At 55.0% G+C, this 134,096-nt stretch overlaps 10 protein-coding genes across 16 annotated transcripts; 7 read left to right on the top strand and 3 right to left on the bottom strand.

Moving 5' to 3' along the window:
• The first annotated feature begins 3,842 nt into the window (after window positions 1-3,842).
• On the top strand, window positions 3,843-16,516 carry POU2AF1 (POU class 2 homeobox associating factor 1). Its single transcript, XM_066203480.1, has 5 exons — window positions 3,843-4,345; window positions 12,060-12,187; window positions 12,716-12,758; window positions 12,837-13,108; window positions 14,355-16,516. The coding sequence occupies exons 1-5, from the start codon at window positions 4,330-4,332 to the stop codon at window positions 14,670-14,672; spliced, it is 777 nt and encodes a 258-aa protein (XP_066059577.1). The 5' UTR covers window positions 3,843-4,329; the 3' UTR covers window positions 14,673-16,516.
• A 1,411-nt stretch (window positions 16,517-17,927) lies between these two features.
• On the top strand, window positions 17,928-25,257 carry LOC136300825 (NF-kappa-B inhibitor delta-like). The gene is made up of 6 exons (XM_066203479.1): window positions 17,928-18,054; window positions 19,060-19,206; window positions 21,201-21,252; window positions 21,724-21,890; window positions 22,212-22,328; window positions 24,833-25,257. The coding sequence occupies exons 1-6, from the start codon at window positions 18,010-18,012 to the stop codon at window positions 25,133-25,135; spliced, it is 831 nt and encodes a 276-aa protein (XP_066059576.1). The 5' UTR covers window positions 17,928-18,009; the 3' UTR covers window positions 25,136-25,257.
• Window positions 25,258-29,351: 4,094 nt separating this feature from the next.
• On the bottom strand, window positions 29,352-33,567 carry POU2AF3 (POU class 2 homeobox associating factor 3; the record flags this gene model as incomplete). Its single annotated transcript, XM_066203437.1, has 4 exons — window positions 29,352-29,975; window positions 30,141-30,364; window positions 31,791-31,869; window positions 33,400-33,567. Coding segments are annotated over 4 exons (798 nt in total), but the record flags the coding sequence as incomplete, so codon positions are not given.
• A 4,521-nt stretch (window positions 33,568-38,088) lies between these two features.
• Window positions 38,089-40,450, bottom strand: POU2AF2 (POU class 2 homeobox associating factor 2). Its single transcript, XM_066203481.1, has 4 exons — window positions 40,408-40,450; window positions 40,277-40,319; window positions 39,315-39,613; window positions 38,089-38,678 (listed from the first exon to the last, which is right to left on the bottom strand). Exons 1-4 carry the CDS (start codon window positions 40,411-40,413, stop codon window positions 38,301-38,303), a joined length of 726 nt encoding a protein of 241 aa, XP_066059578.1. The 5' UTR covers window positions 40,414-40,450; the 3' UTR covers window positions 38,089-38,300.
• An 8,452-nt stretch (window positions 40,451-48,902) lies between these two features.
• HINFP (histone H4 transcription factor) lies at window positions 48,903-53,765 on the top strand. The gene is made up of 9 exons (XM_066203490.1): window positions 48,903-49,152; window positions 49,784-50,010; window positions 50,145-50,256; window positions 50,662-50,814; window positions 51,318-51,395; window positions 51,489-51,609; window positions 51,704-51,842; window positions 51,951-52,075; window positions 52,627-53,765. Exons 1-9 carry the CDS (start codon window positions 48,990-48,992, stop codon window positions 53,153-53,155), a joined length of 1,647 nt encoding a protein of 548 aa, XP_066059587.1. The 5' UTR covers window positions 48,903-48,989; the 3' UTR covers window positions 53,156-53,765.
• A 4,657-nt stretch (window positions 53,766-58,422) lies between these two features.
• On the top strand, window positions 58,423-69,835 carry ABCG4 (ATP binding cassette subfamily G member 4). 2 transcript variants are annotated; one of them, XM_066203520.1, is made up of 15 exons: window positions 58,423-58,441; window positions 59,904-60,141; window positions 62,262-62,379; window positions 62,457-62,589; window positions 62,801-62,851; window positions 62,989-63,134; window positions 63,368-63,491; window positions 63,697-63,811; window positions 63,956-64,092; window positions 64,174-64,272; window positions 64,403-64,571; window positions 64,714-64,814; window positions 64,969-65,127; window positions 65,244-65,362; window positions 65,444-69,835. In XM_066203520.1, exons 2-15 carry the CDS (start codon window positions 59,913-59,915, stop codon window positions 65,667-65,669), a joined length of 1,926 nt encoding a protein of 641 aa, XP_066059617.1. In that variant the 5' UTR covers window positions 58,423-58,441; window positions 59,904-59,912; the 3' UTR covers window positions 65,670-69,835. The 2 variants fall into 2 exon arrangements, with proteins under 2 accessions (XP_066059617.1, XP_066059616.1); XM_066203519.1 differs by lacking the exon at window positions 58,423-58,441 and adding an exon at window positions 58,571-58,657.
• Window positions 69,836-70,498: 663 nt separating this feature from the next.
• On the top strand, window positions 70,499-78,145 carry NLRX1 (NLR family member X1). Of its 2 annotated transcripts, XM_066203444.1 has the most exons (13): window positions 70,499-70,595; window positions 71,020-71,129; window positions 71,222-71,349; window positions 71,513-71,573; window positions 71,944-72,044; window positions 72,235-72,851; window positions 73,240-74,654; window positions 75,459-75,545; window positions 75,630-75,881; window positions 75,985-76,261; window positions 77,608-77,635; window positions 77,853-77,917; window positions 78,120-78,145. In XM_066203444.1, coding segments are annotated over exons 3-12 (2,961 nt in total). In that variant the 5' UTR covers window positions 70,499-70,595; window positions 71,020-71,129; window positions 71,222-71,228; the 3' UTR covers window positions 77,855-77,917; window positions 78,120-78,145. The 2 variants fall into 2 exon arrangements, with proteins under 2 accessions (XP_066059541.1, XP_066059540.1); XM_066203443.1 differs by lacking the exons at window positions 77,608-77,635; window positions 77,853-77,917; window positions 78,120-78,145 and having other exon boundaries at window positions 75,985-76,306.
• On the top strand, window positions 76,212-80,503 carry NHERF4 (NHERF family PDZ scaffold protein 4). Of its 2 annotated transcripts, none has more exons than XM_066203446.1 (10): window positions 76,212-76,261; window positions 77,608-77,635; window positions 77,853-77,917; window positions 78,120-78,331; window positions 78,454-78,640; window positions 78,721-78,857; window positions 78,931-79,135; window positions 79,306-79,502; window positions 79,622-79,792; window positions 79,950-80,503. In XM_066203446.1, exons 2-10 carry the CDS (start codon window positions 77,625-77,627, stop codon window positions 79,992-79,994), a joined length of 1,230 nt encoding a protein of 409 aa, XP_066059543.1. In that variant the 5' UTR covers window positions 76,212-76,261; window positions 77,608-77,624; the 3' UTR covers window positions 79,995-80,503. The 2 variants fall into 2 exon arrangements, with proteins under 2 accessions (XP_066059543.1, XP_066059542.1); XM_066203445.1 differs by lacking the exon at window positions 76,212-76,261 and adding an exon at window positions 76,947-77,026.
• A 2,379-nt stretch (window positions 80,504-82,882) lies between these two features.
• Window positions 82,883-117,012, top strand: CBL (Cbl proto-oncogene). Its single transcript, XM_066203564.1, has 16 exons — window positions 82,883-83,173; window positions 89,218-89,465; window positions 99,549-99,695; window positions 100,935-101,091; window positions 102,580-102,701; window positions 103,156-103,293; window positions 103,742-103,829; window positions 104,238-104,369; window positions 104,735-104,938; window positions 106,348-106,479; window positions 107,319-107,696; window positions 108,515-108,609; window positions 109,061-109,216; window positions 109,708-109,811; window positions 110,123-110,305; window positions 112,848-117,012. Exons 1-16 carry the CDS (start codon window positions 83,027-83,029, stop codon window positions 113,126-113,128), a joined length of 2,712 nt encoding a protein of 903 aa, XP_066059661.1. The 5' UTR covers window positions 82,883-83,026; the 3' UTR covers window positions 113,129-117,012.
• A 763-nt stretch (window positions 117,013-117,775) lies between these two features.
• MCAM (melanoma cell adhesion molecule) lies at window positions 117,776-127,348 on the bottom strand. 4 transcript variants are annotated; one of them, XM_066203565.1, is made up of 16 exons: window positions 127,244-127,348; window positions 123,425-123,552; window positions 123,104-123,317; window positions 122,924-122,994; window positions 122,757-122,841; window positions 122,487-122,666; window positions 122,276-122,403; window positions 121,970-122,129; window positions 121,758-121,879; window positions 121,354-121,492; window positions 121,093-121,214; window positions 120,878-121,013; window positions 120,745-120,762; window positions 120,115-120,259; window positions 119,641-119,758; window positions 117,776-119,017 (listed from the first exon to the last, which is right to left on the bottom strand). In XM_066203565.1, the coding sequence occupies exons 1-16, from the start codon at window positions 127,308-127,310 to the stop codon at window positions 118,988-118,990; spliced, it is 1,863 nt and encodes a 620-aa protein (XP_066059662.1). In that variant the 5' UTR covers window positions 127,311-127,348; the 3' UTR covers window positions 117,776-118,987. The 4 variants fall into 4 exon arrangements, with proteins under 4 accessions (XP_066059662.1, XP_066059664.1, XP_066059663.1 ...); XM_066203567.1 differs by lacking the exon at window positions 119,641-119,758; XM_066203566.1 differs by lacking the exon at window positions 120,745-120,762.
• Window positions 127,349-134,096: the final 6,748 nt, after the last annotated feature.

Genomic DNA, 134,096 nt, shown 5'->3' with positions numbered 1-134,096 from the left:
GAGGCTGATATTGATATTAAAAAACGAAAGAAGAAGAAGAAGAAGAAAAAAACCCAACAAAACGGGGCGTGTGGCACCACGCTCGTTTCAATGCGGACTGCGGCGCTGAATAAAAAGGGTGATGCACTCCTTGGGATCGGCAGGACTTTGTGCACAAGGCTGGCCCCAAAATTTGCCCTCTGCTCCCGGCCCTGTTGCAGATTCCTGATGTGGAATTTTTGCTTTATTCCCCTCATCGATTCCAGGATGAGGAGCCTCGTTCAGTCCTGCTCTGAGTCCCACAGGAGAGCTGAGGGTGGTGGGATTGGGGTGCCCAGAGAATTCACCGGGGCACAGAGTGATGGCCCTAAATCAGGGGATGGGATTTACATCACCCAGGCTCTCTGAGCTCTGCTCCCGGGTGGTTTCCTGCAGTATTTTCACATTCAGTATCAGGCTACAAAGTAAAGACACAGATTGTAGAATCTGTGATCTGAAATAACAGATCCTTCCCGGTCTTATGTCAGATTTTGTTGCCTTAAACGAGGCTCAGCTTTTCATTTCCTCCATTCTCTCTCTTGGTTGATGAGGAAAGGGGCATGAGAACCTTTTCTAAGAGTGGCTGTCCTCTAAACTCATCCAAAGAGCCACTCATTAATTTAGGTTTCTTGTTCTCGAAGGTAAACGTTTGTGTTTGCAGAGCACAAAGCTCTCTGAAACATCAAACTGCTCCTTAAATATTCCTACCTCTCGTGCTGTACGGCAGGATTGAAGTGCCAATATTGACTTGTTTGAAAACAAAGGGAAACAAACCCCACACCCCACGACAACAACAGAACCCAACACTCGACACTTCTGTCAACAACGTTAATCCACTTTCTGCAGAAAATCACCGGTTCCCTGGAGCTGGGCTGGTGGGACAACATCCAAGGGATGAGGGAGTGAATTAAAGCTCGGGTTCAGATTGGGATATTTCTATTTGTCGCTCCAAATTCTTGCAGGGTCAGACCAGACCGAGCAGGGACAGCTCTTGGTTTTAGTTCCCCTTAAGAGCAGCATCAGCTTAGATTATAAACATGTTTTTTTGTGGAGAGTTTAGCTGCGAGATCACCAAAAATCTGCTTTCTCTCCATCACTTCAGCCTGCTCATCTGCACTGCTGTGCTGAGGAGAGGCAGTGGCAGGAGGGATGGGGGAAGGAGATAGGCTTTGCCATGGAAATAAAGGGAAGGATGGATGGTCTGCAAGGATTCTGAGGCTCCAGATTTATTTGTAGACCTAAAGTTTATGGTTTATAATAATTCATGTTCACATTTATAGACCTGAATCGTGAATTGCAGAGTTTTCAGAGGAAGAGGCAAACATGATGGGTTTGATCTTTCTCTCTGCTTTTGTCTCTTCCTTTGCACCTCTTAAATAAATGTCCCTTAACTAAATTGCATTAATAAAATGCATTAAATGAGGAAAAACTCTCATTTTCATTTTGCTTGGTGTGGGGTGATGTGGCCCTCTCTCCTTTAACGTACAATCGAAGTCGCTTTTCGGAGAGTGATTCTTTGCTAAGTACATCAAAAGTTAATCTAGAAACCATGTGTAAAATATGGAAATGGATGATTATCAGCCACCAAAACAGTTTTATCTGAGGAAAACATGCCCCCTTTGCTGCAACTTCCTCATTTTAAATGTTTATTACAATAAGCCTTTATCTGCCTGCCTTGGTATTTTTAAAGTATCGATGTAAAGACTTCAAAACCGGTTTAATCCTGAGTTATTTAACGCTGCCCACAGCTTTTCTCTGCTCAGTTAAAGCACAGTTGAGGGCAGGATGATAAGCACATATAGATTCTTTTAATATGAGTCTGTATATTTACTTTGGGCTATGAAGCAATCTGCCTTCAGCTGCACTCCAGACCCGCTGTGTACAAATCTCAGCCTGTGCTGCTGCTGCTGCTGCTCTGCAGAGCCCAAATGTACACAGAGGGTGTTCTCAGGGTGAAAAACCAGCCCAGAGTCCTGCCTGGAGCTTTGATTTCAAGCTCTGGCCAGCTAGGAGGAAAATAAAGTGATCTGGTGAATAGCAAAAATAATAAATGTTCCTGTCTGAGAATGATCAATTGTGTTTTGTCAGGCTTGGTCAGATCCTACTGAAGGATGATTTTCTTCAGTAGGTGCTGCTCAGCAGTGACTATTCCAGGGACAAGAAGCTCAGGATGGACAAACAATGTCAATGGGATTCTTCTCCCCACACAGCTCCCCAACGAGGGAAGCACAAAGGATTTCACTAAAAACTCGTAACGCAGCACTACTGCTAGGAAACAAGAGAAGGAAAAGGAAACAGGGACAAAGATATTCTTGCAGCTGTGGTCAGGTTTCCATCCTGGGCTTTGCTCTGTCCCAGCACCTCTGTGCTGTCAGGATCCGTCAGGACCTGTCAGGATCTGTCAGATTCCAGGGGTTTCCACGAGAAAATTTCAGCAGAGAACACCTCAAACCCCTCCTCTGGCACTGCATTTGCTCCAACCAAACTCCAGAACTTCTCCCAGTGCTCCCCGGCATTGCCCTGTCCTTCAGCAAATCCAAATGTGTGCTCAGACCCTGGATTTAGGTTGAACCATTCAGGGAGAGATTTGCTGCTGCACTATCTTAATTCTACACCCGTGGAAGGTTTCTGAAACGGAGTTTCTTTGAGTTAGGGAGAAATTCAACATGGATATGTCACAGACAGGAGAGCCTGCGGTTCCTTTGTGCTCTGGAGTGGCTGAAATTCCAGTGAAACCAGTCTCAGCACTTTTCCTGGCTTCCTTGGGAGGCAAACCCCAGCCTACCTGTCTGGTTTTGCAGTATCAGCTGTTACTAAGCACTTCAGCAGCAGGGAGGATGTCCCAGCGTGGGGCTGGTACTCAGCACTAATTCAGATATGCAAAATGTGGCTGAACAATGCCCTGGTGCCTGAGAACAGAGGAGGTCGGGGCTGGTTTGGAGGGCAGACATGCACATCCCTTAATTCTTTCCACTCCGCTTGCTCTGAGGTTTGCTTCTTTTTTGGTTTTTGGACAAGTCTTTGAAGTAGAGTGAGTACAATGAATTGCTGATTAATCTGTGCTTTCCCGCTAAACGCAGTTCGGTGTGCCGTGGAGTCGTTCACAGGATGGATCTGTTCCCCAAGAGGTGCCTGAAACACCTGAAAGCAGAAAATTCCTTTGGCAGAATTCCGGCCAAAAACCCCACCAGACCCTGCCTTGGTCTTTTTGTGGGAAGAGAAATTTGGGAGAGCAAATTTTTGGGGGCAATTCAATGATGAAAAACTGAACAGCAAGATGGGAATGACGAGATCCTGACCTCACTGCGCAGCTCCAACAAATATTTCTCTGGGAATGAAGCTCCTAAGTCAGTGTTAATTGTGAAAATTGATGGGGGGGGTCTGATTTTTAGAGGGTGGTGTTCGTGGTGTGGAGGATAATGGTGCTGTCATTAATGCCAAGAACTTTCCAGGCTCCCCTGGCCTTCCTTCAGCCTTGCAGGTTCTTTTGGAAGGGCTGCTTCACCCTGGCTAGGAAGTGTTGTATTTTGATAAAAACAAAACAGAAAAAAGAAAAAAAAATAGAGGGTTTCTTTTTTAAATGAAGGACGTCCTGGCTTAATGGGGCTTGAAGTGTTTACAGGTGTTTCCTCACAAGTTCAAATTTAGTGGCCCCGGGGAGTTGAGATTCTCATAAGGCAGGAGCAAACACTCAAATTTTGGGTTTTAGGAGGGTTGAGCATTTAAAGGGCCAGGCAGGCACGGCCTGGGGGTGTGAAGGCACGAGCTGTGCCATCCAGAGCAGCAGAATGTGAGGGGGGAAAAAAAACCCAAACCACCCTTAGTGCCACAAGAGGTCCAAAACCTTCCTAAAAGACCCTTTTTGCCGCTGTCCAACCTTTTGCCCCGATTTTGCAAATTAGTGGGTGAAAATCCCAGGAGAGGCAAAAAGGTTCCGCCTCCGATTGCTCAAAGCCATCGGGGTGACACCTTTTTCATGCAGAACATCCCCCCGGGGCTGGCTGCCCTCGGAGGAGCCGCTGAGCGTGGGGAAGGAGGGGAAGAAGAAAGAAGAAGAAAGAAGAAGAAGAAGCAGCAGAGAGCAAAGGGAAAATGTAGAAGTGGCTGTGGTTGGAGGGGTGATGATGTCACCGGGCTCAGCGGGAACACGGAGCTTTTAAAAAGCCGAAAGAAACATCCTGACCCTTCACTTGTCACTGATCCCCACCCGGGAGCCACACTCACACACACACACACACACAGAGCCGAGTTATCCTCAGCCAAGGAAGGGGAAAGAAAAAAAAAAAAAAAAAAGCTCCATCCCGCCACAGAATGCACTGGCAAAAATGTAAGTGAGCTCTGATTTGCTTTTCCTACCTCTGGTGGCAGCTGGGGGCTGTGAGGGATAAGTGGCAGGGGAGGGGATGCCCGGGGATGGCTCAGGAGAGGCCAGTGCTGAGGTGTGATGCTCATTTTCCAGCAGGGATATGAGCTCAGGGCTGCTTTGTTGGCTTTCATCACTATGAATCAAGTGGAAGACTATGATTCATAAAAACAATAACAGGATGCAGGTATTATATCAAAGGTTACGGTGGTTACATGGCAGAAAATTTTCCTTTTGAAAAGTGAAACCTGTGAGAAACCTTATTTCTCTGCCTTTTTGTTTTTTTTCTTTTCTTTTCTTTTTTTTTTTTTTCTTTGATACGTACCTCTTTCAGCTAATTAAAAAAAGGTAAGGAACAAAGCAGTTCGGGGCAATACAGTTATGACTTTACAGGAAATCAGTTTTCTTGTTTTCAAGATAATTTCAGTCCTCTGGGCCCACCTTTGGTGGAGTAGTTTGCTGATCCTACTCCAGGTAGGTGTTTGCTTCTTGCAAGCTTTTCATTCTCACTCTTATCTCCATTAGATCTCACTTGTCATCAGTAGGTGATGCTCGTTTTTGGCAACTGTGCAGGCACCCTTTGCCTCTCAGCCTGCTGTTCCATTATCATAGAACGGTGCAACACACCTGAGTGGAAAAATTAATTTCTTCGACCCTTGCCAGTGACTTATCTGGCGTTACTCATCTTTTTATCACAGCCTGTAGGTTGTTCTACTGCGTGTAACAAACCAGCCCCGTGCCTTTGTGAGCTTTGAAATCCGTTTCCTCTGGGTTTTCTTTTTTTTTTTTCCCTGCTTTCTTTCTTCTCAGCGGAACATTTTGGAAGCTCAAATGTGCGTTTGAGAAGTTTTATTTTGGTTTTTTTCCCCCCTTTACCTTGAGAAGTTTTCAGGACAAGACGTGGAAAAAACTGCAAGATGATTCTATCCAAATCCTGATTCTATTCTTCCATCTTCAGAAGTCTCTGAATGGTTTCTTTGGGTTGGTTTTTTTATTCCTGGTTTTATTTAGCAGTGACAAAGCAATGCTTTGGGTAGGAGGAAGCTGGGATCTGAATTGGTGTTTTTATTTTGCCTTTTTCCCTTTGACACTTGCAGGAATTACAAGTCGTGTCAATCGTTTATTACGATAATGTGTAGACACCTCCTGGCCAGTGTCCCCTGAGCTTGTTAATCCTCCAGTCTCCCTCCTTTTGTGGTTTTGTCAGGATTCAAATTGTCAGAATTTTGTCAGCATTTCTCCAACATGGAACAGTTGGGAATGTGAGGAATGCTGTTCTTTCCCGAGCCACTGCCGGGTGTTGGCTTTGCAGACAGACAGGAGGGGAGTCCTGGAGACCCCCGTGTGACCCCTGAGCCCAGGGCAGGTATCCAGGATCCCAGATTTCGGTGGAAGCTGCAGTTCCCAGCAGCTCTGTGAGGAGAACTGGGGATTTGGGGTGACCTCCGTGTCCTGTCCCTGTGACCAGCTGGCTCCTCACGTTCCCTGCCCCACCTGCTTCAGGCCACCTGTGGGTGTTCCTGTGGCCACCGCAGGGGACCTGTGGCCTTGCTCTGGAACAGAAATTGGTGCTCAGGCAGCTCAGGTGACCTGGGAACTTTCCAAACTGAAACCCCCGAGGTTTGACTCATCTGGTGCTGAGAGCACCAAGGCTTTTGGGTTCAGTCCCTGTAGGGGCCATTCGCTTCGGGGTGGATGATCCTGGTGGGTCAGAATGTTCTGTGAAAACCCCCAAGTGACACAAGAACTCCCGCAGGCAGCTGGTGTGACCTCACCTGAGGACAGTTCTCAGCGCACCTCTCCAGGTTTCCTGCCCTTTCAGGGGACATTTCTGCAGGGACAGGAGGGCAGCTGGGCCACTGCTGTGGTGCAGGGAGGGTGGCCTGGCTGGGAATGTTCCCCAGGTCACGGCACAGTGACTCCTGAGCAGGAATTGGGGCCCACAAGCCCCAAGGGTGGCTCAGCCCGAAAGCCTCCCCTCCCACGGCCCACCAGAAGTGACTGGTCGGGGCTCCCCAGGATTCTGCTGAATGGGAGCAGCCCCAGCAGCCCCTCAGGGATGGGAAATTCATGGGCAGCACCAGCGATTTCCTCTTGCTTTGTTTTTATTGTTGCCACCCCAGTGAATATTTTTTTTCTAAAAAAAACAACCCGAACGGACCTTCCCGTACAAACGGTTTGTGTTGTGAAAAGCGTGCAGGCAGCTTGGGCTTGATGATCTCAGAGGTCTTTTCCAGCCTAGTTAATTCTAACTCTGCAGGAATCTCCTATTTAGGTGCTGGTTTGGCCTGTGCGAGTGGGTTTTTTTGGGTGCTCAGCTCCTGTCGCAGTCACCGGCAGAGATTCAGCTGCTCAGATTCCCTTTAGCCATCGAGGGAGATGTCAATTCACACCTCTGCAAATCCCTTCCCAAAGGCTTTTAAAGCGAAGAGAAAAAGCTTTTTGTGCCCACAACAGATGCGGGGCTGCACAGAGCCGCCCTGAAAGTATCAGCCTGATGAGACTGAGAGGTGAAACTGCGACACTCTGCACCTTGTGAGTGATAATTTTGGTAAAACCCCGCCAGGAAAGAGGGATAGCACGAAAGTCGAGCCCATCCATGCTTTGCAAAGCAGGTGTCAAACTCTACGAATGACCACGGCAGCAATTAAATGGAAAGCTTGCATTACTAAAATGGAAAGAGTATTATGGGCTGGGAGGAATTAGGGCCTGAGGGTGACTTATGGTTAAAGACACTTTCTGTCTATCTCAGCTTCCCCTTTGCACCAGGGCTCCTCTTCTTCTGAAACAGAGAATTTTTAGTGGCCCTCACCACTACATGGCCAAGGCACCCAACTCTCCTTTGGCACTTGAAAGCTTTTTTTATTTTTTTTTTTAATTAGAATCACCAGAGCAGCAGGGATTAGCCAGCATTTTGTGTCTCCCCTTGATTTTTGTTCCTATCCGAGTGGAAGAATCTAAAATCCACTCTCTATTTGTTCACCTGCAATACCTTCCTTGTGTGGGAACAAAACGTGGGCTCTGCACAGCGCTCTCCACTCAGGTAGATCCTTTTAGGTGTGAAGGAAATATTCTTTAAAGGACAGCTATCAAAAGCATTCCTCAAGAACAGCACGGAGCACACGGATTTGCCTGAATCCAAGGCTGGTTTGATTCCTAGAAAAATCTCCCAGCGCCTGAAAATGAAGATCTTGGGCATAAATCTCAAATATTCTTCTGTCAAATTAATATTTCCCTGACTGTGGTGGTTATACTGCAGTGTAGGAGACCTGGCCGAACATGATTCTGGTAAGGAGGTGGAATATTGAGCTGTTGAATTATGCCCAGGAGCCTCCTGAGTTCATTTCCCTCTGCTGAGCAATCAACCACCACCCAGCCCCTTTTTGCCCCTGCTCCGAGCTGGGTTTGGTTAAAAGCAGATTCTCTGCCCAGATGTTTGGTGGGTGCTTTGCATGGGCAAAATTTTCCTTGAATTACCCACCCACAGTGCATTGGACGGGATAAATGAGAATCCTCTCCAGCTCCATATTCCCTGTTCTTCAAAGCAAATTTGTGTTTTCCTAAAAAAAATCTGCGTGTCCAGCCCTCCAAATGTGCCTGGATGTGCAAACCTGGGGCTTTGGGACGGATCCTTTGGGACTGAAAAGATAACGAAGCGAGAAATGGCCAACTGGAGCTCAGATCGCCGTTTTCTGAGTCGTTCCATGATTTATTTGGCACTGATGAGGTTGTTCGTTCTCAGGCCCAGCCAGAGAATTCTCAGTCAGGTGTGTATTAATTAATCGAGGTCAGGTACCAGGGACCTGGTGCTCACCAGCCACCCCAGCCTGAGGCCACCAACACGACTGGTTCAGATGGACCTTGGCAGAAATAACTGGATTTTTGTTTCCAGGGGCTGGAGTTGCAGGTGGGTCGTGTCGGTGTCTCACCTTTAACTGTCGGTTGGATCAATTAAAATGTTAATTAAAAGCAGGACATACCCTGCAGGCTGCTGAGGGGTAGGGATGGAGTTGAAATGAAGATTCCTGAGTGACTCCCTGTCACTATCTGGGATTTTGGGGGATTAAATGCATTTCAGTGCTTTTCTCCCCTGCCCTGGACTGACCACAAAGCAGAGATAAAGATCACCCTGGGTTTTTTTGAGGGACACTCTGTAATTATTTAGGAAATAAGCCCAGGATCATAAGCAATGCTGAGTCCCTTGCAATGCACGTGGATGTAAAAACATTTTGATTTGACTCTAAGCACACAATCCTATGAAATGAAGCCTCTTTCTTCTTTTTATTAGCCAAAGTTCAGCGTGCCTGATAAAAATGTAATTTGGTCTCCAATACCCAAGCCATTAACTCCGGGGTTTGCTAATTGAAATCTAAATTTTGCCTCATTATTTGCAGTCAGCGATTGCTTTTTGGTGCCACCGCAAACAAGAGAAACTATTGTGTTTCTTTTCAATTATTTATTAAAGGAAATAAAGGGAGAAAAGGAGGGGGAGAGAAAAAAAAAAAAAAAGGGAAAACCATTTGCAGTGTTAAGGCTGATCAATCGATAAGCTTATCAGGTGTCACCAAAAAAAAAAAGAAAAAGAAAAAAAAAAGGTGTTTGTGAACACAAAAATCTCCTGCAAGAGGGACCGGGGTGAGGCTGCTGCTGCAGGCAGGAGCTGCAGGGGTATTTCAAACTGAAATCTGCCTGCTGGGAAATGCTCTGCCTTGGCTGGAAGGCTGAAACCGAGCTGCAGCTTCTCTGTGTGTGTGTGTGTGAAGGCCAGGGCTGCTGGGGTGAAGTTTAGTGATCTGAAACCGGCCATGCTTGGCTGCCTGCACCCTTCCAGCAGCTGTTTTGCCACTCTCTTCCCTCCAGTTTCATCAGTGCTTCAACCCAAGTGGAGGGGAGGATGGGCTTTGAATTTTGGGCCACGTCTCGACGTGCTTTCCCTGCCTGGCCTTCTGCCCAGATCAGTGTTTTTGGGAATCAGGGGTCTGTATCTGCCTAAACTGAGGGTGGCAGATCCCATGGAACCTATTTTCTTTGGTGCAGTTTGGATGTTCCCAGGCCGAGCTGCAGCGTGGTCTGGAGTCCAACATCTTCCTGCTGCTGTCACTGGACGTTTAGAGCCATTTGGTGCCTTTCCAGCAGCTCTGGTGTTCAGCAGCCACTTCTAAAGACTGCTCAGGAGTTTTCAAGGCTTTTGTGGAGTTTTAGCAAATAGAGCAGGTGATAACATTGATGGAGGGAGCCCGGGGCTGAGCACACAGCCTGCCCAAAGCGTTGAATTGAGCCCAAATGAAACGTGGAAACCATTGCAAAGCTTCCCAGTGGCTGGGTTTGGGTTCCTTCTCTTCTTCCTCAACTGGAGAGGTTCCAAACTGCCCCAGCCTCACAGAGCTGGTGCAAAACAAGATGTGCCAACTGAGGAACAGAGTGTGGGGTGCTGGAATTGCAGGAGACGAGCCAGGACACTGCTGCTAGTCCTTTCATTTCATTGAATGGAACTTGGCCTCTCTAAAATTGACTGAAATTAAAATCTAAAGGAATCTTGGTCCAAGACAGCTTCGTAGTCTGTTAAAACCTTTAGATAAGGGTGACTAAATCCATGTTCTTCCCCTGTAAAGACACTTTAATTGTCATTATTCCTCCAAACACTGATATTGTAAATGACCCTGTGTCTTGCTCTCGGTGAGGAATTGCACCCTGAAGCCCCAAAGTCATTTTGCTGTGGTCTGTCTGTGATGCTCAGACCCCACAGGCCCCTGAGCAGTGGAAAAGCAGCTGTGCTCACATTATTTTTATTTCTGGAGGTCAGCTTGGGGGAACCGAAATATGATCTGCAGACTTTGGTTTTTTTAAATTTTTTTTTCTCTTTATTTTTTTTCTTTTTTTGGGGGGGTTACTCTGCTTACACCGGAAACTCTGAATAGGTATATTTGTCAGCTTTTACAGTAAATTTCTTCTTTCCCATCCCCCAAACCTGGAGCCAGAAACCACCATCCTTCCCCACCCTAATTCTGCAGGGAGGCCCTTTGATGAGTTGGGGATGAGATACTCCCCAAAATGTTCATTTCTGCCTCTCAAGCAGAGCTCAGATTTGTGGAGCTGTTGTTTTCCCGCAGCACCAAGAACACCGGAGCTCTTTATCATTTGCACTCAAATAAATTAATGCCACTTAAATTCAAAGAGCAAAACGTGAATTGTATTAAAAGCCTCGGTGGATGCTTGTGTGGAGACCTAAAGAACCCTGAATCTCTTTTAAAATTTCATTTTGGAAGCCGCAGGATTCACGGGAATGAGAAAAACGTGATTTAAAGAGCCACAAAGGATGTCCACAGAAAGCAAAGGCAGATCAGGCAAGGGCTGGGAAATCCTCTTTGCTTCAAGTACCGTTTAAAAGTAAAATATTTCCTTAATGTGCATAACGAAGGCAACAGTTCAGTGCATAAATGGAGTCCTGGCTGGTCCTAAAAGGATTTATAGTGGCCAGTCAAGATTTCAGCATTAAATTATGCATAACGAGTTAATAAAAGAGCCAAGCTGAAGGGGAAAAGGTATTTTTTAAAAAAAGAAACCAGAGCAGAAGCGTTTATTCTGTTAAGTAATTTCTGAGGTGGATTTGTGATCTCTGCATTTAGAACTCCATTTTCCTCCTCCCAGGAAGGTGCAACAGCAACATCTCAGTGTACACAGAATTAAATGCAGCTGGCAGAGATGATCTGAGGTGAAATGATTCTTTCCTGTAGGACGTGAATCTGAATAAATGCTCCCGGGGTGGAATAATAGCTTAAAATTCCAATTGGAGCTGGACACCCACCTGTACCTCAAAACCAAAGGCCACTTGCAATCTTTAAAAATGGCAAACTTATCGATTTCTGTATTTACACACCAAAGTGCAGTGAAAGGGGCAGGCAGCCACCTCTGCTATCGGTGGCTTTACAAACAGCAGGCTTTGATATCCCCTGGTTTCCTCCTGCTATCAATCCCCTCCAAACACTCCGGGTTAAATATTGGGAATTGAGTTGTTAATTGTGGCTCCGGCAGAAATGTGCTTCTCCAGCTCACACGGCTTTGGGAGAGGCTTTTGGAGCTGCCTGTAAACTTCATTCTTCAGAACGGAGCAGAATTTCTGGGTGTGAGCTGGGAGGTTTTGGGCTGTGAGATCTGCGATGTGTTGTCAACCTGTTTATTAACCTCCTGGCCAGGCTGTGAGCAAAACTTGTTTGGAAATGAAATACAGCTCTGGTCTAGGTTGGGACTGAAGATATTCACTTGCTGAAGAGATATGAGGTATTCAAGAGAAAATGAGATATTCAAGTATAACTAATGATGTTTAAACCATTCTCCAAGTGAGGATGTTTTCCTAATTTGGGTTGCTTTTATACCTTCTGCCTAAACAGTGAATTTACTTCTTTTAAATACCTAATTTCTACTTTTTTTATGTCCCTGCCTGGCCAGCAATTCTGGCGTGTCACCTTTCGGGTATATTTGCTCTGATTTTCCTTTTGGGAGTGTGTAAAGCTGCTCTGCAGGTCAGTGGCACCGAGGGACACAAAGGAAAGGAAGAATAAAATAAAAGAAATGTGTTCCTGGTAGAGCCAGCAGGCCGCCGTGGGGATTTGGGGTCTCTGAAAGGAGAAAAAAAAAGTTACATAAATTCTATTTTTTTTTTGTTTTGTTTTTTTCTCAGCTTCTGCCCCAGAGCAGCAGCCACAGCCTCGGCCCTACCAAGGTGTCCGAGTGAAGGAGCCGGTGAAGGAGCTGCTGAAGAGGAAAAGGGGGAATGTCCATAATCCCAGTGCAACTGCAGCTCCAACGGTAGGGAAAGCACAACCAGGAGGGAAATCCTCCCTCGGGAGCTCAGGGGTTGCCCAGCCCCAGCACTGCTGTGCCGAGGAAAAGGAACCTTTGCTTCTCTAAAGCATTTTGAAGGCCCTGTAGCCTGGGGTTACCTGGCAATGCCATCCATGTCACTTGAGGTGGGGTGTTTTTAGTGTGCTGGGCACCTTCCATCACCTGCACTTGGCAGGATCTGATTCCTGGTGGCTTGGAAGGGAGGCAGCTTGTCCAGCAGTCTAAAAGAGACCGTCCAGAGCCATCCCTGGCTGTCTGCTGCTTGCTTTCAACCTGAATTTACCCTCCCAGCAGGCAGCAGCTTGGCTGGCTCCTCTCTGAAGGAATTCTCTCTGCTACACGAGGTTTAAACACATTTTAGGGCCCCCTTGAGCTGAGGGGACAGCGTGGGTGTTTGGGGTGGTGTGTCCTGGCTGCCAGGGTCTTCTGTGCTTGAATTCAATGCCGGTGGGCTTCACCTCTGATTTTTAATTTTTTTCTCCTCTCTCCCAGGTTGTTCTGCCCCATCAGCCAGTCCCTTCCTACTCCCCCATGGGTAACGTATCCCTGACCCTCTGTGTCTCTCTGGGGAAGGCTGAGCTGAGCTGAGCTTTAACCCTGTCCTGTCTTCCAGGCCAGCCTTGCATTGACATGGACGCCGCTGCCCCTGCCCTGCCCGGCCCAGAGGAAGGAGCTCTGGCCTCTGGGTGGATCCCCCAGCCCTCCGCCAGCCCCCTGCAGCCCCTGGCTCAGTGGAGCCCTTACCCTGACTACGTGTCCCACGAGGCTGGCGGCTGTCCCTACACCGCAGATATGTTCGTCCAGCCCGTGTGTCCCAGCTACACGCTGGTGGGACCCTCCTCTGTCCTCACCTACACCTCCCAGCCTCTCATCACCAACTTTGCAGTAAGTCCGAAACGCCGAGCTGGAAATGGTGTTAATTCTCACCTTCTAGCAAGGGCTGTGGGGTGTAGTTAGGCTGATTTATTTAATTACTGTGATGCTGTGTGTGTCTTTGCATCCATGCCACGTAGTTTGCCGGGCAGTAATACGGCTTGAGCAGGGTAAAAAGTTGTGGTTGTACTGGAAGCAGGCAAAAGTCACAACCTTTTCCCCAGCCCTCTTCACTTTTTCAGACCGAGCAGGGATTTTCACTCTTTATTTCCAAGCTTAAAATGAAAAACGAAAAAAGTGTCATTTGGGTTCCAGGAAACACATCGATCAGGTGAGGCAGGAAGGATGACCTGGCAATAAGTTTCTCAGAAATTGCTGTTAAAGGATAAAAAGAGGAGGTCAAAATACGTCAAGACAGCAGAATATTTGGCTTCAGGCCAGACAAAATCTGCTCGGCTGACACGAGATGATGTGGTTTGGAGGGGAAGGGCAGAGATTTCTGTTCCAATGGACCTCAGGCAGCTGATTTTCCTTTCCCTGCTTCAGTTTTGGCTGCTGAGGCAGACCCAGCAGATCCCCCAAAGGCCATTTCCGTGTCCCTCAGTGCTGTGGGATGGGTTTGGGATGTGGCTCTGCCCCAGAGGCCACCACGAGCTGCCTTCAGCCTTGGTGGCAGCAAATGGGCACTGTGCAGAGGACAGCTGCCAGCACGGGGTGTGACAGGGTCACAGGGAGGGTGGAATGGGAGCAGAAAGCTGGAGGGAGCCCGAGGTGAGCACAGGAGAAGTGTCACCCTCAGAGCAGAGCTTCACCCGGAGAGGAAGGATGAGGGATGTGAGCAGTGGGATGGGTGTTGCTGTAGGACATGAAAGAGAGACTCCAAATATTTCAGAAGGCAAAGAGCACAGAAAAAAAGGCTTTTATTGTCTAATTCCTACTACTTCTTATAAGGTGTTCTGATACAGACTTAACACGGTTGGTGAATAGGAACGACACCTCCCTAATGCCATTGGTTAAACCAAAGAAACAGCAAAAACACCACCTGGAGAAAGATTGTTTGGAGAAAGGAGAGTTGTTTGCCACGATTGTTTTGAGAAGAAACTTTCTTGAGAAATTTTTTTGGGGGGGAAAAGTTAGCAGCTCAAAACCTTTCAGACTCAGAAACACCAGCCCCGCGGGATGAGCATCCCCAGCCTGTGCTGCATCCTCCCCCTTGCCCCATGGTCTCACCGTGCCGTGTTTCTGTGCCCTTCCCCAGCCCCGCAGCACCACCCCGGCCGTGGTGCCGCCGCTGGAGGTGCCCGAGCAGCAGCAGCCGCCCCTGACCTACTTCCCGTGGGCACAGCCCCTGCCTGCCCTGCCAGCCTCCAGCCTGCAGTACCCCGCAGCCTCCTCCTCCTCCCTGCCGGGGCCCCAGCTGCTGCCCGTGCCCATCTCCATCCCCGAGCCGGCCCCGCAGGAGCTGGAGGACGCCCGGAGAGCCATCGGAGCCCTGCCCATCGAGAAGCTGCTGCTGGAAGATGAGGACAATGATACGTACGTGTTAAGCCACGCTCTGTCTGTGCAAGGGCTTTAGGATGCGCATCTGGGGCTTTTTCTTCCTCCTCCTCCTCCTCCTCCTCCTGGGCTGCTCAGTGCTCCAGCAGCGGGGTTTGAGCAGGGAGGAGAAGCAGGAGGGCTGGGGTGGGAATTTTAGCGCGCCGTGGTTTGTGTGTGGAGTGAAATTCGCTTTGTCCTGGCGCCCAGCACAAGACTCCTCCGCTGTCCCAGCTCCTGCTGCCCCTGCCAGGCAGGTTTGGACGCTGGACTCTTGTGCTCAGCACCAGCACGAGGTGATTGTCACCTTGGTGGCCTCGAATTGACAGATTCCAGTGGAGCCAAGGCCAGCTGTAGCATTTGGGGAGGGTACAATTACCTCTAAATTTTGGCAAACCTGGTTCAATAGGGCTGCTTCTGTGTCAATGCCTTGCGTGTCTGTCCATGCAGGAACTCCCTCCGGATTTGGGCCACTAGAAAACATTTGGGGGCCTAAAATGACGCTTTTTTCTCCTAAATTTTACTACTCCTTTAGAAATCAGGAAAACGTCAAGTGTAGCTTTGTTTGGTGCAGGTCAGTGCAGTAACTTGAAAATAAAGCTGAACTAAAGGCCAGAGCAGTCAGAGAGCCCTGTTTGCAGAGCAAGAATTCACTCCCAGGTGTCACTGGAAGCTCTCACCTTGTCTGCCCCTGGAGCCCAGCCCTGCAGGTGTGGAGCAGGGGGTTGGGGTCATGGCTTTTAGCTGCACAGGGGTTTGGGGTTCTGGAATATCCCAATTTAAGGGCTGGGGCTGATTTAGTGGCTGGCCGGTAACGCTGCCAGGGGACAGATCCTGTCCCACTGAAGTCTCTGGGAGTTTTGTCTGAGTCAGGATTGCAGCTCACGGCCCTGGATCAGGAGATCTTTGAGAAGACAGGGATTTTCCAGAGCCTGGACTGCAGCCCAAGGAGGAATCCATGGGCATTACTGTTATTTGGCAATATTTTCACTTTTCTGTGGTGATGTGCTGAGCCAGGGAACTTCAGTGACCCCTCCTTGGGAAGTTCCCCAGGCCCAGAGGGGCACACAGTTCCTTTATGGCTTTCTGAACTCCTCCCCTGAAGAATGAGTAGCTTCACTTTTACGAAACCAATGCAACTGTAAATATTTTGGTTGAGGCTCAGGAGTGCCACGCCACAGGCAAATACATTTCAGGAGATTCATCCCCTCCGACCCCTGTTTATTGTTTTCTTGACAAACAAGAGGCTCTTGGCTGGTGAACACAATTTCTCTGGGTTTTTCTGCTTTCTAAAGCCCAGGATTGCTAGGTGATTTTATTATTTGCAAAATAATTTATTGCACTCTTTGTTACCTGGAGTCCAGTTGCCACCCAGGCAATATTTCAAGTGGCCTTACAGTTCATGCCTGGGTGAGGTTTGAAAACTCAGGTTGAAAGTCTTAAAGACTTTCCAAGAGTATTTTTTTTTATTGAATATTGACAAAAGCGGAAGACACGAGCACTAGATCATGTAAGTGATCCTAAAGCTGTTGGGAAAGGGCGGTAGTTGAGGTTGGCATTGAAATTAGTGGCTTATATCTGCAGAAAAACCCAGCAAAGAAATTAATTCAAAGGGGCTTAATTCACCACTGCTTCCTCCAGTTTGATAAAGTTCAGAGATATTCCCTAGGCAAAACTGGGATAAAGCAGTTGTGAATCAAGCCTGTGGTTGCTCTGATTGCTTTTCAATTCCTTTCACTCCAATGTATGTAAATTCTGTGTGTGAACATAAAACAAAGATGAAACTGTTTCATCATTTCTTTCTGGGTTGTTCTGGTTAGAAAAAAAAAAAAAAAGACAAATTCTTTTTATTTTTTTTTCCCAATAAAGATCTACAGTAACTTTGCTGTGCCTAGAGTGTTTTATTTCCTGCCCACAAGCGTTGGTTCAGCAATCAATTAGTTCAGTAATGTATGCACAGGCTAGAAGCAGAGATCAGCTGTCAGACTTGGTGCTAATTTTACACGTTAAGCAGACAAAGAAGGAATTCCATGATCCAGCTGTGGCCTGGAGGCATTTCCTGCAGCAGCCCTTGCTCCTGCAGCTCTGCTTCAATCACTATTATCCTCTCCTGGCACCCTTGGGGATGTGTGGGTGTGCGGCCACAGCGAGTGCCGAGCTTGACTGAGAATCAGATTAGCCAGGAAATTGTATTTCCACTTCCTGAAATTGCGAGGGGTGGCTCTGGGGTACGAAATCAGCCGAGGGGAGAAGCAACTGCCCACCACCTTCTGCCTGAAAAGCATCAAATATTTCTGTCTGGGCCAGAATGAAGCCAGGGGTTGGTGTGACTGCGTGTGGGGTGGTCTCCTCCTGTTCTCGGGGGTTGGAATTTCCTTCAAATAGGACCTGGGGGATTGGAAGTGGCTCCAGCCAGAGCCAGGTGACCAAAGGGACGAAGAGAAGTGTTTTCCCCATCACTCAGGGCCACCAGCCACTCCCACGGGCTTTGTCTTGTGCAAAATATAAGGACTGGGTCCCTCTCAGAAGGAGTTTTGATAAAAATTAGAGTTGAACAGGTCGATATTGTACAGATAGATCAATTAGGGAGGTGAACAGGTAGATGTATCACAAATATATCAATTAGGGAGTTGAACAGGTAGATATATCACAGATATATCAATTTAGGGAGTTGAACAGGTAGATATATCACAGATATATCAATTGGGGAGTTGAACAGATTGATGTATCACAGATATATCAATTGGGGAGTTGAACAGATTGATGTATCACAGATATATCAATTGGGGAGTTGAACAGATTGATGTATCACAGATATATCAATTTAGGGAGTTGAACAGGTTGATATATCACAGATATATCAATTGGGGAGTTGAACAGATTGATGTATCACAGATATATCAGTTAGGGAGTTGAACAGATTGATATATCACCAACACATCAGTTAGGGAGCGGTTGTTACCCCGGCTGGTGAGGTTTCCCCAACACACCCAGAGCTGTATCACCCCCAAAAAGCGGTTTATACATGCAATCCCCCAAAGTGGGAATTGTGGAGGACTTTGCCACCTCCCAGTGGCGAATCTCAGCTGCAAGAAGGTGCTGGAGTGGGAAGGAGGCAGCATGGCAAAGCTCAGCAGTGCTGAGGGCTCTTGGACACTGCAGCTCTCGGAGGTAGGAAGCCCTTCCCGTGGGAATGGGAGATTTTGGGGGCTCAGGGCACGGATTTTTGGGGCTCTGGGTGTAAAACCCCAAAAGTGGCAGCGAAACTTTGCTGCCATGGTCCGTCAGTGATCGGTATCTTTATTTACTGTCTTAGAATTCTGCATATTTATGCAGCTAAAGGCCTGAGGGCCCACACGCTGGCGGCCGCAGAGCGCATGAGAGCCCTGAGGAGACTCGATGCCAAGGAGCACAGAGGAAAGGTAAAAAAAGAAAAGGGGAAAAGGGGCCACTTCCTCCTGCAGACAGCGGGGCTTGGGATGGGAACAGGCTTGGCAGGAGCAAGGTACCCTAAAAAAACCCAGTGCTGCCCCTCTGCTCCTGCAAGGAAGGCTTGGCACTGGTCGGCCTCGCTCGGGGCAGGATTGTAAAATTCAGTGGCGTGACCATAAATAAACTGGGATGAGAATGAGCCCATTCTTTTTTCGGCCCACGATTCATGGAGTGACGTGGGAAAACACTGGTCCAGCAAAATATTTGAGTGTTGGCGTCAGTCTCTGAGGCTGAAGGTTTTATGGCCAACGGAATTGTTCCGTAGCTGATGCAATCGGGGTGTCAAAAATGCTGGCTTTGGGTTGCCACGCAAATTAAGGGCTGAAGAACACCAGAGAGAGCAAGAGCTGCGAAATGTCCCCATCTCATGGTGCCATTTGGGATTCCAAACCATGCTGGGAGCTGTGCTCATCCCTTGGGATTTCAGCCACCGCTCAGCCTGCACTTCCCCCACTCCTTGTTTTACACCCGCAGCTGCCGCCTTGGGATTGTAGCTTCTCTATTTTTCACGTATTTCTAATCCTGCAGCTCTTCAGCGTATAACTCTAAAGCTCCATAACCTGTCAGCTGCTGTTCTCCCATTCTATTCAGACAAAATGATTCCTCTCTAGGCCTGGAATTCCAGGACACCTCACTGTGTCAGGCCCTGAAAAGTGTGAACAAAGGTGAACTGTGAGGGGAGCAAGCTGGGGGAATATGACTTCATTACCTTAACTGGAGCATTAACCCCTGATACGTCAATGGACCAAACTGATAATTATCTTGGGTGCAGCCCCTGGGAGGCTCTGACTGCCCGAGGTGTATCTACCGAAGGCCTTTAACAAAGCCCCGTTTTTACTCTCTCGGTTCTGTCCAGCCTGTGCTTTAGGCAGGCATCCCAGGCAGGCTGTGGCACTGTCGGGGCTGACTCCCACAGCTGTGTGCTGCTGTTGCAGACTGCCCTGCTGGTGGCCGTCACCGCCAGGCAGGCTGCCATCGTGCACGACCTCATCCAGGCAGGAGCAGACGTCAACGCCGTGGACCACAAAGGGCAGTCAGCTCTGCACCTCGCTGCCACTTATGGCTATGCCCAAGTCCTGCAGGTAGGAGAGGTTTAATGGTTTTCCTTGCTGGCAGTGGAAAACCACAACCGGGTGTTGGTGTCTTTAGATAAAGGCAAGGTCTCGGGGAGAGATGGAGGCTGAGCAAAGGCTCCTTGTGGCAGGAACTGACCTCCCAGGGTGGGTTTTATTCCTGGCTTAGGACTGTGCTTGCAGCCTGCTGCGGCTCTGTGCGGGGGGGAAGGAATTATTTCTGCAGGTCACTGCTCTGAATGTGCCGGTGGCAGTCCCCAGGGTGGGTCAGCATCGCAGGGTGTTCCCCAGCAGTGAGGGCTGAGGGAGCTCTAAACCCACTCCCCGAGGGCACTGTCATCCAAAAATCCTCTCCAGACTCAAGCCAGCAGCATAGAGATGAGATGTGACCCTGCAGACAGCGACAGCCCAGGCACAGCCTCCAAAATGAGGCTCGTTTGTCAGATTTCCCTTCAAAACCTGACTCACATGAGCAAATCTTTGCTCCCCTGTTGCTTCAGGGGTTTCTCTGCAGACATGGACTGCACCCAAGCTCTGTGCCAGCCCTGAACAGCAAATGAACGCCTCCCAACAGGCCCTGGGGGAATTTTCGGGGAGGCATTCCACAGCAGGGATTAGCAGCCTGTGAGTCTTAAACGCTTCGCTACTGGCCAGAAAATCAAATTAATAAAAAAAATCTTGTCTTGAGCGGTGTCAGGGCTGAGCACAGGCAGGTTTGGCGGCTCTGCTGAGCTCCCTGAGGGCAGGGGACAGGGGTGAGGTGCCAGGGGGTGCCCTGCGGTGCTGGCACCACGGCCAGCATTCGTTGGCTGTGCCCGCACGTGCCCTGAGCGGGCAGTTAATGTGTAACACGGCCAGTTCTCTGGAAAACAGGTGTTTCCTTAAGTAGGAAAAAGGGGTTTAATCCAGATGATGCCAACAAAGCCTCGCAGAAGTGCCCCGTGGTGGTTTGGATTGCAGGGTTCCTTTGTTTGGTTTTTCTTTTGTGGGTTTGTTTGTTTTTTGGGGTTTGTTGTTTTTTTTTTTCTTAAAGGGAAAACGGGCAGAGACTCGCTCCTCGCTGTGGTCAGAGGCATGAAAGGCTTTATGGTTTATTTGTTTATTTTATTAGTTGTTTTTTTTTTCCCCCTAATGGATTAACTATCTAATCTCTAATAAGCGCCTCAGAGCCAGCTGTCAATATTTGATCTGTACATATTTTCTTTTTGTTATAAGAAGATAAGTCAAGCCCTAACCGTTCTGAGTGATCTTCCTGGGAGGATTCTGTCCCGAGCCTCGTCTCACTTCACACAGATGAGTCACTGCAAAAATTCTCAGCCATGAATGTGAACAACTCGCTCTAGTCAATCCAAAGAAAGAAAGAAATTCTCTGTAATAACACAGACAAGGAGCTACTTAACTCCACCGTGTTAAATCTATAATTTTCTCACGTTAAAGAGTTTTAAAGTTTTGATTCTCTGCTCAATCCAAGAAATTCTCATCTCCAGATCACAATTCCTGGTGTTTCTGTGCCCTCGTTGCCATAAGCTGAGGACTTAACTTCACACGCTGAAAACAAAACAAAAAAAAAAAGTCAGTGAATCCAGCCTGAGAACTGGCAGTGTTGGCAAACTTTTAGGCCATAAACTTTGGCTACACCTGACAAGGAGAGGTTCTCATCTGTCCTTGTCAAGGATCACGCAGAATAATAAACGTGTGCTGGCGTTACTGGTGTCTTTGCCTGATCCAGGGTGAAAGTGAGGAGCCTGAGCTGGGGGCAGTGACTGGATTTCACTGTTCTGGACGGAGAATCTGAAAGGATAATTAGGTGGGAGTAAAGAAACCAGGGAATGTGATCACCTGGAATGTCCCTGTTGGGAACATTCACAGCACTGGGATCTAGTGTCAAATAATGGCTTCGTTTGTAGTTAAATTGTCTGTGTTGTTTGATTTTACATTTTGTTGGTTTTGGCTGATGTTGGCTTCTGCTGAACTGAAATTCTGCATTTCTCTGTTGCCTCCAGGTTGTCCTGTCACTGGGCTTCCCCCTGGATTTGGAAATGAAGGATTTTGAAGGTAAAAACCTTTGCACAAGGGGTGTGAGAACCTGTATGGGATATTTCATTGCCTGATGCTCGTTGGTTTGTGGGGGTGAGCTGGGAGGCCAGAGCCGGCTCAGAAAATGCCTGGGGGAGAGAGAGTTGTGTCTGTGCACTCAAATGCCACAAAATTCAAAGGTGCTGATGGCTCAGGGGGGATTCAATTGGAACTAAAAACATCCTGGACTGCCCCAAAAAGTGCCCACAGAGCCAGAGAAGAAACATGAGAAGGGGCTTGTGCCTCAGCAACACCTGCCCAGATTGGATTAATAATTGAATAAATTATAGAATAAATGATTGAATGAATGATTGAGTGAATGATAGAATAAATGATTGAATGATTGAATAAATGATTGAGTGACTGCTCTCTGTGGCAGCCCTGCCTCCTCTCTGCCCATCAGTATTTTCCTGGCACTGCCCTCACCTCCATCCCGTATTTCTTTTCCAGGCCATACCCCTCTCCACTGCGCTGTGCTGTCCCACAACAGCCTGCTGAGGGATCGGGGCAGCCAGGCAGTGACAGAGGAGCAGCACAGGGAGCTCCAGCAGCAGAGCAGGGAGCTGGAATCCTGCATCCACCTCCTGGTGCAGACCGGAGCCTCCATCTACAGCCGGGTGAGGATGGGCTCGATCATCCCTGGGTTTGCCTGGGGATTCTCCCCCATTTGGTGCTCAAAACACAGGATTGGAGAAGGGATGAGCTGCTGGCACAAGGGCCAAGCCTGTTCTCCTTCCAAGGGGCTGCTGGCAGGGTGAGGTGCTGCCTTTTGGACACTCTGAGGGTCACTGGAAGAAGGGAGGTGCTCCCCATCAGCTGCAGGGCTGGCCTGGGTTTCCTCTGGTGGGTTTATGGGATATCTCCAACTTGTCCTGAAGAACATTTGTTTTTTGGCTTGGGGGTTTTTTAAATTCTCTTTTCTCTGTGTTTTTAAATAGGATGTGAAAAGCAACAAGACAGTTCTTCATTACACAGTCCAGGACGGGAACGTCTCTCTGCTCAGGTACTTCCTGGAGCTGAACGCTTTCAAGTCCAAGGATTTTGTCAACAACAAGGTAATTTCTGTCAGCAACAGGGTTTGTTTTTATTATAGAGGGAAATTTTTTTTTATAGAGGGAAAGAGCAAAAGCTGCGAATCTGAACTTCTTTTCAATCCCAAACTGCGTTTTCCAGTAGACAATTCACCAGGACAGCAGCACCTGGCTTGAACCCTGCCATGAAAAGCAGGGCCCTCTCCCAGCAGGAGATGGAGATAAGCAGGGAGGAGGAAGAACTTGGGAATTGGTTGCTCGAGGAGGAACATGAACTTTAGATTATCTGAGGATTGAGAAAATCCAGTGGTGCAAGGTTTGACAGCAGCACAGCCCTGAGAGGTGGCACTTTAGGGCAGCCAGGTATCGATTCCTCTCTGCTGTCACATGTGGCGGTACGGGAAGGACAAAGTTCCTGCTTCCATCAAGGGACACGAGGATTCCTTCTGCCTTAAATGTTATTTGCAAATTTCCTGGCACAGCCACCCCTGGGCTGGGTAAAGCAAGCTGGAAACCTCCCCAGTGCTGCCCCACACCTCACCTGGGAGCAGATCCCGAGCAGTGATCACCTCACACGGCTCCACCCTGCCTCCCAAACAAAACTCCTGACATTCCTGGGAGCCTCAGCTGAGCCATCGCTGTCCCAGCAGGCAGAGCTTTGCCTCTGGACAGGGCTAAGGGGGGGATTCTGGGTGTCCCCACTCTGTCCTTCACCTTTCAGGGACAAGGCTGGGGGTGCCTGGTTTTCACTTCAGCAGCTGCAGCCTCAGCCTTGCTTGTGCTCCCTCGGGAAGGAGCAGAATTTCTGTCAATTCCACTGCTCACTGAGGCAGACAAAAGGCAGTTTCACGTCTTTCACCCCTCCAGATTTCTGCTGGACTGGAGAAAAACATCTTTTTGGGTTGTGCCTGTGGGTGATGGCGCCGAGCTGGCGTTTTTGTGTCCAGTGAAGGGCTTTTCACTGCATTCCTCCTGTATCTTTAAAGACCCTTCAGGCAGGTGGGAGCCTGTCCATGGGAGTCTCTGTTGTCTCTTGATCACAATCCTGGGAGAGCTTCCTCCTGTGATAGGATCACTTGGAGTCTTCAGTCTCGTTGCTGAGCTGTCTGGGGCAGGGAGAAATCCTGGCTTTTTTAGCTCTTGGAAGTGAAGAAGACAAGGGGAAAATGTTCAGGTTTCCCTGGCTCACCCACTGGCTTGTGCTTGTCTCATTCCAAATCTGGTTCCGTGGCGCTTTCACAATGAGAAAAAACACTGAAGCCTCGGAGGTGTTTTTCAGCTGGAGGATTCCTGGAGCCCACTTTGCCTCAAACAAGATCTTTTGAAGTCAGCCTGAGGCTTCAAGGTCAGGCCTTGTCAGATTTCCTCATGGTCTTGGCCCATGCCTGGATTTGGAAGCTCTCAAGTGCCAATCTTTCCATTTTAACAAGAAATCCTGTAAAGAGCTTATAACCATCCCTTGGCTTTCTGGGATAATAAACTTGACAAGGATCTGCTTGTTCAAGGCTTGTAAAACGTTCCTTATCTGAGGAAAAACCGTTCGAATTCTGCAATTTTATTTTCTGCTTCAGTTCTCCCCGATGTCTCGGTGGTTACCAGGACCTGAAAAATCACATTTATTCACGTAACATTTTAACAACTGGAATAATAACACAGGCTGCAATTTCTATCCAACCATTCCAACGTCATGACAAACCCATGATTGTTTCTGAGAGAAAAAAATAAAATAAAGAAGCAGCTGCCTCAAAGAGACTCTTGCAGACTAAAAATACCTCGCCTTGTGCCTTTGTTTATCAGCTTTTTTCTCATTTACAACCGTTACCAGTCATACCTGACCAGACAGGGCACAGATTCCTACACGGTCTGGTGGCACCAGAGCTTCTGCAGCACCCTCCATCCGTGCCTGGCTTCACAGCCAGCTCTGTCCTTCCTGTGCAGATCCTCTCACTGGAGCCAATCCATGCCTGACCTTGGGAATTTGCACCTTCCTGAAGTGTTGGGAAAAGGGGGCAGTGGGGCACAAATGGGTCTGGTGGCGTGGAGCTTTGTGTGCTGATGTGTTTGGTGTCTATAATCCAATTTAATGTTCTCCAGTGAAATATTCCCATGCCTGTGACAGCTTTCTCTTTTTTCCAGTAACTCCCCAGTCTCTGTTTTCCATGAGGGTGTGATTTAGGGGGTGATTTCAGAGCAGTTTTAGGGGGGATTTCAGAGCAATCTTACACGAGGCTATCAATGATTTAGGGGAGATTTCAGCAGCCAGGGCTGTTCATCGCCTACACCCAAAGCATCAAAACCCCCCAGTTTGTGCTGCTCTAGCAAAGAAAAAAAAATCCCAAATCCACAAACCTCCTGCCTGGGAGAAAGAGAGCAGAGATCCTCCCTCAGCTCCTGGTGACAAATCCCATGAGGATTCTTCTCTCATTTCACGTCTCCATTTCTAGGATGATTCTGGGGAGATGGCACAGCTCACCACGGGGTTTATTTGGGTTTTTTACTCTTCCATTTTTTCCTTTCCCCTCCTTTAGGCCCATGGCAACACAGCCCTGCACATGGCAGCTGCTTTGCCTGGCGACAAGAACCAGAGGGAAATCATCCAGCTGCTCCTGGAGCACGGGGCAGACCCGAGCATCCGGAATTTGGACAACGATCAGCCAATCCACATGGCCCCTCCTGGAAAAGCTGGGGATCAGGTACGGCATCCCCACTGCTGCCTTCCCCTGCGTGCTCCGGGAGTGGCTGGGTTTGATGCGTGCAGGTATAAAAATATTCCTGATGTATCTGGATGTTTACTTCGTTGCACATGTACATGTAAATTACTCTGTGTGTGAGTGTTTTGGGTGGCTCAGTTGGCGCTTCCCGAAATTCCGCGTTTTTTGGCAGGTCAGGCATTTGCTGAAGAAAGGGAAAGTCTCGCCTGCATTCAACTCCTGCCACAGAAATGCCAGATCCTGAGTTGGCTGCGGTTTATGGAACGGCTTCAACTCCAGCTTCTGCCTCGTATAAAAACTGTGAGGGTGTTTCTGCAGCGCACCCCTGCCCCTCCAGCCTTAACCCAGGGTGGGGTGAGAGTGTTTCTCAACCTGTGGCCACGAGCAGCGCGCCAGACAGCAGCAGATGAGCTTTCAAATGGTTGAAAACTCAAATTTTGGTAGCAGAGAACGTGCGAATAAACCTCCAGCAAGGAGGTGAGCAAATCAAGTAGCTGCTACATTCATAAGCAAATATTCCAAAGAAGTTCAAAGCACAGCCAAGCTTTGATTTGGTGGCAGCTGGAGGTGACAGAGCACGAGGTGCCAGTTTGGCTGCAAAAGGTTGAAAAATGCTGCTCTGAGACATCCCCAAATTCTGCCTCTGGCTGGGGCCTGCACAGAGGGACAGCTGGAAATGCTGCAGCCCCGGAGATGGGCAGTTCCCACTGCCCCTGCTCCCCTGGGAGTGATCCTGAGGGGAGGGAAAGCCTGGACGGAGAGCTGGAGTCAGCCCTGGCTGGATTTCACCCGAGGGGATGGGATGGGATGGGACGGGACGGAATGGAATGGAATGGAATGGAATGGAATGGAATGGAATGGAAGGGAATGGACATCCAAACCCAAGAGCCCCGCGGGAGGGTCCTGGGAGCTGGAACTCCCAGGCGCTGTAAAAGCAAGGACATGGGGCAGGTTTGTGTGGCCCCTGAGGGGACACTTCCAATCCAACCCAGCTCTGGTGGCACAGAGCAGCTCTGGGAGCCCCTCAGGTGGGAGCTGAGCCCTCACCTGTGTGCGGGACCGAGAATTCCCTTGGGTCTCCGGCAGCTTTCAGGGCCCAAACCCCTGTGGGTCTGTGCACAGCGGGGTCAGGGTGCAAGGGCTGGGCGCTCTCCTACTCCCCTTCCCACCCGAGAGGGGTTGAACGGGTTGGTTTTGGCGTTTCTGTGAAACGCTTTGTGAATTGCTGTGCAATCAGTGACTCCGCCGGGGCAGTGGCTGGAGCTCGGTGTCTTTTCCCGTCCCCAGGGCTCGCTCTGAGCTGTGTTTCGCTGGTTTCTCGGCGTGCACAGGTGCTGCTCTCCAGCAGGGCGAGCAGGGAGACGAAGGGCAGAGCTCTTAAATCACTGCAGCCACTTCCTTGAGCACCCCGGGGCTGCCTCGCTGGGATTTCCTGAGGCACTCGCGGGTCTGGAGTGTTTGAACAACTGACACGAACAAAAGCTCTTAAGAAACGCAGAGATCTCGATTTTCCAGCCCTCCCCTCTGCTGTTGGGCCGCTGCCTCTCACTAGTCGTATCTGCAATCCTGCTGGCAGCCAAGCAGACGTGCATTTGCATGTGTTTGCATAAATTTTCATGTATCTGAGCACGGGCCAGCAAAAGCCTTGTGCTGTCTCACTTGTGGAAGGGTGTTACGACGAGGCCTGAAGGGAGTGAGAACTGTATCAGTGAGTTCCTACCGTGTGTGGAGGCAAAATGATGGATAAAATGTCAATTTCTGGAACCTGCCAGCAGCAGAGCTGTCAGACCGGGAGCAGCACGTGGCGCGTGAGAATGTAAAAAAGCTTTTTGCCACCTAGAAATGCCTGTGAAGTGACTGAAGTCCTTGTAGGCAGCGAGTGAAAAAAAAAATAAATACAGGAGTTTTCTTTCCTCGAGTGGCTTTTCTCTTTATTTTGTCATCTGTTGGGTGTTTATCCCAAGCAGTGTCAATGGGAGCCTGGGATCATCCCCATCTCCAGAATATCAGGGGAAATATCCTTTTGGAGGAGGATTAAAGCATCACCCTGGCAGCTGGTGCTGCTGGGAGCTGATGGATGAGGTTTGCGGCGGGAAGAGCCCGTGGCAGCCCCGGGATTCCTCCTCTCTGTGCTCAGCTTCCCAAAGCTCAGCCAGCAGAGACCTGCTCTGAAAACAGCCACAATCCACAGGCTGCTCCTGTTGGCTTTGGACCGGAGCCACCAGGCTGTTGGAAGCTGCTGCTTCCCCCTGTGTGTAAAACAATTTTCCCTTTCCCAATCACTGGCCTGGCTGTGAAGGAAATCACTTTTAAGGCTCAAACCTGTCCTGTCTTCTCTGCTGGGGTGAATTTCACTGATTTAGGCAGTTCACAGTTCACCCCTGGATTTTTTTATTGCTTTTTTAGGGGAAATGTGACTTCTCTAAGCTCGGCATTGCTGGCAGCGTGCGATATCCCTTTATTTGCACAGTTTATCTCTTCCTACCTGTGGCTTTGGATAAGTTGCTAATAACAAAGGCTCGTTATCACCAAACAAACGTTCTGAAGTGGCACCATAGAAAAGCTGTCAGTCGGTTGGCAAGTGAAACTTTTAGATCAAATTCTCTGCTAGACACGCTGAAAATAAGAACCTTTTCTTTCCCCTGTAACCGTGGGTGACTTCTGGAGTTATTCACGGCTTTGCAAGCACGAGGAGATCCTGGGATTTGTGTTTATAAAGGCAGTCAGGGCTTCACCTGGCAGGGCCTGGTGAAATGCCAGCCTGTTTTAGGTATTTCCTTTAACTCCTTTTTTTTATTTTGGGGAGGGAAATAACACAGTTCTCACAGCCAGAAAACACACAATCAACCTTTGAATGGCTCCTCTGTTGTGTTGGGGTTTTTTTTTTCCCCTTTCTCGTGTCAACAAGGCCTTGTGTCAACAGCCAGCAAGCTTTTACTTGTCCTGAGTGTGTCCCCCGGGGCTGATGACAGGGAGGTGAGGACAGCATCTCGAACATGTTTCCAGTCTGGCACTGGGGGGGATTGCAAAACCGCTGGGGAAGGAGCAGCAGGGAAAAGAGGAAGAGGCTACAAGGGATGGAAACGCTGCTGCTGATGTGATGGAAGCTGATAAAACCTGGAGATTTTGGCATCCTGGAAATATCTTTGTCTCCTCCACGGAGGAAGGGTCTTTTTTTTTTGCCGGGATCGGGCATCACCCGAGGAGAAGGATGGGATTTAGGGTGGTTTTAGTGCTGCCATTGCTGAGTGGCTGTGCCCAGCAGTGGGATCAGGGATGGGCACCACCACAGCCCTTGCACAGAGCAGTCCTGGGGAGGATCCCCACCGTAATACATTGATAAGTGTGTAATCTGCCAACAACCTCTCAGAATTACACCTCCACCTCATCTGGAGGTCACAGATATCTTGTCAGACTCCAACACTTGCCCTCCTTGGCGTGCACACTCCAGCTGCTACTGTAAGATGCGTTAGTAAGTGCTAATGAGTGGTTTTAAACCCTTACTTCTCATTCCACGGTGCCCTTTGACCCCCTGACAGCGTCTCCCTGGCTCTGCTAAGCTCAGGCCGACCTTGCCAAGCCATGGGGAGGATGTGGGCGCCCCATTTCCTCTACAAGCCTCAAATTTCTTGCCTCAGCCTTATCTCCTCCCGGCTCTTTCATGTTGCTGATAAGGGGCTTTGACGTGTGGCTCGAGGTGTGCCTGCACCTGAGGCAGCAGGCGGGAGAAGCTGGAACTGGCAGAGCTCTGGGGCAGAATTTCAGCCCTTCAGTGCCCCAAAATACCCCTCAGGGCCTGAAGCAGCTGCCAGCACTAGTGAAATGACACTTGGTGGGATGTCCCTGCACAGGGGTGATCACACCTTTAACTGCTGCAAAGTTACAGCTCTTTATGATTTATATAATTATATATATATATGTATGTTGCTGAATTTATCATTTGGTCCAATGCTGAGATTAATCAGGGGAAAAGGGGAGATATTATTTGAAGGTGTCAAAATATTTTTAAAGCATGTTTTGAGGAAAAAAAAAAGCCCCACCACCTTGTGTAAGTTAAAGGAACTGGAAAGATTTTCAGTTCAGTGTGGAAGCATCTGGATGAGGTGAGCAAACAGCTGGATAGAATTCATAGTTCTCTTCACAGGTGTGGTTATTTTCTCCTTTGAGTGGAATTTAATATGGAGAGATGCTTCTTTCTTTCTTTCTTTCTTTCTTTCTTTCTTTCTTTCTTTGCTGAGAAATGGAATCTGCCTCACCCAGAGGAGACCAGGGAAAATCTTAGACCTTTAGCACATGAGAAACGACCACGTTTCAGCATTTGCACCTGATGATTTATTTGTATCAAAAAGAGCTGGTTTAGTGACAAGTGTTTGATAAGGCAGCTTCAGATTTATTTATAAAACAGCGACAACGAAAATAATCAGGGAAAAAAAAACCAAACCCCACCAAACCACCACCACCACAACAACAAAACACCCCTGACTGTAGATTAATGTAGTGACAAAAAACCCCCCAAAAAACGGTGTAAGTAGTGAAGAATAAACTGGACTGTGTTAGGCAGCACGACTTTGCATAGTTCATGGGCAATTTAATCTGATTTGGATAGAGTGGATGTGTGAAACCACAGTCCCCATTAGCTGTAGCAAATGTCACAGCTCCTGTCCCTCCTGAAGAAATCCTCGGCCAGGGGCGGCAGGAATTCCACGCAGTCCGTGCCGGGGCAGGGGCAGCCCGGCGGGAGCCTGCTCTCCACGTCCCGGGAGCAGCAGGCTGTGCAGCAGCAGGCAGGGCTGGGCAAGGGGCCCTGGCAGCCCCACTCCTCCATGGGGCAGCTGTAGGGTTTGGCGTCCAGAGCTGAGGGCGGGCTGGGGCTCAGCGGGGTCAGGGGGGACAGCTCGGGGGGAGAGCAGCTGGAGCTCCACGGGCTGGGCATGTCGGCTGAGCTGGGAGAGCTGGCAGCCTGGAGGGTGAGACAGAGAGGGGAAAAAAAGGAAAAAAAAAACCAAGAGAGAGCCCATCAGCATCCCTGGGGCCTAAAGGCAGCCAGATTCCCACATTGCTGCTGGTGTGCCCCGGGATGTGACTCCCTGCCCCCTTGGGGACACCTGTGGGTCCCAAAGCTCACCAGGCCCTGGTTGAAGCAGAGCTGGAGCGGCTGGAAGGGGTCTGGGGTGTAGTGTGAGGGCTGGAAGGCACTGCAGGCTGGCTCCGAGGGTGCATCCGACTGCAGGCAGGAATCTAGCAGCTGCTCCAGGTACCCGGGGCTCTCCTCACAGGACAGGCAGCTGGAAAACTGCCAGGACGGGCAGCAGCTGGGCACAGGAGCGATGGGTTCTGCTTCAAAAGGTTCTAGGAGAGAAAGGAGAGGAGACAGCGGCAAATTAATCCGTGCCTGTCCTCACAGAGGGCAGATGCTGTTGCTCCGGGGCAGGTTTCAATGTTCTCCTATGCTCAGCAACCCTGTGAATTTAGACATTTAAATTCTAGAATTTAGACATCAAACCAGGCCCTTCAAGGGCAAGGTGATTTTTGTAGGAAAGCAGAGACCAGGAGGGATGCTCAAAAGCATGGGAATCGCTCAGGGAGTGCAGCCCCCTCAGCCATAAAGCTCTTTAAATGCTGGAAACTCTTCTGGCCCCAGGCTTTTTGGACAGGGATCCAGCTGGAAAATCCCTCAGACTCTCGACCCTCTGGCCTCCCTTCTGTGCACTGTTTGCTGCCCCAGGAGGTGCCAGGCAGTGATTTGTGCTTCCCAGCCTGGCAAGAGGTGCCTTTGCCTCATCTCCAGCCCCGGGGCAGCTACACCTGCGGGGAAAATGGGGATAAACAGGAGGAAAAAATTGCTCTTTTTTTATCCTCCAAGCAGCCAGACAGAGGACAAACTTCTGAGCACAAGAAATGGAGCAGGCCAGGGACCATGATGTGGCATTGTGACCCCAGAGTGTTGCTGGCCAAAGGGTGAGTTCCTGGAAAGCTCACAGCAGATCTGGCTTTTCACAATTATTATCTTCTCCCACCGAGTTCAAACGCGGTTTAAGCCCTGTCCACGTGAAGGGCCCGGGTCTGAAGTGCACACTGCAGGGTCAAAGGTGGCCGTGTTTAGCTGCCTGTGAGGAGTGAGAAACAGCCAAAACACATGAACTGGTGGAGACTTTTCCAGCCTGAGAAGGCTTTGGCGTGTCAGCCGTGGCGTGTCTCACGTTTCTTTATTAACATAAGCAAATGGATTCCCAGCGATCGATGAGTTAACAGTTTCCTTGTCCGTGCAATGTGCGCACTCACACCCGCCCAGCCTTTCCCCTGGGCTTTGTCCGGGGATAACTGAAGGATCTGTGAGTCCAAAGTGCCCCTCCCCTCACCCCTTCCCCCTTTTCCTTGGATATTCGCAGGCAGGAGGAGGAAACTCTCGAGGGGGTGTTGAAAATCTGGTGTTTCTCTCCCTCCTGTGGATGCTGGCAGGAGAGGGAGAAGAGAGCAGAGCTCAGCCGGGTGCTCCAGGGCACTCCGACCCCTCAGTGTGGCACCCACAGCCTGGGCAAGGCGATGTTATTGCCCAGGGATCAGGGATGCAATTCCTTGCCGTGGGCAGGAATAACCTCTGGAAAGGAGAACACCTTTCCCTGAGCTCCTCATCCGCCTTCCCCGGGCTCCTGGCGGGTCTGATTGGCCGCCCCGCGGGTGGTGCCGGCCTCAAACAAGGGCTGGGAAGGCTCGGGGCGGTGGGAAAAATTGGGAATGGGGCAGGAAGGGCCGAGTGGATGGGCTTTGTACCGACCTGGGTGAGGCGGAGACACAGACTCTGCGAACTGGATGCTGCTGCTGCTGCTGCTGCTGCTGCTGCTGCCCCAGGAAACCTGAGCAGAGAGAAGGGAAGGAGAGGAGCTGTGGCACAGAGCGAGGTGAGTCTGGATTTCAGAGAAAACTCCCGAAATAAACCTCATCTCCCTCGCAGCTGTGGCTGGGAAAACCACCCCGCCACTGAAAGAACATTAGATTAATGTGCTTTAAGAGGATTTTTTCCTGGTGACAGCGGCCGGTGTGAAGCCCCTGGGTCGGCTCCGTGCTCAGGGGCTCTTTTTGCTGCATTCCCCATTCCACAGAGCTGCCTCTGGAACTAACGTGTGCTGATTTCCAGGAGCCTGGACTGCACAGCGGAGGGAATCCCGAGGAATTCCCAGGGATGGAAATTACTGAGAATGAGTAATCAACTAAAGACCACCGCAGGCACCCCGCCAGACTGGATTGATGGCGTTTGAGAACCAGTGCTCCTTGAAAAGGGACAACTTCGTTTTTTAAGGAATGTTGGAAGCTGAAGCAAGAGAGATCAACCACTTCCAGGAACCTGAGCTGCTGGAAGGGAGAAATCCACCCCAAGAGCCACGGGGTGCTTGGGGGCCAGGATTTTACTCTGCAAGTACAAATACTGTTGGATGTTTTTCCCCCCCTCAGTTTTAATTCATACAACCCTCCACTTCATTCCAGATGCTCTCGAGTGAGCAGCTCATTTCCCTGGCAACGATTTCCTAGCACTTCCCGTGCATTTAATTCCTTGAACAGTGGCTCCTCTGGGCTGAGAGTGCCTTTTCTCCCTGGTGCAGGTGTCAGAAGGCAGAGATGGGGAGTCGAGCTTTTCTCAGCTCGCATCCCAAAGCCTCGGGGCTTTTGGGGCGGGCCGTACCTTGTGCAGGTCACCGAGGTGACATCCCTCACTGTCGCTTTTCATTTTTTCCTGTGTGGGCGCCACAGGGGTTGTGCGAAGTGCTGGTGGGAGCTGAGAGGCCCTGGGACACCTGGCTGTGGTGAAGAGGCTGCTGCTGTTGGGGCTGCAGGGGAGGAGTGACCCCCCTGAAGTTTCCAAAACCTGACAATTCTCTTCACCCTGCCCCTGCCTCTCAGGCTGGGGTTTGTGCAATCAGCCGCAACAAGGGGCAGAAGCCGAAATCTGAAAGGCTTCAAGAGCTGCAGTGTCACGAACCAGGAAGAAAGAATGATTTGCCAAGCTCTTTATGCAAATCCCCAGAGTGGCTGGAGCTGGAGGAATCCTACAGAGGCTGGAAGAGGGATTGAGAGGGAATGTGCAGGTGTGTGTGCGCACAGAGCTCCATCCCCTCCTCCAGAAGGGACAGGGCTGCCCAGGTGAGCCTTCCATCCCGGAGGGAGTGACTTTGCTGGAGCAGAAACTCTGCTCAGATTCTGTTCTCCTCAAATTCTCCCTCCTTTAGGTCACTGCTGCAGCTACTCTGACTGAATGTCCCTTTCCCCCCATCCTCACCAGCCTGTTCCACTCAGATTTTGGCCCAGAGATTCCAGTCTTGGCAAAAACAAACCCCCAAAAAACATTCAAAGAGAAGGCACAAAGCAAACACCGCGGTACTTTTACTCACTGCTGAACCAGTGGCTGCTTGTCGTGCTCTCCTCTGCTGCAGCAGCTCCTTGACTGTGATCTTCACCCTCACACCTTGGTACACCTTGGGCTTTCCTGGAAGAATTTGTGGGAAAAACACTTTGCAAGGAGGGAGAATGTCAGAGCAAACAGCAAACCCAGCAGGTTTTCAACCTCTTTAACACCTGCTGTTCCAGCTTGGGACAGGCAGACACTCATGAAAATCTTGATAATATTTAATAACCACGTTTTCTTCTTCCCTATCTCCTTCTTCCCCCTGACCCCCTTCCAGCTTTCCCAATACCCAGCTCCATCTGGTGCTGCTGTTGGATTCATTTAAATTCCTGACATATTTGCCTCTCTCAGGACCTGAAAATAAATGTGGGAAGCGTTTCATCTGGCAGATGAAGCCCAGGAATAAAACAATGGAAATATGTGGGTGGCTATTCAGAGAGCTAAACAAAACACCAATAAAATGGCTGCTTTCTTGCAAAGCCTAGATTATCTCTTTATTCTGCTCATGTACAACCCCTGCTTATTTCAAACAAGAATTCAGGGTGTGTTTAATCCAGCCAGAACCAGCAGTCACCAGTCACTACCTGATGAGGGATTTTTAGGACAGGAAAAGAGAAAAGAATTTAGTTCTTCTGATAAGCCACTTTCACTTGTTGTGCTCGTGGTAAAACGCTCAGATCCTCTGGCAGTTGTTTTCCATCCTCACCTTCTGCTGGGGTTTTAATCCAAATCACACAAGGAAAGGAAACACACCCGGACTGGTCTCTACACTCAAGGAATGCCAGAGCAGGGAGCAGACAGCCCTGAAGGAGGCACCAAAAAATAAACTCCCAGCAGGAGGAGAGCAGTGCCGGAGCTGAGCCCGGCCTTCCAGTGCCACCTCTGGGCACAAAACACCTTCCCCAAGGCGGCTGCACGGTGCCAGGAGATCCTGGCACAACGACAACGCCGGGTTTGCAGGTTCTGCCCACACAGCCCGGGAATCCTGCACTGCAGGCACTGTCCCCTGCTGCCCTGACCTCCGCCAGTGCCCCCGGGGTGCTCGGGGGCAGGACAAGCTGTGACAGGCACCCGGGTCCCTTTGGGGTCCCTTTGGGGTCCCTTTGGGGCGGTTTGCTGAGCCGGGCTCAGCTGGGGATTATCCATCTCATGTTTTGGTGGTTTGCTTCTGTTCGACAAACTGAAGATGGGGGAAAAAAGAGGGGAGGGAAGGGTGGTATTTCAGGGGAACAGACCTCCCTGCAGCCAGCCCCTTCTGGCAGGATCGAGGGTGGGACGGTGAGGGTGGGCACAGGGTGGGCACAGGGTGGGGATGAGGAGCAGGGTGACAAGGACAGGCTGGGGTGGGCTGGGGATGAGGAGCAGGGTGGTGAGGGTGGGCTGGGGGTCAAGGGCAGGGGGTGGGTTTGGGATCCAGGGGCAAGGTGATGGGCTGGGGGCCAGGGAGGAGGGCGGCCAGGGTGGGTTTGGGGGTCAGGGGCAGAGTGACAAAAGTGGGTTGGGGGTCAGGGAGCACAGGGATGATTGTGGGGGTCAGAGAGCAGGGTGATGGGGCTGGGCATGGAGGGAAAGGGTGCTGAGGGTGGGCGGGGAGTCGGGTGACAAGGACAAGGATGGACTCGGGGTCGGCGAGGGGCTTTGGGATTCAGGAGCAGCGTGTGCAGGGAGGGCACACAGGGATGCGGGGTGGGCACACAGGGATGCGGGGTGGGCACGCAGGGATACAGGGTGGGCACACAGGGATGCGGGGTGGGCATAGACAGATGCGGGGTGGGCACACAGGGATGCAGGGTGGCCACGGAGAGATGCGGGATGGGCACACAGGGATGCAGGGTGGGCACACGGGGATGCGGGGTGGGCACACGGGGATGCAGGGTGGGCACACGGGGATGCGGGGTGGGCACACAGGGATGCAGAGAGGGCACCCAGAGGTGGGGGTGGGCACCCAGAGGTGCGCGGTGAGCACACAGAGGTGCGGGGTGCGCACACAGATGTGCGGGGTCCCCTGTCACCCCCCGGCCGGGGGTGGCAGCGCAGCCAGCCCGGCAGAGAGCCCCGCTCGGTGCCCGCGGAGCCCCGCGCCGATCCGGCCGCGCTGGCACCCGGCGGGCAGCCGCCGATCCTTCCCTGCCTCCTCCCTCCCTCCTCCCCGCCCTCTCCGCTCCCTCCTGCCTTGGCAGGCGGGCTCGCCTCGCCGGCGGAGTGACCCCGGCGAACCCCGAAACGGCCCCAAAACGGGGGTGCCGGGGGCCGGCGGGGGCCCGGAGCGGGGCTTACCGGACATCCCGAGCCGGAGCGGGCGGCACCTCGCCAGGTGCCCGGTGCAGCAGCTGAGGTGGCCCCGGCCCCGGCCCCACGAGCTGGCCAAGGGGGCAAGAGGAGTCAGGCTTGAAATTTGGGGCCGAAGGGACCTGCCTTGCCTCGGTGGCAATGGCAGGTGGATCCCGACAATATTATTGTTTTATCCCTACGGGTATAAGTTTGAGTTTTTCTCTCCTAATGCCAAGTATTTAAAACCTCTAGAAACCAATGATTTGACAATCAATGATTGCGCGATACTTTCAATTTGAATATTCAAAGGCTCCACAAAATGGGCTATCTTTTGGTGAAACCGAGCACATCCCCATCTAGCACAGGGTCTGGGGGAATAGGATTTGCTGGGGTCACCCTCCCCACCCTTTGCTTTTGGGACATTTGCAGGGTTTTGTCCATCTTTCCCTGAATGAAGCAGATGCCTCCAAAGCAGCTCAGTGTTTTCCCCTCAGATGCACAGGCTGGGCTCCAGCCCTCTCATATTTCATTTACTACCTGCCCTGAGCACTCTGCAAGGGACTGACTTGCTTTTTGCACGGTTTTGCACATTTTAAGGCTAAATTCTGAGGTTTTGGGGCCCAAATGGCAGCGGGCAGGCGTGGCCTAACCAAGAGGCTGCCCTGGGCACCCTGGGGGCTGAATTTTCCTGACCCCCCACTTCTCCCCACAGCATTCCCCCCCTGTGCCTGCATGCTGGGCTCACACTGGAGTTTATTTGTGTTTCCCCCCAGTTCAGGCTGTTTGCCTGGGCTGCACAAATCAGCCTTTCCCTGACAAGCCTCAGAGGTGGCTTGCCCTGGGAGCTGCAGCTGTGGGGGGTTCAGTGTGTGGCTCAGACTTTTGGGATGACCATCCCTGCCCAGCACTGCTGTCACTGGGGTTTTTAGGCTGCCTTTCAGCTTTTCCCTGGGGACCACAGCCTGTGCCACGGGCAGGCAGCAGAGGCAGAGAGCAGGCCAGGCTGTTAATCATCTACCAGCAGCTCAGGCTGGCTGTTGTCATGGCCAGAATCTTTTCCTTCTCCTTTAAGCTGAACAAACAACACTTGATTTCTGCGGGGAGTGAGGCCATTCCTGGCACCCTGAAATGTGCCCCTGCAGCTCCTGGTGGGCCGAGCCTTGCCTGGGACAGCTTTATAGGGACACATCCCACCGGGAGAGGAGCCCACCTGCCCCGGAGCACAAAGGAATGTGCTGTGCAGGGGGTGTGTGTGTGGGGGGGGGCTCTCACTGAGGAATTTGGGATCTGAAACCCTTCCCTGACTGGGGCTGCTGGGAGCAGGGATGATGTTTACCCCTGTGAGCAGAGCCTGCAGGCTGGGGGGGGCTGGATGCCTTCAGCAAACACGAGGCAGATGAGTTCTGCCTGTTCCTGCCGGGCCTGGGCTTCGGGGCATTCCCAGGCTGATAAGAACCCTGCCTGGGTTAGCAGCTGGATGCCTGAGTGGGTCAAACGCCTCGAAGACAGCTCAAAAACCCTGTCCCTGCTTCTCCCTCAGAGCCCGGTGGGGACACAGCCACCGTGGCCTGGTGGCCCTGCTCACGGCAGCCCCTGGCAGAGGAACAGCTGGGATGGTCCCTGGGATGGTGGCAGCTGTGCAGGGGGACAAGGCTCAAGCCGGACTCAGGTTTGGGGGCAGCAGGGCCGGGTGTGGGGCCAGGAGAGCCGCACACACCCTGAGGTGATCGGGAACAGCTCTGGCTGGGCAGGGGCCACCCCACAGCTGCCACTCGTGGGAGGGGAAGGCGCTCTGAAGGCTTCAAAAGCCCCACCAGCCCCGGGATTTGAGGAGAAAAGGCAAGGAGGGATTTAAAGCATCTCATCCCTACGCATCCCCCGGGGTTGGAATGCTCCGGAGCCTCTTGTTGCTGCCGTGGGTGCCAGGCTCGGGGGCGAGCTGGCGCCAAGGGGGTGCCCCCCTCGCTGGGACAAAGCCGCCGGGATGCGCTGCCTCTCTGAGAGGGCTCCAGCTCGCTGTGTTCGTGTGTGCAGAGCTACCTCTAGTGGCCACGGGCCCCGGAGTGTCCCCGGGGCTGGGGACCGCTCCCGTCCCCATGCCAGCCGCGCTGGGAGCTCCCGGAGCCGCCTGGCCCGTGCCCGCCGGCTGGGTGCGGATGTGGATGTGGATGTGGATGTGGATGTGGATGGTGCGGTGTGGGCAGGGCAGGAGCGGCTCTGCGGGTCACCCAGGGCAGAGGGCACCTCGGGGAGGGGGCGTTTGGTGCCCCGCGGGTGGGCAGGGGGTCAGCAGGGGCAGGGCAGTGCCCACACCCTGCACAACCCCTCAACCGTGAAGGCTGGAAGAGCCTTTGGAGGAGGGATCCTCGTTGGTAGGAAAAAAAAAACCTGCAGAGCGCAGAGGTTTTTCAGGCTGAGCGTTTTACTCGTGGGGCCGGGAGAAATTCCTGCCAGGAGGCACTAGAAGGCACCACGCTGAGCGAGCTCAGTGTGTCCAACGATTGGATTTCTAACCAGAGCACAAAGCGTCGCGCTCGAAGGAGCAGCTTGAGGACGGAGAGTAAAATCATGCTTCAAGAACGGTGTGATTCTCTTTCCTCCAGCTCTCCTCTCTCCTCAATAAGTTCTCCTGCCTTCGTAAGTCCCCCAGAGGGCACTTCCATCCTCGGGGAGGTGTGGTGGCTCCGAGGGCTGCTCCGGGCACAGCTGGCTCATCCTGGAGGGCTCGTTGGCCACGGCCACGAACGGGGCCAAGCTGTAGGGCGAGGTGGCGGAGTAGCTGGGGGAGTAGTGCGCATCTTCCAGGGGGTGCAGAGGGTAGGGCTGCGCTCCGGGGATGGCCGGGCTCCAACCTGAGCCTCGGAACGGGGAAACGCCTCCGGCGTCGGGCAGGGAGAGGCAGCTGGAGCTGGCAGGGAGCGCCTGCAGGGGGTCTGAGCACGCACTGTCAGGCTGGCTGAGGCTCTCGGGGGAGCTCTGCTCCCAGGGCTCTCTCTGCAGGGAAACAGGGAGACAAGGCAAGGAAAACCCTTAGGAACAAAAGCCTGCCCCGGAGGTTAGGGAATATCTATCCTAGGGAACGCCCGAAGGGTTTCTGTGGCTCTGGAGCAATGTGTGGTGGGATAACTGTGAAAGGAAACATCCCTCAGGGTCCCAGCAGGACTGAGCAGCCCTGATCCCACAGGATCCAGGAGATCTCTGGTGGGGCTGGGAGTGCAGCTGCCTCCTGGGGAGTGGCAGGGACAGGCAACAGCCTGGAGTCACCGAGGGCTGTTCCTAGAAACCCAAGGAGGGCGTTTCATAAAACCATGGAACCACAGAGCATCCTGAGATGGAAGGGACCCACCAGGGTCACCAAATCCCACTCCTGGCCCTGCACAGGACACCCCAGCAATCCCACCCCATCCCTGGGAGCTGTGTCCACTTCAGATGCCTCCAGGGACGTCTCCAACAGGAGGAAGGGACAATTAGATGGAACCAAAGAGAAAAACCTTCCCCCCAGAGCCCTGCCCCACCTGCCACGGCTGCTCCTGTCCCAGCCACATCCTTCCCCCACGAGCCCCCCCGACTGAAGCCCACACTTCCATGGGGTGACCCTGCCCTGGGGGACAGAAGCACGGAGCCACTCACGAGCAGGAAGGGCCCCGTGTCGCTGGGGAAGGATGGCAGGAGAGGGGGCACGGCCGGAGGGTTGAAGAAGGAGCTGGTGCCCGCTGGCAGAGGAGGAGCACGGTGATCCCCAAACTGCTCGCTGAGATAGGGCTCCAGGAGGGCTGGGTAGCCCTGGGGGGCAGAGGAGTCGCAGGAGAAGGGCTTGGAGCCCAGAGGGGAGGAGTAGACATCACTGGCAAACTGCTTGGGGCTGTGGAAATCCAGCTCGGCCGGGAAGGGTCTGCGGACGCCGTAGTAACCAGGCGTGGTGGGCGAGCCTGGGGGGCAGAAAAAAGGAGGGGGAAACTGTAAAGGGGATTCTAACAGCTGCCACAGAGCCATGAACACCTCTGTGGGGGCAAGGAATCCAGGAATCCACCCAGGAATCCATCCTGCCTTGACTCGGGTGTGTGAGCCCAGAGGTGCTTTTGCTTTCCATCTGCTGACCTCCACCCGCAGCAAACCAAAAGTGTTTGGGAGGCTTTAAATAGGAGGGCAGGGAGATCGAGGTCAGCTCAGCCGGGCTGTGCTTCTCCCTCGCTCTGCTACAGCCCCTGGGGAGGAGGTTCCAGCCTCACTCAGCTTTCCCTGCCCGAGAGCACAAGGGATAAAAACAGGTCAGCTCCTGATTTTGTGCTTTCTCTCTCCAGCTCCGGGGGAAATGGGAAAACACGGGAGGAAAAGCGGGGATTCTGTGTGGCTCCTCTGCTAAAAGAGGTGGGAACTGCTTTAATTACTCTCTTTGAGGCTTTTACACAAGATTATCGCTGTTCTTTTTTTTTTATTATTATTATTCTTTTAATTACTTTCCTCCTGGGCTCTCTCTGAGGGGTGGCCCCGCACCGGGGCTCGTTTCACATCCTCTGGAGGAGAACAGCCAGGGCTGTGCCAACCCTCCCACCTGCATGGAGGGTGTTTATCAGTGCAGGGAAAAACCTCACCTGGCATCTGGCCAAAGGGCGACTGCGCTGTGCTGGTGCTGCCCTGCAAAAGATAAAGAGATGTTTGGGAAGGAAGGAAAAAAAAAAAAAAGGACTTTTCAAAGCAAGGCAGCTCTCTGAGTGTGCCTCACGTGCATTATTCGAGCCGGGGTGCTGTGAGGGGTTTAACTCCATGATTTCCTCGGAGGAATTAACAGATGTAGGCTAAGCAGAGATTTTGAAGGTCTCGTGCAGAGCTGATAAGAGGAGGAGTATCGAGATAACTGGCTTCTCCTTGCTGTCCCACAGGGTCCCTCGGAGCAGGCAGAACGCTGAGGAGTCCTTTTGGTGTCGGCACAACCCAGGCAAGGTGGGATCTGAGGCCCTGAGTGGCCGAAAGGGGCACATTCCAGCCCACGCTGCAGCTCAGCTGTGCAGGGCCTGCTGCCCCAGAGCTGCTTTGCCTGGCAGCACAAGCAGGCTGGGTGGAGAGAAAGTTCCCAGGTCCTGTCTGGATCCTACAGCAATGGTTCTGATAATAATAATATTATTATTGATCACCATCCTCTCCTCTTGGTCCCCAGGTAAAGGAGGATTTCCCCTGGAATGCTCCCAGTGCCTCATTCCTTACCGAGCACCCTGGCCAAGGCATCTGCTCCTCCGGGATCCCACTGAGTTCTGGTTTGGGGAGCTCCAGGCCACCAGGGCAGGAACCCAGAGCCCCCAGAGCTGCACTGCTGTCCCCTCTGCTGTCCCCTGGCCACTGCTGCTGGCACCTCTGGCCAGTTTGCATAGTGCAAACAGCAGGTTCCTGCCCTAGCAGGCAACCAAATTTAGAGGTTTAGATTTGAATGAAATTTGCCAGCTCTGAGGACTTCCTTCTCCTGCCGAGGGAAGGTCTGCAGCTGCTCCCTGCTCCCTCATGGAAATGAGCTCCGAGCCTGCCCGGGCCACACGGGCTGCAGAGGTGGCAGGAGGTGACAGGAGGTGGCAGGAAGGAGCCCCTGGGCCTGTGGACAGAGGAGCGTTGGTGTCGCACGGGCAGGGCTTGCACCTGTCCCCTGCTGAAGGCATCACATGCAAATCCAGGTCCTCTCCCAGCGTCAAGGTCGCTTTTAGGGGGAAAAGCCGAGCTGGGAGGTTCAGGCAGCACAGATGGTGCCCAGAGGACGAGGGGCTGCAGTGATGGGAGCTGGGATGCTCTGCTGGAGGGACGGGAAAGTCCCTGGGCGGGGCTGGCAGCCTCCAGCAGGGATCACTTTTAACTACCAGAGCATTTAATCTTTGATCCTGTCTGTTCAACAGCCACTGGAACTGCCTGGCCGTGTGTACACACCTGTGCTGGAGCGTCCCAGAGCTTTTCCTGCCTGAATCCAACGCAGGAGCCTCTGCTGCAGCCCATCCTTGGCCTCCTCAGAGCAGAGCCCAGCGTTTCCTTCCCCTCCTCGCTCCTTGCGGGCCTTAATTGAGAGCTCGTTTCCTCCCTGCACTGCTTCCTTTCCCTGCCCGGGAGCTGCATCTCGTGTCCAGCCTCCCTGGGGCCCACGGCGTGGCCAGCTGTTGATAAGCTGGGGCTCAGCCTGCCCTGCCCACGGCCAGGCACGGATCCTGCCTGGGATTTCTCCAGAGAGCTCTGCTGCTCCACTGCCTCCTAACCCGCCCGCAAAGCTGCCTGAATTTAAAGATCCAGCTCACAATAACGAGCTGGCCCTGCCTTCTGGCAACGCTTTGGCTTCAGGGCTCTCTGAGCCCAGCTGGAGGAATAAAAATTCTCCATCCAAGCAGAGCTGAGCCTGGGCAGGGCACTGCTGGAAGGGTGTCCCTGCTCTGGGAGTGCTGCTGGGCACTCAGCCGTGAATTCTCTTTAAACCAGAGCCTTGCAGGCATCCCCTTCAGAGAAGGCAGGAGTTCTGCAGAGGACAAGTGCAGGTTCGTACCCACGCAAAGGAAAAGCCAGACTCTCCCTAAAGCCCCAGCCCTGCAGCTGGCGCTGATTTTTGGGGGTTTCCTCACGGCACACCCTGATTTCCCATCACTCGATGCGTGCAGGGCCTGGCTGGCAGCAAAATGTTGAAACCTCAGCCCAAAGCTCTGCTCTGCTGAGCTCTGACCTTCCCTGCCCAGCGCAGGCCTCCCCTCGCACCAACAACAGCCCAGGGAGGTTTAAATTATTTTTTTTTTTCTGGAGCAAAGATCACCCTGGAACAAAAGATGCAGCGAAATGACCCTGCATCATCAACAGCCAAAGGGGGGTTCAGTTATCTGCCCCTGGCTTTGATTCTGGGTTATATTCTGCCAGGCAAACAGAGCTGCACTTCCAGCTGCTCTTTTCATGATATGTCCGAGCAAATAAGGATGTTTGCCCTGCACAATAATTTTCTCTCTCTCTCTCTCTCTCTCTCTCTCTCTCTTGCAGGGGAATGAGCAGCAGGGCTGGTTTGGCATCAGACAGATCCACACGCAACTGCTGGGCCCCGCAGCACAAAGCCTGAGGCAATAAAAGCCAGGAGGATTTTACAGTTCCAGGTGTTTCCAGCACGGCTGTTGAAGCCGCCGCCTCCAGAGAGGGGAGCAGGTAAATGGCGATATCATCCACCAGGAGCTGTTTTCTCAGCTGCTTCCTGCTGCTCCCCAAAGAGCTCCTCCTAAATGTCTGCCTGCTGGGACTGTGTCTTCCCCAGTGGCTCTTTCTCCATGGCTCAGGGGGGTTCTGCCTTCCTGCAGCAGCTGGAGCCTGTGGGGATGGATTTCCTCTGTGCCTGGATTCTGCTCTCTTTGGTGATGCCCAATCCTGATTGGGTTGGGTTGTTTTTTTTTCCCTGCCTGTTTTGTCACACAGAGTTAATGGGCCTGAAAGTCACAGCGGGAAAAACACTTGCAAGTGAGTCCCTGTGAGGCCTCTTCAGGGAAAAAAAATTTAAAGAAAGCACCAGAGGTGAATGGCTTTTGGGGAAAGAAAACATCAGAACTCCCAAATTCCGTGTCCTGCTGCCAGTGGTGAGGGGCTCTGCTCCCTCTCTCTCCTTCCAGGACTCAGTTCCAGCTCCCCCTCCCCTGCCCGTGCCCCAGAGCCCCCAGGCAGCCTGGAAGGGAGGAGCTGCTGCCCAGCAAAGGTGAGCCCCAGGAGCACCCAGGGAAGGGTTCCCTTGTCCCTGGATGCCACCATGTCCTGGCATCCCAATGCTGTGTCCCCTTTTGGGGACGGCCTCGCTTTTCTGGCTGGTGATTGAGAAACGAAAAAAAATAAAACGATGTTGAGTAGTAGGACTTGGGTTTCCTGTTGCCACAGAGCCACTTTAAGAGGAAATCATCTCTTCCAAGCTGATGCTTGGCCTCTTTCCAGCCCATCACATCCCTGCAGCTCCCCTGGCACTCCGGGAGGAGCTGGAAGGAGCTCAGCATTCGGGGAAGAGCAGCTATTTTCAGGGCGCTGCCTTGTCCAAGTGTAGCTGGTGGCAAAGGAAGTTGACTTGGGGAGGTGTCACACGTAGGATGTGAAAGAGGAATTTAACATCCCTGCCAGGCTTTAAAAAAAAAAAGGAATTCGAGGCATTTAAGGTTCACAGATGTAAAATAATATAAAAAACTGAGAGCCATCAGTGATGTTTTGGGGCGAGAATTAATTTTTGCCGCTCTGTTAATACTGGCAGCGCCCCGAACTCTCTTTAAAGCCGAGAGGAGGTGACTCTAGGGGGTTCAAAAAGGGGGTGGGGGGGCAGGACTCACGCTGAAGCGGGAGCCGCTGCTCTGCCGGGATCGCTTCTCCGCCAGGAGATCCTTCACCGTGTGCTTCACCCGCACTCCTTGGTACACCCGCTTGCCGAAATCTGCGGGGACTGAGGGAACGCAGAGGTCAGGGGAGAGCACAGAGCAGCTGGGAGAAGCGAATTCCTCAGCTCTGCGCGTCGGGTTGGGGAGGAAAGACATCAATCTGCAGTTATCAATAGGAAATCATCCCTTAGGAGCCCGACGGGGAGAGCAGAGGAAAGACTGATGCGTCCCCTACCCTTTCCACGCTGATCCCTCTCTGCCTGGTGGTTTTGGGGCTTTTATTTTTCCAAAGGGAAGGCCAAATTTCCCCTTTGGGTCAGAAAAATGTTTATTTAACTGCTGATTTCAGCAGGGGGGTCGTGGCTCAGCCCTTGTGGAGCTGCTGGCTGCCAGCACAGCCAGCTCTGATCCCACGGAAGTGCCCTGGATGGAAGGAGAGGCTCCTCTGAACCCCAAAAAGAGAAAGGAGCTGCCTGCTCAGCCCGTTTTGTCCCCACAGCAGGTGCTGAGGGGGCTCTGTTTTTATCCAGGTTATTGGGAAGGCACTGAGTGTCCCTGCCGTGGCACCTGGAGGGTTTTTTTTTTTTTCCTAAACCGGCTCTGGGTGGCTTTGGCACGAGGCATCTGCCCTCTCCCTCTGCCCGGATGGAATTTTGGGAGATGCACAGAGGTTTTGGCACAAAAAAAAAGGGGGGGGGACAATGGCAGGGACAGCTCTTTTGAGCTCGCACCTGTGGAGCCAGGGAGGAGTTTCCACCTGGGTTTTTATTGAATTATCCCGGATAAAAAAAAACTCGTCAACTTTGAAGCTAATCTCTTGGAAAACACACAGCCACGCTCTGCTGAGGGAGAACAAACTGCCAGTGCACAGCTGATGCGTTTGATCTCCGGGATTTATTTATCATTTGGCGCTTCTGCCCTTCAGGGTGTGTCCCTTGGCTCCGTTTCTGGTGGCATTGTGGCCCCAGGTGCACACACACACACACAAGGGGAGGATGAGAGGGTTCAAACAACACAGTGCTGCCCTTGGCCTTGCCCCACATGGGGTTTTTTTGGGTCACAGCAGCTGCAAATTTGGGCAAGTGGGATTTTATTTCGGTGTTTGAGTGCTGACCGGAGAGCTTCAGGCACAAAGCAAACACAAAGCAAGGGGCAGACGCCCAAAAAATGAGGTGAGGATGAGAGTCTCGGACCCAAAAAGCAACAGAAGTGGCCAGAAACGAGCATCAGCTCCCACAGGGGGAGGGATTCCCGCAGGCCTGGTGCTCTGCAGGTTTTCCTGACACCTCTGCTGTGCTCCAAAGGCACTGGAAAAACATTTCCACCGTTCTGGGCTGTTGAAGTCACTTCGCTCACATCCTCAGTTGTTCCTCTGCCCAAATTGTTTCAATTCAGCAACTCTCAGCCCTCTCACCCTGGTCTGAAGTTCTCACACAACTGAACCTGTTGCTTCCAGTGAATTACCCAGAGGCATCCGATGCTGAGCTGTCAAAACTTCAGAAAACTCTGCCACTGGCAGCGCTGGGGAAGGAAATGTTAATTCAGGCCCGAGTTCATATCATTTCCAAGCGAATTGAATCCAATTTCACATCACTTTGATCTAACTACCTTTTGGAAAAAAACCACCCAAAACACCAAAAAAACCCCCTCCAAAAACCCAAAAAACATCGCACTGTGAAGGAATATAAATTCAGCCTGGAGAAGGCAGAACATGCTAATTGATGCTATTAAATTCTTGGGACATTTAAGATGTCACATGTCTGTTTTAGACAAATTTCTGTGATGTTTTCTTTTCAATAGGAGCCCCAAGGAGAGCACAGTTTGTTCCCTCCCTGATCTTGCCACGCAGGTGCCTCAACCTGTGAAGATCCGAGCTGCTGGAACTCACCTGCTTCCATTGTTGGTGCTGCTGAGGGGTCCCGGATCCTGCAGGGATTTGGGGAAGATCTGTCCCTCATGAGCTGCCCAGAGCAGAGTGAAGCCTGTGCTCATAATTCCCTGGGGAACTTCCAGCTGAGCCTGGAGGAAACGGGTTTTCTGGGACTCGGGGATGTCTCCGGCACCAAACCTCGTTTGGGATTTGCTTAAATGCAAATCCCTGGATCTGGGTTTCACTGCGCTTTGCATGGTGGGTGCGGGTCCTTCCCCAGGAGCCTCCTTCCCGTCTGAGCTGACATTTCGGGGATGAAAACCTGAGGTTTATGGACAGAAAATCCTTGGGGGGAAGTGAAAGGCTGGCAAGCCTTGCAGGGAGGAACCATTTCCTTACAGGCGAGGAAGAACAAACCTTGGGGTGAGCGTTTTCTCCCGTGTGACTGGGAGATCCCCAGGAGCTGTGGAAGGCCTCCCTTGGGCAGGAATTCTGCTTTTCTGGGACCCCACAGGCTGGTCTGGGCTTTCCACCACTCCAGCTGTGCCTGGGAACCCGGGGGGGCTTTGCTTTTCTCCTGCAGGGAGAGGGACAAGATCCGGGGGCAGGAACATCCCTGGGTTTGCCTCCCTGAGGGGCTGAGGGAACCTGGAGAGGGAACAGCAGCCAGGAAAGGAGCTCCTGACCCAGGTTAAAGGTTCTGGTGGCCATGGCCACTCCTCTGTGGGCAGCAAGACTGGATTGTGCAATATCCCGATGCCTTTCTGGGTTACCTGAAAACACAGGCCAGACAAAATCCAGAGAATAAAAAGCAGTTCTGTTTATTGAAGGGCCTTCAGGTACATTCAGGGCAGACAAACCCCCCAGGGGCTGCACCCAGAATGGACAATGGGCACGGCTTTGCACACTTTGATCAGTTTGGTCCATTTGCACATTGGGGGTTCATCTTCCAATTCCAGCTCCAGCTAATGAAGTCATTCACCCCAAGTTTGCTGCCCCCAACTCACTTTTGTTCCCATCTCTGGGGCCTGAGGCAGTGGGGTGTCCTTGACTGCCAGGCCTGGAGAGGAATTGTTGTGTCTGCCCGAAGTGGGGAAGCAGCAGCAGCTCCCACTGTGTGTGGGGTTTGGAGTTCTGCACTAAAGAGCTGCAGGGTTACAAATGGGTGAAAACCACAAAAGCTCAAATCCTAAAGCACCGATCCAAACCGAGAGACCCAAGCCTTTAAACCCTTCGTTAACCACTGCAATGCTGGACACAGCAGGGTGGGCCGGCTCCGTGCAGCTCTGCTGGGCTCAGCTTACAGGGGCAGCTCCAGCCTGGCGCCGGGAGGCTGCTCGTAATTAAATTTCTCTCCTGGTGTTGTCTGCTGCCGGCTCACGGGGCCAGGAGGCAAAACCCTGCCCTCCTGGTCGCTCCATGAGCACTCCCCAGCCTGGAGATTAATTCAGCCCCTCACGTGGCTTGCCTTCCTGGGGAAGGGTTTGTTGTTTTTTGGTTTTTTGGTTTTTTTTTTAAGTGTAATTATTTTTTATTTTTTCCCTTTGGAGGAAATTAAAAAGCACCAAGAGCAGCAGCAGCAGCAGCAGCAGCTGGCCAAGGCTGTGTCTGGGCAAGGCAGGTCTGGAACAACATCCTGAGCAATTCCCAATTTTTTTTTTAACCTGGAGAACCCGCTCAGGTTCTCTCTCTGCCTGCTCAGGGGCTGGGAGGACACCAGGCCGTGAACCCCCAAGCCCCTGTGTGCAGAACCCTTCCCAACGTGTGGATGGATTTCTCCCTCAAAACACCTCTCATTTTGGCCCTTCCATTCTTTCCCAGCCCTTCCAGGTGTGTGGGGTTTGCCTGGCAGGTGACAGAAGGGGCAGAAGCACCAGGTGGGCCGGGGCGGATGGAAAGTGGCACGAAAATTAAATTGGTTTTGTTCTGTCAGCAACGGGCTGCGTTTGCCAGCTGCCTCCTGGCACTGAGTTTTGTCCCCCGGGCTGGGGGTTGCTGTGCTTTGGTGAGGATATTCAGGTTAAATCCCAGCCCCGTCCCGTGTCTGCTCAGTCCAGGTGTTCTCCGTGCTGACTGCAAAGTCATCGCATTGAAAACGACCAAACAGAGAGGAAACAAAAGCTCGGCCAGGCTTCTTCGAGATGAAAACCTCTTACCCGGTGTTTTCTTTTCAAGAATCATCAGCCCCACATTTTCTGGATGGTTGGGTGCGTTTGGGCACGCGTTTTCCATTCACACCGGGGCAGAGCTGGGCTCTGTGCTGGGATTTGCAGAAGCTGTTGTGTGTCGGCACGGCACGCTCCGGGCACGTTCTGTACAATCCCGCTTATAAAGGGGTTTAAACCCTTTAAACCCCTTTTAAAAAGGCATTTACCTGTGCCAAAGCAAACTTTGGGGATTGTGCCTCTGCTTTGCGTAACAAAGAGCCTGGGACAGCAGATGGGACAGTCGAGGTTTATTCAATTCGGTTTGTCTACTGATGGAGGAGCAGAGAGAATCCGTTGCTTTATCTCACAGCAAAGAGCCGCAGAACTGGTGGGTTTTGTGCTCGCTGTTAGCCAGGATGGATTTGCAGTGTGAGGACTCTTGTTTAAGCAAGGAATTGTTCCGGAAACACCAAAAAATTAACTGGGGATCATGGAACGGTTTGGGTTTGAAAGAACCTTAAAGCTCATCCCGTTCCCACGGGCACGGGCGCCTCCCACTACCCCAGGTTGCTCCAACACCTTGGGCCCTTCCAGGGACGGAGCAGCCGCAGCTTCTTTTCGGCGAGGAGCGCTCCTGGGACAGCTTTTTTTCCCCCCAAACCCGAAGGGTAATTAACGCCCCAATTATCCTGAGACCTTCACGCCCCAATAATCCCCAGGCCCTGAAGAAGGTGGGAACGTTCGCGGCAGAGCGCTGCTTGCCGGCGGAGCGGCTCGGGCGCAGCAGCGCCTTCCCGCGCGGCGATTGGCGGGCGGGCGGGGCGCGGTCCGTCGCGTCCCGGTGCCCCCCGCGGGGGCCGAGGCGGGCGGCGGGCAGCGCGGCGCGGCCCCGCTCTCTCCCCGCGGCTCCCGCCGCCTTCCGGCCCGATCCCGGGCAAGCCCGGCCATGCCGCCCGCCCGAGCCGGCGGGAAGGGCGCCGTGGTGCTGCAGTGCGAGTGGCAGCGCTGCTCCTTCGTGGCCTCGGAGATGGAGGAGTTCTGCGGGCACGTCGCGCAGCACCTGCGGCAGCACCTCCCCGCCGAGCCCCGCGACGAGATGGATCCTCTGGGTGAGGCGCTGGGGGCGGGGAAGGGAGGCTCGGGGGGAATCTGTGGCTCTGCACAAGTCCCTGATAGGAGGGGACAGCCCCGGGGGGATCGGGCTCTGCTCGCAGGGAGCGGCAGGACAAGGGAAATATCGTCAGGGTGTGCCGGGGGACGGTCAGCTTGGACGTAAAGGGGAATTTCTTGATGGAAAAGGTGCTCAGGCCTTGGCAGGAGGTGCCCAGGGAGGTTTGAAGCGCCCGGCCGTGGAGGTGGCACTCGGAGCTCTGGGCTGGGGACAGGGTGGGCACAGCTGGGACTCGCTGCTTTCGGGGGGCTTCCCCAACCTAAATAACTCTGCGATTTTCTGACAAGAGGAGGCTCCTGGCCTGTTTTTCTCCTCTCCCTGAGCAGAGCAGGGCTGCAGGGACCTCAGGAAAACACCCGTGGTGTTTGTCCACCTGCACCAGCTGAGCTGGACTGGGAGAGTAAAAGTGACTCGGAGAGCAGGTTTGCTTGGAGAGACCCAAGCTGTGTTTTTGTGCTGCCCAGGAGGGGTTTGTGCTGCCCAGGAGGGGTTTGTGCTGCCCAGGAGGGGTTTGTGCTGCCCAGGATGCTCTGTTTGTGTTGTTCCGAAGTGTTCTGTGTGTGTTGCAGAGGAGTACACGTGCCTGTGGCAGGACTGTGGCTTCTGCTCCCTGGAGAGCTCGGCCGACCTGGTGCGCCACGTTTATTTCCACTGCTACCACACCAAGCTCAAGCAGTGGGGGCTGCGGGCCCTGCAGAGCCAGGCAGACGTCAGCCACTGCCAGCTGGACTTCCAGAGCAGGAACATCATCCCTGAGATCCAGGAGAACTTCCTGTGCCTCTGGGAGTACTGTGAGGTGAGGAAGGGGAGGTGTGAAAGCTGCTGTGCTCACCTGCACAGCTGCTGGCTCCCTTTGGAGCTGTGTGGGAGCGCCTCTGGCCTTGCTTTGGTCTCTTTCACCCCTGTCCTGTGTGTCCTTGTCGCCCTCAGAGGTCGTTTGACAACCCCGAGTGGTTCTACCGGCACGTGGAGGATCACAGCTTCTGCTCCGAGTACAAGGCAGCGGGGAAGGAGAACCACGTGGTGCTCTGTGGCTGGAAAGGTTTGTGGGAGCCTGCGGGGCCTGTCCAGGGCTGGCTGGCAAACAGGGGGCAGGTTTCAGAGCCTCTTGGCCTCCAGGAGTAGGTGCGTGCGTGGTTTTGACCATGAAATATTCCTGCAAAACTTCCTTCGGGGAATCCAGTTGAGTGCTCAGTACAGAACTTCCTGTTTATCTGTAATTTATGTGTAACCTTGGAGAAAATGCTGCAGCTGTTTTTATTTTGATTTTTTTTTTTTGTTAACTTCTCCCGTGTTTGTGCAGTTGCCTTAACTGCTTGTGGGGGGCCACGCTGGTTGTGCAGTGGCGATCTCCCCCCTCTCTGTGAGGATTTTGGAGCCTTGCTGGCCGAAAACAGTGAGGCTGTGTCCCCTGGGAGGGCTCTGAGCTGTGCTCTCCCTCCCCCAGACTGCAGCTGCAGCTTCAAGGGCCGCTGCAAACTGCGGGAGCACCTGCGCAGCCACACGCAGGAGAAGGTGGTGGCCTGCCCCACCTGCGGGGGGATGTTTGCCAACAACACCAAGTTCTTCGACCACATCCGCCGCCAGAGCGCCCTGGACCGTAAGCCCCCGGGGCAGGAGGGGCTGGGGGAGCCCTGGGCTGGGGTGTTTGGGGTTCTGGAGCTGCCTGTAGCCCGTGGGCCAAGCGCAGGGTGTGCCTGGAGCAGCCTGGCTTCTCCGCTGGCTGATGGGACAGAATTCCGGAGTCGGTTTGGGTTGAAAAGATCTCTGAGATCGAGTCCAGCCTGTGGTTGATCCTCACCTTGTCAGCCAGCCACGTCCTCACCAGGGGGAGGGATTCTCCCACCTCCCTGGGTAGCCCCTTCCAGCATCTGATCACCTTTTCCATGGAGAAATTCCTCCTGATGTCCCACCTGAACCTCCCCTGGCCCAGCCTGAGGCCGTGTCCTGCGGGCAGTGTCTCCTCGCAGAGGCTGTTCCTGCTGTGGGGCCCCAGGGCTGCACACCGGGGTTTCCAGCCCCCTGTAACCCCTCTCCTCAGTGCTCTCTGTGCTGTTCCCCCTGCCCTGATCCCTCCTGTCCCTCCCTGCCCCGCTGCTGCAGAGCAGAGGTTCCAGTGCTCCCACTGCTCCAAGAGGTTTGCCACCGAGAGGCTGCTCCGCGACCACATGAGGAACCACGGTGAGTGAGGGCCCCCGCTGCCAGCTCAGCCTCTGTGGGCTCTGTGCTCTGCCCTGCCCTGGGGGTGACTTTTCTCCCCGTTTTTTGGCCCAGTGAACCACTACAAGTGCCCCCTGTGTGACATGACCTGCCCGCTGCCCTCCTCGCTGCGCAACCACATCCGCTTCCGCCACAGCGAGGAGCGTCCCTTCAAGTGTGACTACTGTGACTACAGGTGAGGCCCGGGGCTGGCCAGGCCTCCCAGAGGCCTCTGTGTGTCTCTGTGTGTGTTTGTGCTGCAGCTTTGTTCCCTCCCTCTGTGCCCCCAGCTGCAAGAACCTCATCGACCTGCGGAAGCACCTGGACACGCACAGCAAGGAGCCAGCATATCGCTGCGAGTTTGAGGCCTGCAGCTTCTCTGCCCGCTCCCTGTGCTCCATCAAACTGCACTACAGGAAAGTCCACGAGGTGGGAAGGGCTTGCATTGCTCCTCACACCCCGTGTCCATCTTCTCAGAGACCTTTCTGTCTCCTTCCCTGCTCGTGGGGTGCTGACACGGCTCCGTGTGTCCCTCAGGGCGACTCGGAGCCCCGGTACAAGTGCCACGTGTGTGACAAGTGCTTCACACGGGGGAACAACCTCACTGTCCACCTCAGGAAGAAGCACCAGTTCAAATGGCCCTCGGGACATCCTCGCTTCAGGTACTGCTCACCTCGGGCTCCTCGGTAGCTCCTCTGCGGTGCAGGGCACAGCTGGGGCCGCACCCTGCGCTGGGCTCTGGTGTTTGTAAATGTGCTCAGGAGCCTTTTCCCGGTGGCTGGGAGGCACTGGGCAGGAAACACTCACTGGGATCTGAGCTCCAAGTGGTGCCTCTGGTGGGACACTGCTGAGCTTGGCAGGGGCCAGGTCCAGGTGTCCCCCTCTAGAGAGATCAATCAGAGACAGAAGCCTCTGCTGCACCCTCTCTGGGAAACTCCCAAGAGTTTCCAGAGCCTGAAAGCTGGGAGGGGAAGAGGATGGACTTGAAATGCTCCCAGTGCAACAGTGGTGGAAGGAGATGGGCTGGGGAGGTGACTGAGCCTGGCACAAAGCTCAGAAGCTGCCACCTGGCTGTGCTTTTGGGAGCAGAGGCTGAAATACCATCTGTGCAGCACCAGGGATTGAAACCTTGGGTGTTGTGCCCTTTCCTTGGCTGTTCCCCATCTCCTGGGAATGGGGAGCAGCCTGGCTGACCCCTCCTGTGTGTGCCCAGGTACAGGGAGCACGAGGACGGCTACATGAGGCTGCAGCTGGTGCGCTACGAGAGCGTGGAGCTCACGGAGCAGCTGCTCAAGGACAGGGAGAAGCGTGGGGAGGCTCTGGATGGCTCCAGCGAGTGCCTGGTGCTGCCTGAGGGCCAGGGCAACCTGCAGGGCATCCTCCTGGAGCCGCCAGCAAACCCTGCCCTGGCAGAGAGTGGGATCTCTGAGCTGCCCGTGCCCCCAGCCCTGTGCTCTGCTGCCAACCCTGAGCCAGCACAGCCAAGCCCCTGCCCAGGAGCTGCCTCCACCTCCTCCTCCTCCTCCTCCTCCTCCGAGCAAGGATCCAGCAGCACAAGCAATCCCATCATCCGTGTGGTGAACAGGACCAACGAGCAGGGCCAGAGCGAGACTGTGTATTACGTGCTGGCCAGCACGGCCCCGGGGGAGCAGAGCACAGCTGCCCTGCCTCTGGAGCTGGAGGAGAACGTCATGGACAGGCTGCAGAAAACAGCCGAGGAGCTGGGCATCCAGATCGTGTGAGGAGGAGAACTTCAGCCTCTTTGGGATGTGCCGGTGGAGTGCCTGGGGAGAGGGCTGGCTTTGTCTTCAGCGCAGCCTGGCTGGAGGTTCTGGTCAGCGTGGGGAGAGGGGAGGGATAGCTCTCCCAGGTGTGAATCAGGGGGTCTGAGCTGGAAAGAGCTGTCTGCCTGCCCCTCTTGCAGGAGGTTTGGCCGGGCCTGGCAGGGTGCAGTGCTCTCCAGCTGTGCCCTTGTGAGCCTGTTCCCCAGGCAGGGTGCTGTGTGGAGCACACACTGGTGCTGAAGCCTCATCCCTGGGAGCACGTGTGGCCCTTGGCAGGCCTGTCCTGCCCCATCCATGCCCTCTCCAGGGGATGTCACGCCTTCAGCAGCCCTTCCTGCACACCTTTCCTGCCTCACCTGCTGCTGGTGGTTGCCTCCCTGATCCCATAACCAGCACTGGTCTCTGGCAGGACAGTGCTGTCCCTTGCAGGCCACTGCAGCCCGGGGACATTGGGAGCTTCCTGCTGCTTTTGGCATCCCCTGGGTGCCCTCCCCACATTGGGGTTTGGCCTCCTGGTCGGGCAAAGTGTACTTCGGCAAGACAAATAAACATCAGGCTGCCAGGCCCAGCAGTGTCTGGTGTTTTTTTTGCACAGCCTGTCCCTGCCAGCCGTGCCGTGGTGGGAGGATGGCACTGGGACAGCTGCAGAGTGGGAGGTGGGCACTGAGGAGCTGCCAGGCTCTGCTGGCGCTGTGCAGCTGGCACTGCAGTGTGCTGCTCCCCAGAGGTGGCACTGGGAGGCCGGGTTTAGCTCTGGCTCTCGTGTTCCTGCCGTGGGGCTGAGTTTTGCTGCCTCCCCCAGGGCTGTCTGCTGCCTGCTCGGGCTGTTTTTGAATACAGGGAGCAGCCTGGGTTTGTGAGCAGAGCCAGCTCGTCCTTTGTTGAGAGACTGGACAAAGACAGTGTGAATTTGGGGTCCCTGGAGTGCCATTTAGGCCCTCCCTGCCCTGTGTGTGATGTGCCCAGGGGGAACACCTGGGGACACCCTCCTGGCCTTGGCTGGACACTGACTTTTCCCCATTGCTCCTTTCTCAAGCAGCTGAGCCAAAGCTGTTGGGATTCCGGGTTTCTGGGGGAAACCGCTCGATCCCAGCACCTCTGGGGGAGAGGCAGCAGCTTTCCCTGACAGCCCACACTGCTGGGGGCTGCTCCAGGCTCAGCATCCCTGCCCTGGGCGCTCGGGGCGGCCTTGCCCAGCCTTCCTGTCCCTGCCTGGCCCCTGTCCCCGGCCTTGGCAGGGCCGGGCTCAGGACGCCTTCGAGAGAAGGGCCCCGTGCCAGCTTTGCATTCGCAGCGCTCCCAGCCTGGCCCTCATTCCAGCGGGCTCCAAACCGGGCTGTGCCCGCTCCTGCTGGGTCGGGGTGTGGGTGCTGGGAGTGTCCCTTTAAACACTGGGTCCCGGCGGGGTAATCTGCCAGAGATTATCTGCTGGGGAGAGGATTGGCTTTAAAGGGAATGTCTCCTCCCTTCCCCCGTGTCCTGCAGCATCCCCCGGCCCGGGTGTGTGTGTGTGTGCAAACCAAGTTCACTTTCTCTCGGCCGAGCAGAGAGGGGTCTGTGCTTGGAGGGGCAAGGGGAGGGGGGCAGATGACGGCACTGGGCCTCCTCTTCCTCGCCGTGCTGGCCACGCTCGTCTCCTGCCAGGACCCAGAAGGTAACAGGGGGCTTGGGGGATGAGGGGGTTTATGGGGTGCCCCAGAGCTGCTGGCGCCAGTGAGGAACAAGCCCAAGGCTTGGCACGGGGGGAGCAGGAGCTGAGGTGTGAGTGGCTGCACTCCTCACCACAGCGAGGACTGGGATGGGTTTTTTGGGCTCCAGCACCTCCCTGGGGGGCTCTGAGGGCGGGGCACCTGCTGGCCACGGTGTCCTCGCCCCCCTTGCCTTGCCCCAGGAGAGCTGGACACTTACTGGTCTGGCACGGCGCCCATCTGCCTGGGGGGCTGCAAGGGGCGGCACAAGGAGCTGAAGAGGAGCCAGTGCGGGAACGGCAGCTGCTGCTGGCTGGGCTACAAGTCCTTCTGCAGAGGTAAAGCCCCGGGGGAAGGGTGGGGGCATCCCTGGGCACGCTGCGGGGCTTTGTGCCGCACTCAGGTGTGCGACCGCGCGGGGACACAGCCCGGGGCACCCGCAGCCTTGTCGGGGTGAGCCCTGGGCTCGTCCCCGCGGCCAGCAGGCTGCCCAGGCTGCCAGCCCCGCTCCCGTCCGTGTCCGCAGTGAACTGCGGGCGGCCCGAGGCGGATTTTAACTCGGTGGTGCACGGCAATGACTGGTGGGTGGGCTCCGTGGTGCGCTACAGCTGCCGGCCCGGCTTCCTGCTGCTGGGGGACCCCGCCAGCGCCTGCCAGTCCGACGGCCGCTGGAGCCCCAAGCCCTCCTGCCTCCGTGAGTACCCCGGGGTATCCTCCGGCGGGGCTGCAGGCACGGCCCCGAGCCCTCCTTGCCCCGGAGGGCTCCAGCTGAGCTCTGCCCCTGTACCTGCAGGGATCTGCCTGCGGGGCCGCATCGAGATCAGCGAGCGCGACATCGCCGGCAGGTGCTCCTCGTCCTGCGGCAGCCAGGCGCACCTGGGAGCCTTCCTCAACCGCGGCTGCATCAAGATCTCAGCCTGTGTCACCAAACTCTCGGCCTGGGCCCGCTGGTTCCAGCGCTGTGACATCTGCGAGTGCGACTGCCACGTGCCCTGCGGTGAGTCCTGCCGGTGGCACTGCCCGGCTGGGGCTCACGGGGCTGTGGGGGAGGTCGGCACAGCTCAAAATCCGCTCTCTTTGCTCTCCTCAGGTTCTTCCAGGTAGAGCTGGGCCACCCGGGGCTGTGGCCACTGGCCCTGTGCTGGGGGAGGCTTCCACCCTGGGTTCTGCTCCCCTTCACCAGTGTGTCCATTGCTGTGCTCCTTCCCTAAGCTCCGTGTGTCATCTGAGAGGGGGAGAGATCTTCTGGACTCGCTCTTGCAGGGCTGGCTCACCCCAGGACTCTGCAGGGGCAGGGGATGCTCTGGGAGCAGCAGGTGCTGGGATCTGTGTGTGTTTCCTGCAGCTGGACTTGGGGACAGTGGTGACAGCACCCGTTTGCCTGGCTGCTTCCCAGGAGAGGCTCAGAGCCCCTTTTAGGGGGGAGGCAGCACCCGGGCCTGTTGGAAAATTCCCATCCCTCAGTGCTGCAGGTGGTGATTTCTCCGTGTCAGGGAATTCCAGGCCCTGAGCTGGGAGGTGGAGCTGCCCTGGGAGCTGGCTGAGGCAGCAGGAGTGTGACATCTGCCTCCTGTCCCCAGGGCACGGACAGAGCAGCCTCAGGGCTGCAGCACCTGCTGCTGGGGAATGCAGTGGGTCAAACTGCCCCGGGAGGGCACAGTAGGGGAAGGTCTCATCTCCCAGCTGGAAAATCTTTCCAACATCTTTTCCCCCCTTCCAGAGGGTCTGTGGGCCTGCCCTGAGAGCCCCTTTCCCCAGGGGCTTCTCCTCCCAGCAGCCTGGGAGAGACTTGGCTCCAGTCAGGAGCAGCTTGGTGCCCCTTGAGGACACCTCAGGCTCCTTACAGAGCAGCCATGGGAGCAGTTGTATTCCCCCAGGGAAGGAGGGTGGTCTGGGGCACTTGTGATGGCATTGCCGAGGGTGCTGGAGGACCAACCACGGGTCAATAAAAATGTATTTGCCGGGAATCACACAGGTTTTCCTGTCTGCTGCCTGCTCTGTCCCTGCAGCCCTGAGCACAGATGACAGAACCGGGACAGGCTCCCTCTGCCCCACCATGGGGACACAGCTGGACAAGGCCACTTCAGGAAGGTCCCAGCTGGGGGTTTGAGGGATGTGAATGTGCCCATGGCACTGGGCTCCATCCCTGCTTCCTGCCACCTTGAAATGACTCCCCAGCAGCTGCTCCATGGCCGCCAGCTTGGGCCCTGCTGAGCAGAAAAGGGTTTAGCATCAATGAGGTCGTCCCCAGGCTCTCATTGTGCCTGGGAATGAAGGGAGGAAGGGCTTTTGGCACTGCACAGCGCAGGCCTGGGCTGGGCCCTGCTGACAGGGAGTGCCCCAGGGATGGGTTCAGAGAGAACTGGGTGAGTCCCACGTGCCTTTTGCTCCATGACAAATTAATTAAGACCTCCACGAGGAGCTTGGTTCCATGGAGAACTCCTCGTGCCCTCCCCTGGCCCAGCCCCCTGCTCTCCCCTGCCTGGATCCTGCCCCGAGCCCTGCCCCAGCCCTAAGCTGGAGAGGGGTGGGGAAAGCTCTCCTTGGCTCAACAGATGGTTTTTTAATTAATACTCTTGCTGGTGCCACTCATTTCCATATGTCTTTCATGTTTAAGTGCTGTGGTGGGTGAGAGGTGTGAGTAACAGCGAGGAGGGAGCCAGGCGTGGTGCTGGGGAGGTGCAGGGGGATCCAGGTCCTGCAGGACGAGCTGCACCAGGGAGGGTGTGCTGTGGGTAAAGCCCTGAGGGGACACCCCCCTGCCACGACCCTTTGTGACCAGCTGTCACCCCACTGGCTGTCCCCAGCCATTGCAGCCCTGGTTGCACCCCGTGCCCGTGTTGGGGGGTCTGCACAGGGGTCTGTGCAGGCCTGAGAGGGGCAGGAGTGGGGTTAGGGTGTGTTGGGCTCCCTCAGGGGGGTCTGGGCCGAGGGGGCGGTGGGGGGAGCCGCGGGGGCTGTGCCCCAGGTGCCAATGGGAGCCGGCACTGGGGTGCAGAGGCAGGGCTGCCAAACCCCAGGCGTGTGCTCAGGGATGCTCAGGGCCTGCTGGCAGGCAGCGAGAGGAAATTAGGCCGGTCCCTTTAAGAGGATTTTTTCGCTGCCTGGCAGCGCTGCCCGCCCGGGCAGCCCATCCATCCATCCATCCATCCATCCATCCTGCCGCCCATCCTGCTCCCCGCCCGGCAGCACCGGCCGCGGGGCTGGCGGAGAGGGGCGCCCCCGAGCAGCCCGGCCCGGGGGGCTGCTGGCCACTGCGGGGTTTCTACTAGCCACTGCGAGGTTTCTACTAGCCACTGCGGGGCTGGGGCCGGAGCGCCCCCCGCCCGCCCAGCCCGCCCAGCCCCGCGGAGGGATGGGGAGGAGACCCGGGCCGGGCACCCGCGGGGGCAGCGCCCAGCCCGGATCCCGGCGCTGAGCACCGCAGCCGCGCCGAACCGAGCCGAACCGAGCCGCCCCCAGCCCGGCCGAGCCCCCCGGGCATCGCCCCTTTGTCTGCGGAGGAAACGAGGCGGGGGCGCTGCGGGAGCGGAGCCGCCGCCCCGCACCCTGCCAGGTGAGCGTGCGGGAGAGCCGAGAGCCTCCCCGGGGCCGGGGGGTGGCGGGGGGGGGGGGCTGGGGATGGAGGGGGCCGGCGGGGAGCAGGGATGAAGGAAGAGCATCCTCGGCCAAAGCCTTCCCGTCCCCACCCCGCGCCTCGGGGCTGGGCTAAGCCGCCCAGAGCCGCTTGCGGGATTTAGCGCTCCGTGAACGCCCAGCCGGAGGAGTCAAGGTGAGCCCGAGGGCGCTTCGAGCCCGCTGCCCCCCACCAGCACCCCCGAACCCCCCGTTCCTGCACCCCGCGGATGCTGGGAGGGCACCCGCGGGCTGGGAATCCCCCCACCCCTCCTTCCCCGGGGCTGGGCTGGCTTCCTTCCAGCCCTGAGCGGGATGTGCCTGCGGCAGGGGTGGGCTGGGGGGATCTCCCGCAGCCCCCGGCATCCGGCCGCCCCTGGCAGGGGCCGGGTGTGCGCGCTGCAGCCGCAGCGAGCCGCTGCCCGCAGCCCCGCCGAATGTAGGTTAGCCGGGCGGTGGGACCCCGGCCTGGGAGGGGAGATGGGCGCAGGGCACAGCCCGCTCAGGCACAGCCCGAGCTCCTTTTGGTGCTGCCGGGGGGATCCCCGACCCCCTCCCAGGCTCTGAGAGCCGCGGTCAGAGTGCTCCCCGCCCTGCTGGGCTCAGCAGCACCGCAGAGCCGCCGAGCCGAGCGGAAACACGAGGAGCCCGGCTGTGCTGCAGCCGGCTGTGGAGCACTGCGGGCAGGAGAGGGCTGGGGCAGGTGTGTCAGCGTCACGGCCCCTGCTCCGTGCCGGCCTGGCCTCCGAGGCTGTGCTGGAAGAGCCCGGAAGGTGAAATGATGAGCCAAGGAAGGCAGAGAGGGAATGGCACCAGCAGAGCCCCCTCCTTGTTCTCTTAAGGCTCTCCCAGCACGCCCAGGGGACCCCAGGCACCATCTGAGGGTCTGATGTATCCAGGACTGCTCTGCCCCACGAGCGTGGCGCGCTTTGCCCGAGGAACCAGCTGGAATAACCTGCTCGTTTAGGATTTCATCCCTGCGTTCCCTAAGGCCAGGGCAGGGCTGGTTCCTGGGGAGTCCTTGGGGACATCCGGGCGTAGGGCAGGACACCAGCTCCGCCACCTCCCACCCTGCACGCACCGGGACAAACGGGACCGGGGCAGGGAGCCCCGGGACTGGGGGGAGCTGAGCTGGACCAAGCTGCAGGAGGTGCATGAATTATTGACTGTGGAGCTGCACAAAATCCTGCCGCTGCTCGCCCTGAGCCCCTGGGCGCAGGCTTGGCGTGCCTGGCTGGCTCCATCCCCGCAGCCAGATGTGGATGCCGGCCGCAGCTGGGCGGAGGGGACAGCGCGGCCCGGAGCCAGCAGGAGAAGGAGAGACGGGACTGGCTGTGGGCTGGTCCCTGCAGTGCCTGGGAGAGGGAGCCCGCTGCGAGCCGAGCCCCGTGCGCTCCCCACAGAGCGGCAGGATGGCGGAGAAGGGCATGGATCCCGCCTGCGTCTCCATCGCCCTGGAGGACACGGTGTGCCACGCCGGCCCCCAGGACGCCCCGCTGCTCACCACCCACTTGAAGAAGGTGGAGAACCACATCACAGAGGCCCAGAGGTTTTCCCACCTCCCCAAGCGCTCGGCTGTCAACATCGAGTTCATCGACCTGTCCTACTCCGTGCGGGAGGGATCCTGGTGGAGGAAGAGAGGTAGGAAGGAGCGGGCGGGTGGGGAAGGGCAGGGAGGGGAGGGGACCTGCAGGGCTCTCGCACCCCGTTCCCGTTCCGCATGCCATGATCTCACCCTGGCCTGTGCGGGTGCCAGGGGCTCTTTGTGGCTGGTTGTTTGTTCTGGGAGCCCGTGGGAGGAGGAGGGAAGGCTCGTGTCCCGCAGCGGATGCTGCGTGCCTGCGCTGTGCAATGCCGGGAGAAGGCAGAGCGCATTCCAGGGAAGCCTCTGGCCGGGGCAGATATCCCGGGGCAGCCGGCAGGGATGGGATGCGATGGGTTTGCCCAGCACTGCTGTTTGGGGTGTGGTGGCTGTGTGGGATGCAGCAGGAGACCCCCCAGCTCAGAGAAGGTGTGGTTTGGGGGGGGTTTTCCTCTCCCTGTGCAGCCGAGGCCCTGGCTCCCTTCCCTGTGTGTCACTCCGGCCGAGAGCTCGGGGAGGGGAGAGGGGAGGCAGATGGCGGCTGGTGGGTGGTAGTCTGCTTTAATTAGCGCTCTCAGTTAATGGGATGCCAATCAGGCAGCCCGATAAGATGGAGGGTGAGCTGATCTGCAGAAGCTGAAGGCAGGCGGGGATGAGCGGGGCCCGAGGTCACAGGGCTGCTCGCTGAGGGGCCCTGGCAGCCACGAGTGCCGGATGGGGCCTGTCCCCGTCCCCGGGCTCTGCAGCTCGGGAGACCGAGGCGCTGAACACGGCGGGAGCAGCCCCGACCTCTGCCGGGATCATGCCTCCCTGTTTATCCGGGGTGCTGAGGGAGCATCCCGGGAGCATCCACGGCACAGCCGCGGGTCCGCCAGGGCGGATTGTGCTGGAGCACCCAGGAGGGAACCGGCTGCCTGCCAGCGGGCCAGTGCCCTGCGGGGAGGGACGGGGAAAGGCTCGGGCGGCTGGACACGGTGGGAGCACGCCGAGGGGTCCGGGGGTCCCGGGGCTGGCGGTGGGAGGGACGCTTTTCTCCCCGCGTTCCGGCAGAGCTGGCGGGGGGACTCGGCGGCTTTGGCCACATCCCGCAGCTCCGGCCGGCCCCGCTGTGCTGAGGCAGGAGGTTACTGGCAGTCAATGAACGTGAGTAACCGCTGCGCAAGCTGCAGTGGCGCCGACGTGAGCAGCATGCGCGGTGCGGAGCCGTGCGCGCTGCCGGGGCTGCCGGGGCTACCGGCCCTGCTCGCCCCCGGCCACCCTGCGCAGCCCCCCGCCCTCCCCTGGCCGCCCCTCTGCCCGCGGGACCCCCTCCTGCCTCCGGGCTCCTCACCCCGAGGGGTGCCGAGGAGGAACGGGGGGCTCACGGTGCTGGATGACCTTCCCTGGGGAGGGTCGAGCCACAGGGCTCCCCCGGTGAGGTGGGACTGAGCGGTCTGTCCTTGGGGTCGGCCCAGCTTGGATTTGTTGCCCTTGCCCCACAGCGGCTGTCCCCGTGGGGCACAGGGGGGACACAATTCCATCAGGGGGATGCTCAGGCTCGGTCCGTGGTGTTATCACCCCCCTGCCCCGCTGCTGCCCGGCCACGGCTCCGTTTCAGGGCCAGCTCCTGAGAGCCCGAGGCTGCGCCTGTTCCTTGCTCCCGACACATCATGTTCCTTCTGCCAGAAAATGCTAATCAGCCGCGTTTAAAGCAGAGATAATTCCAGGTCTGATTAGCAGTGGCTGCTGCCGGGTGCCACAGCGTGAATGCCAATGAAGGCAAGAGCCGGATTGGGAATTGTGCCTGCCCTGTGCTGCCCCGCTCCCCGCTGTCCCTCCCCCCCGGCCTTAGGGATCAGCATCTGAAGACATGCCCAGGACCAGTGTCACAGCCTGGTAATCTTCCTTAGCAGCTCTGTGACCTGACCCAGGGATTTCCCTGGTCTTTGCTGTGATCCAGGTCAGGAGCTTCTTCAGCACCAGGAATCAGTGGGATCAGCCCAGGCCCAGGGGCAGGGATCGTGCTGGAGGTGACAGCTGCTGTGGGATAGCCCTGCTGGGGGTGCTGATGGAGACACCTCCAGGCACACCCGGCCCCTGGCACAGCACATGGAGGTCCTGAGGTGCCCCAGGTGCTGGGATGGCATCCAGTCCCTGTAGCTGCTCTCAGAAGCTAAACCCTGCTGCTCTCTCCCTCCAGGGTACAAGACTCTCCTCAAATGCCTGTCGGGGAAGTTCTGCCAGCGGGAGCTCATTGGGATCATGGGCCCCTCGGGAGCTGGGAAATCCACCCTAATGAACATCCTGGCCGGCTACAGGTGAGGCTGGGGGCAGCCAGCGGGGCTGGGGGTGCAGGGCTGTGCTGCATTCCCCCACACCTCCCTCTGCCCTGCAGGGAGACCGGGATGAAGGGGCAGATCCTGGTGAACGGGCGGCCGCGGGACCTGCGCACCTTCCGCAAGATGTCCTGCTACATCATGCAGGACGACATGCTGCTGCCACACCTCACCGTGCTCGAGGCCATGATGGTGAGCGCCGGGGGACGTCCTGTGGGCTGTCTCCTCGTGGGCACTGAGCCCACGCTGACATCAGGCATTTCCAAGGGCTCTGGGATGTGGGAACAAAAGCCTGCTGCCCGTGCTCCCTTCATCCTGAGCGGACTGGGGTGGAACCATGGTGCAGCCAGCTCTGTTCCCTCCATCTGACAGTCGTGTCTCCCTGGCCCTCCTCTCCCTGCAGGTCTCTGCTAACCTGAAGCTGAGCGAGAAGCAGGAGGTGAAGAAGGAACTGGTAAGTGCCGAGGAGGGTGGGCCCAGACCCCCTCATCTCTCCCCGAGGTGTGGACAAGGGGAGCAGGGGATGGCAAGGGTGGAGGCAGGCGGCAGGGATGGGATGAAAGTCCACGAAAACCCTTGGCTGTGTGACAGGTGAATGAGATCCTGACGGCCCTGGGGCTGCTGGAGTGCTCGTACACCCGCACCAGCTCCCTGTCGGGGGGGCAGCGCAAGCGCCTGGCCATCGCCCTGGAGCTGGTCAACAACCCGCCCGTCATGTTCTTCGATGAGCCCACCAGGTGAGGCCACGGGGCTCCCAGCACTGCCCGCCCGGCTGGGCTGCCCCTGCTGGCATGGCCAGTCCCTCTGGTGCCCACCTGAGCCTGGATGGGACCGTGCCCTGGGGCTGACCTGCATCGATCTGAGGGGAGGCAAGTGGGGGGCATCTTTAGGATGTTCTTCTCCCCCTCTCAACTCTGCCCTTCTCTCTCTGCTGTCTCTTTCTCCTCCACCCCATCCTGCGTGGCCACAGCGGCCTGGACAGTGCCTCCTGCTTCCAGGTGGTGTCCCTGATGCGGTCCCTGGCTCAGGGTGGGCGCACCATCATCTGCACCATCCACCAGCCCAGCGCCAAGCTCTTCGAGATGTTCGACAAGGTTTGGGCTGGGACAGCATCCCTCTGGCCCCAAGACCCAGGAGAGAGGCCCTGGCAGGGGTGGGCTGCAGGCATCTGTCCTGGGCCTTGTGTGGCCGGGGTCTGGCAGGGGTGGCCTGTGTCCCCCTGGCACAGGGAGGGGGGCAGGGGTGGGTGACAGTGCCCTGGCTGCCCTGCACCTGCCACATCCCGGCTTTCTCTTGCAGCTCTACATCCTGAGCCAGGGCCAGTGCATCTTCAAGGGCGTCGTGACCAACCTCATCCCTTACCTGAAGGGGCTCGGCCTGCACTGCCCCACATACCACAACCCCGCTGACTTCAGTGAGTGTCCCTACCGCAGCAGAGGGTCCAAACCAGTGCCCAAGCCCTGGGGGCTGCCTGGGCTGCCCAAGGGAGATGCCTGTGCCCTTCCTGTTAGGTGCTGGTTGCCTCAGCACCTCTCAGGGGTCCTGTCCTGCTCCACAGTCATCGAGGTGGCCTCAGGAGAGTATGGGGACCTCAACCCCGTCCTGTTCCGCGCTGTCCAGAACGGGATGTGCACCATGGCTGAGAAGAAGAGCAGCCCTGACAAGGCAGATTCATCGTGCCCAACATGTGGGACGGTGAGTGGGGGCTCAGAGGAGCCTCCCGTGCCAGCAGGGGCCCCGTGGTGTGAGCCTGACCGTGGCCCTGTGGTCCTGCAGGATGTGGATCACATCGAGAGCCACACGTTTGCCACCAGCACCTCGACTCAGTTCTGCATCCTGTTCAAGAGAACCTTCGTCTGCATCCTGAGGGACACGGTGAGGGCAGGGGAGGGTGGGCCAGGGCTCGGGCTCTTTGGGGGCAGGCAGAGACAAGGAGTTAAATGAGCTGTCTGCTGCTCCCTTGGGATGTATTTTGGGGTGCTGAGCCCCCCCCCCGTGCCTGCAGGTGCTGACCCACCTGCGGTTCATGTCCCACATCTGCATCGGGGTGCTCATCGGGCTGCTCTACCTGCACATCGGCAACGACGCGGGCAAGGTCTTCAACAACACCGGCTTCCTCTTCTTCTCCATGCTCTTCCTCATGTTCGCCGCCCTCATGCCCACCATCCTCACCTGTAAGCCGCTCCTTGCCCCAGAACCCCCACGCTGCTCCCAGCAGTCAGGCTGCTCCAGTGCGTGTGTGCTGGGGAGCCAGAGGGGGGCTGGAGCACCCCGGGGCAGAGAATTTCTGGCTGCTCACTCCTCATTTCCCTGCAGTCCCCCAGGAGATGACCGTATTCCTGAGGGAGCACTTGAACTACTGGTACAGCCTCAAAGCCTATTACCTGGCCAAGACCATGGCAGACGTGCCCTTCCAGGTGAGCTTTCCATGGATTTAGCCGCCACCCTGGTGTTGATGTGCCGTGCTGGGCACAGCCCTTCCCTGCCCAGTGCCCCAGGCTGGCCGTGGAGGGCTCTGTGGGGTGGGGATGGCCGTGGGGCCAGCAGGGTGCCGTGTGTGTCCCCTTGCAGGTGATCTGCCCCATCGCCTACTGCAGCATCGTGTACTGGATGACGGGCCAGCCCCCCGAGGCCACGCGCTTCCTGCTCTTCTCCGCCCTGGCCACCGCCACCGCCCTGGTGGCCCAGTCCCTGGGGCTGCTCATCGGGGCTGCTTCCACCTCCCTGCAGGTCTGGCGGGGCTTTGCCTGCTCTGCGGAGAGTCGTGAGGGGCTCTGTGACAATTTGGGGTAAGGGGCCGCCCACAGGCAGGCAGGGCCGTGACCCGCAGTGGCTCTGCTCCCCAGGTGGCCACCTTTGTGGGACCCGTCACTGCCATCCCCGTGCTGCTCTTCTCGGGCTTCTTCGTCAGCTTCAAGACCATCCCCACCTACCTGCAGTGGAGCTCCTACGTCTCCTATGTCAGGTGGGCCCCCAGCTCTGGCCAGAGCTCCTGTCCTGGGCTCCCCTGGGGCCCTGGTGACCCTCGGGGTGTGCTCTGCCCTAGGTACGGCTTCGAGGGGGTCATCCTCACAATCTACGCCATGGAGCGCGAGGACCTGGAGTGCCTCGAGGACTTCTGCCCTTTCCAAAAACCCATCAAGATCCTGCAGGAGCTGGATGTGGAGGAGGCCAAGCTCTACCTGGACTTCCTCATCCTGGGCATCTTCTTCGTCATCCTGCGGCTCCTGGCTTACCTGGTGCTCAGGTACAAGGTCAAATCTGAGAGATAAAGGGGCCGTGGGGCCCCGGTGCCGTTCCCGGGCCTGGCCTGCTGTGAGAGATGTTCTGCAGATGGACACGGTGCTCCTGCAGGTCCCGGACCGTGGCGGAGGCACTGGGAGGTGCCAGCCAGGCCTGGCTCAGTCGAGAAGGGTTTTGAGACATCTCGGAACTGTTTTAACCTTTCCACACACTCTTCATTGCAAAACGTTTTGTACAGCCCTGGCATGTGCCGCCCTCCCCTCCAGGACTGACAAGCCCCACGGAGCTTGGGGACCCCTCTTGTTGTCCCTGCCTGGCGCTGCCCTGGGGACCCCGGGGACAGTCCTGCCCAGGAGGTTTGTGCCCAGCACGGCTGGGAGGAGCCTGCTCCGTGCAGGGGGAGCAGCGGGCTGGGGCTGGGCTGGGAGGAGACAGCTGCAGAGTTGGAAGGGCAGCTGGCGGCCCCGTTCCTCGTCCTGGCCAGCAGCGCGTGAGTCAGGGCTGAGAAGAGCCCAAAGGTGCCGTAGGTGAAGTTGCACAAGGCTTTAGTGTTTCCTGTCGCCGTAGCCACAGAGATTGCTGCATCCCCCTTTCCTTTCTGTGCAAATCCTCCTTCTCTTTTCCCTTTTTTCTTTCTTTTTCTTTTTGGGTTTTTTTTTCCCCACAAACCCCACTGCATCCCAGTCTTCATGGAGGGGAAAGGGAGCCAGCAGGCAGAGGAGGACTTGGGGCTCCATCTCAGGCTCCTGCTGGGACACCTTCCTCAGAGATGGAATCTTCAAACCAGGCTCTGTGGGAGCAGGGCAGTGTTCTCAGACCTTCGGGAGTCTCACATTCAGTCCCTGTTGTCTCTGGGGGCTGAGACAAGAGGGTCTGAACCAAATCAACCAACACGGACACAAGTGACTGGTTCCTTGCATGGAGCAAGGAGGATCTGGGCTCCCACACCCCGCCAGTGCCAGGAGGCTGGAAAAACAGGGCTGGGCTGGGCTGTGTCATCACTGGAGCCTCTGCTGCAGGAGGAGAGCTGGCCCTGAGCCCTTCCCCTGCAGCCTCTCTTCCCCCAGCACCTCTGGGGCTGTCTCAGCAGGACAGGGCGGACGAGCCTCGCTCAGCACCGACTCTGCAAGGAGGGGATGCCAAGGACACCCGGCCTGTCACAGTGCCAGCCCCCCAGGGTGACACTGTGCAGAGGGGGGGTCCCAGCAGTGCCTGAACTGGAAACCAGGTGAGATCCCAGAGTGGTTTGTTTGCAGCGGGTGACCCGGACACTGGGAAGGCTTTTGCACTTTGTGACTGGTTCCAGGAAAAGTCTGGCTCGTCCCTTTCAGCTCGTGGCTCTGGTGGCTGCTCCAAAGTCACACACCTTGCAGAGGGAAGGCGATTCAGCGCCTTGCTGGCTCTCCAGAGGAACTGAGCTGAGCCCAGAGCTGGTGGGGCACCCGCACGTGCTGCTGTGCTGGGAACACAGCACCCTGCTTACCTGCACAGCACAGGCTCCGTGGGTGTGCTGGCACTGCTGGCACCGGGCTGCACTTGTCACCCACAGACACGGGAACCTGCAGGTTTTTGGCAAGCACAGATGTGGGGGAGGCAGCCCTGCCCCACCCTGGCAGGCTGGCCCTGGTTCAGGTCATGCTGGGGGATCCTGCTCCTGGCACTCTGAGCAGCCAGGGATTGCAGGGCAAACGCCAGATTCCAGCAGAATCCTGGAGACTGACCTTTGGTTTTGCTGGCTTGGGTTGGGGCTGCACAGCAGAGTCTGGCTGGCCTGACACTGATGCTGGGCCCTCAGCAAAGCTGAGTTTCCCCTGCCTGGAGAGCACTGAGGAATGTTTGGCCATGGGGCTCTCCTGCACAGAGGAGGGTCTGCAAGCAGGACACACCCTGCTGCCCTTTCCATGCTGAGCATCGGGGTTTTCCCCAGGAGCTGCTGTCTGACTTTTCACTATCCCTCACAAAAATTCCCCTCTGCTCCTGGATCTCCCTTCATGCTCTGCAGTGGAGCTGTGCCAGCTGCAGTGGTGCCAACCACAGCCTCAGGGGCACAGAGGAGTGGGGGACAGTCCCTGTGCCTGCACGAGGTGCCTGGATGGGCAGGGAGCTGGGGGATGTGGGGCTGTCACCCTTCTCCATCTCCTTGTCCCTGGGAGCTGATGGGACTGATGCCCTGCTTCTGTCCTGCGCTTGGGCTGGGGCTAGTTAAGCCTGGCCCAGCACAGAGCGTGCTCTGCTGGGCTGAGGCTTTTCCCTGGATGCAGGAGGTGTCAGTGGGGCAGCTTTGCGCAGCTCCTGCCTCCTCCCTGGCCTTTGGGGCTCTCGTGGTGGGTCCTGTCTTCTGCCCCCTGGAGGTGCTGCCGTCCCCAGCGCTGTGCCCTGCACACCTGGATACCTCCGTGCTATCACAGCCAGGGCCACCACCCCTCCCAGGAGAACCAGGACAAGGTGGACTGGTGTGTGGAGTGGAGGGGCTACCAGCAGGCGCCAGTGACTGCCACTGCCCGTGTCCCCCACACGCAGGGAAGGCTTTGCTGACCAGGCTGTGCTGGAACAGGCTTCCCCAGCTTGGAGTGACACTGCCAGGGCAGGTGGCTCCCATGGTGGGCCCAGCCTGCCCGGGATGTCCAGGAGGGCTCAGCACAGCCTGCACCCGTGAACTGCAGTGTCCCAGCTGACCAGGTATGTGGCCACTGCGGGGCAGAGGGCCAGGACAAACCCTGGAGCTGCAGGATGGCTGTCCCCGAGCTGGGCAGGGGCTCTGGGGAGTGGGGTGATGGGGCAGGCTGCTCGTCCCCGGGGCAGCAGGACACAAGAGAATGTGTTGGCGTGAAGGGGCTGATGAGGAGGGACGTGGTGCAGGGCAAAGGCACCCTCTGTGCTGCCCGAACTGAGCCAAGGTGCCACTGACCTTTGCCTCTCTTCAAGGACAGTCCCAGAGGTGGCGGAAGGTGCAGGAAATGCAGGAGAAGAAGCACGTTTGCACTGAGCCCCCAGGCTGGCGTGGCAGGGCTGAGCACGCCGGGGTTTATTGCCCTGCAGGAGCAGGGCAGGAGGGGTTTTCTCTGCCCAGGCATGGCAGAGGGACGGGGTGCAGCCATCCTGCTCCAGGGGGCCCTTAGGGAAGCAGCAAGGACGCACTTTATCAGAGCAGGGAAGCGGAGCCGTGGGTGCTTCTGGCTGCAGGAGACCCACGAGAGAACGCGGCTGGATAATCAGGAGGAGTGTGATGGAGGAGAGCAGGCTTCTCCCCCACACCCCCTCTCCTCTCCTGCCCCTTGTGATGCACTTTGAGTGGATGAGGGTGGGGTTCAAGCTGTGGCTCTGGCTGCCTGGGAACACCGGTTGAGCCTCCACCCACCAAAAACTGCTTCAGCCCCTTTGGCTGTGTCAGGTTCTGCCTCTCCCAGGTGCCGTGGTGACAGCCAGGGGTATGGCCACTCACCTCCATGCATGTCCAGGCCACCTTTGTCACACGCACAAGAAGAGCAAACACTTCATCACTTGGCTGGGGTTGGCTGGAGGGGAGACTGGGCTATAACAGGGGATGGGGCTTCTCCCAGGGTTTCACCCCTCTCCCAAATCAGGCAATAAAACAGTGTTTCCTTCTCACTGTGTGTGGACACCATTTGTCCTGTCCCTGCCACGCTGGCCCCTGTGGTTTTCCAGCCTTCACCATGTCCACACGTGCAGAGGAGGCTGGACAGGGGCCACATGTGATTCAGGGGGGCACCAGGCAGAGAAGTGCAGGCATTGAAACTCACACTTCCACAAGCCTACAGGTGTGAGCTGCCTCCTCCCTGGGGCAGCTTGCCAAAATCAGATGCAGGTAACAGTGGAAAGGCCGAGGCACTCTGCTGGCACAGCTCTGCTGTGGCAGCTGCTCCGGGTGGCGTTTGCCCAGGTCTTTCTGCCATGCTGGGAGGAGGCTGTGAAGGGGGACCAGGGCACTGCTGCCCACAGCCGCAGCCTGGCAGGAACCAGGCAGGGTGGAGGTGAGGCCCTGGGCTCTCTAGGCTGGGCTGCACACGCAGGTAAGTGCCCCGCAGGGACGGGGTGCCAGGTGCCAGCTTTGCTGCTGTGCCCAGAGAGTCCCGGGAGCTGTTGGGCAGGAGGAGATCGTTGCGGTTTGTGTCGGTGTTTCCGAGATGCCAGCTGTACTTGTTGGATTTCACACATCAATAAAACTTATATTTATAGTGTACTGACTGGATGTCTCCCTTTCCTGAGAGCCTCCAGGGCACACGTGTGATGGGGAGTGTTGAATTTGGGATGCAAATACGGCCTGGAAGCCTTACCCAGGTGTGACCCCTCAGTCCCAGCACCCCTGGGTGGGCTGGCACCTCCCGGAACAGCATCCAGGGACTGAGAAGAGAGCGTGTGTGGCCCCAGTGACACAGCTGTCCCCTGCTGGGTGGCCAGAGCGGATCTGCCAGCAGCGAGAGGGCAGGTACAGGTGTGCGTGTTTGTGTGAGCATCACGTGTGTCAAACAGGCGCGACCAGGCGCTGCCGGCACAGTCTCCCCCGGCTCCTTCGTGGGGAGGGATTCTCTCCGGAGCAGAACTCATCCTTGCGGGCTGCAGTTGCACAGCCGGGCAGCAGCTGCGGACGCAGAGCCGCCAGATGTGCCCGGAGGACATCCCCGCCTCGCAGCACATCTGGTAAGATCGCAGCTCCCCCCGATCCTGGGCAGTTTAGGAGGGTGCGGGTATCTCTCGCAGCCTCCAGGCGCTCTCCCATCCTGCTCGGGGAGCTGGCGAGCGCCGGGCGCGGGGCGGGACAGGGCGGGATGGCGTTGCAGGAAGTTCTGCCTGCACAAGCGGCCGCCTCCGCAGCGGAGCCGTGCCCGGGACAGGCATGGCAGGAGGCGGATGGGCAGCTCCGGGCTGTGCTCCGTGAGCCCGGCAGCTCAGGCACGGCCGGCTCGGCTTTCCCGGCTGGAATCCTGCTGGACGAGGTAACCCCGCGGCTGCCGCCTCGCTCGGTGCCAGCTCCGCCGCCGGCCCGGGCTCCTGTCCCATGGCCTCGCCGGGGAGCGGGGAGGGCACAGGGAGCCAGGGCACGTCTGCCACCAGCGCCACGGGGGTCCCAGAGGGGTCCCCGGAAGGGTTCAGCAGCAGGACGGCAGCACAGGGCCCTGGGCTCAGCAGAAGGGCTGGGAAGGGGCTGGGAAGGTGGGGCGCAGTGGGGTTTGTTTCCTGCACCGAGGTCGGGGCACCCGCGTTCAAGGTCAGCTCCCCTGCCCCCGTCCCTGTGCCTCGGTTTCTCCATCTGGGTCGCATTAAAAGGGACTGGAAACAGCGTGGTCTGTGGGAAGTGTGAGTGAGCGTCCCTTCCGCTCTCCTGGGGTTTGCTCATCTCTTTCTCCCCCCCTGCCTCAGTTTCCCGGGATGTTGGGGGCTGTGAGCACCACCCGTGCTCCCGGAGGATCACCCTGCTGAGCCGGGGCGGAGCTGAGTCAGCGCCAGCACAGCCGGTTCTGCTGGGACAGGTAAGGCTGGGCAGGGCTGTGCTGCCCCACATCCATCCCCACAGCCCCCTGAGCACCCCCGGAGCCCCTCACCCACCCGGCCTGTGTTTCAGGTGGAGGATGTCCCGGGCCATGCGGTGCCAGAGCTGCCTGCCCTGGGGCAGCTGGGCGCGGCTGCCGCGGTGCCTGGCAGGGAGCAGGGGGACCCGCGGCGTGTCTGTGTGTGCTGCCGCCGTGCCAGGTGAGCTGCGCTCTCAGCCCTCCCCAGCGGTGCAGGGGTGTGGGGCACCTTAGCCAGGTGTGAAGCCAGCGGGCTGGGTGGGGTCCTGGATGGCCCCTGGGTGGGTGGATGGCCCCTGCTGGGCTGGACAGGCCCATCCCTGACCATTCTTCCTCCCCACCAGGTCCTGCAGGCCGGTGTTTCCTCAGGAAGGTCCTTCACACAAGCAGCATCTCCCTGCCCAGGTACAGTCAGTGTCACACGGTTTGGGCTCTCTGCCACAGCACCTGGGTGGCTGAGCCTTGGCGCCAGGGACACTTTGCTTTGCTTCCACCTAGAAAAACACCCAGACCCACCTCCCTGCCTGCTCTGACTCTGGCCCACCTCCTCTGCCTCTCCACGGGTTTTCTGGGGATGCACAGCCCGTGGCTTGCTGACGTGCCATCACCTCCCAGCCGTGCCCCCACCCTGGCCCTGCGCTCTCCCGTGGTGTGGGGGAAGGAAGGGGTGAGCTGGCTCCTCTCAGCACTTCCCACAGCCTCGCTTGTGATCTGCCCACCCCGCCCCAGGCAGGGTTTGGAGCTGCTCCCCGTGACACTGTCCCTCCTCCTGCAGGGGCTGTGTTCGCTCTCTCCAGGGAGACTCCCAGGACAGCTCTGCCCAGCCCGGCTCCTCTCGCCATGGTCAGTCCCCACTGAGGAACGTGGCCACTTCTGGTGAGTTTGCAGCTCTGGTGTGGAGGGAGGGTCCTACACAGTGGGGTGGGGGCAGCTGCTCTCCTGGGCAGTGTGAGGGTTCCCCATAACTGGGGGCTGTCCCCTCTCTGCAGTGGCTTGGGGCAGGCAACTCCCCCAGTCCCCTGCCAGTGAGAAGCCCTCGTCATGTCCAACTCCTTCCTCCTTCCAGGTGCCATCAAGAAGCACCAGAAGAGCCTGTCTGCGTGGTTCAGCCACCAGCCCAATGAGGAGAGGCAGTTCGGCCCTTCCTTCTCGCTGGATGCTGTCCACGTGGACCCAGTGATCCGGGAGAGCTCCCTGGAGGAGATTCTGAAGCCCTCCCCTGATTTAACCATCCAGAACCAGCTCCAGCAGCCCCGGAGAAAGGTCATCAGCCTCCACAAGCTCTTTGACGTGGACGCCTGCGGGCGGCAGGTGAAGAACGTGGTGCTCTACGGCACCGTGGGCACGGGCAAGAGCACCCTCATCAAGAAGATGGTGGTGGACTGGTGCCACGGCCGCCTGCCCCGCTTCGAGCTGGTCATCCCCTTCTCCTGCGAGGACCTGTCCCACAGCCACGCCCACGTGTCCCTGAGGCACCTCATCACCAAGAAGTACCAGCACCTCCGGGACGTGGTGCCGGTGCTGGAGGCTTCCAACCTCAGGGTGCTCTTCATCCTCAACGGCCTGGAGCGCCTCAACCTGGACTTCCGCCTGGCTGGCACGGAGCTGTGCTGTGACCCCAACGAGCCCGTGCCTCCCTCTGCCATCGTGGTCAACCTGCTGCGGAAATACCTCCTGCCCGAGGTGAGTGTTGCACTCCTTTGTGCTGGGAAAAGGTTGGGGGTGAGCCCTGAGGCATCACAGGGTTGTTGGGATAATTATTTGCAGTCCATCTTGGCTGGGAGCAAGCAGGCAGCCTCTGCTCCTGGAGGGACTTGCCAAGGTGGCCTCATGTGGGATCTTTGGGGAGGCCTGGGAAGGTAAGGAAGGCTGTGATCTTCCAGACTTTATTTACGTCCAGGAGGGAATGGGGTAAGTTCTTCTGTCCCCTCTGCCTGGGCCAGGTTTGATCCAGCGCCCTTTGTGCAGCAGCTTTGTGAACGCCAACCTGTGGATGGGGTGATCCAGTGCACTTCTCTGTGGGCTGTGCCCTGCTGAGCATCCCCAGACTCCTCCACCCCTGTGTCCCCAGGCCAGCATCATCGTCACCACGCGCCCCTCGGCCGTGCGCCGCATCCCCGGCAAGTACGTGGGACGCTACGCCGAGATCTGCGGCTTCTCCGACACCAACCTGCAGAAGCTCTACTTCCAGATGCGTCTGAGCCAGCCCGGCTGCTCCGGAGAGGAAAGCCAGGATCGCGCCTCAGCAGAGCAGGAGAACCTGGTGGAGATGTTGTCGAGGAATTTGGAGCGCCACAACCAGATAACGGCCGCCTGCTTCTTGCCCTCCTACTGCTGGCTGGTGTGCACCACCCTGCACTTCCTCTACTTCACCAGGACGGTTCCTCCCAGCCAGACCCTGACTGGCATCTACACCAGCTTCCTGAGGCTCAACTTCAGCGGGGAGGTGCTGGACAGCACCGACCCCACCCACATCTCCATGATGAAGTACGTGGCCAAGACAGTGGGCAAGCTGGCCTACGAGGGGGTGATGTCCCGCAAGACCTGCTTCTCCGAGGAGGACCTGCGGCAGTGCTTCGAGGTGGAGATGAAGACTGAAAGCGAGCTCAACCTCCTGGAGATTTTCCGCAGCGACGTCTTCCGCTTCTTCCTCAGCCCGTGCGTGCAGCCGGGCAAGGAGCACACCTTTGTCTTCACCATCCCCGCCATGCAGGAGTACCTGGCAGCCCTCTACGTGGTGCTGGGCGAGAAGAAGACCCTGGCCCAGAGAGTGGGCAAGGAGCTGTCGGAGGTCATCGGGAAGGTGAGCGAAGACGTGGCTGTGGTTGTGAACATCGTCTCCAAGGTGCTGCCCCTGCGCTTCCTCCCCGTGCTCTTCAACCTGCTCAAGATCTTCCCTCGCTACTTCTCCCGGGTGAGCGGCAAGGACAGGGACGCCATTGCCCACACCATGGCAGAGGAGCTGTTCAAAGAGGAGGACTACTACAACGACGACGTCTTGGACCAGATCAACTCCAGCATCCTGGGTGTGGAGGGCCCCATGCGCCACCCCGATGAGGCCCCGGATGACGAGGTCTTCGAGCTCTTCCCCATTTTCATGGGCGGGATCCTGTCCCGCCGCAACCGCGCCATCCTGGAGCAGCTGGGCTGCTCCATCAAGAACCTGGCGGCCTTTGAGATCGCCCAGGCCATGAAGAAGACGGTGATCAGGAAGGGCCGCAGGGGCCTGCCCCCCTCCGAGCTCATGGACTACCTGTTCTTCCTTCACGAGTTCCAGAACGAGCGCTTCACGGCCGAGGCCGTCCGCTCCCTCCGTGCTGTCAACCTCTCCTCTGTCAAGATGACCCCTCTCAAGTGCTCTGTGCTGGCATCTGTCATGGGCACCACGTGCCACGAGGTGGAGGAGCTGAACCTGACCTCCTGCAACCTGGACAGCGGCAGCTTGAGGACCCTCTTCCCTGTCCTGCTGCGATGCAAAGCTCTCCAGTGAGTAGCACCTCCTCCTGCCCTTGGGTGCTGCTCAAAAATTGGGTTCTTTCTCTCCTCTGCCCATCACGGGGATGCTTTAGGAGCCCAGGTGTGGAAAACTCAGGAAAGGGCATGGTTATCCTCAGTGCAGACCTAGGGAACTACAGCTTCCAACATGCAACACTCCTTGAGCCGCTTTTCTAGGGCACTGCATGCTGGGATTTGCAGTCCCAGCTCGCCCTCCCGCAGGAATTTTTGGGGAGTTCCCTGCAGCTGGTACAGGCTGGGCGGGCTGCCAGCTGTCCTGGCAGACCCGAGTCCCTACGGGAAGTTACCCGGCATGCCCGTGTCGTTAGCTCTGTGAGGAGTTTGCCGTCCCAAAGGTGGGAGTCTGGGCTGTGCAGATGTGCCCACAAACGTTCCAGAACATTGGTGGAGCTGCAGGTCTTCCTGCCGCCCAGGTGGTGGCGAGACGTGCTCGGCACAGATGGATCGGGCTGTGCAGCTGGGCTGTGCCGCACTTCCTTCCTCCAGATGCTCAGGAGGGCTTGATGGAGCCCTGATCCCTCCTCTGACCTTCACCCACCCCCTGAAGATTCCGCCATCCCCTTCCCCTCGCCCTGCTCCTGCTGGCACTGGCTCTGCTGGCTCATGCTCCGCTGCGGTGTCACTGTGCTCCCTTTGGGAGAGGAAACCTGGAGTGGCCTAGTTTGGGGAGCCCGGGGAGGATGGTGATGGGCAAAATGGAGCGGGCAGGGCTGCCGGGCTCACAGGTAACAGCCATTTTGTTCCTGTCACCCCCCGTGTCTTGCTCTGCACCAGTCTGCAGCTCAACAGCCTGGGCGCCGACGCCTGCAAGGAAATCCGTGACCTGCTCCTGCATGACAAGTGTGTGGTGAGCAGCCTGCGGTGAGTACAGCCCCCGCCCCTGCATGACCCTGCCACGGCTGCCCACCACGTGTCTCGGCACTCCCTGAGCCCCCGTGTCCACAGGCTGGCCAACAACCCCGTGGGCGAGCAGGGCGCTCGGTACCTGGCCGAGGCGCTGGCCGGGAACCGCTCGCTGACGCAGCTGTCCCTGCTGCACACCGCGCTGGGGGACCCCGGCGCCGAGGCCATCGCCCAGCACCTGGCCCAGAACCAGCACCTGCAGGAGCTCAACCTGGGCTACAACTCCCTGACGGACGCGGCGGCCCTGCGCGTGGTGGAGGTGGCCAAAAGGCACGAGACGCTGGACAAAGTGCAGTGAGTCCGCTCTGCCACATCCCTTCTGCCCGCACAGACCCCTGTCCTGTCTGCCTCTGTCCTTCCCCTCAGCCCTCACCAGTCTCTCCTGCTGCTTTCCCAGTCTCTACTTCAACGACATCAGCGAGGATGGCAAGAGGGCACTTGACAGCCTGCGCATGGACCGGGACGGCGTCAGGGCTCTGGTTTTCCTCACGGCGGGCACCGACGTCTCCGATTACTGGTCCCACATCCTGAACGTGGTGCAGAGGAACCTGCCCTTCTGGGACCGTGAGCGGGTCCGGCAGCACCTCGCCCTCCTCCTGCAGGACCTGGAGAGCAGCCGCAGCCAGACCGCCAATCCCTGGAGGAAAGCCAAATTCCTGCGAGTCGAGAGCGAGGTCAAGAAAATGCTGGGGAAACTGCAGGATGGGAGCCTCTAACCTGCTGCCCATCCACCAGCCAGGGCTGGGGCAGTGAAGTGTGCCCAGCAGCACATTCCCTGCGCCCTTACCTACCTGGAGATGCTGGCTGGATGGTGCTGTCAAAGGTGCTGGGGGTGTGGGGCTCAGCCTCATCTGCGGGCGAGGCTGAAGTGTGGGAACGGGACAGAAATCAGGCCAGGAGAAAATGGGACTTTGCTCTTCTGGGCTTGTGGAAAGCCGGCCCCTGCACCCCGCCCGGAGCGGTGGCAGGGAGCAGGATTGGGGCTTGTCTGTGAATCTTTTGGGAGCATTAAAGTGCGCCTCTTTATTTCCACTGAAGCACACTAGTACCAAGACTTGATCTCCTCTTCGGGCCCTTCCTGGGGAGGAATGTAGAGCCACCCCTCCAGCAGCTGGAGTGGAGGGTTCTGCCTTTCCCCATCCCACAGCGCTGCCATGGAGCAGCCCGCCTCTGCTCCAGCGCTGAACCAGTCACTCTTCCCCCCCGTGTGACCCCCTGGAAGCCACCAGGAGCTGTCCCCAAGCTGGGTGTCCCTGGGGTGCTGGTCCCTGCTCCCAGCTCCGACTGGCAGTGCCTTGGGGCTGGGAGGGCAGGGGAGACTCGGGGCTGTTTAACCATTAAACCTGGGACGTCTTGGAAGAGGCGGGGACACTTGCCTGCCACTTCACCCTGTACCTTGCTCCCTCTGGCAATCCCTGCAGCCATGAAGCAAACAAAAGGTATGTGCCCGGGAATCCTCTGGAGACCCTTCCCCACACACACACAGGCCCTGCTGCCAGGTGGAGCAATGTCAGAGCCCAGGCAGCCTGTGGAGAGAGGCCGGAGGCGTGCAGGAAAAGGTCTCATCGTGGGGATTCTGGGGTGGAATCCCCTCTCCCGGGGTTTGGGGATCCTTGTGCCCAAAGAGGTGTGGAGGGGTTTCATGGGGGTTGTGTGCTGGGGAAGGTCTCTGTTTCCTTCTGCTGGCTCCAGCAGCTCTCTGGGGTCCTGGTGAACCTTCTCCCCCCTCACTGAAGAGCCCCGTGACCCCCCAGGACTGAGCCCCATCTGCTTGGCCCTGCTTTGGCCCTGTAGTGAGTGCCCGTGGCACCTGAGCAGCAGGTCCAGGACAGTGGTGCCAGGGCCAAGGAACAACCTGTGCTGAGAGACAGAGGGGCTTGGGGGCTGTGTGGGCTTGGCAAACCCCCTCACCTGGCATGGCAGGCTCAGCCTGAGAGAGGACAAGCCCTGAGTCCTCGAGAGCGTGGGGTCTGCCCCCAGCCCACCACCTCCTGTGCTGACCTCTCCTCTCCCTCTGCAGGGCTCGAGGGAGACAAGATGTCCATCATGTAAGTGCTGATCTCCCCTTGGCCAGGGGCTTTCTGGGGCTCAGGAGAGATGTGGGGAATGGTCCAAGAGGGAATTCCCATCTGGCTTTCCCCAAGGAAGAGGAGGCACAGGCCCCAGTTGGCCCATTCTGAGAGTAGCAAGCTCCCCAAGGCTGGGGGAGGCAGGGGCAAGGCCATCCTGCACTAACGTGGCCTCTCCTGCCCTTTATCATTTCAGAAAATTTGAATTTAACCCCAAAGTTGGGATCGACAACCCTGCCTTGACACTGACTGAGGACACGGGTAAATACACGCCCTCCTCTCCCAGGGTGTCCTTGTCTCTGCACGGGGTGGTGGGCACTGCTGGGGCCCTGAGCTCTCTCACACTGGGGACCTGTGGGTGGTGAACACAGAAGGGATGAGCAGATCCCCAGCCCAGGATGGGGTGGACAACTTGTGTGAGGATCCCTGCAGGGCTCTGCTCACGGGCTGTGTCCCCACACAGATGGCGAGGGCGTGGGGGAGCCCCGCTTCTACCTCCTGACCAAGGAGAGCACGGAGACCTTCGGCTTCTGCCTGCACGAGGAGCTGGGCTGCCAGGGCCACGTCATCCGGCAGATTGAGCTGGGGGGGGTGGCCCAGCGCAGGGGGCTGCAGGACGGGGACCGCCTGCTCCAGGTCAATGGCCACTTCGTGGACCACATGGACCACCTCCGGGTAAGCTGGGAGCATCCCATGGGAAGGCACAGAGGACGCATGGGCCCTGCTGACCCCAGGGACCCTGATCCCGCCCCATCAGAGGGCTGCCTGCTCATGGTTCACAGCCTGGCTCCTTCCAGGTGGTGCAGAAGATCAAGGCTAGCGGGAACCAGGTTCTGCTGGCGGTGCTGGATGGTGACTCCTACGAAGCAGCCAAATCCCTGGGCAGGGACCTGTCCCAGCTGCTGCCGGATGACATCCGCCCGCGCCTCTGCCACGTCACGAGGGACAAAAGCGGCTTTGGCTTCAGTGTGTCGTGTCCAGAAGGTAAAGCAGGATGCTGCCACCACGAGCCTCCCCGTTGTAGCACCTCACTCACCCCAGTGTCCCTTCTGCTCCTCCTGCAGGCACCAAGGGCACCTTCCAGCTGTCGGTGCTGCAGGACGGGCCAGCGGACAGAGCAGGGGTGCCACCAGGCTGCTGGCTGCTGGAGCTGAACGGGGACAGCGTGAAGAGCTACTCCCACACGCAGCTCACCAAAAAGGTGCCTGCTCCTGGCATGGGGGGTGAGGGATGGGGCTGAGAATGTCACTGAGCACCCTGTGCTTCCCATCCAGCTTAAGCAGAGCGGGAACAAGGTGACACTGCTGGTGGCATCCAGCGCCGTGGAGGAGTTTTATCGCCTGCGGGGCCTGCGGGTCACGGCCGCCTTGGCAGACACCTCCAGGCTCCCCTTCAAGGTCCGGGAGCTGCACCTGGTGAAGGGTCCTGCCGGCTACGGGTTCCTGCTCAAGGAGGATGACTGCAGCTCGGGGGGAGTAGGTGAGGGGGCTGAGAGGGGCGGTTTGTACCGGAGCAAGGCATTTCTGAGGGTTGGGAAGAGCTGACAGCTCCGTGCCTGCAACGGGGCCCTGTCCCCACCTGCACACGGGGCTGAGCAGAGCCAGTTCCCCTCTGCGAGCCTGTCCCCTCCCTCTGCCCCGCTGTGGCAGGCCAGTTCCTGTGGGATGTGGATGCGGGGCTGCCGGCCGAGCGGGCGGGGATGAAGGAAGGGGACCGTGTGCTGGCGGTGAACGGGGAGAGCATCGAGGGGCTGGACCACGAGCAGACCGTGCACAGGATCCGCGCCCGGGAGGATCAGGTGACGCTGCTGGTCATCGACCCCGCCGGTGACGAGTTCTATCACTCGGTAGGATTTGGGGGCACGGTCCTGCTCTGGCTGGGGAGCCCTGGGGTGCTGCGAGGCTGCACGGTGGGGTGGGTGTCCCCCACAGGGGCTGTGCGTCCATCCCTCTTCTGCTCTTCCAGATCGGGCTGTCCCCCCTGCAGTTCCTAGAGGACAGTGACCCCGCCTCAGGTTCCTGCACGCCCTCTCTGCCCTCTCGCAGTGGCTCCCCTGTGCCCTGTGACATTGAGGTGGGACCCAAGGGCCCTGTGTCCTGGCTGATGGCTGCTGCCAACAGTATAGAGATCATACAGGTAACCCCTCAGGGCAGTGCTCACAGCCTGGCAGCAGCGCTCTGAGTGCTGCCACCCTCCTGTTGTGCCCATCCTAACATTTCCCTGGCACCTGTGGTGCTGCCAGGAGGAGGCTGTGTGGCCCCAGGCAGAGCCTCTCCAACCCGTGTCCCCGCAGAGCCAGCGCCAGGAGGAACAGATGAAGCTGTGCCAGGCATTCTAACAGCCCAGGAGCCTCTGGACAGGCTCTCCCACACAGCACCTCCACCCAGGCCACGTCCAGCCCCTGGGGCCTCAGCACTGCTCAGCATGGACCCTGCACACGCAGCTCCCGTGTCTCCATGCCTGGCTCGCAGCATGGCACTCCCAGGGACTCGTCTCTGCTCACCGAGGCTGGCTCAGAGCTTTTATCAACCACAGTGGCAGCTCCTTGTAACCCGACCACAGACCTGTGTCTTTGCCTGCTCAGCTACCTCCAGGGATTTCTCAGGACACTGCACTGAAGCCCTTGCCCAGCTCCAGCCTCTGGGAGTTCCCAGGAGAGCTGAGGCACTGCCCTCTGCACCATCACCCAGGGGACTTGAGGGTTGGCTCAGATCTGCACGTGCATGGACGCCTCTCCTGTGCTCCTCTCGTCCTCTCCCTGAACCTGTGGGCAGTGAGTGTCCACCACCCACCACCACCCTGTTCCTGCATCACCCTTTTGGGGTGTGATTAAAGGACAAATCCACACTGCTGTTCGTGTGGGTGATGTTATGGACAGCACTGCGACTTGGCAGCACATTCCAGGGCCAGATCCATCCTCTCTTCCCAAGCCTGGAGCTGGGCAGTGGATGTAGGAAGCTCTCCAGGTGTGCTGCTGAGAGCCACCATCCTGAGAGCTCCCGGGCACTGTTCCCCAGGAATGTGAGAGTAAACTCCTGTAGGCATCCCCTGTGCTCCATGCAAGTGTTGCTCCTGAGGGTTCCCCTTGCAGGTGACACATCAGAGCACCGTTCATGCTGTGACAACGCTAGGGGAGTGGGACAGGGGGGGATACCAGCAGGGGAAGTTTCACCTCTCTGCCGAGCGTGGGAGAGTGAAAACGAGCACAGAGCTTTGCACATGGCCAGGAACCGCAAACCTCTGGCTGAGGTTTTACCTCGGCCCCTTCTCGGTCGCAAACGGAAACGCAATACTGGAGCACGGCCCCGTCAGGCAGGGAAGGCTCTGCCTGTGTTCTCTGAGCTCACTGCAGGCATCTGGGGGGCAAAAAGTCCTTGTCCAGAGCCTTTGGGAGCTGACAGCTCAGGAGGGAGCAGGACTGGCCAGCTGCGGGCTGGTTTGGGGCTGAACGGTCAAGGGAGAGGTGGGAAAAGCCCACCCCACCCCAAGGTGTGGGGTCCCTGCATCTGCCCCAATAGTCCCAAGTAAAACCCTCCCAAAAGTCCCAAGTGAGACAGTCAGAAGAGTCCCAATCAAAATCAACCTTTGCTTTGAGGTCTCACACGTAGCTACAGCCCCAATGTGGAGTGAATAACGCCCAGAGAAGCAGATAGTCAGGAATGCAATTACTCAAGCGTGTTCCCTGATCTCTTTGGATCAGAGCCACGGTGATTTTTGTACTTGGCTCTCACAAAGCCCATGTTGCCCTCCCCAGTTCTCTCCCCAGGTACTTGTGGTAGCGTGGAGCTGGCCAGGGCACCTGCTGGTGGTCAATCCGGCTTGACTATTAGCCAGAATCCATTAGCACCTAATGGGAAAAGCCTCAGGAACACGGCCTCAATAAACCTTGACATATTTGAGGTCAATATAATCCTTAGGAAAATTTGCCCAGGTAATTAAAGCCAGACAAGGAGTTGCCTGTCCCAGAAATATTTACCAAGCTTTACCAAAGGCAATAAAATGAAGGCAGGGAGTTTTACAGCCAATCCATGCCGGGCTCCCTTGTGTTTAGTGCTGCTTCTCGCTGTGCTGTCCATTTGGCTCCTCAGCAAGTGGGTGCCACAGGGGAAGCAAAGCTCCCTCGAGGGAGGTTGGATCCAGAGGTTGAGGCTGTGCTGTCCAACCTCCAGGCCCGAGTTTGGGGTGCTCATGTTCCCCAAACCGATGCGGCCAAACTGCAGCACCCGCAGTTTTCCTTTGCCTGGTTCCCCCTCGCAGCCCCTGCGGTGAGGCTGACGCCGTGCGGGACCAGCCACAGCTGGTTTTTGCAAAAGGAGGCGTCCTTCTGCCTGGGAGAGGAGATGAAAAGAGGATCTGAAGGCAGAAAAGAAACAGAACTCAACTGACTTTCAAGCCCATGTTGTAATTTTTTGAAAGTTTGGTGGTGTCAGCTCTGACAAACTCACTCCTTGCTTCCCTTTCGCTTCCCTGGTCCCTTTTTCTCTTCCCGGTCCTTTTTCACTCCCTGGTTCCCTTTTCTCTCCCTTGTCTCCTTTTGACCCCCTGGTGCTTTTCTCTCGCTGGCTCCTTTTCTCTCCCCGATCTCCTTTTCTCTCCCCGGCCCTCTTTTCACTGCCCGCTCCCATTTTCTCTCCCGGCTCCTCCTTTCTCTCCCTATTGCACTCACTGCCCCGCTCCGGCTCCTTCTCCCGTCGGAGCCGGGATGTCGGGAAGGGGACTCAGCCCCGCTGGGCTCTGCGGGGAGATGCCTCAGGTACCTGCCAGGCGCAGCGGACGCTCTCCCGTTCCCGTTCCCTCCCTGCCATGAGGATGCCGGCGCCGCTCCTGCCTCGGGCACATCCCTCTCTGGGAGACGGGGTGGGGGGGGTGTAGCGCCGCTTCCCCGCATCCGGGCCGTTCTCAGAAAAGGGAAGGCGTCCTGAGGAAAGGGGAAGCGATCCCGTTTCGCAAGCCGGCCCAGGGCCACGGGAAGGGCGGCGGGTCCCTGCCGGGGGCGGCGGGGTCGGCGCGGCCCCCGCGTTCCCATGGCGACCGCGCCCCGCCCCGCCCCGCCCGCACCAACCATGGCCGCCGCGCCGCCCTCACGCCGCCGCGCCGCGCGTGCGCCGCTCTGCCCCGCTAATCAGCGCCGGCTCCGCCCCGGCCCAGGGGGCGCGGCCGGGCGCGCGGGGGGGCGGGCGGCCAATCAGCGGCGGCGGGGAGGGCGGGGCCTCGCTGGAACCGGGCGCCGCCGCCGCCGCCACCGCCCACGGCCGCCGCCGCCGCCGCCCTGCCCGGCCCGGCCCGGCCCGGAGCGCCCTCAGCCCGGTCCCCTGCAGGGCCGCGGCCCCGGTGCCGGACGGGCCCCGCGGGCCGGCTGTGGGCGCCCCCATGTCGGCGCCGCTGAAGAAGGGCCCCGGCGGGCTCATCGGGCTGATGAAGGACGCGTTCCAGCCGCACCACCACCACCTCGGGCCGCACCAGCCCGGCGCCGTGGACAAGAAGATGGTGGAGAAGTGCTGGAAGCTCATGGATAAGGTGGGGAGGGCGGTGCGGTGGAAGCGGCCGCGGGCGCCCGGGCTGGGGCGGCCGTGGGGGTTTGGGGGATCTGGGCTGAGCCTGGAGCTGTGGAGCTGGCTGGGGCACGGAGGGGTCTGTGGCTCCAGGGGGAATGTTTGGGGGCTGAGAGGTGTGCGGGCACAGAGTGGGGTGCAGCGCTTTGGGGGAAGGATGTGGTGAGCGTGGAGTGACAGGACAAGGGGAACGGCTTCACACTGATGGAGGGCAGGGTTAGATGGCTTTTGGGGAATAAACTTTTCCCTGGGAGGGTGGGCAGGCCCTGGCACAGGGTGCCCAGAGAGGCTGGGGCTGCCCCTGGATCCCTGGCAGTGCCCAAGGCCGGGTTGGACAGGGTCAGTGGAATGTGTCCCTGCCAGGGACTGGGACAAGATGGACTTTAAGGTCTTTCCAACCCCGACCATTCTGTGATTCCACGTGGAATCTGGTGGAGAGGTGAGCGATGGAGGAGAGGCCAGAGGCAGGATGGGAGGCCAGGATGGGAAGGGATGAAGGCAGATCAGCAGCTCTGCAAAGAACCAGGGGGAGGAAGAGGGGACAGTTTGGAATGGAGGATTCAGAACAGCCTCAGGGGATCTGGGGTGCTTCCCCAGGGCAGTGGTCACAGCCCTAAGGCTGCCAGAGCTCAGCACTTGGACAACACTCTCAGGGGCAGGGTGGGATTGTTGGGGTGTCCTGTGCAAGGCCAGGAGCTGCCCTGGCTGATGCTTGTGGGTCCCCTCCGAGCCAGGATATTCTGTGATATCTGTATTAATCCTATACACGTGTCGTTAGTGCCAATCCTGGAGGGGATGGGGATGGGGAGGGGCTGGTGGGGAGCTGCAGGTGGTGACAGCAGCAGGACAAGGGGGACGTTTAGGATTTTCTCCTTGGAAGGTGTGCCTTGGCCTGTGGTAGAGCCTGGTGTGTGGGTAGTGGATGCTGGAGCTTTGTGGCAGGTCAGGTTATTCCTTTTGGAATGAGCAGGAGCGTGTTGCTGCGCTCAGGACAAAACCTTTTCCTTAAAACTGGGAGCTGAGGAGAAACTGTGAAAGCCTGGATGAACCCTTTTGCAATAAGTGCATGTAGTTACAGAAAGATAAAGTATCAAGTGATGTTAAACAAGAAAAACTTGTGGCGTGGGAGTTGGAAAGGCCTTTTTCCAGTCCCACACCTTTAGGAGGGGCTCTCTGGGGTCATTAAGACTCTCCTCTCCTCCTCCTCCTCCTTTTAAAATGCCAGGAAATGGCTCTTGCTGAGGGCAGGGCACCAGACCTTTTGGCCTGTTGGTGTGATGGGATATTTGATTTACTGGCCTGGCTAGGTGTGCTGGTCAGTCCAGTGTTCTCAGAAATCACGGGGAGTTGTCAGGGGATGATCGAGAGAGTGAGTGCAGGCACAGAAATAGGCACATTATAAAAATCTAACATTTTTTGTGGGGTTTTCAGTGATAATTACTTCTCAGGCCTGAAATCAAGGCTAGGCTGGACGTGTTGCAGTCTGAAATGTGCAGTGCATTTTATGACGCTGAGTTCAGGGCCCTGAAAGTAGTGAGGAGTAAGAGCATCACCCAAGTTGCCCCCAGGCCTTGGGGACTGTCCCCTGGCCACCTCCCTCCCCTCTGGGAGCAGAGCAGGCAGGGATTTTGGGCATCCCTCCTCCAACTGCCCCTCAGGCATCTGCATTTCCCTTCTCTCTCCCCTGCATTGTTTATCCATGCAGTGTCTGAACCTCCTGCAGTAAGTGCTAAAAGCAGGCAGAGCAAATGACTTCTTTAGAGGCGTATTAAATTCTGTTCCTGCCAAGAAATCACTCTGTGTTGGCTGGCTCCACAAAAGCCACGGTTTATAGTTGTGCCTTGCTGTGCCTGTGATGAGCTTTGATCACCTACAGTGAGGCTGGGGCAAAGGAAAAAAAAAAAACAAACCACCTTTTGAGAAGTGCCATTGGCTCTGTTGCAGACACTGAGGGCCAAGCACAAGTGCTGATGTAGGAAAGGCACTTTGGGCATGGAGACAGGACCCTGAATAAGTGTAACCTGTAGGAATGCACATCTTCACGTACAGGATATGTTGATCTAGGTAGCAACTTGTGTTTGACCTCGTGACCTGCTGTGTTCCAAGGAAAAGACTAGCCTAGAAAAAAGCTGATTGTCACAGCATTTTAAAATGTTTCTTGGGGGGGAATTTCACGGCTTTAGGTCTTCATAGCAGGTTGGATGTGTCCTCTCTCCGCTGACAGAAAAGCCAAGGCTGCTGCTGTGTTTGTCACAAGTTACACCAACCTCTTTGGACTCCAGGTTTACTCACAGGCAGCATCCAGAAGCTCTCAGGCTCGAAGTCCTGCTCAGTCTGGTTTGTACCAAAGGAGAGATCTGGCTCTGAAAAGCCTTTCAGATTTCAGTTAGATTTCAGCTGTACTTGTGCACGCTCAAGAGAACATATCTGAATTAAAAATCTTTTCAGTGGCGTAGCAAAAACCCACAGAGACTCACGGTGAGAGGAGCTAAATGAAGGGAAGGTGTTGAGAACGGGTGAGATTTCTGGGCCAGGGATGCGAAATTCCAGGTGCAGATAAAAAACCTGCTTGTGTGCATGTTTAATAGATGATGTTTTTGCCTCTCAGAGCTGCGTGCTGTGTCTGTGTGGGTACACTCCACTCACGACCTCGTTTGTTAGTCTGCATAATTAGCTGCTGTTGTCAAAGCATCTCTGCTCTCGGATGTGACTGATGAATTTCCTATGCAAGTTGATTCTTGTCCAAATATTTTCCCCTGTAATGCTCTCCATAAGCTGCCTGACATATTTATATCTTTCAGATTCTTTCATTCAAAGCCCCAAGATTTTAATTTTTTTTTTTTTGTCAGTGCCATTCCTGCCACAGCTACACGTGGTCACACAGAGCATGGACATTAAACAGCCCTTTCCATCCCCTTCAGCTGAACGAGGTGATATTTATGCATTTCTCTGCAGAGCAGAGATGAAATGCAGCCCCCCCTCCTGGAGTTCACTGCTGTGGGTGGTATTTGAGGAATAGGTGGGTTAGTCATGAGCTGCTTGGGATGGAGCAGAGCGGAATAAATGTGGGAAGGCACGGAGGAGGAAGAGGAGCTTTGAGATAAAGCTTCTCTAAAGGGTTTCCTGATACCATTCAGTTCCTAGAACTGATATAGAGAAGTGCCACTGCAGGTCGCCTTTATTGTGAGCAGAAGAAAGGCCAAGCACAAGTTTAGCAGGAGATAAGAGATGTTTGAGTAGGATTTGTTTTGCTGTTGGCTTATGCTGGAATGAGGTGTGATAGCAGTACAGCTGGCTGTTCAGCTGCTAAAGGAAGGGAAAAAATGAGTTTTCAGCAGTGCCCTAGAAGGGAAAATCTTACCTGGGAGCAGCCCCTGGATGCTCATCAGGCCTGGGACTCTGAAATCCAGAGTTAGTCAAGGCAAGCTGCAGATTGTTGAGGGGAAGATTCAATTCCAGGCCTCGAAGATCTAGAGGAGATTATTTTTTCCTAGAATGAGTAGATACCAGATTCTTTCCTCAAAACTCAGTTGGGGAAACTGGGTTTTGATTCTTTTCTCCTCTTGCTTTTGGAAAATGGATATGGGTGAAGTCAAATTTTAGGTTCTACACAAGGCCTACCTCTCTTCAGGCTAAGCTTTATTGGCGTGTCTAAAAACCCAAAAATGTCTCCCTAAAAGGTTTGTTCCTCAGGGAACACAACATAAGCCAGGCGAACTTCTGGATGAGAATTTAAAACCGTGGATTGCTTCTCTTTGTTGCCATCACACCTAAACAAAAAAAAACCCCAATATTTTTCTGCTTTTTGCCCAATTTCCTTCCACGTTGCTGGTCCCTGTGGAAAGCTGCTGAGGGGCAGCTGTTCCCAGGGCTGGGAACATTCCTTTGGATGTTGTCATGATGCTGCAAGTGCACACGTAGAGAAACAAGGAAAATGCCACTGCTTTTGTTGCTGCTGTGTTATAAAAGCACCGAGGAGGCAGCAGTTCCTGGTTCTGCAGTGTTGTTTGCCTGCTCATCTTAGCTAATTTTGATCTGCTTGGTAAATAAAGAAGCGGATTTGATAATAAAATACCAGCAGTTTTGACCCCTCTGTTAATCGAGGTTTTTACTTCTTGGGTAGCATTTTCCAGGGGCTCTGAGAATGAGCAGTTTGCAGAACTCTGTGCTGCTGTGGGGGAATTCTTCTAATTGATATCAAAGTCTGAAATGCAGCAGGTCTGCTGCTCCCATAGCTGGGTGTTTTCAGAGGGTGACAGCCAAATTGTTCTCTGTTTCCAGCTGGCTGAGGGAAGTGCAGCCTCTGCTTGCTTAATGTGGCTTCCTCCTCAGAGCTGACTGTGTTTGTTAAGGTTTTAAACCCACTGGATAATAAACAATTTCTGCTGAAGGAAAGGTTTTGCTGCCCAGAGCACAGCTCAGCTGGGTCTGAGGAGCATATTTAGAACCTATTCATGCTCATAGTGAAACTTTTTTTTTTTTTTTTTTTTTTTTTTTTGGGGAGTACAAATGTGTTGACTCAATTTGTTGACATGGTTCACTGTACAATGTTCACAGGCTCCTAGGGAGCAGCACTTGAGGCATCAGCATCAATTGGCTAAGTCAGCTGTCTGGCCATCCATCTCTTAATCTCAACACCTTGGCAGCCTCCTCAAGATGGAGGGATAGCTTTGGTAGTTTGTTTTCCCCAGGTATTCTTGCAGAGGCTTTTTTAGGTGTTTATTTATTTATTTATTTATTTATTTATTTATTTATTTGCCAGCAGTCTGAGTTTTCTGGTTGGAATTTTGATATGCTGTCTGCATTTCTCTTGGCTGAAACTGAACCTTGCTCAGGTCAGCTCTTGGTACAGGCACTGGTGTAAGTCAGATAAAATTGGAGGTGTCACTTCCCAAGGTTGCTTTTTGCACATGCCCTGAATGGCAAAGTGAAGTGCTGAAGCAGTGTTTCAGAAGGAATGGCTCTGTTTACCATCCATGTTTAAGGGAAGTAGGTATTTAAGTGTGCACTGTAGGGAACTGCTCAATTCCTCTTGAAGGTTTCACAAGGTTTTGTGGAAATGAGGTACTGCAAAAGGATCTGAAGTTGTTCTTTTGCCTTTTTCTTACCTGCTTTACATGAGTTTTGCATTCTGCACTGTTTGATATCTGTAATTCCCTCATACCTGGCAGTGTCATGAGTTCAGACCTCATTGATATGCTGGGTGTTAAGCAGGCAGATAATATTCATTCTAGGGAAGAACTTTAGGGAAGTGTAGCTACGTTTTGTGCTCAAGTCTGCTGGAAACCACAGAATATAGCAGGGTTAGACTGCTGCTTCTTACCTTGTGAACTTGATCCAAAGCTCACCTCCCAACTCTAATTCCAGCCCTTTCTATAACTGAAAGTTCACTGCTCAATTTTTCAAGTGGCTGCTTTGCCATCAACTCTCCCTTTAATTCTCTCAGTTTAGATAATGGAAAAATCTGGCTATGCTGGATGGTGGAGTGGCTTCCTTTCCCCTCCCCTGTCACATAAATTTATTATCATGAGTTTCATCAGTCCACATGCACTTCAGCCCAGACATTGCATTCTTTTATGGTGGCTGAGCTCACTATCTGGAGAAAATAGCCTGGAGAAAAGGAGGCTCAGGGGAGACCTTATCACTCTAAAACTCCCTGAAAGAAAGTTGTAGCGAGCCGGGTGTTGGGCAAGCAGTGACAGGACAAGAGGAAATGACCTCAGGCTGCACCAGGGAATGTTCAGGTGGGACATCAGGAGGGATTTTTTCATGGAAGGGATGGTCAGGCTTTGGAAGGGGCTGCCCAGGGAGGTGGTGGAGGTGTCCAAGGAGAGCCTGGACGTGGCACTCAGTGCTCTGGGCTGGGCTCGATCTCAGAGGTCTTTTCCAGCCTCAGTGATTCTGGCATTCCGTCATGGGATTTGTCGCAGCAAACGTTTCTCGCGTTGAACCCCTCACCGCGCTCCTCTCCCTGAGTTCTCACCCAGCTGCTTTCTCCACGACCCACAGGTGGTACGTCTGTGCCAAAACCCCAAACTGGCCCTGAAGAACAGCCCTCCCTACATCCTGGACCTGCTGCCTGACACCTACCAGCACCTGCGCACCATCCTGTCCCGCTACGAGGGCAAGATGGAGACCCTGGGCGAGAACGAGTATTTCCGCGTCTTCATGGAGAACCTGATGAAAAAGACCAAGCAGACCATCAGCCTCTTCAAGGAAGGGAAGGAGAGGATGTATGAGGAGAACTCCCAGCCTAGGTAACGGGGAGAGATGGTTTCAGGTGTTTGTTGGAGGAATTAAAGGAGTCGGAGGGTTTGTATTGAAGGTAGATCGGTTGTCAGCTCATCTTTCATTTTGTGAGGTCGAGGGACATCTTCGAGGTGAACAGCACTTAAAAAAAGGATGGGTGGAGGTAGAAACTGCATTTTGATGAATGTAAGGCTCTCTTGAGCAAAATAGTATGAATTTAATGTACCTGAGGAGGTGTTTCCTCATCCAGCTTTAAGAAAAGGAAAGACAAGGTGATTTCAGATTAGAGTGAAGCTCTGAGAAAAATGAATCTTACACATTTGTGCAAGGTCTAACAGGCAGAGATAAACAAGGCATACTAAACGCTAAACTCATTTCAGGTTTTTGAAGTAGATGTTGAATTCTTTTTTTTTTTTTTTTTTAATGGTGGAGAAAAAAGTGAAAACCGCCCAGTGGCTGAACATAATTGCCCTGGGGAGAATGTGGTTAACAGCCTGGCAGCAGCTTGGAATTACTGGAGGGGGAAAAAGTGCTGGCACGTGTTTCTGGTTTAATACTGAGCTCTGTGTAGCATATTCCATGATATTGAGCTCCATTCAAAGGCTGTGACAGTGGCTCCAGAAGGCATTGCTGGTGCTGCTTGCATTGCTGGTGACTCTGTTGAAGAATGGATTGAGAAACGGAAGTTTCTTTCTGGAGTGTTGTTAGCTGTGTGTGTCATAAATCTGGAACTTCTGGTGAGTAAAGGGTGGCTGTGTCAGTCATGGATCCAAAATCCCACCTCCAGTGCCTTGGTTTTTTCAGAGGGGAGCAAAGAGAAGTAATTCCAGAGAGTTAATCATCCTAGTTGGTTTGTAATCCAACTAATCGACTGGAGGGAGCAGGGGAAATGCAGATTGATAGATGTGACTGTCAGGGCTGCAGCAGAGGCTGCTGTTCCCACAGCAGGCATGGCAGTCCTGGGGGAATTGCTAATTGTCCCATTTATGAATAAACAGCTTTAGCAGGGAAGGAACTGTGGGGAGGTTTGTGTTAAACACAGGCATTAAAACAACATCACATCCTGGCCACTCTCATGGCATCTTCCTCTGCCTCTGCACTGCCCAGGAAACAGCAGTGACTGTTTGGTAACACCAAAGAGCCTTTTCCTCGTGCTGCTGCTGAGCCTGGCAGCATTCTCGGTCCTTTAATTTGTCACAAAAAAGGGACAAGATTAGAGCAGTCAGGGCATGAGATTCCTGTACCGGTTCAAGAGATACCTACACAAAGAATGAGGATTTGGGGTTTGGGGATTCTGTTAAATGCTGCACTGCCAGTGCCAGATCCCATGGCTGTGGGAGCTCTTGGAACCCAATCACTTCAGTGCTATTTGTTAATTAAATTAAGTGAATTTCTGCTAGAAATGCACCTATAGATATAAATACATATACTATATATATACTGTGTGTAATCTAAGGTGAAGAAACTGAAATTTTCTCACCTGGCTAGGAGCTGAAGAAAAATACTAATATTTTTAGTAAGAATTAATACATTCAAAATTAGTAATAATTTATAATAATTTATTCATACATTAATAAATTCGAATACTCCAGGTGTGGGAGAAGCTTTCAGGAAGATGGTCAGCGGTCTGTAAAGCAAATAAATGGAATCAGAATGTGGTATTCACTGGGAATGTATTCATGGCAGTGTGTATATATGTATGTATATCTATAATCTAGTTTGCTCTTTGTCTCAGGCAGGTGTGTGGCCATTAGTCTGCAGCATTTTGAGAACAAGACTTCAAAACTTTAATAAATGTGTTGTGTTGACTTTTCTGACTTTTTTTCCCCCCTGTTGTTCTTGAAGCTTTTTTCCTCCTCTCTTCCAGCCTTTGCATTCATTTTGCTTCCCGTTGTGTATGACCTTATTTCCCCCCCCAAATGGCTCCTGGTGTAGAGCAAAAGGCACAATTTTGACATTTGCACGAGCAGTGTGAAAGCTGCAGTTTGCTCCTACAGACCAGTCGTGAAAAATGACTGAAGTGGGATCAGAGCTGCCCTGATCACTTGAGCATCACCTTTCTGTTATTATTATTTCCAATTTCCTCTCTCTGTGTTTCCTCTCAGACATCTGGGAGGTCTCTGCAGCTCTGTGGTTGTGGTGTGCAGTGGTTCCCACTCTAAATACATAAATTAACCATGGTTCTACCTCTCCTGCCTGAAACTCACGCTGTGATTTTTGGGAGGAGAACTCGGTGGCTTTGTTAGGAGAGCTTTCAAGGTGCTATTTAAATTCTGCTTTAGCTCACTTCCATGTCTGTTGAAAAATTCATGCTCCTGAGGGTGCTTTTAAAGCTCTGTGTGCACTTCCTGACTGATAGGTACCAGCAGTAACTTCTGGCTACTGTTTAAAACTGAATTTTTGGGAGTAGATCAGCTGCAACTTGGTGACTTTTTTATTTGAGATACTGTGTTGCTCCTCTGAGTTTTGATAGCTTAAAAGTCACATCTGCGGGCTTGGAATCAAATAGTGTCTCCAGAGTTAATGATTTTGGATATTTTGTTGCATGCTTGTGATAAGGTAAGGGCAAATCATCCAATGACTGCTTGGCTGTGTGCAGTGATTCGGAATTCTTGAGGCTGAGCACATTTCCAGAGGTGCCGCTTCCTTTTCTTTATAGATCCAGGGGTGAATACGTGACTTCTCTATTGTGAACTTCTTGACTTCCCTTTTTTACAAAAAAAAAAGAGGGATGAAATAAGTATATTTTTCCCAGCAGTGTGATGGTTCCATTGCTTGACAGTGCCATTTTTACTCTGAACATGCTGAACCTGCCTCAGACCTCGATTTCAGTTTCATTTAGAGGCTTGGTGGTTTTGCTGGGCTTTTTTTTTTTTTTTTCCTTCTGTTTCCATTGCAGAAATCTTTTACTTGTCAGCCCTCTTGCTTGCACAGAGGAGCTGCAATTTGTCAGCTTTCCACACTACATAAATTACTTCTTGCAGCAGTGGTTTTGTGTAAATAGATTATTCTTGACATGGCAGGAGTGAAAAATAGCTTGCTGATCAGCAGACAGGTAGAGGAATTGTCTGTTCCTTGGGAAGGGATTAATTAGGCTGAAGAGTCCATTTGTCACCAAAGAATCAAATTTACTAATTCTGTTAAACCAGTCTATAACGGGGGAAAATTCAGAGAGGTTATTTTCTAAATAAAATCAGAGCACTGCAAATGTTTCCACATTAGAGCTGCAGGGTGAGTGAGAAGAAATTAATTTTCGGGATGTGGACTGGGTGTTTAAGGAATAGCACAAGTCATTTTTCTAGTTCAGCTGTGGGAAACAAACTGTTAACAAAGCCAGTTAAAAAAAAATAAATATATCTGCAGAGAAAATGGGGTTAAGCAGGGAATATAATAAACTTTTTCCATAGAGCATGGAGGTGAACAAAAAGCTTTGGGAAGCTGGTCCATGTTTAATTGTTCTTCTGACAACAGCTCTGGGGATGCTGGCTCAGCAGGATTTCATATTCTTCTCCAGCTCCAGTGTTAAGACTCACTAATTTCCACAGGAAAAAGCTAGCAGGGTTTAATGTCTCCTGGAAATGACCGTGCATATCTCTGAAGGGGAAGGAAGTGCATGAAGAATGACTTGAAGGAAAAAAAAAAATTAAAAAAAAAAGGAAAAAGGTTGGAATTTAAAGAGGAAAAAGTTGGAGAACGCTTGTGTTAAAGCCTGGAGCAGAAAACCCTCTGGGAGGAGGGGGGTTGGTGCTCTAATCTCATCTTTGAGACCTCTTGCACACATTCCTGCCCAGGGAAAACGAGATAGTGCAAAATGTGCAACTCGAAATGGTGTGTGTGAGTCCCCTTTGTGTCACTTCCTTCGAACACAGCAGCACTTTTTTTTCTTTCTTTCTTTTTTTTTTTTTTAAACAAAACCCACTAGTGTGAAGTCTACATCTGCATTTAAATTAGAACATCTTAAAGAAAAGAACAGGCTCCAAAGCTGCCCACAAGAAAGGTTTCCTTGCCAGGCTCCAGCATATGAACACTAACTAACTGCTTATTACCCAAGAAGAAATTCATTATCATGTAAATGTTGTTGGAGCGGAGGAATGTGAATTATTTCTTCCTAATTCGGTTTTAAATTGCAGTTTAGGTGATAGTTTTGGAACTTAAGTAACACTTAGCATAATTGGCTTAAGCTTGCTTTCATTATAGTTTTCTTTCTCTCTAAAAATTGGACGACGGTCTTGAAAAATCAATTTGTGGACAAATGCAAGATTTGAGATGATTGCATAATAAGGGAGGAAGATTTTTATCCTCCTTTGCTCTCAGAGCCTATAAAATTGTAGAGTTTTACGGGAGGCTGTGGACTTGCTGTTGTGGGTGGAATTACAAGCACATTGCTTCGTTTGTGGTAATTATCATTGGGAATGTGATGGATTTCTCCATGCTGCCAAAAATGTGCTGCTGCTGCTGCTACTTGGCACAGTGTCTCGTGTCTCTTGGGTGCTTGGCTGGGCTGTTCAGGGCTGGGATGCCACGTTTGGGATTTTTGGGGATGGGTTTTTGCCCATCCCACCCCCTGCCATGGGTGGGGACGTCTCCCACTGTCCCAGGGATGGAGCAGCCACAGCTGCTCTGCCCACCCTTAGAATAAAGAACTTTTTAATACCTACCCTGAACCTGCTCCTTCTCATTCCCACTTGGTGTCCAAGACAGTTTTGAGGTGGCTGAGGATGAATCATGAAGTATGGAATTTTCCTTGATTTGGAGGTGGCTTCTGTGCTCTGTTTTTAACTATGGCAAAGAGCCCCTGAAATACAGATTTTGATTCCAGTGCAGAGAGCCCCAAATTAGGTATGATGAGAAGTGTCCTGAGCAGTCTGTTTGTCGTGTAATCCCCTTGAATCTGGTAAAAAAAATTAATCCGTTACCTAAGTGAGGCGTTTATCCTTTACCTTGTCAGTCCTCTGAATATGTGTTGAGCTCTTTAAAGACCATTAATAATATCAAATGGATTCCTCTCTTTAAAGCATTTTCTCTAAAACTTAAAATTTAAAAGTGGATTTTTAGCTTCTTAACAGTGGGGGGAAAAAAAAAAATGTAACACCAACACTTGTGCCTAGAACAGCAAGTCCAGATCCTTTAAAGGTCAGTTGGTTTGGTCCTTGTGGTCAGCTCGGTGGCCTGACGTCCTTTCTGCTTCGCATCACTCGCAGCCATTTGCACACTGAAAACAGCATATAACGTTTTTGGGGTGGTTCGTGGCCTGCAGTGTGTTTTGTGCGACCTTTTGAAGTGATGGGCAAGGCTCTGCTCACAAAACTCAAGGTGTTAAAATATCTTTATGTCGCTTGAAAAGTGCCGGGGCTCAGCAGAGCATAAGGAAACCGCCCTGCGATACCGAAAGCACTGAAAAAGAAGGTAAATTCTACAGAACAAGAAATAAATTGAAGATTAATCTGTTCTCTTAGTTACTCTGAGGAAATCCTGTAGCTGTTGCAGAGCCTGAGTGTGTAAGGTGCCTTCTGTTGAGCCAGCAATAGTTAAGTGGAATTTCATTCACTTCCTGTGTTGCAAGTTTTGTTGAAAGTAGTTCCGCCGTTTCTATTTTTAATCCCGTGGAGAGGACGCCCGAGCTGCCTCAGGGTTACAAAAGACAGCTTGGGATCACCCTGAGCTTTTCCACTCCCTGCTCCTGTGAGCATGAGCACACTGAGAACTCCTGGCTGGGGTGGAAGCACGGCATAAAACAATTCTTGTTTCAAGCCAGGCACATCAAACCCTCTGCTGAAATCAAACTGCTCATGCCTGGTGCATCTGAAGGCTCCTGTGACATGAGAACCTCACAGCTTTGTGGTTTCAAAAGTACATTTTACTTGTTGGAGTCGTTAAAAGAGCTGTTTGGTTGTTTGATTTTTAAAAAAATTTTTTTTTTAGCTCTTCAAGTAGAAAATTGTGAGATGTAGTTACAGGAAAAAACCCTGTGGGTTTGTGGTTTGTGTTTTCATAAGGAGCTTGCACTTAGATGCAGTGGATGCTAACCCTGTCACCTAAACAGAATCTGGTGGTCAGAGTGTAAGAATAAGAAATAAGGACACTAATTACAGAGAAGTGGAGCGTTTTGGGGTTGGTTTCTTGTGCTCCAGCTCGTAATTCCTCTGTGTTTGTACCATGCCTTCAGCAGAGTGAGCTTTACAGACACCACAGTGTGTGCACGTCAAATTATGGCATGTGAGCACAATATTGTGACTGAATCAGCCTGTGGAGCCGATCCTTGCTACGCGTGAGGAACTAAATTATACTGTGTCAGCTGGGTAGCTCTGAAGGAGGTGAGAAATACTGGGAGAAAATGGAAAAAATCATTGCTGGCAGTGGCAGAGATGGTCGTGCCACGTTAACGTTGCCTGGAGGGGAGAAGGCATTTAGTCAGGAAGCGCATTAATTTTACTAATTGTGTCAGCAGAGAGACATCCCTGATTAAACCATCCTCTGCCCTTAATGGCTTTCCAAGACAGAGCCCGCACACTGGAAAAACACTTTTTGTCCAGGAAACTGGGAATGAAAAATCTGCCGAGGGTCTGGGGAGGAGACGACGCGAGCAGAACCCCCAGCTGGGGCTGCACTGGAAGTTTCTCCTCTTGAATTCCACAGAAATGTGTGGAGCAAACCCATCCTGGGGCAGGAAGGAAGGAGCAGAACCACAGTGGAGGGGAGGGGGGACCCTGTCCGTGGGCATGGGGTAAACTGAGGAAACGCTCTTGCTTCGTGCTGGTTTTGGTTCCCCAAAGTTGTGTTTGACAGCAGGAACTGGAGCTGGTGTCTGGGTTATTACAGAAACAATTCTCACAAGGATTGATCCCTCCATGCTCCAGCTGCTCCTCACAACCAAACGCTTGGTTACTGTATACAGTGGAAAAAGAAAAAAAATTGGCTTTTTTTTACCTTTTCACTCCTTGATTCATTGTTTCTGACCATAACAAACAGAAAGCTTTGCACATGGGTGTGAAAGCTCTCAGGGTGGTGAAATCCCACCTCAGCTGTTGCTGTGAGCACAGAACAGAGCCCGGCTGTGCTCCTTTGAGGCTGGCACAGGTGTTTTCTGCAGCTGGGGACAGTTCACTGATGTGGCCTGAGGTCTCTGGGTAACGCTTGCAGCAGTGCTTGGGTCACAGGTGTTTGAACTCCCCAGCAGCAGGATTTAGGTGCTGCAGTCAGCTCCTCCCAAACTGGCCTTGGCATCTCCTTCTTTAACTCGTATGATTTTGATTTTAATTAATTCTTGCAAGATTTAATTTTTAATTTGTAAGATTGGATTCTTTCGCTTGTCTCTGGCGGAGTCCTTGCTGGTGGTTTTGCGTGGATTACTGTGTTTAGGTAAAAGTTGGAAAAATAGCCACCATGGGACGTTGCTGGAGGCCAAAACTGTTTGGGAATCTCCAGTCTAAGACCCATAAATGTTCTTTAAATATATATATTCCACTTTTTCTGGGAGTCTATTCCCATCTGTTTAGTTGAAGCAATGGCAATAAGGACATTGTTATTTTTCTAATGTTATTAAAAATAAAACACAATCATCAGCAAGCTTTGCTACCCCAATAAAAATATTCTCAATAATTGCAGGTGTTTATTTGGTTTGTGTAAATTTACAAAGATGTCAATTGTTAAAATAAAGAAAATATTTGTCCTTTTAGCGTAGGATTGGTAACTGCTGTGTGTCAAAGCCACCAACACAAACTATTCTGCAATTTGCTGTATGTTCACTTCCTGTGCTTTTTCCTGTTAGTTATCTACAATACAGCTGAATATTTATCAAAAAAATATTATAACCTCAAGAATTTAAAATGTTCAGCTATCCAAAGTGGTTTTGGAAACCGAGTCCTTGAGTGTGTGTGTGTGTGTCAAACCATTTGTTTATCCATCCTTAAGCCTGAGGAAATTCCTAACTTCTCTCATTAGCTGATGTGCTCAGCTGAGTGCAAGCACTTCCTGGAGCTCAGCTGACGCAGAAGAGATAAACAGCTGGACACAGGAATATTCCCTGGCTTCTTGCAGTGTTTTGTTTGAACCATGCACTTGTTCAGGGTGAGAAATGCATCAAAGGGCTTGTCTGTCGTGCCCAAATTTCCCCACGTTGTGCTGGGCAGCGATAGGAGAGAACAAATTCATTAGCAGGTTTATTAAAGCCTCTGTTTTTATAAATTCAGTTTAAAAAAAGCTCATCATTTTTGGCTTGGGTTGTAGATGGATTAAATGATTGATACCAGCCTGGTGTTTGCTTTCTTGTCTTAACACAAACTGTCTTTTTCTTTTTTTTTTTATTGCCATTTTATGGGAGTGAGGGCTTTCAGAAGCCCACAGCTCCCACCTCTGATTTGCAATTTTTCTGGTGTTTATCAGTTGCAGGGACACAGTGGGAATCTCCACGAGGGAGGGAACCAGGGTGTGAATTTACAGTTAAATCATCTTCCCTGTACCACGAGCTCAGAATCTGAGCCTTCCCCTCGTCAATGCAAAGAGAAATTCATGGCTTTGAGTAACTTAATGTGCCAGAGCCAATCTGTAGAACTGGTTTAAAATGCCCAGTCTGAGTGTGTAGCACATCCAGGGACAGCTGGGGAATGGCACAGCTCGTGGAAGAGCAGCTGGGGGCTTTTCCTCCTGTTAATCCCAAGCACCTGCTGTTCTTGGACACGTATGAAATGGCAAAAACCAGAATTCCATGAGTGGCTTTTGTTGCTGCACACAAATTAAAATGTAGCTGAAGAAAGAAGGGGAAGGGAGAACTGCTGTCAGAGAAAATTTAGAGTTTTGGGCCCTTCTAATCTCCCCAGACTGTCAGGGTGTGGAGAAAGAGCTCATGAGGGATGAGTAAATACTAGAATATATGTCAAGCAATATGGTCACTTCTAATTGAGTCTAGACCCTGTGAAAATATGGGAAATGTCCCAAATGTCCAGGGGATTGGTGTGGAGAGGCTGGAGGTCAGTTCTGCAATCAGGCACGGTAACAGGATGAGTCCTCCTGGTAGGAATAGCGCGTTGGGAGCAAGTGGTGTCTGAAAAACATCCAAGATGGAGTGAACAGGAACCAATCCAACCAGAACACCAGAAACTGGTGCACCCTCCCTCTGTGGTTCAAGGTGAAATAATCAGTGGCATAAGGGAGTCTGTGCCATGCCTGGGTGGTTGATGCCGTTTTCTGACCAGCTCTGGTGTGCTGGGCACAGCTCACAAGTTGTTCTTTCCCACATGATGCCAGTTCCTTCTTTTAACGTGACATGGGGGGTGAAATAAAACCCCTCTGGCCTAGAAATATGCCTGGCTCTTTTCAGGAAGTTTTCCTAAGCTATGGAGTGGAGAAGAGAGGCATCCTTTATTTGGATAAAGGAGTGAGAGAAAGAGGTGCCTCTGGTGAATAGAATAGCAGAAAATATCTCTTTTGCAGCTTAAAAAAGGGCATGTCCTGTGGGACAGAGCACTGCTGATGTCTCAGTGTCATCAGGCACAGAAGGGACTTGAGGTACCTGCTGTAATTCAAATTGGATAATTAAACACAATGTATTTGAGAGCCCTGACCGTGGAGCTTTTGTGTGTAAGTCGTTACCATTTTAGGAAAAACCTGCAGGTGTTTTTGCATTCCCTTGGGGCTGTTATGATCACTCAGACATTCCCTGAGCAAATCTATTGTGTTGGGAGCCTCTGGAGGAGACCTGGGAAGACATTCAGCTTCCATTGTCTGGGGCAGGAGTAGTTTTCTGTGCTCTCAAAAGGAGTTTTCAGACCCAAAGCTGATGAGGTTTTGTCTGCAACACTGAGAGATCCGAGTTTTGGTTTTTCCATGGGAGGATTTTTGCCTGCCCACCTTAAAGAGATTATACAGACTTTGTCGTTGTGGAAAATGTCTTGACAAACACGGATCTTGCTGGTAATTCCCATGTTTTGGGTGTTCTGAATGCTGGCGAAACACCTGAGAGCCCCAAATAAGAGTTCTGCATGCTGGGATCATTCTTGAATTGCAATAAGTGCTGCTTCTGCTTTGCTCACAATGGTAAACTCTTTTTTTTTTTTTTTTTCTCTAAAAGAAACAATTTTTACCATCCTTTGCAGGAGGAACCTGACCAAATTGTCCCTGATATTCAGCCACATGCTGGCAGAACTCAAAGGGATCTTCCCCAGCGGCCTCTTCCAGGGGGACACGTTCCGGATCACCAAGGCAGATGCTGCAGAGTTTTGGAGAAAAGCTTTTGGTGAAAAGTAAGTTTCTAACTGTGCTCAGAAATAGAGCTGTGGGAGCAAATTGCACATGGTGTTTTTTTAAGAATTCTGTTTGGCCATTCAGAAAGGGCTCTGTCAGGTTAAAATAAATGATAGGGAAAGACCTGCTGGTCATTTGATCCATCTCTAAGGAATTATTCCTACATTAAATTTCCCAGTTTTTGTCCTCTCTGGTTTTAAATGTGTCAAGTGATGAATCTTTCCCCAGGTTCCCCAGGAGACTCTTGTATTGCCGCAGAGTTTCCCTTGATTATTCAGCTTAAATTTTCCTCTCCTTGGTTTAATTCTTCAACTTGTAAGTAAGCTCTACAAGCTATGCAAAATAATCCTTTCTTCTTCCAAAGGTTACCTTGCCCCCAACATGGGTTGTTCTTTAGCTAAGCCATACTATTATATTCTTTTCATCTTCCCTCCAATTAGTCTTTCCAGTCATTTACTCACCTCTCTCCTTCTCTGAATTTCTATTTGCAAAATGGCATTGCTAAGGGTGAAGGGGAAAGGGAAATGCAACAGTCTCTGCGTGCAGACTGCTGAAATGTCAGGTTTAATTTCTGTATCTAATGAAACACTGGCTAAATGAACCATGGAGGTGTTCACAGCAATGTTTGGGGATTAAAGTTAATGGATTGGGTACTGCTTTCAAACTGAGGGAACTGAGGTACTTCACCTAAAGAGGTTAATTAGTAGCTGTCAGGACAAAAAGCCATAATGTGTTTACTCATGAATAGCACAGTTGTCTGAAGTGAGGCATTTTCTTTCTGTGTTTCTATGCCACTTGATCTATTAAAAAAAAGGAAAATATTCCTTTAAACAGGAGCCTGTGTTTTGGCTTCTGATTATCTTCCTTCTCCAGTTAATCCTTCTTTAGAGAGTTGTTTGCAGCTTTTTTTTTTTTTTAACCATCTAGAGTTCTTCTCTACCAGCTGCAACATTGTGAAATTATTCTCAAGTGAGGCTGTGGTAGGACTGCAGAAAGAGGGAAAAGAGAAACCAGGGGAGGACTCCTAATTCCAAAATTTTGCACGTGCAGAGAAAATTGTCGTAAATTCATTTGCTTGCTGATTTCCTGCAGCACCGAGAAACCCGTGATGTGAATAAATCTCTTGTAGCTATTCCTGATTTTTCTCTGTTCTGTCACCCACAACGTGGCTACTCACAGGGATAATGTGGAGGTGGTGGTGTTCCTGAGCCCTTTCCCATTCCCTGCTTTTCCCCCAGGACCATTGTTCCTTGGAAAAGCTTCCGGCAGGCCCTGCATGAGGTGCATCCCATCAGCTCCGGGCTGGAGGCCATGGCCCTCAAGTCCACCATCGACCTGACGTGCAATGACTACATCTCAGTGTTTGAGTTTGACATCTTCACACGCCTCTTCCAGGTAACGACTGAGCGACGGGCATCACTTGAAATGTCTCAGTGCTTCAGGTTATGCTCATTTTTTTTTTATCCAGGCCAATATTTTACACACATTGTTTATATGGGATTTGCTTGTCTCGCCCTCCATCCCTTAAGGAGTAATACTTAAGACCCCCATATTGCAGTAAAAGTGGGTGATATTTCTGGCTGTAGAATAAATAAAAAAAAAAATCCCTAAATACACACTGCAACTCCCAGGCTCATTCAGCATCCTGCCATGAATCAGGTTTTCTCTTTCAAAGGTCACTTTGAGACTGAAGCTCTGACACAGCTTCTGCAAGCCAGGAAATGTGAAGCTTAGTTTATCACTCTGTCTTCCCTCATCCCTTTCTTTATTGTCAGATTTATTTTCCGGGGGGGGGGGGGGGGGGGGGGTTGGTTGTTCAGGATGGAGCTCAAGCATGGAAATTTGGGCTTCCTATCTTTTGAACTGACCCAGGCAGGATGTTGTGAACGTGTCTGTGTGTGTGAGAAATCTCTGTATCACTGACGGGATATTAATGGTAGGTAAAATCCTTCCCCACAGTCTCTGATAGTGCCAAATTCAGAAACACAGCTTCTGATGGTACAATTGGGTATTTACAAGAACAATCACTTACTTCTTTGGCTCTGACTTGCCTTTTCCCATGTGATGGGGTGGGTTGTAATTAAGATATGACTAGATGAAAAATTCCCATGTTTGGTGTTGCAATGAAGCTGATTTCATTCAGAGCTTTTCCCAAGTGTTGTACATAAAGAACAAGTCAAGAGCTGCTGCAGATTCCAGGGGATGCAGAGTTCTTAGGGAATGCTGATACCTTCTTGTAGATGGGTTAAGAAACCTGGAAAAATCAGGTGAGATTTGCACACCCAAGCCCTTCACAGGGCTGAGAGATCTCAAATGGTTGTTGTGACTTTTGGGGCATCGTTTTAGGCAATATTTGAGATTTGTGTGCTGGTTTCTTTTATTCAGACCTGAGAGCAGCCACACCCCGGTGAGGTTGGGCTGGTGAGGAATAGTCACAAGTTACAGACAGTGAAACTGAGCCACAGAGGGGAGGTCACTGTCCCCAGGCCATGCAGGAAGTCGGTGCTGGAGAGCAGACCAGTCATGGTTCCTGGGCTGTGCATAATCAGGGATCTCATTAAACCCCTGCCTTCATCCCTGTCTGGGGAATGAGTCATTTTCTCTGCAGAAGCAGCCCAGTTGATGGCTATTCTTTAGCTGGGACCTCAGTGACTTCTTTTGTATTTATTAAAAGAGTTTTGATTAAGGTCTCTCTCAGGTGATGATTTTATCTCCAACAAGCAAGAAACTGCTGCATGGGAACGAATGTTTTGAATATGAATCTCTACTGGCTTTGTGGTGGAACAGAAACACGTTTCTCTCTAAGTGAAGAACCCTTTGATTCAGGACTATTGACCCTGTCCAGAAGCGTGTGGTTCATTTGTTTCTTTGGTGCTTCCCCAGCCCTGGTCGTCGTTGCTGAGGAACTGGAACAGCCTGGCAGTGACTCACCCCGGGTATATGGCATTCCTCACCTATGACGAGGTGAAGGCCCGGCTGCAGAAATTCATTCACAAACCTGGCAGGTGAGAGGGAGCTCAGCCAGCAGGGCCCTGCTGGCAGCTTGTGGCTGCCACCACTGATGGCAGCAGGGCTGACAGGTCATCTCTGTTCCTTTCTGCTTTTTCTCGTGTGGTTACTCCTGGGCTGCTTTTAAACACGGAAACCTCCTGTAGTCTGTTTCTTTGTTGGCTTTTTGAAAGCTGATTTGAGACAAATGATTTTAAGGATGTTAACGACTCTTGCTCTGCATTCTGGGTTTAATTTCACCTGGATTCTTTTCTCGTTTTGTATCATATTGCAAAGTTCCCTTTGAACTGCCTGGGGAGTCAATTGAGGAAAGCTGCTACAAATCATCCAGTTATTCCTACTAATTTTATTTACTGTCTCGATATGGCTGGACAAAGGCTGCCTGCTTGTCATTTAACCTTTTCTGTCTGTCCCAAGCTGAAGTTTCTTTTCCTTTGTGTGTGTTTTCAGTTACATTTTCCGACTGAGCTGTACCCGCCTGGGTCAGTGGGCCATCGGCTACGTCACTGCAGATGGGAACATCCTCCAGACAATCCCCCACAACAAACCCCTTTTCCAAGCACTGATTGATGGCTTCAGGGAAGGCTTGTAAGTGACTTTATAGAAAATCGGGGCAGCAAAGCAGTTAAATTTTGGGCATTCAGATTTTGAATAGTCCCACTGCTGTCAGTGGAATAAGTCATTGCTGAACTATTTTGGCACTCAGGAGTTACTGACAGCTGTCTGTGCACTGGGCAGCTGTGCAGAAGCAGATGATAAATGTGCAGCACTGTTTCCCTTCTCATAAATCCCTTTTTTTTTTGGGGGGGGGGGGGGCAAACCCTTTATTTGAACCAATACTTTTAAGAATAACTTGGTTAATTTTGGTCCAATCATCAAATTCTTCCAAAACTTTAGAATTCAGAACACCTTAAATTCCCACCTCTTGCTTCTCACCTTCATTCTTTTTTCCTTTCCCACCTCCGAAAGAAACCCTAGCTGTGTGTGTGTGTACAGGCACATATCGAGATATTTTTTTTCCCCCAATTTCTCCCAGTTATTTATTTCCTGATGGCCGGAATCAGAATCCTGACTTGACTGGCTTGTGTGAGCCCACACCTCAGGACCACATTAAAGTTACACAGGTGAGTAAAATATCCCATTCCATCAAACTCTGTGCCTTTCTCCCTGATTTCTACCCTCCTTGGCTATTCATCCAGTTCCGTCACACTTGGTATTCCCAAGCCTTGTTTTTAGGGCTGCAATATTTTACAGGAATTACAGGAATCTTTGCTTGATAAGGATGGGCAGATGAGATTGCAAGGACAGGTTTTAGGGGGTTTTATTTTTAGAATGTTCTGCCAACATTGATGCTTTTGTGCTATTCAACAGGTCTTGAACCCTGCTTTTCTTGGGATGCTTAAATGAAAATTATTGGATAATTTGAATTCCACTTTTTTTCAGAGCTTGATAGATGCATCTAGCACATAAAATGATAGTGAAATCTTGGCATGTTTCTCCTCTCCCTGTGATTTGTGCTGTCTTTCCCCCAGGAACAATATGAGCTGTACTGTGAGATGGGCTCCACGTTCCAGCTGTGTAAAATCTGCGCTGAGAACGACAAGGACGTGAAGATTGAACCTTGTGGGCACCTGATGTGCACCTCCTGTCTCACAGCCTGGCAGGTGAGCCTTGGCCTTTTCTTTATCTCTCTGAGGGCAGCTGCTTCACCTTTGACAGATCTATTCTCTTCCCAGAACTGTTCAGGTGTGGAGAGAAGGTAGCAGAAACATTGTCTCACAGTGTCACGGCATCAGAAGCTGTTTAGATGCCTGATCTCTTAATATGGAATAAGAAAAAAACTGTGAAAACCTCCTAAAGTGCTGTTTTTCTACTTCAAGGAGAAAACATTCCCCATTTCTAACCCAGTTTGCCTTTGTCTTCCCCTCAGTTGAAAGCTCCCTGCCAAAAAAGTCAGGTTAAAAGCTGATTGCTCCTGAAGCAGGTGATAATTTGTGCTGCAGTGACAGATCTCTCCTGTCCCCCGCAGGAATCCGAAGGCCAAGGTTGTCCTTTCTGCCGCTGTGAGATCAAAGGCACCGAGCCCATCGTGGTGGATCCCTTTGATCCCAGAGGAGGAGGAGGATTGTCCAGGCAAGGGGCAGAAGGAACCCCCTCTCCCAACTACGACGACGATGACGATGACAAAGCCGATGATTCCCTCTTCATGATGAAAGAACTGGCTGGTACCAAAGTAAGGTCACTGCAATGGCTGCTGATAAAACGTGCCTTTTTCTCCAGCAGTTTTCTCTCAGTGATCTGTGCCTGTGAGGGTTGTCAGACTGTGTAACTGTAAAGATCCTGCTCCCGGTGGAAAACAGGGATTTACGTCCGGTTTTGCAAGCTCGCTTCACACTGTCAGCTTGGGATCACACTTCAAAGCCTTTGATCTTTTGTTTGTTGTCTTGGAGGAATCCCCAGAGGGGTGGAAAAGCCGGCCTGACCTGTTGGAATGGAAGATCTGGGTTTGGAACACTCCTCTGTGTGTTAGATTTTGATTTCCTAGCCAGAATTCACCCAGATCAGCAGAAATTCATCCGTTTTTCCCCAGTGATGGATACAGCCAGGCAGGTACAGCCTTCCCAAGGTCCTGATGAATAACAGGGTAGAGGGCAGGCTGTTCTGCTGAGGAACTCATGTTGGCTGTCATCTTTTTATATGGTGGCTGATAAATCTGTCTAATAAAGGTGTGAGAACTCTGCCTTTGGAGCTGCTTCCCTCCAGGAGCTGTGTTCAGGCGTTCTTGGTGGATCCCTACGTGGCTTTTTTCACTTCTTTTTCATATCTCATTTCAAAATCTGATTGCTGCTCTTGCATTTTTTTTTACTGCATAGGGAACTGGGTTTGAATCTGGCTAATTTTTAATAGCTGAATCAACTAAAATAAGCTGCATTTCCTGGTCAGAAAGAATCTTCACCTCTGCTTTACCTGGAGTCTTATTTCCCTTTATCTTCCATGCTGTGAAATAATCAGTAAACACTATTCCTGAAGGGCTTTTTATACATATTTTTGGGGCAGCAAAGCAATTTTCTTGGTGTGACATCCTGTCAATGTTGGTATTTTGTTGGCTTTAGTGAGCTCAGACACACGTGAAGCTTTTCAAAATTAAACAGCACTGGCTTTGATTGTAAAAAAGAGAAAATAAAGAGACTCACAGGCACTGTGCTGCTTTGTTAAGTGGAAAACCAGCTTTCCAGGGACAAAAACGGAGGGTTTGGTGCACACTGGGGACAAAAATGGAGGGTTTGGTGCACAAACCACACAGCGCTCTGTAGTGAAAGCAGTTTGCACAGGGACAGGAGGCTTTGCAGCCGATCGTGCCCTCTGGCGTTGAAAAGCTTTAAAAAGCACTTTTTAAACCTGTCCCTGCTCAGGGCCCGCTGAGGCAGGTTTGTTACTCCATCAGAACAGCTCGGTTTGTGTTTCTAGGCGTGCATTTCAGTGGTGTCTCCCAGCTGAGCCCGGATTGCTCCACGGCTCCGTTCCTGGAGGACAGTTGTTACTCACAGGGCGGTTTGTCACCGGCAGAGCTGGAGAGCCTCTCCGGAGGACAGGAACCGTGCGGGCTGAGCCCTGTGCTGATGTTGTCCCCTCCCCCGGCAGGTGGAACGCCCTCCCTCGCCGTTCTCGGTGGCTCCCCAGGCCGCCCTCCCTCCCGTGCCGCCCCGCCTGGACCTGCTGCAGCAGCGAGTGGCCAACCCCCCCGGGGCCTCCAGCCCGGGCACCACCTCCAAGGTCAGACACTCCTCTTGCCCCTCGTGCTGCCATCTGGGTGGGGCAGGACCACCTGGTGACCCCAACATGTTCTCTCTGACATCGCCAAGTACTTTGTTCCTTTTCTGTCTGGCCTCCTGAGCTACCAAATTGTTATTACGGCCAGCACATTCTCTGGTTTTCAGCCTCAATCCCTGCTCCCTTTAGATTTTCCTCATTTTGTTCCAGCTAATCCAGAAGGTATCACATTCCTCTCCCAACTTTTCTGCGCTCGTTTTTACGTCAAGCATTTTTTTAGATGGAAAGTGAGGGAAGGAATTCAGTGTGTGTGAGTGGGAGAACTGAGCTGGCTTTCTGATTGATCAGCAGGAGGCAGTAGGGTGATCTTGGTGGCATTAAGTTAATGGCTCTTGAGATGCAGCAGCAGTTCTTCATCGGGTTCGGATGAAATAATGAAATTAGGAAAGTTCAGGCAGAAGAAAATACCTGTTTCTTTGAGTACTCATCACTGACTGATGAATGTTAACTTGTACAAATAACCCACAATTGAATCATTTTTTTAAATGATGGGGAGGCTGCGTTTGGAATCCAAGCCAAGGCTGCTGTAAGCTCATGTTTTCCCTCAAGAAGAGGAATCTGGGGTGTTCAGAGCCTGGCTGGAGTGCACGCAGTTCCTGTGTTATCTCCTCGAGCCTGTGCAGAAGGTGTGGAGACATCTCCGAATTCTCGGAGATAATCCCTTATAAAAACAGATAAAACCACCCCAAAACTCTCCCTGCTGCCCTCACCTCCCTCCTGTTTATCTTTTCCTGGCCGGGCTGCCTGTGTTAGACGCTGTTTTTCATTCCTCCTGCCCTCAGGCCGCACCTGGTGCTCTGCACAAGGACAAACCTCTGCCGATCCCACCCACGCTCCGGGACCTGCCGCCGCCGCCGCCTCCGGACCGCCCGCACTCCCTGGGCCCCGAGAGCCGCCCGCAGCGCCGGCCCCTGCCCTGCACGCCGGGGGATTGTCCCAGCAGGGACAAGCCACCCCCGCTGCCCTCCAACCGCCAGGGTGACCTGTGGGCGGCCAGAGCCGTCCCCAAAGCCCCGGGCGTGGCTGTGAGCGCCGCCGAGCCCTGGGCGGGGAGGGAGCTGTCCAACCGGCACTCGCTGCCCTTCTCGCTGCCCTCCCAGGTGGAATCCAGGGCGGAGAGCCTCCGGCTGGGCAGCACGCTCAGCCTGGACAACCCCGGGGTGAGTAGGTCAGGTGGGGCTGGAGGAAATTTGGCAGCCTCTTCTCACACTGAGAAATGGGATTTTGTCGTGGGAGAGGTGGAAAGAAACTGGTGAATTCCAGGCGAGGGAAATGCTCTCGTTCCTCTCCGGAGCAAGGTTGAAATGCCAGTTTCAGCAGTCATGAGCCACAATTGCCTGATGGTTGTTCACCTTTCCTTGTTCACCTTTCTTTGTTCACCTTTCAGTGTTGAAAAGCTGAGAATGTTTTCTGTTGTTCTCTGGTTTACTCTGCTGGCTTTTCAGCCCTGAGAAACCTGCGCACATCAGCTTGACTGGGTAAAACCTGAGTTCCACGAGTAGTCCAACATTCTGTTCTCGAAAAGAAACTGCAGGCAGTTTTGCTTTCTTTGATTCCATTTCCTTCATTTTCCCTCCTAATGCTTCCAGCTTTCTAAAATTGAAGGCAAGCACATTTTCAGCCAGATTTTTTAAGAAAATGGCACGTGCACTGTTGTCATCCTGCCTCCAAATGTGTGTGCTTGTCTGCATCCTTTTCCTCTTGGCTCCCATTTTGGCCTGTTTCAGCTGAATTTGCCAAGGCCTTTGGAGTCTCAAAACATGTGAAGTTCTTCCTGCAGGAAAACCCCTGCAATGTCCTCACTGAGGGAAAGCTGTCAGAGAATTCCTAGATTTCTGAGGTGTGAGTAAATTCTGTGCAATAAATGAGGATAAATAAATGAGGCTTCATTCCCGCAGAGGCTGTTGAATGAGTGGCTTTGCAGCTACACTGGGACACGCTTTATTTCTGATTCCTGGTTTGGAATTTTGTCTTCCAGAGCTCCACCAGTGGTCCAGCAGCAACCTCAGAGTGTGAACACCCCAAAATCAAACCCTCCTCGTCTGCCAACGCCATCTACTCCTTAGCTGCCAGGTCTGTTGGGGCTTTTTGTACCTTGCAGAGTGGGAATTGCGGGGTGCTGGTGCCGTGGGCAGAACTGGCACAACTCTTCCAGTCTTAGTTTTAAACTCTGACAGATTCAAAACACAATTTAGAGGAAGCAGCTGCAATCAGCATCCCAAAGAGCTGTGGGGAGTGGTGGGAGATCCCCTGGGCTGTGGCAGCAGGAATCAGGCTCCAGTTGCCATCAGCTCTTGAATAAATTCACTTTTGAGTGGGGCTTTGTGTGATGTAAATGTGCACGATGTTGTCACTTCCTTTTGCATCACGACCTTGTGCTGGTGTGACCTTGTGGGCTGCATCCCGAAAACCGAATTATTTCTTTAGACAGACTTGCTGTGAAGGGACAGTGGATTTTAAAGGGCACCTTGGTATTAATTAGATTTGCTGTAAATGTTTTATATCTCGTTTCTCCTGCCTCCAGACCGCTGCCTGTACCAAAACTGCCTCCTGGGGAGCAGTCTGAGAGCGATGAGGACACTGAATACATGTCACCATCCTCTCTGCCTGTGGTGCCTCCAGGTCCTGCTGTGCAAAAACCAGAGCTCAAAATGCCTTTGGAAGTGACTCAGAGTTTACGGTGAGATTCTGGCTGGTTTTGCACTTCCTCCTCCCAGCTCTGGGGCAGCACATTTGGGACAGCAGGGTGGGAATTTTGCTTGCTCAGATTTCTGAATTCCCCCAGTGATATTCACCAGATATTTTGACTAAAATAGCAATAAAGGAAATGTGACCACTGCTCTTGTGCAGAGTCCTTGTACAGTATTAAAGGACTCAGATATCCCCTTCCTTCCCACTCTTTCTGCCAAGGACCTTTGGAGAGCAGAAGCAAATTTTGAAATTCAAAACTCCTGTTAAAATGTCATTTTTGGTGGTATCCGTTTCGGTGGTACCATTTTAACTCTTTTCAGCTGAGGTGCTGAACTGCAATAAACATTCACAGAGCATTTTCTAGAACAAATACTTCACAGAGCAGTGGTGATTTCACCTTGAAACAAGAAGCTGTGCACAAACTCTGTCACGGAGGCAGGGTGGTCACCTGTGTGAAGGGGAATGTGTTCTCTCCCTCAGAGTTTTGGACTGTGACCAGCAGCCTGAGGGCTCCATGTATGAAGCAATGTACAACATTCACTCCCAAGCAGCATCCTCTGCTTTCGAGGCTGTCAACACTTCTGGTGAGTGGGTGTGCTAAAAAGCAGCTGAGGAACTGGGGTACAATGAATTGCTCCCAGTGGAACAGCATTTTAGGCTCATATAAAGGAATCACATTTGTTTTTGTTGTTAAAATAGCTGGGATGTATGTGGAAAAAGGAATCTGTGCATGCACGCTGCATTTTTAACCTCATTTTCCCTTCTGGAAAGAGCTGCCATTCAGGGTGAGGTTTTAGCAGCAAAACTTTAGTTCTGTGTCCTGTCAGTGCTTGGAAAAATGGGGGAGCAGAGAGACAGCTGAGTCCCAGAGCTCAGAACATGCCTCCTCTTCCAGATGAAGGGAAGCTGGCAGCAGCCCCTGCCAGCAATGGGCCTGAGGAGCCGGAGAACGAAGAAGATGGTTACGATGTCCCCAAGCCGCCGGTCCCCGTGGCCAACGCTCGTCGCACACTGTCTGATATCTCCAATGCCACTCCTGCCTTCAGCCGAATGTCCTTGGAAAACGACCCTGTCACAGGTCAGACAGCTCCTGTGCCTCTCCTTGCTGCTGCTCCCTGCCTCTGCAGCCTTGAAACTGGTGTCACTCACTGAACGTTTTGGCTGTGAGGTGTAAAATCAGGGTTACGAAGCAGATTTGCATCGGTTCTTACTTTGTTTGATTTGTTTTTGCTGGTGTTTGATTTATAGCTTGGAATGTGCTGCCTTGGTCATTTAATCCCTGAACTTGCAAATCACACTGAAATCACAGTTAGGAAAAGCTTTTTTCAGCTTAAAATATATTCCCTAAACCACTGTTTCCTACGGGGCATAGAATATTTTTGTACCAGGATGTACCCGGGTGTGAGACGGGATTTCCCATCCCTGGAAGTGCCCACGGCCAGGCTGGATTTGGGGTCGGAGCACCCTGAGCTAGTGGAAAGTGGCGCTGCCCATGGCAGGGGGTGGAGGGAGATGAGCTTTGAGTTCCCTTCCAACCCAAAGCATTCAGGGGTTGTGTCCCTGTTGCAGGTGGAAGGTGCAGGGCAGGCCTGGCAGGGTTGGTGGCTCTGCCAGTGCCTGCAGATGGCACAAGTGCTCTGCTCGATGCTCTCAGCTCCTCTGAGCAGGCACCGGTGCCTCAGCAAGGTCAGCTTTTTGTCCCTGGGGAATAGAGGACATCGTGTCCTTCTGGCTGCAAGGCACATTCTCTGAGGGAAAAAACGAAAGCCTCGTGTCTCCAAGAGCCTTTCTGAATAATGATTGACTTATTCCCTGCTCAGCAGCTCTTCAGAGAGCTCTGGAACTCTTCCTGTGGGGGGTTTTCAGGCTGAATGTGCTGGGGATTTGCCAAGGAGGAGGAATGAGTTTCGTGTTCCTTCTGGAGGCAGAACCTCCTGTACCCAGAACCCCTTCCCCCAGTGAGTCTTCTCTTTTCCTGCTTCACCATTCCACTTCCCTGACCTCCTTTGGCACAGAGAAGACTTTCCTAGTGCAGAAAAGTTCTTTTTTTTTTTTTTTTTTTTTTTTTTTTTGCCCCACCTCCCTGTTTCACTTTTTAAATCTGTCCCTGTGTCTGTAGAACTTGGCTGAAAGGGATGAAAAAGGAACAGAGCGAGTCCCACCCCCTCTCCCAGATGAAGTACTGAGCTTAATCATTGACACTTTGTTTCTACAGCCCTGAAATAACACTGCTGTTGTCCTGCTTTAGGGGTAGGAAAATGGAAAATGTGGAAAATGCTGATTGTTACTGCTGTGGGAAGCAAGGCACTGGTGCAGGCAAGCCTGACTGCTGTGGGATTCATCTTGGCAGATTTATGCTCTCAGGAGCTGGAGCCTGCAGTTTTAATTAATGATTTACCAAAATAACTGTCTTAGTAGTTGTCCTTTCAGACTGACCCATGGTCTCTGAAACTTGATCCAGCTCACGCTGAAACAGCTATTCCAGAAGGCACTTGGGGGCAGAGGAGTGGGCAGACCTTCTTCTCACACGTACAAAAAGCTTTTTATGTGTGAGAAAGTTGAATGCTGAAGATGAGGGAGCTGGGCTGAGCTGTGGTCCGTGAGGAAGCTTCAGGGAATCTGATTCCTGAAGAGCCTCCTCTGTCTTAGGGCTTTTGGTGCGAGTTTTTCAGAAAGGCCCCACAATGCTGCTTCTCTCGGCAGGCTGCAGTGCTCACTCTTAAAAAGGAATTGTGTGGACATGATTTGTCTGTTGTACTCCAGTTCTGCTGCCAGAAAACTCTGTAGAGTGCCCTGAGGACTTTTTCCAGGAGACAAATAAATCTTTCTTTAAGGTGATGTCACATACCCGTGCAGAGAAGTTTCCTGTGATTGGCAAGAAATGCTTTTTGAGATGATGCAGGAGGTTAAAACTCAGGAACGGTCAGATGCTGCATGAGCACATTAAACAATGTGTTTGTTCCTTGGAGAGTTTGGTGACTTGTTTGGTTTACTGGCTGTTGTTTCCTCTTCCCAGCAGTGCACGATGTGGCTGCAGGGCAGTGTCACATCAGAATGACTCAGGGAAAAGCAGAACAGGCTGAGCTTTATTGATCTGCCATTAGGCAGGGAGAGCTTCAGCGGAGGAAGAGGAGAACATAATTCAGTTGCTGACCCTTCAGAGAGCATAATTCAGTTGCTGAAGCAATTGTGTTGGCTGAGTTGGGACTGAGTCTGTGCACACAGAGAGGAGGGAGCAGCCCCTGGGCAGTTAAACTGGGGGTTCTGTCTGATTCTGGGAGGAAATGGGATGTCTGGTGAATTGAATATTCACTGGGTCATTTTTTCTGGTTCCCAGGCTGATACCTGAGCTCTGCTTACACACATAGATCCTGTGTCATTTTTTATATGGTTTTATCTTAATAAATGAGCCTGATGAGCCCTGCTAATTAAGAAGAACCTCCACAGCTGTTTTTGCACGCAGGCGAGGAAGGAGGATAAAAGGCTTGGAGAAAGCGGCAGAGCTCAGCGACAGCTTTTTGAAGTGCCATTTATCCCCCCGATGTCATCTCAGCTTCGTTCCAAGAGAAATTTCCACATCTTTTTCCTTGAAGTGATGCACTTGTTTCTCCTCCTTGCAGGTTTTCAGGACAGCTCCCAAGTCCCCGAGCGGCCGCCAAAGCCGCTGCCCCGGCGGATAAACTCCGAGCGGAAAGCCGGGAGCTGCCAAGCAGGAGGAGCCAGCAGCGGGGCCAGCTCCTCCCTGCACCTCTCCAGCGAGATCGAGAGCCTCATGAGCCAGGGCTACTCATATCAGGACATTCAGAAAGCTCTGGTCATTGCACATAACAATATTGAGATGGCCAAGAACATTCTGCGGGAGTTCGTGTCCATCTCCTCCCCGGCGCACGTGGCCACATAGCACACGGGCATCTCCACACCTGAGCTGCTGTGGACCAACTGCCTGGGCAGCTGCTGCCCAGCTGTGCACCAAAGGGGAAGGGGGTTCCTTTAGAGACTTCGTGCTGAGGTCAGTCCTGCCTCTTTAAAGAGAATTCAGTTATCAGGTTTTCGTGGTTCCAGATTTCAAAGCAGTGGGATGAAACGGAGCGGTGTTTTATACAGTGTGTGTCTTGGAGTCCTTTACCCCTACCTCTTGTCTGAGAGAACAGATTTATTGCCAGGGTGTTGGTAGAGAAAGGTGTCGTGACAAGGGATCCCCGAGCCCATGCCCTGGAGGCTGGGGGGAGTTGTTTTGTGCTGTGAATTTTAAGTGGATGCTCAGAGAAACAAAAGTCTCGAGGTCGGTGTGGTGTGTCCTGTGGTTCATGGTACTAGGTTTGGATCTGTTCGCTGCTGTGTGTCTGGCTCAGGCTTTTTAGAGAAGCTGGGAGGTCACTTTCTGCTGGGAGACCTTGGAAGAATCCTTTGATTGCTTCCTGTTGGCCGTGATGTGTCCCTCTCACCTGTAATAATAGCAGTTACTGCTTCTGATTCCAGTCCTCCCTTGCTGCCTGGAGACAGCAGGATGAGCTCCTGTCAGGGATTTTGATCCTGGCAGTGCTGGCAGTTGGATTTCTCTCATGTGTGCGTGTGCTCTTGCACTGGCAGCACCAGATTCCAGCAGTTTGGGGAGCTTGGTGAGGTTTTCAGGGGTTGGAGAGGGGGCAAAGAATTTGAGCAGGAGCAAAGAACCGGGGCTGCAGCTTCTCCTCTCTTAGCCTTGAGCATTTTGTGCTTCAGTGCTCAGATTTGATTTGTGGCCCTGCTGGGCTGGAGCAGCCGTCCCTGGACGCTCCCATTGCTCTTCCCTAAGGAATGTTGCACCCGGTAAATAGGATGTTTTATTTCTCTTCATTGCATGGTGGCTGTTGCAGACTAGTGGCCTTCACGCACATTCCTCCAGAGAGCTTTTGCAGGAGCCATCGTCGTGCCAGGGTGTTTTGTGGAGTTGGTAGATGCAGCTGATGTGTTTGTTGGAATCTCACCTGCTTTGCAGTCACAGAAGCGCAGCAGTTCTCTGCATGGCTGTCCAAACAACGTGGGGGCTCTCCCTTCCATTTCATTTCTCTAAGGTATCGCCAGGTCTGGTGTTAAAACCGATCTGGGGAAAAAAAAAAAATCTGTATTTGTGAAGTGATCACATAGTTTTAAAGGTCAGAACTCAGCTGTTGCTTTGGAAAAACCTGACTTGCCTGCTCAGCTACTTAACTCTGTTCATACTGGAGGAGTGGAGGGTTCCTTTGGAGAGGATTTAGATCCAGGAGGCACAGACAGATCACAGCCTGCGAGGCTCTTGGCCTTTGGAGCATGTCCAGCATTATCTGCATCTCCCTGAGGTCAGCAGAGGTCACCAGGCTAAGGGCTGCAGCCCGGAGTATTGCTGGAGAGATTCTGGCAGCGAGGTGCAGTTTGGCCTGGTGAGGAATCCACAGGCTGGGCCAGGTGGCTGCAGTCGGCTGAGAGGCCTTCACGAGTGTTAGCAGGGCAGAAAGTGAGTTTTTAATTAAAGCAGAGGTTTCTCTCTAGGCCTGCAGCTTTCTGAATTGTTGTGGTGCCTCCCACGAGTTCTCTCTTTACTCCCCTCCTTTCCATAGTGGAGGAGACACTCTCAGACAGCGTGAGGAGATCTCTGCCACGCTCAGAGACCCCACCCTGTGCTCTTGGGGGTCAGGGCAGGGTGCTCTGCAGGGCACAGGGCTCAGCACAGCCCTGGGGAAGGTGGGGGCAGAAGAAGGGGAAGAAGAGCTGCTCTTCCTCCTGTGCCCCTCCTGAGCCTCGGGAGGAGCAAGGCCAGCACTGGTGCTGCTGAGGCAGGAGCAGGGGACAGCTGTGGGGAGCCTGAGCAGCCAAACAGTCCCTTGTCCTGGAGATCCAGGTGCAAACCCTTTAGTGAGGGGTTTATTTCCCTGTTTTTCACACTCCCACCTGGCTCTGTGTTGGTGTGGAGCCCTTGGTGTCTGCCCTGCTGTGTGAGCTCAGTGTGTCCAGCCTGACTCCTGCCACGGCCGAGCCAGGCCTGAGTCCAGCCTTAACTCTTGTCCTGCCCCGTGTGTGTGACCAGAGCAGTGATCCCTGTCCCCTGCAAGCCCCTGAGGGCAGGCTGGCTGTAATTTCCATGAAATCCTGCTTGGCAGAGCTGTTCCAGGCCTGTCTTTGGGGTCTATGTGCCAAGAGATGTTCCTGTGGGTGTTGTTCCGGGTATTAGTGATTAGAGAGAGCATTCTTTGTGGCATGTATCACTGATTTCTCTGCATGTGTCCTTTCTGTGCACTTGTTTATGTCTCAAACTGATTTAAGAAACTTTAAGTCTTGCCTTTTCTTCCTTAGACACGTTAAGAATTTTGCTGGTGCCACTGAGGGCAGCAGAGTCCTGGCCATGTCTTGTGGCTGTGCTCTGCCAGCTCAGTCCAGGCACTGCCCAGTGGATTTTCCTTGTTCTTTCTAAGCCCAAGATTGACTGCTCTTCTTTCCCTTCACCCCCCTCTTCTTTGTTCTTAAGAAAATTAACGTTCCGATGCTACTTTAAACAGGAAAACCAACCCAAATGCCTAGTGCCTTTCTTAAGGGGATGCTGCATGGCCAGGCTGGATCTGAGGATCCCCTCTGGGAAAAGGAGCAGAGCTGGACAAGCAGCACCAAAACTGCTTTGGCAAGGGGTGAAGAGGAGGAGCAGGAGAGAGATGGGCAGTGCTCACTTGGACTCTGCCGCTGTGTTCTGTAGCATTTCAGCTTCCGTGGCTGGACTGGTGCTGCGCCCAGCTCGGAGCCGGGTCAGGATCGTGGGGTGATGGGTGAAAAAATGCTGGGGTTGTCCTCCAGCTGTCCCCTAAAGAAATGGGAAACACTCTCCTAAAGGAGTGGGAAACACTCCCCAGAAGGAGCAGGAAACACTCCCCAGAGGAGCAGGAGCTGTGGGAAGCGGGAGGTGTGACCCTCCTGAGCAGGATCCAGGTGATTTCCTGTGCCCAGCACCACCGGAGCCCAGCAGGAATCCCAAATCTTTCCCTTTTTTTGTGCATGTCCTTGCCCCAGCCCTCCCCCGGGGGCCCAGGCAGGCTGGGGGCCCAGCATGTGGCCTCCTGCCCCAGCCTGGTGACATTGCTGTAGCTAATCCCGAGGCAGGCTCGTTACTGTAAATGTGGTTCGATTGGTTGCTTTGTTGGGATTTTGTTGGGGGGTTTTTTTTTTGTTTGTTTTTTTTTTAGTTTCTCAGTTGAGCAAGAAAAAATGCAACTCCCAGGGCACCTTCTCAAAGGTGCCACTTTAAAGATTAGTGGGGAATAAGGACATTTATTTTTAAAGTTCCTCCTAGAAATCTTTTTTTTTGTTGTTGTTTGTTTGTTTGAAATTCCCAGTGGAGGGAGAACTGCTGTTACTGTTGTTCTTCCTCACGGACGACAAATACCAATTTGTAAAATATCAGTGTTAAAAAATGTTGAGATTTTTCACGAGATATTTTAAAGAAAAAAAAAAACAAAGTATAATAGTGTCATTAATATAAAATTATAATAGCAGTATTTAATCCTTTCAGATCTGTAAAGAATAAGGAAAAAAAACAGAAGGTAAATATTCTTACAGAGAGTAGCTGAGCTTTAAGGTTCACTTGGTTTAAAAGTCCTCATTTTGTTTGCAGATGCATTGTTAATGTTTAGAGGTTATACTAATGTTATTTATTAATTGTTTCCATCCTTGTATGCTGCCCACTAAGAGCTTCTTTGTTTGGGATTTCATTCACCTGTGTCAGTAAGAAAGAAAACAAAACAAAGTTTTATTTTTAAATAAAATTTCCTTTGTTGTAGCAGATGGTGTGTGTGTGTGTCGTGGTGCTTCTGCGAGTGCTGGGAAAAGGAAGATTTTAGGATTCCAATCTCCTGGATCCTTCGCAGGCTGACTTTGGAGTTATTTCTATAATAAATCCAGGTTCTGCCGCACTCCAACATTGCAGAGCCAGGTGAGGCCCAGAAATGGAACTAACAGAGACACACTGGCCCAGCTGAGCCCCCAGGACAGTTGGGGGCCAGGGGACAGCCCTTGGGGACACTCAGGTCAAGGGGGAACCCACACACAGCTCCGTGAGGGTGACTGGGGCCATGGGGGATCACTGGCACTGCAAAAAACCTCTCCAAAAAACCACCGCGGGGTGCAGCGAGGGTGATGGGGGTGAAGACATGGGGTTACTTGAGGTCATTTGAATCGCTGTTTGGGGTTATTTCAGGTCATTGGAGTCGTTTGAGGTCATTTGAGGCCCTGCTCAGGGTTACTTTAGGTCATCGGCGTCATTTGAGACTTTGATTTGGGTTACTCTATAGTATTGCTATTAGCTATAACTATCGATATATCCCAGTACTAAATTCTAGTGACAATATAATTATTTAACATCCAGTGGTGCAATCACCTGCTACAGCCTCAAAACTAGGATTCTTTATTAGAATAAATAGATCTATTAGCATTGGTAGAAATCAGTGTATCATTAGCAGCCACAGGGGCATAAATGGGTCCTGTTAAAACCTCTGGGATTATGGAATGGCCTTGCCACCCGTCTGTCTTTGGGAACAAACTCCACCACTCAGCTTTGAATCTGTACTTTATTTTCACATATATATATATATATATAAAAAAAAAACAAAACCAAAAAACCTTGCAAGTATCGGACAAAAAAAAAAAAAAGACAAAAAACAAAACCAATAAACCGAAACGGAACTCCTGGAAATGTACACACAATCCAACAAAAATATATATAAACCAAAGCTTTTGCTCGGACACCACGTGTAGCAGGCGGGGACGGCTCCCCTCTGGTCAGGGCTGGGACAAAGGGGACAGAAGGCTTGTGGCCAGCAGAGCTCAGAGGATGTGATTTTTCAGAGGCAGGAGGGGCTGATCCCTCTGGGATGGGGCAGGGGAGGGCTGGGACAGAAGCTCGTGGCAAGTTCTTGCCCATCTCCCCTCCTCAGCGTGGAGCCAGAGAAGCACAGAGAGGAGTTTGGACCTGGGGCTGGCAATGGCTGAGCACAAAAAAAAACCCTGAGACGTCACTGACTGGCCCTGTGTGATACTGGATTTAAATCTGGGGGGGCTCTGCGGGCTGCTGTTGCAGCAATAAACCAAATCCAGAGGGGAGAGGGGAGCCCTGCCCCTCGCGTCAGCACAGCTCCAAACAGACACCCCAAAGCCTTTCTGGGGATGGCACCCCTTCCCTGCCCTGCCAGGTCCCCTCCTCCTGTGGGATCACAGCACCGCTGGGACAAACTGACCCAAGAACGGTTCAAAGACAAAACAAAGCGCTCAGAACCTCTTCAGGAGCTGCAAACACCTCCCTAACACACCCCCCCTTCCACTCCTCTCTCCTCCAACCTGCTAAGGAGCCTCAGACATCCCAAAACCCACATTGCACCAGCCTCTCTGAGCAAGGTTAGGGGAAAAAGAACGCGTCCAAACCTTCCCACGACGTGTACAGAACAGATTACCTGAAAGAGCCTCAAATCCTTCCACCAAGTAGGGATTAATGGGATATAGTTCTTCCTAATATTGCTGTGGCTTCTCTGGAGTAGTAAAGCGAGTCCAGCTTTGCTGCTAAGGCAACACCTGCAAGCCCAGGGCTGAGGTAAAGGCCAGGTGAGTCAGGGAGGTGGGCCCTGCCCGCCCAGCACGGTGACACACGGTGACACACACACACGGGTGGTCTCTGGCCGTGCTCCCCAGGGGCTGGAGCAGGGGTGGGAGAAGGCAATCCAAGAGCAGGAAAGGTTCGAAGGGAGAAAGCACTTAGTGGGTTTCCTCGCTAGTTCCTCAGATCGATGTATTTCTCGCTCTTCAGTTCCAGCAGAAAGGGAAAGAGAGAAAGAAAACGCGCGGTTAGGGATGAGCACAAAGCCGACCCTCTGCTGCAGCTGTGCTGGTGACACACACAGCGGGGTGGGGGCAGCTGGGGCACCCCAGGGTGGGGAGTGTGAGCTGTGCAGAGGTGCAGAGCCAGGCAGGGGCTCTCTCCTGGCAAATAAAACCACAGAGGGCTCAGGGGCTGCATCTTGAGGCTGCCATGGACCGTGGTGGCCCAGCAGTGAAGAGCTGCTGCAGCCCAGGTGAGGGGAAAGCACACGTCCCAAAAGACTCGTCCCAAAGATCTCTGGCTCAGAGGCCCCATTCCTGCAGCCTGTGCTCTGACTTCTGGCCAGGGGTCTTTGCCAGATCTTTGCCATTTTAGTTCTTTCTCCTTCCCAAAGGCCCCTGGGCAGCCTGGCTGCTGCTCCAGGGAAGGAGGCAGAGCCGAGCAGGGCAGGCAGTGGGCAGAGCTTCGTCCCCAGGAGGAATTGTCCCCTCCCCTCCATCCCACGGCCCCCCAAGCGCTGCTGATGGATGATGGAGCCCGTGCAGGGTGGGCAAAGCGTTACCTGGGGGCAGCCCTGGCCCGGGGAGGGCGGCGCTCCGTCCTACCTGGTCAGCTGCGGCTCTCCTCTCGCCGTTGGCGCCCTGCAGGAGCCCCGCCTCTTCGGAAACTTTATCTGACTTAACTTCAACTACAATCTTGTCTTTACGGGCCTCTGGCTTTGTGCTAGGGGAGGGAGGTGACAGTTTTTGAGACACGTTGGTGGTACCAGGGAGGGCACGTGGCCGGCCGACCGCTGGGGCTCCATCTCGGGGACACGCTGCAGTGGGACCGGGCCTGAGAGCTGGGCACAAAGAGACTCCAGCTCCCAGAAAGCTTGGGGTGCCCAGGGAGGGGGCCCTCGGCTGCTCTACCACTCTGCTGTCTCCTCCCTGCACGGCAGTGCCCTGTGGGAAGCTGGAAAAGCCGCGGTGCCCCCGAGGGCAGGGAGCAGCTGGAGCGGTGGGATGGGATGGGAAGCATGAGTGATATCAAGCACCCCCAGCCCCACGGGCCCCTGGGGGACAGGGGGCAGTGCTTACATGTCCTGCTTCCCGGCACGGCCACACGGGATCTTGCCTTTCTTGTGCAGGAAGTAAATGACAGCGCCCAGCACAGCCACCACGAGGATGGCCACGATGATGGCCACGATGATCACCCCTTGGCTCTCTGCTGTTGACTTTTGATCTAAACACAACGGGGAGAGGGAGAAATTAATGCCCATCCCACTGTGACCCCTTCCAGCTTCCCTTCTGTGGTAAGAATGGGCTCCTTCTCCCAAAAAAGCTCCAGTGCTTCCCCAGCTGCCTGCAGGAAATCTGCAGGATGCCGATTTCAGTTCAGAAATGCTCTGTTGGGGCAGTTTCTGTAGGAACGCAGAAATTCTGCTCTGGGCTGCCATGCCCCATGCGCCACAGGAGGGTAGATAACAGGAATTCCTGCAAGGCAGCAGGCCATCCCTCTGCTTCCTTGCCCAGCAGGTTTGGGCTGCAAGAAAAGCTTGGTGGCCTCGCTGAGGACAAGCAGGCAGCTTTCCCACTGCTGGGGACAGAACCTCCGCCTCCCTCCTGGCTTGGCAGGGAGAGAAGCAGCCAGAGAAGCAGCACAGAGCCAGCAGCCAGGCTAGAGGTGAGCATAACTCGTGTCCTGACAGGCACCATCAGCAGACTGACCTTTCCTGATGGAATCCTCTGGAAGAGCAGGAAGGGAGGGAAAGACCGAGCTCAGCCACCCCACAGCACGGCACGGTGGGGGGACTGTCACTTCTGGGGACTCCCAGGACAGAAAGCAGCGCCTGACACTCACCCACCAGCTGGATGTGCTTCTCACTGACACCCAGCTTGTTGAACACCCGGCACATGGCTCCAGCCTGCAGCAGGTCGTGGCTCACCCGCACCGTCAGGTTGCTGGCGACGTGCTGGTTGTCCATGTACTCGTGAGCCTGGGCAGGGCAGGCAGGGCAGGATTCAGCACCTGGGCAGCCCCTGGGCCATCCCAGCCCGGCCCCTCCCAGCCCTCACCGTGCCGTTGATGCTCCACTGGACGGTGGGCCGGGGGAAGGCGATGGCCTTGCAGGTCAGGTTGATCACCTCGTCCTGGCGCACGTACAGCGGGGAGCTGATGGCCACGATCCTGGGCTTCCCTGTGGGCAGGGGGCATCAGCACCCACAGCTCTCAGGGGAGCAGGAACAGGGCAGGCAGGGGTCATTCTGCACCCACAGATCTCAGGGGAATGGGTGCTGGGCAGGCAGGGGTCATTCTGCACCCACCGCAGGCCTTACCCTCCACAGCCAGGGACACCTTCTTGCTCTGCTCCAGCCCTGGCACGCTCGGGGCCATCACCCTGCAGCTGAAGGTGTTGGAGTTTTCGAAGGTGACGTTGCTCAGGACGAGCTGATTCCCTTCCTTCAGCTTCTTGCCCTGTTGGGAAGCAACGGCCCCAGCAATGAGCCCTCTGTGCCCACGTCAAAGGGGTTCCCACCTCCCATGCACAGCTTGCAAGCACAGGACCTCCCTGCGGTACTGGCCAGGAGGTGACAATATTGGGGTGGACAACGCAGGTCCACGAACGAGGCAATCCCTCCCCCAGCCTCTCAGGAGAGATGGAGCAAGATCCTGACTCCGCCTGATTTGCTGCACAGCCCAGGCTGAGCCTGAGCACGACAGAACTGGGATGCCTACTCACCTTCTCATCCCTCCACTGGTACGTCAGGTCCACGGGGCTGTGGGCATCACAGCTCAGGGTCACGCTCTGACCTTCACGAAGGGTTGAGGATGGATCCATCTTCACACTGACCCCTTCAATGTCTAGGAGAGGGATGGAGACCAGGGCAGGGTGAGCAGGAGGGGCAAAGCACCCACCATGGGGTCCACAGGGCCCAGTCCCCTCTCTCTTACAGTTCACAACAAGATCCACGGCCTCCTCTATCTGTGACATGTCGTCCAGGTCCAGGGACTGGCACTTGTACGTGCCACTGTTGCTCTTGTCCACATCGTGCAGGTTCAGGACCCCGCTCTGGGGCTCTGCCAGCGACGACAGATCCTGCCAGTCATCCAGCTGCAGACAGCGGGCACAAAGCAGAGCCCTTAGCCCCACACGGGCCCCCTCCCGCCCAGCCACTGCATCCCCCTCCGGGCAGGGGACAAGGAGCAACCAGGAGATGTTTGCCAAGGGAGAGGAGCCCCGGTTCCCTCCAGCCTCACGTTTTTTTTAAAGAAGCTGAAGACGGGCTGTGGGTTGCCATCAGACTCGCAGACCAGCGTCACGTTGTCCCCTTCCTTCACCAGCGCCGAGGACGGCACCACCTGCAGCTTCAAGTGCTCGGCGGGGTCTGGGGGCAGGCACGGGGCAGAGTCAGTGCCCAGCCCCAGTGCAGGGCACACCAGCACGGCCCCAGCCCGGCCCCAGACTCACAGAAGATGTTGACCTTGACCGGCCGTGACTGCAGGGCGCGGCTCTGTCCCCTCAGCCAGTAGTGCACGGTGCAGTGGTAGCTGGAGTGGCGGTCCTCGCGCGTGACGGGCGCGTACAGCGTGCTGCTCACTGTGTACAGCCCGCTCGACTCCCGCGTCAGCGTCGACTGGATGGTCACGTCTGCGGGGGACACGGCCACACGGGAGGGCTCCCTTCGGGGTCCCTGGGTTCCCCACCCCGAGCTGGTCGCCCGTCCCCCGCCCAGCTCACTGTTCTGCGCGTGCAGCTGCTCCCCGTTCTTGTGCCACGTGATGTTGGGAGGGGGGAAGCTGTTCTTGCTCAGGCACTTGGCAATCTGTGGTGGCACAGACAGATGTGAGCACGGATAAGGGTTCTCAGGGAACCTTCCCCGGGCCCTGTGTGCACACTCTCCTCACCTCTGGGCTTTCATTGCTGTGCACGGAGATGCCTCCTGAGTTGGGCTCAATCTCAGGGGTCTTGGGGACCTCTGGAAAGAGAAGCCACCCCACAGGTATTAGGAGGGAGGTGTTGGGATGGGATCCCCGCCGGCCCCGCGGAGCATCTGCCCAGCCCTGCTGCCCTCCCGTGTCACTCACTGTAGACGCTGAGCTCGGTGCTGTTCTCGCCCACGCCGTGGCTGCCAGCTCCCACCTGGCACACGAAGGTCCTGGCGTCCTGCACGGTCACTGCGCTGATGGACAGCGCCTTGTCGGCCCCCAGTGACAGCCGCCGCTTGTACTCCGTGTCGTCCTCCAGGACGCCGCTGGCCGTGACGTGGTACAGCCTCACCTGCCTGTTGCTGCGGTCCACCTGCAAGGTGAGGGGCCAGGCTGGGCTGGGGAGCCCGGCAGGAAGCTCTGGGCTGGTTTCCCACCCCAGCCCACCAGGCAGAGCTGCTCTGCCAGGCCAGCACTCACATAGAACCAGTCGATGTAGGTGTAGGAAGCATTCTCAGGGATGTAGAAGTTGCACTCGATCCTGGCTGTCTCCCCGACCTCCACTTCCACCACGGCTGGCATGGAGATCTCCAGCCCGTTGGCTGCAGCTGTGGGACAGAACTTGCTGTTAGGGGCAGGAAGAACAGGGAATAGTGGGCTGCCCAATGTGCCCATCTCCATCCCTCAAAAGCCGTGGGGCAGAGCCGTGCACTGTGCTCTACACAGTGTCCCAGCCCAGCAGGAGTGACAGCCAGGACCCCAGTGCCACACTGCCTGCAGCGTGCACAGCGAGCCCACGGGCTCAGGCCAAAGAGGGGACATGGCACGTCATGCCCCCAGGACACCTTTGGGAGGCAGCATGTCCCCAACCACCACGGCCCTGGCACAGCCAGCACTCCCAGGGCCCTCCACAAGCTCTGATCCTGCCGTCCCAGCAGGAACCCAAAGCATCCATCCCTGCAGCGTTCCCGAGGCTTCCCCTCACTGCTGCTCTGCTCCCTGCCCAGCTCTGCCCACCCACGGCACCCCTGTGAGCAGAGCCTGCCCATCCCTGCACCCCACCTTCCCGCCAGCCCAGCCAGCTGCAGCAGTAATGGAGCTGCTGGCCCTGCTCCAGAGAGGATGGGAAAGGTAATGGCTATTGATCCAGGACAGGGAAAGGAGCAGCTTCCCAAGGGATTGGGAGCAGAGCAGCCCTAGCCGGGCGGAGCAGAGACAAGGGCGGCATCACAGCCAGGCTGGGAGTGTCACTGCCACCATCCCTGCCACAGCAAAGCGGGCTCTGCACGCCCTGGGCTGGCACAGGGCCCTGCAGAGGGGACAACAGCCTGTCCCCAAGCAACAGAGCCAGCCCAGGTATGGGAGCTGGGGACAAGAGGCTTGGAGGAAGCAGCTGTGTCAACATCTCCCTTGATAGCGCCCGCTCCGTAACAGCCACCGCCGAGGCGACATCAAAGGGCAGCGCCGTGCCCACAAAACGCTCTTTGTTTGGAGAGGGGATGAGGCGGCACAAAGCCAAAACGCAGCCAGGGGCCTTTCTGCCACAGCAAAGGCCCCGACACGCGGGGCCAGCCGCCTCAGAACTCAACACGCGGGGTTTGGCCCTCGCCTATCCCGTCAGAGCGTTACGGTTGGCACGAGGCAGAGAGGGATGAGCAAATCACGGCACAGCAAAGAAGGTGCTGGAAAAACAGGTGAAAGTCCCGGAGATAAGCACAAAGCGGGGAGAGGAAACTGGCTGAGATTGCAAAGGAAAAGATAGCTTTGCACAGGAGGCAGCCACCCACCTGTACGGCCACGACTTGGCTGCCTGCTGTAGGAGGGCACCTGCACCACTGGGCAAGCCTGGGGCTGGGGTGTGTCCCTGCAGCCTCCTCGGAGCCCTGACACTCTGGACTGCAGGCAGCCAGGCCAGACTCTGCCTCTCCATCATTTTCAGCCCTTGGGCGAGGGCCCCAGGCAGAGCCAGCCCCCGGGAGAGCAGCTGGCCCTCCCCCTGACCCGCTCGGCATGAGAGCCCTCCACCAGGCAGCGGAGCAACCGAAACCATGAGCTCAGAGCTGGGGAATGGCTGGCATCCGGGGCTGGCATGAGGAACACAACCCTCCCAGCCATCCACTGCCCTTGAGGAGGCTGACATGGTCGCTGCAGCCCCCACCCAGCCTAGAAGAAGGGCTCGCTGCTCCCCACCTCCTCCGGGACAGGCTGGAAGAGGGACACAAGGTCCCCCACAACCCTGGGGACACAAGGCTCGCTTCTCCAGCTCCAGGACCTTTTGCTATGTGCGTGGGCAGGCTAAAGAGGCACTGGGCACAGCCAGCCTGGCACAGCAGGCTCCGGGGACTTGGCCACCCTCCCTTATGCCCGGAGCAGCTGCAGGTTCGGAGATGGAACCCGGGGTGATCCATCAGCCACGCGTGGAACGGCCCAGCTGCAGCACGGAGCTCCATCCACCCCGAGTGCCTGGCACAGCTCCAGGCGGAGACCTCGAGCTCTGGAGAGGGCGCCTGGAGGGAGCGAGCAGGGAAGGAAGGAGAGCCCCCGTGCCTTTTCCATCTGGCTGGCGGACAGCCGGCCGGCAGCCAGAGCTCCGCAAGAACAAAGATTTGCTTTTAGAGCCGGGGAAGGGGGTGGGGAGCAGCGCAGTCCCTCGCCAGCCTCCTGCAGAGCCGAGGTGTGCGCGGAGACGGCGAGAAGTGCGGCTGCGTTGGCGGCCCCCGGCGCTGAGCCCCCGGCCCGCAGCGAGAGGAGGGGCACCACGGGGGCCTGGAGCCGCACGTGGGACGTCTGAGGTTTCCCTGGGTTTGTGTTTCCCTCTCAGGGAAACCAGCTGCGGCCAGATCCCGCCTGCTCCCGGCACAGCCACACATGCTGCCCTCCTGTTCCCGAGGAGAGCTGCCCAGATCCCCGAGCCGGGGTGCCCCAGCTCACACGGGACAGCATCACTCACACGCTGTCTCCTTCACAGAGAGAGGAAAGAGGGTGCCAGAGCCCAGCGCTGCAAGAAGCGGCACCACCAGCAGCGCCCAACACCTCCGCCCAGCCACATCCACCCAGCCCACACCCTGCCGGGCATGGCGATGGAACCAGGGCTCTGCTGCAGCGGGGACCGGCGCCTTGCACCCCAAAATAACCCCACCGCCCTGTCAGGACCCCGTCCTCTGCTCCTGGAGCGGCGAAGCTCTCAACCCCAGCCCGCAGCTGGGTGACAACATGCGGACACCTCTCCAACAGCCAGACGGCGGTGCACAAAGGGACGGGACGGCTCAGGCGGCTCCGGGGTGGGCTCAGCCCCCCGTTCCAGCAGCGCTGGCTGGCCTGGGAATGTCTTGGCCGTGGCCCCTCGTGCTTCTGGGAAGCATCAAACCTTTCACGTGGCTGGGCTTCCAAATACACCGACGCCGCCAACCATTGAGAGACTCCTGGCTCGGCACATGAGCTGTGGGAAGGGGATCCCGGCACGGGACGGGGGTGGGAGCAGCCCGCTCTAGACTCCGCTCTGAGCCTGACTTTGGCTCCGACACCTCGGCCCGGGCAGGTTCCCAGCGCCGGGGCCACCTCCGCAGCTCAGCGGGGCAGGGAACAGGCAGCGCACCGGGACCGCTCCCGGGCCCCCGGCGAGGGGAGGGAGGGATGCGGGGAGCGAGGCAGGGCAGGAAGCGCAGCCACCCCCCGAGGGTGAAAACGGACTGGAAAAGTGGATAAAAAAAGAAAGCGCGAAAAAAAAGCCAAGAGAAACACAGCGCTCAGGGGAAAAACTCCTTAGAAGGAAAGGGGTGGATGCTTTCCTAACAACAACCAGCTCACCCCGGTGCGCGCTGAGCGCACGTGGGGCACCCCACAACCTGCCCTGCCCTGAGGGGTGCAGAGGGGCCCCGAGAGCGGGACGGGGCACCCAGGCCCGCCCCGGATCGCGGGGCCGTCCGGGCGGGGACACACTCCGGGAAGGGCCGGTCCCACCTGGGCTGCCCCGACCCCGCGGTCCGAGCATTCCCGGCGCCGCGCCAGGCACCGCCCGAGGGGCGCAGCGCTCCCGCCGGCCCCGCCGCGGCTCTGCGGGGACACCCCTCCGGCTGCCACCTCGGGGAGCTGCGCAGGGGCAAAACCCAGCCCCGCACCGCCGCTGCAGCCCGGTGTTCCCCGGGGAGAAGGACATCCCCGGCAGGGCTCCGCGGGACCCCGCGCCGCGCCCCGGAGCGCTCCGCAGGTGCGCGCGTCCGCTCGCCCCGCACCGCTCGGCCCCGCACCGCACCGCCCGGCCCCGCACCGCACCGCCCGGCCCTTCCCGCAGCCACTCACCGCAGCAGAGCAGGAGGCAGCAGCCCCAGCCCAGGGCGAGCCCCGCCGGCCGCCGCCCCCCAGCCATGCCCGCCGCCGGCCGCCCGAGACTGAGCGGGGCCGCGGGCTGACGTCAGGCGGAGGAGGAGGAGGAGAAGAGGAGGAGGAAGGCGCGGTGCCTGCCCACCGCCCGCAGCAGCTTACCACCCCCAGCAGCAGCAGCCGGGCGGGCGCCGTCGCCGCCCAGCCCCGCAGCGCCGTGTCCGGCCCCGCACGGCCGCGGGCAGCGCTCGGGCCGCCCCCAGCACGGCCCCCGCCGTTCCCCTTCCCAGCTGCGCCCGAGGGGCTCGCAGACCTGCCAGCTCCTGCCTGTCCGGGCGTGCACGGGCTGGGCCGGGCAGACACACGGGCGCTGGAGGTGGGATCGCTCGCAGACCCGGAGAAAGGGGGCTGAGGCGTGGGATGTGTTTTTCCAGAGTGTTTGGGCAATGCCGGCCACGGCGCCAGTTCGCTGAGAGAGTCCAATGTGCAGGTAGCAGCGGCCACAATCACAAGTGACCTACCGCCCTGCCCGGCCCCAGCCCCACACTGCCCCAAAGCCCAGCCACAGCTGCTGGGTCACCTTTGAACCCACGCCAAACGAAGACAGACACAAAACAGGGAGACAAAACACTATTTGTCATTGTCTGGGCTCCCGCAGACACCTGGGGGCAGTTTGGACTGCGGGGCGCGGCAGGGCCGTGTCCCAGGCGGGTCCCGGGGGTCTGCGGGGTTGGCACCCCAGCCCCGCCGAGCCTCGGTGTCCCCCAGCCCCGCCGGGAGCCCCGTGCTGTCCCCGAGGGGGGCCCCCGGGCACCGCAGCGACCCGCGGGCAGAGCCCCCGCGCAGCTGTTGTTGAATGGGGCGGCTGTGGAGAAGCTGTTCCCCGCGGTGGCCGGGGCAGCAGCCTGGCCGGGGGCCGGCCCGGGGGCGGGGGGGCTGGCGGGGCTGCACAAGGCTCTCTTTATCCAGGGGTAATCACCCAGCCCAACACGGCCCGGCCCCTCCGGCAGCCCGGGGCAGAGCCGAGAGGAGCGCAGCAAACCCCGCCAGGTGCTGCGAGTTGCCCATAGACAGCCGCGCAGGACACCCGGCCCCAGTGTCCCTGCCCTGTCGCAGCCCGGCTCCGTGCCTCAGTTTCCCCCGGGTCAATCACCCAGAGGGGCTGTTGGAAGACAAAGGTTTTCTTCCTCTCCAAAATCTTTTCCCGTCCCCATTGACAGGACACACGAAGCTCACTGATTCGTGTTTGTCACACACGAGGGCAGACCCAGGGGCTGTGACAGTGCCCTCGTCCCGCTGTCAGCCCAGAGGCTCCGAACTTTGGCACATCCTTTTCTCTCCTCCACTTGCCTTCCCCGCCGCATTCCTGTTCCCCGGCAGCGGGGGCTGCATCCCTGCGACACGCCCCGAGCCGCCCAAGGGCTGGGCTGCAGGTTCCCCTGAGGCACAGCATTCCTCCTGGGAATGCCCGAGCACCTCTCCCACCGCTGGCCCCCTGTGCTGGCCCCCGGCCCCTGGCTGGTGCCATGCTGCGGCCCTTCCCATGCCCTCCTCCTCCTCCTCCTCCTCCTCCTCCTCCTCCTCCTCTGCAGGCCTGACCAGCACCCCCCCCCCCCCCAAGACTTTCCCAGCCAAACACACTCAGTGATTCATCGGAAATGATTAAGTTTTTTTCCCCCAGGAGATCAGTTGCTTAAAATGGCAATGCTGGGCAGCGATAAGGCTCAGAGCTGCCGCTGGACGGGGGAGGCCTCCTCCCTTTGCTGGGAAGAACAAGTGCAAGGGAGCTGTGCCATCATCCACGGGATGCTCAGGAGCTGCTCTCCGGCCTCACGGCTGCAGTTTTGGGATGCTCTCACACCTCACGGCAGGAGCTCCCTGTCAGTGGTGGGGAAATCCACGCCCTGAGTGGATTTCCCTGAGCTCAGGGACTCCCTGACAACGTTCTCCCTCTTCCCCTCCCTCCAAAGGGCAGCATGCAGCACCGGAGGAGCCTCCGGCTCTGCTCTCCTCGGAGCAGGGAATGGGATGTTCCACTTGGCACGAAACACCCCACAAATGCCACCCCGAGAGGGAGGGAGGCCCACGGGAAAGCATCCACCAGAGTCAAACAAAGCGGAACAACTCGGCTGACACGCCCCTGGGTGCATTTTGAACCGGGGCTAACTTTTATTCCACGTTAAAAATAAAGCAGAATGTTGCTAAGAAAACCTCTGCAGAAAAATTTCCCAGCAGTTGGAAAGGGCAATGCCACTCCCTGGGGAGAACAGGCTGGGGAGCATGCCACCCTCAGCCAGCCTCCTGCTCTCGCTGCATGGCTCTGCCTCCACTCGGTCGGGCTTCAGCCTGCTTAACTTTGAAGAAAACTCGTCCTTTTTTTTTTCCCCCCTGATAAACGAATGGTTCTGGGGAAGAGGGGCAGGATTTGAAAGCGAGGCATGAACAGAAGGCATGAAATCACCCCGCTGCGCTGTGTGTGGCACCCAGCGGCCTCGGGGACTCTGCGTGGGGAGCGTGGCAGGCTGGCCACCTTCATCTTCCCTCCCTGCTGCCTGATCTCACGCCTTCTTGTTTATCTGCTGGCTTAATGGATTTGGCTGCAGTCCCCACTCGCAGCAGTGCACACAAACTGTGCGTGAGGCTCCCATGTCGCAGTCCCACGCACACAGCTGGGGTGGGGAAGCCAGGAAGGCGAGGTCTGGCTCCACCTGAGGTGCAGAGCAGCTCCCACAGCTCTTAATCCCTGGGAGTGGAGGGAATATCGGTGCCTGGGCCCCCGCAGCTCCCATCTCTCTCCTCCTCCATCCCTCCTGCCACCTCTCAGATGAGGCCGTGCCTGGGCAGGCAGTTCTGCCCCTGGCAGTGGTGGGGCTTTGCCAGTCCCTGGCACAGCTGCTGGAAACCCGGGATCCGCAGGACCCTGCCCAGGGCAGGGCTGACTTCCCGGCATTATCTGAGCATCGCAGGTTGCAGGAACGGTCTGGAATTGTGGAATTGCATTTGCCTCCCTCCTCTGCCTCCTTCTGGGCCTGGCTCTCTGCAGCCAGAGGGGAGTGATGGCCAGCACGGAGCCAGGCCTGGGGCTGTGCATCCCAGCACACACAGCAGCTCCTTCCACCTTTTCCTGCACTGCCAGACAGATCTCTGCTGATACGGGGACCTTGGGATGCTGCCAGAGGGAGCTGGCCCGGCGTGGGCTGTGCCTGTGCCTGTGCCTGTCCTGACACGCGGCTCAGCGTGTCCCAGGTGGGACGGGGGGCCCTGTGCCTCCCCCAAGCCCACAGGGGCCCAGAGAAGCTGGGGTGGGCTCCGGGGGGTGGGTGCTCGGGGTGTTCAGCTGGCTCCCAGTGGATCAGCTCTGGTGTCAGCGGGCTGGGGACTGGCACAGCTGTGATGCCGATGGGCTGGCCCGGCTCCCTGCAGGTCTCCAGGGTGGATGGAGGGCAGCCGTGCTGAGCAGAAGCCTCTGGCTGTGTCCACCCAGGCCTGCACCTCTTCACACAACACCCTCAGGGCCGAGAGCAGCCCTGCTCCCCAGGGAAGGGATGGGATGGGACGCAGGCCAGCGCTGAGCTTTCCCACACCGCCCAGGACAGGCCAGCTGCTCCCCTGCCACTGCTCCCCTCACCCTCGGGGCACCCTCTGCCAGTCCCTGCCGCTGCATTTTGGGGGGGCTCCAGGGCTCACACAAGGCTTTGCACTCTGGGAACCCTCCTGGGCAGTCCAGCCTTTGGCTCTCTGCTCCCTGGGAGCCATGAGGTCACTTTGGGGTGTCCCTGCCCCATCTGTGTCCACCCCCGGGAGCCCTTGGCCCGTGTCCTCCAGCTCAGGAAAACGCCTCCTTCCAACCCCCTTCCTCGGCTTGGCTCCCAGCGGCTCCTTTGTCTCCCCTCTCCTTCCTCTCCTCTTGTGCTGGGCCTTTCTGTGGGGATTATTAACCATGGCTACGGGGCCTTTGTTCAGGAGGGGCCAGGGGAGCCGGGAGGGTGGAGGAAGGAAGGACAGGAGCGGAAAGGGGGAAGGAAGGTGGGGTGGGGAGGGAAAGGAAGGTGACATCTGGATTTCTGTGACGGAGGAGTGGGATTTTTGGAGCAGCTGTGCGGGGATGGCCGGGGCTCAGCGGATGCAGAGCAGTGGCAAAGCCCCAAAAAGGAGCTGAGCTGGCAAGGGTCACTCACCCAGCCCAGTGCAGAGACAGCTCGGCAAACTGCCCTGCTGATGGTGCTGCTGAGAGAGGACAGAAGGAGTCCAGGGCCCCAGGGCTGACTTTGGAGACTGCTTTGTGGTGCACAGGGGTGGCAGGGAAGACTGTGGAGCCCTTCCCTTGCTCCCTGCCTCGGGAGCTGCGTGCGGGGCGGATGGACAGGGACAGCTGGAGCACGCCTGGGAGAACCTTATCCAGCTGAGAGCCACTGCCAAGGCAGGGGGAGAAGGAGCCCTCGGCCCAGGGATGTCACTCGACATCCTGGGGGTACAGGAGCCCCACGGCCCGGAGCAGGTGCAGCCCTGGGACAGGGTGTGACAGCCACGTCCTGCCCTCGCTCACACACGTGCAGCTGGGCTGGTCACGTCCCTGGCCCAGCTCCTCTCCCGCCCTGGGAGCACTGAGGGCATGGAGCAAGGACCAGGATTTGGGGATGAGCACTGACGGGGTGGTTTGGGGAAGCCAGGAGCTATTTATAAACCTTTTCCTTGGGAGCACTTCCGAGTCCTTGTCCCCCAGCGCCGGCCGGAAAAAGGCCCCATTGTGCCGGCGCCGGCTGGGACAGGGCTGGGCACTCACCCACACAATGGGGCACAGGATGGCTCTGGCTGTGGGGTCTGACCCACAGTGGGGCACAGGATGGCTCTGGCTGTGGGGTCTGACCCACAATGGGGCACAGGATGCCTCTGGCTGTGGGGTCTGACCCACAATGGGGCACAGGATGCCTCTGGCTGTGGGGTCTGACCCACAGTGGGGCACAGGATGGCTCTGGCTGTGGGGTCTGACCCACAATGGGGCACAGGATGGCTCTGGCTGTGGGGTCTGACCCACAGTGGGGCACAGGATGGCTCTGGCTGTGGGGTCTGACCCACAATGGGGCACAGGATGCCTCTGGCTGTGGGGTCTGACCCACAGTGGGGCACAGGATGGCTCTGGCTGTGGGGTCTGACCCACAATGGGGCACAGGATGGCTCTGGCTGTGGGGTCTGACCCACAGTGGGGCACAGGATGGCTCTGGCTGTGGGGTCTGACCCACAATGGGGCACAGGATGGCTCTGGCTGTGGGGTCTGACCCACAATGGGGCACAGGATGCCTCTGGCTGTGGGGTCTGACCCACAATGGGGCACAGGATGGTTCTGGCTGTGGGGTCTGACCCACAATGGGGCACAGGATGCCTCTGGCTGTGGGGTCTGACCCACAATGGGGCACAGGATGGCTCTGGCTGTGGGGTCCTGCCTGGGCTGCCCAGGGGACAGCCAGGGGTCCCGGCCACGCTCATCCAGCACTTGCCAAGGCCACAGCTGCCCGGAGGAGCGGGCAGGGGCAACGGCCCTGCCCTGTGCTCCCTGGCACCCGGCTTTTCCGGCTCCCTGGTTGCAGGAGATCCCTTTGGAGGTCCTTGGGGAAGGTTCCCTGTGGAGAGGGGTGGGGACAGCCAAGGACTGACCGGGATAAGGCAGCAAGCAGGGCACGGTCCTCGTGTCACATCCCCGCAGCACTGGGGACACACTGGAGCACCAGAGCCCAGGGGAACGGTGGGGCCGGGCTGGCCAAAGAGGAATTTCTCCTTGCAGGACTTTCCCATGGAAGAGGACTTGCCTTTCCCAGGGCTGTCTGGCCAAGCTCCAGGAGGAGATAGATATCCCGGCTCCCATCGCGGGGAGCCCTCCAGAAACACGGCGAGCAGCCCTGCTGCTCCTGCTCTTGCACCGGGCTGCAGGGTGAGCGCAGGCAGGGCCGGCCGTGGCCGCCGGGGACACGGGGCAGGGCTCCCTGCAGCTCCAGCTCCTTCCTGAGGGCTGTCCCCAGCAGCCTGGGGCTGTTCCCTGCCCGCCCGCGGGGTACGTGCCACGGGGGACTCCATCACCTGCCCCTCCAAGGCCAGAGGAAGAGCGAGCCGCAGCGTCCTGGAGCGGAGCCCGAGCGGGGCCGGGGGATTTCCCGCAGCGGATGCGGCCAAACGAGCCATTGTTCCCGGCCGGGCTGGAGCCCCCGGCTGCCCAGCGCTGCCCAGGGCTGTCCTCAGGGCAGCCGAGGTGAGGCTGCCGGCAGTGCCCAGCGGGACCCTGCTGCCTGCCCTGGCCCGGCTCTGGGGCTGCCACACGCCCTGGATCCGCACGGGAGGCACCCTGGGGATGGTCCCCGCAGCTGGGAGCGCCCTGGCAGCGCTGGAGGGATGCCAGCAGGACCCACACTCCAGAAATTCCCTCGGCATGTGCCAAGGAGCAAGGCAGGCAGGCCATGAGTGCTGGGCCTGGGCTGCAGAGAATCCCTCGAGCACCGGGACAGGCAGGCCTGGAGTTGTTGCCTGTCTCCCTCTGCTTCCAGATGAATGCAGAAGGACCCAGCACCTGCCAGGACTCAGGCGCTCCCTGGAGCCGGCGTCCTCTGGCTGCAGGTTTTGTGGAACGCGGGGTGAGCTCAGCAGCGGGCAGGCGGCTGGAGCCGTGATGCAGCAGCAGCAGCCCCGAGGCCGGGCTCGGTGCCAGCACAGTCGGTGCTCCTTTCTCGGGGCTCCTGCCTCGCTGCCCGGGGTGTGGTGCTTCCCTCCTTGGCCTCACACTGGCCGGAGCTTTCTGGGCTGCACATGGCTTTCCCATGGGTCATCATCCACTGTACTCGCCCTC

This window comes from Chamaea fasciata, unplaced genomic scaffold, assembly GCF_029207755.1.
Source record: "Chamaea fasciata isolate MVZ Bird 193981 ecotype frontalis unplaced genomic scaffold, bChaFas1.0.hap1 SCAF_24, whole genome shotgun sequence".
NCBI classification, from domain to species: Eukaryota; Metazoa; Chordata; class Aves; order Passeriformes; family Sylviidae; genus Chamaea; species Chamaea fasciata.
Note: the sequence above shows the minus strand (reverse complement) of the source record. Positions and strands in the feature narration are given on the sequence as shown.

Bases quoted from the DNA above. Each gene is read 5' to 3' on its own strand.
- POU2AF1 (XM_066203480.1), top strand. The intron at 12,188-12,715 runs GTAGGGAAAGCA...CCTCTCTCCCAG, and splicing joins GTGCAACTGCAGCTCCAACG to GTTGTTCTGCCCCATCAGCC. The intron at 12,759-12,836 runs GTAACGTATCCC...CCTGTCTTCCAG, and splicing joins CCCTTCCTACTCCCCCATGG to GCCAGCCTTGCATTGACATG.
- LOC136300825 (XM_066203479.1), top strand. From the start codon at position 18,010: ATGAGAGCCCTGAGGAGACTCGATGCCAAGGAGCACAGAGGAAAG. The intron at 18,055-19,059 runs GTAAAAAAAGAA...CTGCTGTTGCAG, and splicing joins CCAAGGAGCACAGAGGAAAG to ACTGCCCTGCTGGTGGCCGT. The intron at 19,207-21,200 runs GTAGGAGAGGTT...TGTTGCCTCCAG, and splicing joins GCTATGCCCAAGTCCTGCAG to GTTGTCCTGTCACTGGGCTT.
- POU2AF2 (XM_066203481.1), bottom strand. The intron at 39,614-40,276 runs GTGAGGTTTTTC...TCTGCCCCCCAG, and splicing joins GCCCTTTGGCCAGATGCCAG to GCTCGCCCACCACGCCTGGT. The intron at 38,679-39,314 runs GTGAGTGGCTCC...GTTTCCCTGCAG, and splicing joins ACACGGGGCCCTTCCTGCTC to AGAGAGCCCTGGGAGCAGAG.
- HINFP (XM_066203490.1), top strand. From the start codon at position 48,990: ATGCCGCCCGCCCGAGCCGGCGGGAAGGGCGCCGTGGTGCTGCAGTGC. The intron at 50,257-50,661 runs GTTTGTGGGAGC...TCCCTCCCCCAG, and splicing joins GGTGCTCTGTGGCTGGAAAG to ACTGCAGCTGCAGCTTCAAG. The intron at 51,396-51,488 runs GTGAGTGAGGGC...TTTTTGGCCCAG, and splicing joins CGACCACATGAGGAACCACG to TGAACCACTACAAGTGCCCC.
- ABCG4 (XM_066203520.1), top strand. From the start codon at position 59,913: ATGGCGGAGAAGGGCATGGATCCCGCCTGCGTCTCCATCGCCCTGGAG. The intron at 62,590-62,800 runs GTGAGCGCCGGG...CTCTCCCTGCAG, and splicing joins CCGTGCTCGAGGCCATGATG to GTCTCTGCTAACCTGAAGCT. The intron at 63,812-63,955 runs GTGAGTGTCCCT...CCTGCTCCACAG, and splicing joins CCACAACCCCGCTGACTTCA to TCATCGAGGTGGCCTCAGGA.
- NLRX1 (XM_066203443.1), top strand. From the start codon at position 71,229: ATGTCCCGGGCCATGCGGTGCCAGAGCTGCCTGCCCTGGGGCAGCTGG. The intron at 71,574-71,943 runs GTACAGTCAGTG...CTCCTCCTGCAG, and splicing joins AGCAGCATCTCCCTGCCCAG to GGGCTGTGTTCGCTCTCTCC. The intron at 74,655-75,458 runs GTGAGTAGCACC...GCTCTGCACCAG, and splicing joins CTGCGATGCAAAGCTCTCCA to TCTGCAGCTCAACAGCCTGG.
- NHERF4 (XM_066203445.1), top strand. The intron at 77,918-78,119 runs GTAAATACACGC...GTCCCCACACAG, and splicing joins GACACTGACTGAGGACACGG to ATGGCGAGGGCGTGGGGGAG. The intron at 78,332-78,453 runs GTAAGCTGGGAG...GGCTCCTTCCAG, and splicing joins ACCACATGGACCACCTCCGG to GTGGTGCAGAAGATCAAGGC.
- CBL (XM_066203564.1), top strand. From the start codon at position 83,027: ATGTCGGCGCCGCTGAAGAAGGGCCCCGGCGGGCTCATCGGGCTGATG. The intron at 83,174-89,217 runs GTGGGGAGGGCG...CACGACCCACAG, and splicing joins GCTGGAAGCTCATGGATAAG to GTGGTACGTCTGTGCCAAAA. The intron at 101,092-102,579 runs GTAACGACTGAG...GTGCTTCCCCAG, and splicing joins TCTTCACACGCCTCTTCCAG to CCCTGGTCGTCGTTGCTGAG.
- MCAM (XM_066203565.1), bottom strand. From the start codon at position 127,310: ATGGCTGGGGGGCGGCGGCCGGCGGGGCTCGCCCTGGGCTGGGGCTGC. The intron at 123,318-123,424 runs GTGAGTGCTGGC...CTCACCTTGCAG, and splicing joins CCTACATCGACTGGTTCTAT to GTGGACCGCAGCAACAGGCA. The intron at 121,493-121,757 runs GTGAGTAGGCAT...GCTTCCCAACAG, and splicing joins ACCAGTGGAGGGATGAGAAG to GGCAAGAAGCTGAAGGAAGG.